Here is a 144179-nt window from a genome sequence, read left to right as displayed (position 1 = left end):
GCCATCTCTGCCAAGTAAGTCTGCGGCCGACCCCGACACAAAAGTGGACAAGGTACAAAACCTGATCACTTATTATGGTTGAAACTTGTTTAATCATGATTAATGTTTGCAGTTTGATATGGCAACACATTTCACCAATTTTAGCAACAGTAACAAGGTGAGACACTGACTTTAAAACTGTCTTGTTTGAGGACATTGGGACTAAATTATCATCGATGATGTTTAGTTTTTTAAACTTATGGGGTCCTACAGATCCTAAACAGCAAGGAGGAATCAAAGCTGCATACCAAATAAAAGTTAAGGTCTCAGAAGGATATTTGATTTGTCCCTTTAAGTACATGATCAGAGTACCACCACTGATGAGTTATTAGTATTGCAACACACTTTGGCTTCTTCTAAGTAATGAATTCACTCCCAGTTGACACTGTTTTAATTTTAAAGTCATCTATCATCAGAAACCATAAAGTAAAACCACTCTTTGAACCACTGTGTGACCATTATTATAAGAATTTCCTCTTGATGACAAACACACGCAGAGTCAAATGACGAGGCTGTTTCTTTATCTACCACTGAGAGGCACGTGCTGAAAGAGTTAACCCTCCTCGCGCAGAGCAGCAGCCACCCTGCAGAGAGAAAGAGGCGGAGTTTGCTTCACACATAGTTTTTGTATGTTCAAGGGGCCAGTCAGAGTGTATGTGTGAGTGTGTGTGTACGGGAGTGTGTGTGTGTGACACAGAGGGACAGAAACGGGGCTCAACATGGACCTGAGACTAGCCGTGAGTTGTGAACTGGTCCCGGACCTGAAGTGAAGACCCAGCGGCTCCTGACTGACCACACACACGGGATTATTATGCCCAGCGCCAACGTGTCCGTGCGAAGTTTATCAGAAGTGGAGAAATACCTCAGCAGCCGGATGGTGAGTATCATGTGAGTGTGTGTGTAGCATTGTTGTGTCATAAACGACAGGTCCCCTCACTGTACCAGCGACACAGTGCTGTGTGTTCATCCCCACGTCATGTGAAACAACAGCTGCGCCGCGTAAAGCTGCTCATCTCCGGCTAACAAAGAGCCTTTAACCCGGTGACACATCCAGGACAATGAGACAACATGTCTGAGTGCTACATGATGTCTTCAACTGTCTGTGAACTCATCATGGGTTTGTCCTCATATTTGACGATATTCAAACGGGTCAATAATCGATATGTGCTGCTTTACATCCAGATTAGCTCTAAAACTAACCATTATTTCCAATATCGATAATTTAAGGAGACACCACCCTGGTGAAAACTGTGTTTTTCAGTGTACTGGTCAATTTGGCTTCAATAACATGTCTTCTATCAGAGTAGTGGAGAGAAGAATACACACTGGGGTTATTTTAGTTCAGATTTTTGTTCTGGAAATGTGTGCAAAAAGATAAACAGAACATTTCAGATAAAAAATGTTTTCATATAGGTAATCAACTGGGGTAGTTTCACAGTGATATACATGAGTTACATTTTGCACCTGTAGTGTCTTTTTTGTCTACAGTAATGTATGAAATTTCACAATTCATCTATTTAAAGGCCATTTTCTCAAAATAGGACATTTCACTCCAAGCCACAAATTCTCCACTTCAGTTGCACCAGACTTCCCTGTTTTATTCCCACCTATATTCTGAAGGTTTCTACAGAGGCATTTGTTCATATATCACTCATGGCCTGATGTATAGAACATTTTATTCATTAGACATATTTGATTAGATAATGCCTCATTTGCATATTTGACATAATGTTTTTAAAAGCTTGCAATACAAAAAATAACTGTCTTAACATAAGTAATCAACTGGGGAATTTTTATGGTGATTTTTATTAGTTAAAACTTGCAGCTGTAGTGTCTAAAATATATGTGGAATTTTACAGTACGTATTGTGAAAGGCCATTTTCTCAAAATGGGGTTTTTCCTCAAACTCTGAGCCCAAAATTCTCCACTTCAGTCGCACCAAGCTTCCCTGTTTTATACCCATCTATATTTTGAGTACATATATCACTCAGCCTGATTTATACAACATTTATCCCTCAAAACATGACAAAATGACAGCATTTTCTAATTTATGGTGAGACAAAAGTATGTCGACTCCCAGTGAAACAAGAACTTTGAACCTTATCCAATGTTCAGATTTTTGTTCTGGAAGTGTGTGCAAGAAGTGCATTTAGGTAATGCCTCGTTTATATTCACACAGGACATTTCAGAAAACTTGTAATATGTAAAAATAATAATAATAATAATAATAATAATAATAAAGTAATCAACTGGGGTAGCTTCATGGGGATTTCTCTGAGTTAAATTTTGCACCTGTAGAGTCTTTTTTTGTTTAAAAATATATGTAATTTTGCAATACATTTATTTAAAGGCCATTTTTTCAAAATAGGATTTTTCTTACAGTCCGAGCCAAAAATTCTTCACTTCAGTAGCACCCAGTTTTATTCCCACTAAGGTTTCTACAGAGCGGCTTGTTCGTATATTGGTCATAGCCTGATTTATAGAACATTATATTTCTCAAAACATGACGAAATGACAGTATTTTCTTGTTTATAGAGAGAGAGACTCCGAATGAGACAAGAATTTTTTATCCAATGTTCAAATCTTTGTTCTGTCAAGTTATGCAAATTAGCACGCTTATTTGGACAGTGCCTAACTTGACAATTGGCATCACATATTTGAAAACTTGTAACACAAAAAATAATTTTCCTAACAGAAGTAATCAACTGGGGAAGTTTCATGGTGATATCTATTAGTTTAAAGTTTTACTCTCTTCACCTGTAGTGTCTCCTCTTTATCGATTATTTATTGTTTGGTCTTGAAAGTATCATAAAATAGTAAAAAAAAAAAAAAAAAAAAAAGCCCACCGTAAGTCCCCATCCCAATTTGATGTCCTGAAATGGCTTGTTTTGTTCGATCAACAGATTTCTAGCCCAAGAAACATGCAAAATATTCACATGGGTGAAGCTACATCCAGTGGATTTGGGGGATTTGAGCTTCAAAAATTACTCAAATTATTAGTTGTGATTATATCATTATGTTCTATTTGAGTGATCGACTAAATGTTTAAGAATTGAGCCTGGTGATTCTGATGGATGTTAATTCATCTCTATGGTGATTCATTTATGCTGTAGTTCGTGGTGACGTTGTATTGCATTGATTCACCGGTATTACTAATGTTTGTTCTCCTCCTAACATAAAAGTAAATCACCTACACAACAGAAACTGAAAGACCTGAGTCAGGTATTTGCTGCAGTTGTTTTGCACATCATCTCACAGGTGTTTCTGTTTTTGTGGCCACTATGACTCAGTGCCTGACCTAGTTTCTTTGGAGGAAAAAAAAAAGAACCTGACCTCACGTAATTTGACGGGTGGCTTATGTTAACCATTTCGTATGTCCTGACATTTAGAATATGCAGCATCAGAGCAGATGTAGACAGATAAACATACTTAACGATTTTATCATAGCGATCACATACTTTTCATTTACCACCACACAGATTCTTACAGTATAGACTTAACACACTATGATAATCATATGTGAAATCTTTAATGAGTGAAGTGTGTAACTAGTGTGGATGTTTTTTGTTTACAGTAATTTTAACCCAGCAGCAAAGAGGGCTTTGAAATCCCGTTGTCCTTATTACTGTCAGAGCGTATCTTTTCTTATATCCTTACACTTAAATGTTGATAACCAGGCAGTTTTATTCATATAGCCCAAATCCAGTGGTGGAGGAAGTATCTGGATCCTTAATTTAAGTAAAAGTACTAAAACCACACTGTGAAAATACTTAATATTTCAAGTTATAGTCCGGCATTTAAAATGTTACTTAAGTAAAATAAGGAACATGTACTCAAAGTACTTAAAGTACGGAGCAAATTCTATTAAGCTCCAAATTATTCAAAATGAAGTACAAAAATGACTCAAATGTTTATAAAAATAGTTGGCAATTAAATCTCAGTCAATCAGCTAGTTGATTAATTGACTTACCGTTTCACCTGTACTTAAATAAACTGTTACGTATGACAAAAAAAAATCATATCTTACAAACTACTCTATGTTTTAATGCAAAAATTTGTAAAGTAACTACTAACTAAAGCTCACAGGTTTGCTCTGAAATGTTGCGTAGTAGAAGTATAAAGCGGTATGAAAAGAGTAAACTTAAGTGCCTTAAATTCATACTTAGGCACAGTACTTGAGTAAATATACTTAGTTACATTCCACCACTGCCCAAATGCTTAAAAACCTGAACAACAGATGCCTCTCTTGTTCCTTAAACCATTGTCTCAGATAAAAAAATAATCCCCTACAACACCTTCAACATGACACCAACAGGTTTCAGGGGAAAACCATCCAAACATCCGTCAATGTTAATGTATCATGCTCAGAAAAATCCCCTAACGTTTTATGACAGATCAACCAGAGTATGCATTTAAAGCCAGGTGCTCTTAGTCTCAGTGACACTGAGAGGAGGAATGCTCAGCCAAGTGTGAGTCTGGTGCAACCAGAAAGTCAGTCAGGTGTCGTACAGCAGGTTGTTTCTCTTTCTAACGAACTCTATGTGTGAGCCTTCGGGCCTGCAGCTCCCGTCACCTGTCGCCTTCAAAGGGATCACGCATGGCAGCTTTTCTTTGGCCTGTTTAGCTCTTACTAAAACTGCAGTATGGGCCACTGCAGATGCTTTGGATGGAAATGTAACACTGAATCTTCTAAATGAATCAAATCAATAACATTTCCTCCTGAAAGATTCACAAGCCAGCTTCTCAAGTAAACAAATTAGACGGTTGTGGTGTAATCATCAAGACAATATAATAGAATAACATATCTGACAATGTGGCTGGTTTGTCACCACCGGACTGTGTAATTATGCTTTTCCTCCTTTTGTTGGCTGCAAACGACATTCCAGTTTTGTTCCTCAAAAAAGCCATTGTGCAGCAGATATAGTGGGTTAGAGGCCAAAGATGATGCAACACCTCCGCCTGAGTTTTTAACCCTCGCTGGATGGTGACTCTGTGGAGATATGCGTGCCATTTCTCAGTGACACGTTTGTCCTCACGTGAACCTTCACCTGAAGCTCTCTAACACGCATGTCAGCAGACAAAAGGCAAACACATTAGCCATCACAACAGTATAATTAGCAGCCTCTTAATGTGCTATGTTCTCCATGATGTGAAGCATTAACAGTCAACTATTGTTCCTTTTTTTATTCTTTCTTTTTTGATGTTTTTCGTGGCTAATGAGCTGCTTGACTCCTCACCAACCCTGCAGCATCACTGGCTCTATTCGCTCCCTCACTTCGAATGAGAGCATTGAATATAGCTGCATATTTATCTTAATTGAATCCCATTCAATACGTTCTCAGTCCACGGGTGCAAGCTGACGCTGGGAGTGTTAATGGGCTATTGATTTAGTCCTGGACCAGCTTGTCTGTGAGATAATAGCGAATATGTCTCAAGCAATTCACTCCGCTGACCTCCGGAGGATTAGTCATTCAGGAAACTCAAGACTTCAGACTTTGATGGTGGTTTTATTTCCCCTGTCATCATGATGATGCATACTATTTGGCCTCTAAAAAAAGGCTTTTGCAATCAAAGCGCGGCCGCATAGGCAGCTGTGGGATGCAGATGAGAGGAGGAGGAGATATCGGGTCAGCTTTCTGACTACAATCAAAGATGTGCTCCCTGTCGCTCCCCCTCGCTCTCCCTCTCTGGTTTTCTTCCCATTTCCCTGTGTGAGCTCTGAGTGGGAGAGTGTCTGTATCCATGAGGATCAGCTGGAGGGAATACCAATAAGCACCGCAGGCTTCTTCCCCTCTGTGGCTCTGTTCTCTGCTGAAGGGACGGTTTTGTTCCATCTCAATGAGTGTGCCAGCTCTGTTGCCCCGTGTGTGTGTGTGTGTGTGTGTGTGTGTGTGTGTGTTATTTATCTGGGGTGCGCAGAGGCCATGACGGAGGGGGACGCTTAATACGTGCCACCCTATGCTCCAAACAGCACGGCCTCATCATCTCGACCCAGCCTCCCTCATGTCACTGCAAACACCTGCACTCGTGGTTTCATGTGTGCCCACATGACCTGACCTTACACTGTGAATGATGGTTCCACCAGATTAGAGCTGCGATTGTGAATACTTGCAAACATTACTTCCTCTTAATGGGGACAATGCTTTCCTGTTTGCATAAGAATATTTCTGTGGGTTTATTAATCCCACCCACCCAGCCCTAAACAGGGAGGGACAGCGAGTTTAGCAAGAAGCAGGCTCAGTTTCTGTGCATCCTGCTGAACCAATGTTTACTTCACTAATGCTGCTAAGAATTTAGAGCACACCCACTGCAAACTCACCCAGTTATGTGTGATTTTGCCTCATTCCAGTTCAGGACTTTAAAGGTCCAGTGTGTAAGATTTAGGGGGATTTAGTGGCATCTAGCAGTAAGGACTGCAGACTGCAGCCAGCTGTGTTTGCTCATCTCTTTCCTCTGATAACTTAAGATCCAGACATTTAGGAGGTTTTAAACTAGAGACAAATTTTCTGCAAAGGTCTCTTCCTCTTCAAAAGAACCAGGCCTAGTGATTTAAACTGGTAAAAACACTGAATAAAGCTGTTTCAAGCAACAAATCAGTGTTTCTCAGAAGCTATTTGGCATCTCAGGGACGGGAAGCTAGCCCAGCACCTGCTAATATGTGCCCACCTGTGTTAACTTAATATCCAGATGATCTGTAGGTTTTTAACTGGAGCCAAGTTATCTGCAGAGGTCTCTTCCTCTTCAGAACGAAACAGACCTGGTGATTTAAAATGGTAAAAACACTGAATAAAGCAGTTTGACTTTAAAAATTCAGTGTTGTCCCAACACTCTTGTAATGGAGGGGCTGCCAACTATGATGGCTGACACAAAAACACAAATGGCCCTATCTAGAGTTAGTGTTTGGTTTGTCTGTCCTGGGCTACATGGCGGTGCAGCATGAGCCCCCTTTCCACCGAACGCTTTCAGTATGGTGCCTTTGGAACCAAAAGTAACCCTTCACACATGGTACCTAGACCCTAGCGTTTCCACTGCAAACAGTACTCTTAAATGTGGGCAGGGTTGTTGTCACTCACTGCTCCATCCAGCACTCACTGTATTTCCTCCTTTATCAGTCTGCACCTCGTTTATCGTCCACAGAACAAGGCTATACGCCGACATTTTCATAACAAAATAAAACAGGCTGCAGTGAGACTCTCTCTCCATGGGATATTTAGAAATAGCAGGTTTGTGCATTTAGTCCTTCTCAGGCAAGCTCAGGGGTTTAGTGCTGCCGTAGCCCACAAGAATGAAGCTCTGCAATGAGTGAGGATTGGGATATATGCCGTCCCCGACGAAATTAATACATATAAACGCTTGAAGATCCACTCATTACTAAACGTGTATGTCATTCAAAAACTAAAGTAATGGTCAAAGTTGTCACAGTAAAATTTAGGTGTGCTGATGAATTCAGGTCGTCAGCTCGTACATTAAGTGACATTACAAGTAAACGTTCCATATTGAAAGTTGCCGGCAGTCGGCCCAGCGAATTAAGTAATTTTTTCCCTCAGACTTCAGCTGATGCGACAGTCTACTAATAAAACTCTCCACAGTATGAATAGTGGTTACATGAGCCTCAAAACCAGCCACAACTCAGCCCTGATCAGAGTGACCGTCCTCTATTGACCAATCAACAGACTGCAGTGTTCACAGCTCCACCTTTTAGTACCAGATCTGTGTGCTAGGTACCCCAACAGAGGGGGGACCAAGAATGGGGACGTTACAGAATGGTTCCATTGGTACCATCCACAACTTTTCACAGTGGAAATGGAAAAAAAGTGTACTGTACCGTACTGCTTGGTGGAAATGGGGCTATAGTGATCTCTGTGGACGAGGACCTGCTCCCAATATAGATATAAACAGCTTATGCCAACTTAATGAAAACAAAACGATTCTTATTTTTAGGTGATTATACACTAAAGAAAACATAGTTATCATTTTTATTTCTGCATGTACAGTATATCCCCCTAAATTCACACACTGGACCTTTAATGCTGAAGTGCTGCATTGCTGTTTCTTCCAGTGCTGCAGTGGGCAGACGGGGGTAAGGTCTGTTTTTGCATGAAAAATTGAGTCTCTAACTAGATCATTGATCCAAGAGAGAGCACACTGCAGTGCAGGAAAAGCAGCATCTGCAGTTTCTCCTGACTCCCCCTAACTTTGCCCCCAAAATGTGGCTAAGATTTCTCAAGCAGAGCAGCACACAGCTCTCCCTTGTTGGGTTAAGATTGAGGCTAATGCAGTCGGATCTTTATGTTATGCTGTCTAGCGAGGTCATATTAAATGGGTCACGGTGTTGGACAGACGCTGTGTGCTATGTAGGGCAGCGTGGGGAACAGGGGGCTCAAGCAGGGCTGAGGTGCTGAGGGAGGCACCCTGGGGGCACACAGGGCCTCCTGCAGATCCTGTTGGAGGAGATGGTGATTGGGATGATGTGTGCTGCTGTGCCGTGTTTGGGAGCATCCTCCCTTTGTTCTATTCCTGTTCTCTTATCAGTTTCAGTTTGTGTATCTCCTGCTCTCCGTGTTGTCTTCCGCTTCACGTCTGTCTCTCTTCTTCTGCTCTACTGACACACTTAATATCACTAGGTGAGTCAAGCAGCAGTGGGCGTATGCCTGGCTCGTTAATTTTAAAAGACAACATTTTCTCACATTCATAGTGATAAGCATATGATCAGACAGATGGGTCTAATAGAGCCCAGCCTTTAAAGGTCCAGTGTGTAGGACTCAGGAGGATATATTGGCAAAGATTAATATGATGTAATAAATATATTTTCTTTAGTGTGTAACCACATGAAAATAAGAATCGTCAGGTTTTACCCTAGAATCCTTTGGTCCTTGTCCACAGAGTCCACCATTTTGCACCACCGTGTTTCTAAAGCAGCCCAGAGCGGACAAACCAAGCACTGTCTCTAGATAGGGCCATTTACAGATTCTTGTCTGCCGCCGTAGTCAGCACCCCCTCCGCAACGAGCATTTATTTTTTTCATCCATTTTCTGTAACCTGTTGGGGGTCGCTGGAGGCTGGAGCCTATCCCAGCTGACATTGGGCGAGAGGCGGGGTACACCTTCGACAGGTCGCCAGAATATGGCTGACACATAGAGAGAGACAACCATTCAAACTCACATTCACACCTACGGACAATTTAGAGTCACCAGTTAACCTGCATGTCTTTGGACTGTGGGAGGAACCCAGAGTACCCGGAGAAAACCCTAGTGCCACGGGGAGAAAATGCAAACTCTGCACAGTAGGGCTCCCCCACAATGGGGTTCGAACCAGGTAACTTATACTTATGTAACTTATCAGACAGAAACGTTGAACACATTAGCAGGTGCTGAGCTAGCGTCCTGTCTCTAATGGTAGAAAAACAAAAAACAAGTCCAGGGACTTTAACATTTCTAGTAGAATAAAATACGTAGACACAGGGATAGAGGGCATACTGCTACTCACTTAGGCCATTACAATTCATTATCCTTGAGATACTCGAGTACAGGGCTCCAAATTCTGACAAAGATTTTAATCTTATCCTTGTTAGAAGACCTTAATCTTTCTCAATACAATACATTCATCAGCTCTCTTATTCACATATCACATGTTGGTGCACAAACTGACTTCCACATAAGTAGAATAAGTGTCTTTGCCACAACTGTACCAAATGAAATGGCGTGAGTTTCATACTTTGCTGCCAAAGGTAACGCACTTGTGGCACCCAGGACAGCAACTAGTGGGTGGGTTAGGCTCCCAGTTCTTGTTCTTCTCAAGGGCATTAGAGAAACATTCAAATATGCTCTTACAATAAGTGAACAATTTCCGACACGTCCAAAGAAAATGTGTTAATGTCCCGTCTGCCTCTTTACACCAGCTACAGAGGGGGAAACATCGGGGACAATCTTATGCAATCTGTCTTTGAGAGAGGAGGAGACTTCGCCAGATAATTCAGCTCCTGGTAAAAAAATCTCCTGAACAAAGAACATTGAAGGAATTCTAACCAGAAGAAGTTTCAGCTGGTTGCAGTCTCTAATCTCACCGCTAGATGCCACTAAATCCCTCTAAATCTTACACACTGCTCCTTTAAATCCCAGAGAATAACAGTCAGTTAAAGCGAGTAGGAGTTCATCCGATCGCTCAGTGACCTCTCATTTAAGGACTGTCCACCTCACTGTCAGACTTCACCACTGCCATCTGCTATGCTGCAACAGCTCCCCCCGCTAGTTACTGAGCTTTCACCCCTCCCTTCGTCTCCAGCCATCCCCAAAGACCTTCAGTCCTCGGCCCGTTTCACCCTACTACCTCAACCACCCCCGGAGAACGCCTACATAAGTGTTTGAAACAAATGGAGTGAAAAGTAGGGCAGCTCCTCAGCAGATTTGGGAGGACATTTTCATCAGTGTGAGGCTAATTCATTTAGCAGAGCCACTCATCCAGAGAGACCCTCAGATTTCTCCAGCCGTTAGTCAGCGTGGGTAGAAATTTCGAGTAGCGGCAGCGGCGGTGGAAATGGGCTGATTAAATTCCTCATCAAAAAAAATAGTCCGATGTCATACTTGTTTTTGGGTTTGAGTGCGAGTGAAACATCTGGGTTGTGTTACTCGTGTTATCTGAGCTGCTCTCATGAATCAGGCTTCATCCTGCCAAAGGCCATCTTGTTTTCATAAGACAAAGCTCCGGCCCCTCATTCCAGCTGCGTCGTACAATGTTGGCTCGACACGCACTCCTCCAGGTGCACGAGTGTGAATATGGAAGTTGCATGGATACGCTTTCCAAACATCTTCCACACTGCTTGTGCTGCAGGCCTCAGCGGTGATCCATCAATGGCTGTCAGGTCACAATGTGACCTATGTCATGCTCATTCTTAATCTATGATATCACAGCACCTTGAAGCAATAAACCAACACTCTGTGTTCTGTGTTTGGCCCCAAACGTTAAGAGAATATTGAACATTTCAGAGTTAAGGCTGGTGATGGGAGAGTGCCTGAGGAGCTAGCTTAGTTCCAGTTCTGCATAAATAGCATGCAGTGAGTCTGAGCTGTCTGGTCCAACAGGCAGCTCTTTGTGTTTGCTGTTTGAAAACTAAAAAGACTGGGTAATGCGAGCAACTTACACACGAGCCTGTGCTACACTTCCTCTTTAAGGAACACATGAGGCTTCTCTTTCTGTTGTATGACAAACTGGTTTGACAAAAGGACGGCTTATGTGCAAAACTGATTGTGTTGTCGAGATATTGCTCACACTCTGGAAGGAGCAGGATTGTGATTGGGCGCAGGGCTCCTCAGGCTATACGTCAGGCCATTCAATCCATATGCAGTGGCTCGCTCATCAGAGTCCTGGACAGAGCAGAGGTAGGACATGACAAAGTGTGCTTTTTTCTGCCCAGACAAAGAGTCCTGTGTTCGAGAAGGACAGATGCCAGAGAGGGGGAGAGAGTGGGTCGAGGACAGAGGCTCAAACACCCCAGGCATGCTTGTAGAAAGAAGCATAGCATTCTCTGGTTACACACTACACATAAATAAGTATGTAATAAGTATGTACAGTATGATTAGAGGCACCATAATAATAACACTACAGTTTTTTTTATACATGTACAAACACGACTACAGTTTACAGCCATGCTAGCGGCTAGTTAAGGCCGTAAAAAGGCACAGTGGTGCCTTGAGGCAAATGTTGGTGCTAGTGTGGTATACTGTTTACCAGAAGGGGTTATCTTGGGTCTGAAAAGTGAAGCCAACAGGCCTTTTCCACAGGAGACATTGTGACCTGTCTCAGTAGGAAAAGCACAGGTGTAAATAATGACATTAATGATGGCTGAAATCCTTTTAGCTGCTTTGATTTCAGGTTCCTGGCATTGTGCCACTCACTGAATCACCTGAACAGAGCAGAGCCATCATTAGTGTTATTACTAACACCTGTGCTTTTCCTGCTATGACAAGTCAAAGTGTCTGCTGTGAGAAAAGCCTGTCTGGAAGCTGAGTCCTTTACAGGTCTGATTTTCAACACCTGCTCCTGAACTGGCACCACAACGTGCAATACCACACCCGCCTGCCACCCACACATATGACCAATTAGTTCTGCAACCTGACCCCAAATCCTATAATTACCATGTGCTGTTCAAATAATTTTAAAGTTAAAGGATGTTTAAAGTGGACATTTAATACATGTTAAACAATGTTTTAAAATGAAGGTAATTAAGGAAATACAGTTTAACTCAATACTTTTTGCTTATTCTCATAACATTAAGCAGCACATCTTCACAGTTAACGTGCCTGTTAGTAATGCACCTCATTGAAGCAGCTCTCATATTTCAGCTAGTGTAGAAGACCGATCCGACATGCAATTCAACAGTCAGAGGACTAAAATGTTAAAAATTAAATTAAATTATCTTTATTCCTTTTTTAATTTAATGTATTTATCAATTCAACAGCCGCAATCTGCAAATGAAATTAAGACAAAATATAATTTGCGAGTAGCCTTTTTTGTGGATCACCGCGCGGGTACCCGTCCTGATGGAGGACTTGTGCCTTAAACCAGCATCCAATATCATAACGGCCAGCAGAGGGCGACTTCACTGGTTACAAAAAGAAGTCTTTTAGATAGGAATAGAAAGCCCGATCAGTCTTTTTTCAGCATTGGCAGTTTAAAAACAAAATCAGGTAGTGCAGCAAAATGCTGCCTACCTACTTCTGTTTATACAGAATGCGCCTTTTTTGGGGCAATGGGGGGCGTGAACAAGTAACAAAACGTGTGGCTCAGCTAAGACGTAAACAGTGACGTGGGAGGGAAGCCGCGGCTAGTTAGGCAGCGATAGTCAGGCAGCGATTCTCTCATAAGTCGGCCCGTTCTTCACTGTCCCGTCAGATGACGGTTAATGGCCTCTTCGTTTGCGAGGGCAAGGAGGGCGCGCAATGCCTTGTCTCCCCAGTTGCTCATCTTTACAGTGTCTGTCAGGTTTGCTACTAGCTGCTCGCTAAGTCCTGCTATCAGCTGTTTCCTGTTTTACCACCGCCAGTGGGTCGCACGTGCGGCGTCATCAACAGCTCCTCCCACAAGTCTTTAACAGCCCCTCCTGTTGCGGAAGGCTGCCTCGGCAGCGTTGCCAGGTGTACAATAATTATCGTATTTGTACGATAGTTTGGCCCTTTGTACGATGTACGATCAATAATCCCAAAAAAGGCCAAATGTACGATAATTTGACCATTTCATGAATGTGTGGTTGTAATCAGTATGCCGGAGTTGTTTTTTGTGAGCCCTGAAGGCATCTGTTCCCATGTGACATGTTTCCAGCCAATCGCACTTTGCTTAGCATGAGATACGGGTGACGTTTGTCTCTGAACAATGAGCACGATTGGCTGAATGGTCAGCTGTACACGCCCCACGAGGCGCTAAGACCCATCTGGAAGTCGAGCGAGAATGAGATTCAAAACAGAAGAAGAGGAGGAAAAACAGAAGCAAGGAAAATGGAAAATAAAGTAAACACTAGAGTGACTATATTTAAGCAATATCACACGAGAGGGAGTGATGTTGTAATGTATATCATCCGAAGACAATTACAGCCATGACGATATAACGTTACATTACAACATCACGACCTCGAGTGTGATATTGCTTTTATACAACAGGTCAACAACAGCTTAAACAGCAATGCTGAGTAAGGAAATGTTAACAAAAGGTGATGAAATAAATTATTTAAGTATGTTATGTAGCATTGGGTATGTATATATGTATATATGTAAAATTGGGCACATCGGATCAACTCGCCATTCCCCCTCTGGGTGTCTAAACGCTGGCAGCTGGCCGGCAAAACGGCTGAACATTCGTGGAAAATCTGGCAGTGTAAAAGGGGCTTTTATTGGATAGAAGTCTATGAGAAAATGACTGTACCTCTCATTTGATTTATTACTTCAGTAAACATTTTACCAATAAGTTTACAGTCTCAATCGCTAGTTTAAAGTCTTCTTTAAGACAGCATTAATGTTAAAGCTTGCAAATGATGGTCCCATTTAGAGCAAAATATACGATAAAGCAGGGTATACTTTAGGCTGTGGCTGACTTGTGATTGACAAGTCGCAACCACAGTGGTGTCCTTGGGTTCTCAGTCATATCCAACCCTTGCTCCTCAACAGCTCCACCCTCTCGTCCAAATATGGTCACCTTGGGCTCAAAAAAAGATAGGAGTACAGTAGTCAGTAAACTAGTGGGTGACATTACGGTGGCTACGTCCTTTTATCCAGTCTACGGTTTAACGTCTTAGTCTAGCGTGTTAGCATGCTAACATTTGATAACTGGCACTGAACACAATGACATCTGAGGCCTACATGAGGGACATTAGTTATGTGGTCTTAAACCAAAGTATTAGACAATTTGAAATTATGAACATATGATAGTGTAACAGGAAAAGGTCATGGTCACACATGAGTTAAACAAACATTGGCGAATACTCACCTCCAGATCACTTACATTTAATGCGAGCAAAAGAGCGGTTAAAGCATTTGCTTCTGGTGGCAAAGCAATTTCGCATCTTTGCATCGTGTGGAGTTAAACTCTGATGTCTGACGGGTGAGGTAGCAACCTCAGCCAATAGCAAAGAAGTGTTGATTGTTGCTGTTTTTAACCAGCCAATATTGTTTGATATTGGCCATGAAAAATACAAACTGCAACACATGGCAGTGAGTCTGGAGGAAGACCATGGAACGTAAGAAAATGGAAATTGTACAGATAACATCATATTTTAAGCTAGCTAACATAAGTTAGCAAGCTAGTTTTCCATGTCCGTCACATCGGGCACTGCCCACATTCAGCACAAATATTGCCTCGCCAGGTAATAGTTGCTTGCCTGCATTAACTGATATGTGACTATGCCCAAAGTCAGGGGACCACCAAAATTATTAGGATTCATTTTCTCAGGAACAGGAATGTCTGTGTGAAATTACAGTCCATAGTAAAATGTAAGAAGTACATTGCTTAGCTGATGAGAAATTTCAGTCTGAACCAAAGTGGTGGACAGACAGACAGACTGACAAACATTGCCGTCCCCAGAGCCACGGCACTATAGCATGACTAAAAACAAGTATAAAGCCTGTCTGTGTTGCACATCAAAGTGAAACCACATTCTAGGAGTAAATGGAGACGTGAGAGATGACTGTGTCACACTGTTTCACACTCACGAACGAGTTTGACAAGTTGAGTATGAGGTCACCGTTTAAACAGCTCGTAAATGGGAGTGTGTAACTGGATAACATAAATCCTCCTGAGTGAGAATGTGTTGTTGTTTAGTGTTATTCAGTGTGTGTGCACAAGTGTACGTCCAGTCATACTTAATCACCCTGTTATTGTTAAACCCTGTCTTGAGTTCCACCTGACCATCATGTGTCGAGCAGTGTCAGTGTGTGGTGAGCTGTGGATGCATTGGTCAGTTGTAAAGGTGCTTAGTAGCTTGCGATATGCAGCCGTTACGTAGTGATGTGGAAATGCTAAGCAGGATTCAGCCCTAAGTCTGCCTGAGTTAGCTGTGATCTGTTTATTTGCTTGAAACTAGCCGTGTTACATTTGTAAAGGATTAGTGCAGCTTTGTACAGCCCATAGTGCTTGTTGTACAACACTTTGTGTTAGACTTGATCAGCTTACACCTCCTGTCATTACATGGGCGTTGTACTGTGATAAACTTGCACGGTTCTGTGACTTGTGAAGCTGCTGTTATACTGCGGAGTCAGGACAATTGAACTGCAACTTCTCTTTTAAAAGTGCTGCTTTGAAACCTAATTAGATTCTGTCTTCACAGCTGTCTTCAGTTTCCTCTTTATGTCACGTCTTTAGGTTTCCTGTCGTAGTCAAACTTGCTTGCTTGAGCCATATTTAGCCTGTTTCACTTCCTCAAGTCTACCCCACACTTCTGTGCTTGACAGTGAACTATTGACACCTCAGTCAGAAACCGACTGCAATGTTAAGCCTCTATTAGGAAAATGGTAATTTACTGTAAAAATTGGGGACAATGTCTGGAAAAGGGATTTCCTGTGTGACATTATCACTGACCTACATTAGATGTGCACGCTCCACTTCTTTCACACACATTAATAGCTGTTATCTGAATTTTTGTCATCCGTCTCAACTGTGTGCTATACTGTGAACAAACAGGATTAAAATTTGGCTCCTAAATCACAACAGATGTGCCAAATAAGAGCATTACATACACACCCAGATGGTCTCACTGTGGCAACAACAGACAAGCAGAATACAGCACAGGCCGGTCGCCATGTGGAATAACTGTATATGAACGAGAGCAAAGTCAGACACATCAAAAAATGCATTAAAGGAAATGTTTTATTGCCTGGTAGGCTTAGGCAGCATCTAGTTTTTTATACTGTCAAACCTAAGAGACATTTCACCAGGATTAACGGTATATGACGGTATTTGTGTACAGCAAAAACAACCAAAAAACAAATGTAAAACCTGAGCTACTGGTGACAGAAGTCCTTGTAGCGTGTATGTCACTGTCTAACTCACAATGCTGTGTTTCTAATATGCAATTAGCCTACTTTGACAAGTCTTGCCTGGTTTAAACACTTTTGGGAGAGTAATAAATGGAAAATAGGCGCCCTTGCCAGAGGACCCATTGGCACTTGTTGCCGCGGCAGATATCGACACATCAACTCTGTTATCCCCTCATTCACAGTCACCATCTTTCTCTGCTTAGCTGCCTGTTCCACCAGTAGACTGACCTCTGGTGGCATGAAATGTGCACTACAATACATCGCCTCCATACAACATCTCCCTATCAGTTTGATAGAAAAAAGAGTGTCTGTATTTTTGAAGGTATAGGTAATTATACCTTCAGGATTTCTGAATGCCCCGACATATATCTAGATCAAGATCAAGATTAACTCTGTCTTGGGCCCTACACCCATACTGCAGCCATAAAAATACAACATCCAACATAGTACTTTAACAAGTCAACATTATACACCAACGTGGCAATAACACAAGAAACACAAAAGGTTAAATGAACGACATCATACGCTAAAAATACCTCGAAAAAAATGTAAATCAGCAACTTACTGATATATTGGAATACCTTGATACCACCCAACTCCATTGCCTGTGTCTGAGGGCTCATTTATACTCCCTTTACGCACCCAAATAGATTCATCCATTTCAAATGTTGTAAACATCACTGTCCTCATACTTCGATGCGACCTTAAAGATACCACAAGTACAGTCAATAGGCACTAGAGGGCAACCACTTAACACCTATAACTCTTTCAGTAATCAATTATAACAATGGATGATTAATATTTACACATGTAAGCACTAATCTCTTTTCTGCTGCTGCTAATGACATGTTCTGCCAGTGTTGCAATGTTCTTCTATAGGGAAATATGTCACTTCTGCCTCTAGTGCTTTTAAAAATTGTATGACTTTTTATATTGCATCAACTTTGCCTCAAGTTTTAGCACCGAATCACCCTTTTGATGATCATTACATCCTTGTGTCTAAAAAAAATCATGTCTTGTTGATGAGCTCAAAGACGTCTGTGTTGTTTTTTCTTTGCTTATTTGTTTTTTGTTTTGTTAAGAGACACAAGGCAACTGCACACAGCTACAGTGGAGTCCATGGGGTGTAGCAACATCAGCAGATCAAATTGGAAAAAAAAAAAACCAACCCCGCTCCAGTTTAACCTAATTATCCAAACCATTCATTGATGAATGAGGGTGACAGTGGCCTCCACTGTTGTTGTGCACACATGCAGTTTTGTGTGCAATTGTAGATTGTAATCGACAGTCAAAGCTGTTCACCTTCATTTGACCTTTGGTATAAATAAGCACCCTGTCTCTGTGATAAGATAAGGTGGTCCTGTGAGATAAAATCAAATAATGTTTCATTACCAAGAGGAATGAAAGTCAAAACTAGAAAATATGTTCTTGTGTGCTCTTATTTGTAATTGGAAATAAAATTGGAAATGTAGTTTTTGTTAACATTTTCCAGATGACTTGTTTTACTAATTAGACAAATTTCCAAAGATCATCTCTGCAAATGCACCAAATCTAATACAGAGTCTAATCTTTGTTTCTTCTCTTTGTAGGACCGGAGTTCTGAGGGCAGTTTCCCGAGCATCTCTGGGTCGATGCGTCGGGGTTCCTCAGAGAACAATCTGGACCTGGATCTGAGTGATGGAAGTCCTGGTCCCGCTCTGGCCTTCGAGGTCCATCGTAGTCGTTCCTGCTTGGACAACCTCCAGCAGAAAATACTTAAAGTCACCGAGCAGCTGAAGATTGAGCAGACGGCTCGGGACGAGAACGTAGCTGAGTACCTGAAGCTGGTGAACAGCGCGGACAAACTGCAGGTAGGGCGCATCAAGCAGGTGTTTGAGAAGAAGAACCAGAAGTCAGCTCAGAACATTGCCCAGATGCAGAAGAAGCTGGAGCAGTACCATCGAAAGATGAAAGACAGTGAAATCCTCCACAGTCCATCTCCTCACCCGTCCATTGCACATAAACACAGCACCATACCCAGAGAGTCTCCCAGAGAGCTCCTGAGGGACATGACTGGCAGCGGCCGACACCCGACCATGGACAAGATTAAGACCATCGGTCCAGGTGTTTCCCTCTCCCCTCCTTTCTTCTTCAGCAAACCCAGAGAGTTCGCCAACCTCATCAGGAACAAGTTTGGCAGTGCTGACAACATCGCCCACCTCAAGACCACGCTGGATGCTTCCTCACCGCTGCCCACTGACAGCACAGGAAAGGGGCTGAGCAGCAGCACCTCTCTGGTGGGCAAGCCCAAGTATCCCAGTGATGACGAGTGCTCCTCAGGGAGCGCCTCAATTTCAGCAGACAGTAACGGGGCCCCAGCAGGGGGAGGAGTGTCAGCTGGGCAGGTGCAGGGCCAGCAGGCCGGGGGAGACACCCACAGCAGACTGGCCCTGACCCTGGAGGAGGTGAGGGAGATAAAAGAAGCCCAGAGCCAGTTGGAGGAGGACATGGAGGAGATAAAGGCTCAGTTTAAGAGAGAGTATGGCATCATCAGCCAAACACTGCAGGAGGAGAGATACAGGTATGTCTATATTACGTCAAGAAACTGTATATGACATTCATATTCATAATTTAGAGTCTGCACATGGTTTTGAACATGGAGCTCGCTCAGCTGGCGGCTAGCAGCTAAAAGTGCTAGCAGGGAGAACAGTGCTAACAGCGGCATTGAGCTAGCATTGTTAACCTTGGGGAGAACCAGAGGACGGACACGAGGGTACTGCAAGGACAGCATGGGTTGGGATAGCGGTATTAACTGCTGTGTGAGTACAGTGCAGAGTGGTGGCGATGAGCTGGCCAGTGGGATACACACACAGGGACTCATATGGACTCACATGCACTAACATGCATGCACCGCAGGACTGGTTACCACAACAATGAACAGACACAGATGGAGCATGACTTCATTCTCAGGACGCCGTTTCTCCATTATATTTATATAAATAGCTATTTGCTGCTGTGTTAAAGCTCTGACTGCCGTTTACAGCTCCTTTTTAATATTTCATTGTCCTCCATACATAATACAGCATCAGGCTTGAAGTCCAATATGTAATTATCCAGGTTGAGAACAGACATAATGAAAACTAAAACATGTAAACAACCACAGCACTTAAGGAATTTGGGGATATGTATTTAGTAAATGACAGATGTAATTAATCACATTAACATTAGCAGAAGCCCTATATACACAGTGTGTTTTATATCTGCCTATAAATTATCATATTTTCTAATACCTCTGCATCATCTACCAGGTACGAGCGCTTGGAAGACCAACTAAATGACCTGACAGAACTTCACCAAAATGAGATGACTAATCTGAAGCAGGAGCTGGCCAGCATCGAGGAGAGGGTGGCCTACCAGGCTCATGAAAGGGCCAGGGACATACAGGTATATAGTAGTTTTAGAAGTTTTTTCAACTCCAGGAGTTCAGAGCACTCTGACAAAAATGCCAGGCGCCTAGAGCACAGTAATGCAAGGTGCGTCGCAGCACAAAAACAGCGAGCAAAAAGCTTCATTCTCATTAAAAACAATTAACAAGCAGCTCCTGTGTTCAGTGAGGTAAAATTACAGTTTTTGTAAATGAGGTCTGGCTATGAAGAGATGATATACAAGTCTCAGTTCAGTTTCCCATGAGAAACCTCTGTCTGTTTGGGAAGTACCGATCATATGACTGGATAAATGAGACTTGAATTATATTGCATTAGTAATGCGAGAGTTTGTAAACGGATGTTTTGATATAGTTTTGTGGTTGTTAAACGCGGACCCCTATGACATCAATTCATCAGGAACTTTCTCAGTTTGCAGATTTTGCGTTTGTGGAGGCATGTGAGAAAAACAGTCTCTTTCATGAGTTCAACATAACATGGGTTGAGTAATTGATATATGAAAGATCATTTGGGGGGGGGGTAAAGTGTTCCTTTAAAGTAAAATCTCAACATGACTGAAGCTTGTCTGACATCTGTTAATAAGGCTTCTGCATAGCTCCAAGAGATGAGGCCATTATCATCTAGAGGTGAAGGTATTAATTGCCTGTGTGTAGTGATTTCCTTGATTAGATGATGTTAGAAAAATCAAAGTCTGTTTTGTCATTTGACATTCATCTTCTCTGTCCTTGCGCCTCTCTGCTGAAATGTAATTAATCTTCTAATGGAAGCTGAATAATTGAGGAGTAAAAGGTCAGCATAATGCCCTTTAGCCATTTGGAAAACATTCAGACCCTCAAAGTCTCTCTCCGTCTCTCGCAGGAGGCGCTGGAGTCGTGTCAGACGCGTGTGTCCAAGCTGGAGCTCCAGCAGCAGCAGCAGCAGACAGTCCAGCTCGAGAGCCGTGACGCCCGAGTCCTGCTGGGAAAGAGCATCAACATCATGCTGGCCATCATCACTGTCATCCTGGTGTGCGTCTCCACCGCTGCCAAGTTTGCCGCTCCAATGATGAGGAGCCGGCACCATGTGGTAGCTACCTTTTTGGGAGTTTGTTTTCTGACCATATTCTGGAAGAACTGGGACCGTTTACAGTACGCCATAGACAGGCTGTTGGTGCCTGCGTGATAGAGAAGCGTGCACACTGAAAATAACGCTGCAGAAACATGGACACTGTCTGTTGTCAGGATAGGACTGTCTATGAGGATTGGTTGTACAATCGTCAGAAGACACGATCGCCATGCATTCACAGAGGTCACTGTTTTTTAAAATCAAACTGAAATGAAATTTTGGTGATTTTTTTTTTTCTTGTCTAGAACTTGAATGTGTGTCGCTAACACTTTTCATTTAACCTTTAAAATAATATTTATATAACTAGTTTTGTTACTTCTTTAAGGATTGACATGAAATCATCAGAAGACATAAAGTTAATTCAAGGATCAAGAAGGGTGGACAGACGTGCACATGAGACTAATCTTTACCCCAGTTTTTTGGGAATTAATCAGTAGATGAGGTCAAATTTGGCAAATGATTATTCTTGCTTCAGTTCGACTTTAACATTTCTCAGACTGTTGAAAACAACACAAACAAAACCTCAAGCTTTGCATCTTGTTGGCCACAGATATGAAATGTTGAAGGGATAGTTGGACATTTTGGGAAATACCCCGAAAGTTAGATGAAAAGATTGATACTATTCATATAAATGTTAGGTAAATATGAAGCTACTGCTAGCGGCCAGTTAGCTTAGTTTAGCATAAACACTTGTGTAGTATGTGAATTTGTCAGGGTAGTATTGTCTCGTATCAAACGCAGCTGCTTGACGGTCACAAGATTTGACAGCTTTTCTTATTCTGCTTGGCAAATGCAGTCAAGCATTGCGTTATCTCCAATAGAGTGCTGCAGCAATGAGTCCTGAAACCCGGAAATGAGTTAGCGTTTTAGTACTCCCATTTCCCTTGTCTTGAAGGCAATGGGTTTTTGATTGTGCTTGAAATGAGGTCTGAAGTTAAAGCTTGTGTTAACGTGGTACCCACTCGTAAATCTTGAAGCCTTTATGTGTCTTAAAAAAGAGGGTTGCTAACAAGTAGCTAAATCAGACTACAGAGGCTCATCACGTCAAACTGCGCTGAACACATCTTTACAATCTTGTTGCGGTGGCGATGTCAACCATAGTCCATTCCTAGCCAAACGTTAGCTTTTTACCTCTGGCGATTGCATTTACACTTCAGAAATAATAAAAGTGTGTAAATCTGTGAAGATTATCTTGCCCCACAAAACGAGTAAATATAAACTTTTGTTTGCCACAGAACAAGCAAAAGTCATTCCCCAAAATATATGTGTACTGTATCTGCTCTTTCGCTCACTTGTCTTCCTTTGTATTTATTTATTTATTGAACTAAAAATGAATGCTTTCATGGTACATTATGAATGTTTGTGGCTGATACTGGCTGGCACTTATCACCAGCTAATCTACGTTACTGAGTCATCGATAGCTGCCACATTTTGTTAATATTTACAGCTTGTCAAACATCTGCCCACAAACCTAACACTAAAATCCTGTATAATTGAGACAAAGTTAGCATACATAAAAACCAAACGTAACTATGCCCCTAGATCGTATAGCTTATGCCACAACACAGGAGTACCTGATGACAAAATATGCTGCTGTTAGCTAGCTAGCAAGCTAACATTAGCATTAGCAATATTGTTTGTGGTACCCAGTGATTACAGAATTAACATAATAAACAAACTTATGGCTTATATCTGACAGCAGTAAAGTGGTAGTGAAAAATACACATATGCAGCATATTTACAATGCTTTGGTGTTTATCGCGGAAGACGGACGACATTTCACAAGATTGAAATGTGTTTGTGGTCAAGCCCCTTGCGCTTTGTTGGCAACATGGTGACCATGAGGTTTAGAGATGTCCAACGTTGCACACTCAAACTTCTTTGACTGTCATGAGTGCACAATCTTGTTTCTCATAGTGTACTGCATTTTGCCATTCTTCTCAGTGTGAGCGCACTTATGCACTCAAAATATTGAGTAAAAGTACAGAAGACACAATATAGGAAATGGCTAGCTACCTGTTTCCCCTTGTTTTTAGCCTTTACGCTAAGCTAAGCTAAGCTAACTGGCTAATGATTGTACCTTCATATTTAGTGGTTTAAATCCTCTAACTGCAAAAATAATCATAAAGCACGTTTCCCCAAATGTTGAAACTATTCTGTTAAATGAAGAATCTACAGACTAAAGCACAGAGGCAAAGGTCATTCTGTTTTTTCATGTGTTCATTTTCTTAATTTCTTATTGCCTTGTCTGCCCTGTGTGGTCAGTCATCTCTTAAAGTTCTTCTGTTTACTGTTCCTGATATTTAAAGTGCAATATATTTGATTTCTACGAGCACTGTTTTTAAACTGTTTCTTTTAGGAGTGTACGTTACACGTCGATATTTTACAGTGACGGGGTGCTGTGGAGGGGGGTTGGGTGAGGAAGTGTCATTAATGTTGGCATGAGAGATCCATAACCACTGAAGCCACTGCTGGGCTTGGATAAGACCAGCTGTCTCCTCTCTCAAGGGCCAAAAATCAATACCACTGCATTACCGTGCTGGTGCTGTGGTTATAACACACACCAGCTCTGCAGAGCAGGAACACATGCACACACACCCATACAGCATGAGTTTGTCACTTGGCTCTCTTTATGTCTTTTGGGTCAAACGTTTGTCATTTATACTAATAATGTGATTGAGAGGCGATGGGTTATACTGTGATACAAGGCCTTTTTCTGAGGAAAAATGCATTTCCCTTTTTTTAAGAAGCAACAAACAGCCTTCAGTACTCCAATGACGACAGAGGAGCATGTTACAGGCTCTAAGTGATGATCTATGAGCCAATTTCTCTTGGACTGATTAACGTGTTATTTTTCATATTTGTCTTACGAACATTGCCTATCATGATCTCACATGAAGCTACGGACCACTTTTTAATGTTTGTCTGCCATAATAATGTTTGTGTTGACGTTTGTTGTCGTCTTCCTGTTGTTCTACTGACTGTATCATATTTTTGTTCCTGTTTTTACACATTTGAGGAAGTTTTACTTTACAGAACTACAGATGTGGTTTACATTCTCTCTTCATCTCTGGTGCACTACGTGATCAATCAGTTGTGTTTTCATGCATTACGTGCCTTTGTCTGACACGTTCTGTTAAATTAAACAAGCCTTTTTAATCAACGTTGTATTTGTTATGTTTTTTTTCTTACATATTCCAGTATTGAGAAGTCTCAGTTATGTGGACGTCAGTCAGAAATAAGAGGTTACTTCACCATGTGACACTGGTGTTAAAAAAAAGGAAGCAAATGGAATTATGTCAAAGGGAACTTCTTCTCTCTTTTTTTCAACCTGGACCCTATTTTCCCATGTTTTTTGAAATTTTTGAAATTGGTCCAGTATTGCGAGAGACCTCTGCAGCTGTAGCAGTGAAACAGGCTGTAATGTAACCCCTGTAGTGCCAACTGTGCATCTTTAATTTTGTTTCAATTAAAACTGCTCCTTTATCCACTAACAGGCTCTGGTTGCTTTTAGACGTTCTGACCACATAACAGAAAGGATCTATATATTTAAAAATTAGATGTTTTTCCTGACCTATCACTGGTCTGTTTGTTATTGTGACCAAGCTTCACACATGGAGAAGTATTGCAAAAGGTTACTTGCAGTCAGTTGCAAAAAACAACTGTGGAATGTTAAGACTTGGACATAGTTTCCGCATTGAATGTCCACAGACAGCTGCAGTCACATGGATATGGACCGGCACGTCGTTCTGTTGATGGGACAATTGATGGTCCGTGTCAGCTCCCAGCTGTTCACAGGAGGAGGTGAGCTTACTGTCCTCCCACTGCCAACATGGGTAAAAGTGAAATTAAGAAGACACAGCTGGGTTTTGAGTGAATATCTGTTGAATATCCAACTTAAAACTAACTTCTCCATGGCGACGTGGCTGCAGTTGGCTTGGCCACAGTGTTTTGGACCGGACTGGAGTATGAAACTGGATATTAGGGCATGTGCTTGCTATGCATACAATCGCATACAATCTGTGCAGTCACAAAAAAATGGGCTGTATACTGACATCAGCATATGGGTCTGTGTGGACCCTCGTGGACATATGTAGATAATGAAATTTACTTTATATGGACTCTCGTGGACACACTGACGTGGAAACTGCGAATTGGCCTTTAGTGGGGTCCAAACTTTTATTTTTAAGATAAAAAACAATGACTGGCCAACTCACTCAGTGTAAAAGTCCGTAGTATAGGCAGGCAGTCCTAAAATGCATCCCAGGCACTCTGGCTGTGATTAAAAATCCTTTACTCACACATGGATAACCGATTTGTTTTGATCAGAGAGTCTTCATCAGGGTGTTTATTTTTTTTTTTTAAATTTTATTTAACTTTGCTTATTTACCATCTGTTTATGAAGACACATTAGTTCTGCCTGCATAGCTCCTACTTGGTACATGTCTTCAAATGGAAAAATATGCAAAGTGATCTTGCTTGTTTAACCAATATTGTGTGATGGGCCACATATAGTGTATTCTGAACAACAAGCTGCAAGTCATTTAAAATCAGTCCCCAGGCCGTGATTGGCGCCTGCGCTAGACACTGGACATGCCTGTGTGTCATGGTTGAATATTCAGCTGATTTCAACGATATGGAAAAGTGTAAGATTTCAAAACAACTTCTCCTTGAGCAAGACTTGGTTACACACACTAATAAACACATAGGATCAAGCAAAAGGTACAGAAAGACGTTACATTTCTCATCAGGGTCTTTTCCGTAATGTTGTCAGACAGTTCTAAAAACAATCTGAGCCTGTCAGTGGCAACAACAAGCACTTTTAATGGACATATATTAATGGTGCACAGTTGCCCATTCAGATTACATTGCAGCCTGTTTTAATCAAATCAAGTTTATGTATATAGTACATTTAAAAACAACTGCACTTGACAAAATAACAGAATGATTATAAAACACCACTACAAACAACCAAAGGCCATTGACAACATGTACATTTTAAGATTCTCCAAAGCTTTGCAGCAGCTACTGCAAAGGCACAATCTCCTTTACCCACCAGCCTCGATCTAGGGACAGTTAAAAGACATTGTTCTGAGGATTGTTGGAGATGGAGTAGGGGCTGAGAAGTTCAGCAATATACTGGGGTGCCAGCCCATGTATGGCCTTAAACAAAAAAGAACCTCAAAATCAATCCTGTATTTGACAGGCAGCCAGTGCAGGGACGCTACCACTGGTGTAATGCTGTTTCAATTTACCACTACATCTGCAGCGGCCTCTCTCAGAACTGGACCAGTTTCTAAAACTGTTATCTCCATTATGCACTCAGACAGAAAATCATTGGAAAACAGAGTCCAGGCTGAAAAATACAGAAGTTTCCCTTTAACTGAAACTTCCTGAAGTAACCTCACAGCCGAGACTGAGTACACGCTTCATTATACAACTGAAGATGTCTTTGTTTTTGCTTTCAGGCATTTGCAACAGAAGAATAAAGCCTTAGAAAGACATAACACGCATGCAGTTTCTAAAAAGTTACACTCCATTAATATGAATACCACAAATATTTGCTGTCTTTTGCTGCTAAATACTCTCTCCTCCACCACCACTAGAGGGTGCAGGTGCTGCACTGTTGACACAACAAAGACCAGGGCAGCATATTGGAAGTGTGCTGCATCTTAACAGCCTCTATGGTACCCGCCAGGCTTTGTGTGTGTTTTACATCTAAATTATTGATTTCCATTCTGTCAAAGTAACTGCAAACATTAAGACTGCAGCCTCACAGAAGGCAAAGACTTTCCTGTGGTGGTAATGCCACAATATGGTGGAGTAGCGCCCTCTGCTGTTGTTACAAATCAACATAGAGACTACAGTTATTCAGAGTGCAAAGCTCCACGTCTATACATTTTCATCAACATTAAATCTATGTTATACTGTACTCCACGCTGTGAACGGGAGTGCTCTCTGTAGACTGTAACTGTGACTGAAGAGGTTCCCATCAGGGTGAATTGTGGCACACTGGATGCTGATGCTTACAGAGAGATGGATTAAATTCAGTTACAGCCACTTTAACGATCACTCAGCTGAGCTGGTACAGCATGAAACAGCACACAGCTCTAACACCATCACACAGCCACAACAACAAAAAAATGACACACAGTGTGAAATATCACCTTCAAATGACAGCCTACACACACTCAACAATACAGCATCAACATTACTGCTGCATATCAATGTCAGGGAGCAGCAGGAACACACACACACAAACACACACACATCCAGACAAAATGAAGCTCATGCACGGTTAAACTCAGCCGCACTGCAATATGGGTCACCTGGCACAGCGGTGTGCATGGTTTAGTCTGCGTGACTAGTGCCTGCCTGCATGCCAAACAGAGGCACAGGCACACGGCAAGATACAGGAACAGGAATGGGGATGATAGACAGATAGCTTAACTGGGGATCTCTGGCTCTCACACAGTGTTCCTGTACTTTATGAGAGCTTAAGTTTGAGAGTTGAATCGTGAGTTGTGTGCGTATATGTGTGTGTGTGTAGGACGGGTTGTGTTTTGTGCATGTGTGGAGCAATTAAGGGCCTCTGGGGGAGAAGAAATACTCAGATTGGTGTGACGCAGAGATCCTGACTAACACACACATCCACCCACACCCTCACACACACACACACACACACACACACACACAGGCTTAAAAATGGGGATTATGAGCTATATTTGTAGGTGTGAATGGAGAGCAATATTTCCTTCCCCAATCTCTCCCTCCCTCTCCTCTGTATTATGTGATCTGAAAAGTGAGCGCTTCCCTTTGATGTGCGCTCCTATCCTGTGTGTTTTCCATTGCGCTCTCTCTTGGATCCTGGAGCTCGTTGGTCTATTCACTGGGCTCCATAATGAGCTGCTAATTATCCCAGGACCTCATCAAGTCTCTTTGGGCTCCACAGCTAAGCCTCCTCCTCACACAGGTTGGCATGGTGACCGTAGGGGATGGGACCTGCACGGAGGAGGCCACCAAAAGGACCGCTGCAGCTTCACTCCTGCTCTCTCCTACTGAGGGGGTGTAAGAGGGACTTTTTTTTCACTCCCCAGAGGACAAAGAAGAGAGTGGGAAGTGTGGGGATAGAATTAGCATTATGCATGGCTGGTTAACATTTTGTGTTGTGTGTGTGTGTGTGTGTGATCATAAATCCATACGTACATGAGTGTTGTTTGTGTGTTGAACTCATATTATGGGAAAGTTCTGACCTCTCTGGCAACTTCCACACTGATTTAGACTCCTCTGGCAGCACTGGGCCCTTCCCATTTCCTGTTTATGGTGTCATGGAAACAGGCCATGCTCCCTTCCTCTGCTTTTGCACCATAACATAAAAATGTAGCCTGCACCTCGCAAAGAGCCACAGCCTCATACCTCAGCAGGCACAAGACCTGCAGCTGTGACGCCGAGGCGTCTGTGACCAGAATTAGAACCTCCAATGACAAATTCATAGAGACGGCCGGCGGAAAATTTCAGATTTATGGCAACATTTATCATCAAGGTCCTCGTATAAATCACCTCTTAAAATGCCCTAATTCAAAGGCACCTCCAATTTCCCTTAGTTGCTAGGCAACCACAGAGCGCCACAGTGATGCTTGGAGTTAAAGGCTGGCAGCCCAGTGGTGTAAGACGATTGTGGGGTGAATCACTGTCTTTTATAGCTCTGAGGTTCCATTACATGGCCAGCTGACGGTGACAATGATACACTGTCACTGGAGAGTAATTATACAGCCTGCTCATCCCTCTGGTGCATCCACAAGCAAATTATGTTTGTCAAATGGTTGTAGTGGGCCTTGTATGTCCACTGCCACTGGACAAACAGTTAAATATCCTAATCAGTGGAAGTAATTTGAGAGATTTTACAACATATGGTCCTTTTGCTTTGAGCTCTGATGATTTGATTAGTGAAGAAACAACAGTGCCAGCATGATATTTAATAATATAATTTATCATCTATTTTAAGTCTGCATGCCATATGTGATATCTTGTATTGGTCTGTATGTCTCTGTGTTTAGATCTCTTTTCTTTAAAGCTGTATTAAATGAACCCACTATGGGGCACTGATACAAAAATCAGTTTTCAGACCTCTTTTAACCTCCTGTTGCTCCTGCTCTCTGTGCATGTAATCCACCACCTCTTAAAAGCACACTGCAGACAACATGGAGAGACTGGAGAGGCAGTAATCAACAAATACTACCTGCCCTTGGTTTTCTCACAGTTTCATATATAGGACGTTGCACCATGTAAACACAGCTAAATAAAATATGGGGCACTAAGGCCCTGATGTAGATGCCTGCTTTGTCTTGTTGGTAATTCAGCTTCGAGTGGACTTATGTACTCTGATGTTGTCTGTCTGTTTTTCTGTCTTTTTTTTTTTTTTTTTTTTTAATTTTTTTTATTCTTCATCACATGCCCATGGCTGCAGATGGACATTTACTACTTTATTAAAAACAGCATGAATAAATTGGAAAAGTGCCCTCAGTAGATTGCAAGTCTCCCAGGGCACAGACTGTAAATATACATGCCACGTCTATTTTTGATGCGTGTTCAACTTCTCATAGCAGGCACTATGTGAAATATAGATAGTCTGGTGTGAAATTATGAATGAATGTAATTTTGATAAATAAAATACAGCCACAGATCTTTGATTCATGTCAATCATGATAAGACTTTTAACAGTATTAATTTTGTCTGTAGACTATGCACAAAAAAAAGAAAGAAAGAAACACTATTAAAACAGGCAGAAAAACAAGAACAATTTAACTACATATGTACCTACTTACTTATGGCAGAAGTACAAATATCGTAGAAAAATTACCTTATCAGCAAAATCTGCAAGTCTATAAAATCAAGCCGGTAAAAGCTCCGTTTCTGCTGCGCTTGGTGGAATTAGGTCCTTCCCGGCTCCCTTACAGTCACGATGGCGGGAAGCTAGCACAAAATGGAGACCAATTCACCTCGTAACGTATCTAGCTTTAGTGGATCATAACTTATCGGGTATGGAATCAAGCTGCAGACGCTCCGGTTCAAAATGAGATTAAACTTGTATCTGGATATCAATCTCCGAGCCATGACGAAGGCCAACATGCCTGCAACAGGTAAGGCTGATTGTTTTTAGCTAAGCCGATAGCCGGAAAACTTGCGGCCCCTACCGGCCGGTTAAGAGGAGTGAGGAGTCATCCGTGACTGACGGAATGAAACGGTCAATAAAACAGGTTTTTCAACTATTTTGAATCACCACAGTTATGAGATATCCTCGAGCATACATTCATAAATGGGCACACAAAACAATAGGCTAATTGGTTCAGCAGTATGTGGTAATAGCTGCAGACAGAGGGACACATACATATACCATCAAAGGTATAAGTTAACATGAGTCTGAAGCTATGCTAGCTGCTATGTAATTACTCTGGTGCAGCTATTCTTCGAGCTAAATGCTAATGTTAGCATGCTAAGGTTAGCGTGTTAACATTAGCATTTAGCACTAAACCAAGCACAGCTGAGGCTGATGAAATGTCATTAGTTTTGCAGGTCTCTCCTGATAAACCAAAGTAATGACCAAATTTAAAATGTGACCTGATGATAAAGCTAAATGGGGATAGTCAAAGTTCTTAATCCTTTTGGGCACCATGATTATGTGTCCCAAATTTCATGGTAGGGCTGCACATTATACAATAAACTATGATATTACAATTACATTGGCATTCATTAATTCATTCTCTATAACCATTTATCCTCTTGGGGGTCGTGGGTGGGCTGGAGGTATCCTAGCTGACGCAGGGCGAGAGGCAGTGTACAAAGGGCTGATGCATAAGCCCTTTTTAAATAGGAGTTGTGCAAATCAGTCTTCTTTCAGCATTGGCAGTATTAAAGCAAAATCGGGGAGTGCAGCAAAATGCCGCCTACCTACTTTTGTTTATACAGAATGTGCCTTTTTCTGGGCAATGGGGGCGTGAGCAAGTAACAAAATGTGTAGCTCAGGATGTGACGTAAACAGTGACGTGGGAGGGAAGCTGTGGCTGGTCAGTCCTTCAGCGATTCTCTCATAAGTTGGCCCGTCCTTCACCGTCCCTGTTACTTGACGATTAATGGCCTCTTCGTTTGCGAGGACAGCGAGGGTGCGCAATTCCTTGTCTCCCCAGTTGCTCATCTTTACAGTGTCTGTCAGGTTTGCGTTTCCCTCTTGCTACTAGCTGCTTGCTAATTTCTGCTATCAGCTGTTTCCTGTTTATCCACCACCAGTGGGTTGGACGTGCGGCCTCCTCAACAGTTCCTCCCACAAGTCATCAACAGCCCCTCCTGTGGCGGAAGGGTGCCTCGTTCTGTTTAAACCAAAAAAGGTTCTGTCAATATGACTACCCTACGGGGCGGAAAATTGGGCACCTTGGATCAACTTGCCAATGCGGCTCTGTGTGTCTAAACGCTCGCAGCTTGCTGGCAAAACGGCCCAACATTCGCAGAAAATCTGGCAGTGTAAAAGGGGCTATAGAGACAGACAACCATTCATGCTCACATTCACACCTACGGACAATTTAGAGTCACCAGTTAACCAAACCTGCATGTCTTTGGACTGTGGGAGGAAGCCGGAGTACCTGGAGAAAACCCACGCTGACATGGGGAGAACATGCAAACTCTGCACAGAAGGGTTCAGAAGGGCACAGAAGGGTTTGAACCCCAGGAACCCTCTTGCTGTGAGGCAACAATGCTAACCACTGCATCATCGTGCCACCATTATGTTGACAGATATTGCGATATGAGCTGTGATTTTTATTTTGTGGAAGTTGTAATATTTGCATAACTAAAACTAAAAAAGATTATGATGTGATTTTTGCTGGGGTTTGTACCAAACATGCATGTTCCCATATGTTCGGAATATGGTTTGTACGCTGGGGCATCTCTGTAGCACCACAATGCTTCATTTATAAAGGCATGTTATGACACAATTTATCCTTATCAAACATTGTAGCCCCTGTGATTTGGATATTGCACTTGGCTGTATTGCAATTTCCACAATATTTTGATTAATTGTGCAGCCCTATTTCATGGCCCTCCATCCAGTAGTATAAGAGGCATTTCACTAAAAAAACAAAAATGTAAACCTGTTGGTGGCTTTTAACAAAATGTAGGGGGGTCATCAAGGTCATAGGATTCATCCTCTGGGAACTATGGATGTGTGTGCAAAATTTCAAGGCAATCAGTCTTATAGTTGACATGTTTTGATCCAGACTAAACTGGTGGACCGGCCATCAGACTGACCTCATATTGGGGGAAGGCTCAGACACATGAATTCCATACATAATCATATTTATGATGGACATTTTTGTGCAAATCCCTTTTAAACACTCCAATTGAAACCATCGTTCCACTCACGATTACATGGATTCAGTATGCTGAATGTAAAAACCACAGCATTCCAAATACTTTAAGAAACTGTTGGCCCCTTTGTGTGTGTTTGTGCGTCTGTGTGTGTCCATTTTTGTTACATGTCAATTACAGGCTCACATTCCTGCGGCCTATACTGTAGCTGTGGCTGCCTCGTAGTTGACTTGTTGAATCTGGACAAAACAAAGACCACAGTATGAGCAGAGAGATTCCCTGTGTATGACCTCATGCTCCGAGGGGACAGCTCTCTGTTACAGCACAAACAGCTCATCTCTAACACGCTCCTAATGCAGAACGACCAGACCGTGGTTAAATGTCACATGCAGCCAAAGGAAAGCAATAGTATGGGTGGAGATGGCTGTAAAAAACTGACTGTCACAAAATGTATCTTCCAACAGCCCAACAATCATCTTAGTGTACTTTGGCAAGTGGCTATCCATCCTGCCCATCTGGTTCAGCGAACAGTTTGAAACAAACAGTGAGAATCATTTTAGTGTTTGACCATGGTTTGATGATATCTGCATTCCTTCTGTGCCCGTTCTGCTCTACAACCACCAGCCTCCTGCCACAGTAGTGTGACACGGGTGGATTGAAGCCAGATATGTCAGCTCATTATCAACACCTTGTCAGCCAACTCTCTCCACAGCTCTCCCTTCCTGTGTGTGTGGGGAGGACTGTTATTGTGTGCGTTAAGGACACTGTGGGATGTCTTCCAGTTGAAAGATGCCTCCATGCTCGCCCTCCTTGTCTGGGGATTATAGCTGCCTGAGGAAAAGCTGTGCAGAGCCACAAGGAAGCGAAGAAAGTGCTTAGAAGTGGGCATCAATATTTTCAGTCTGGTACCTTTTAGCCCTTGTTGCTCGTTTGTCCCTGAGAAATCACTTGTTGTTCATCACAGAGGTGGAGACTTGAGTCACATGACTTGGATTTGAGTCAGACTGGAGTCACAGATGTAATGACAATGGATTCAACTCGCCTTGGACATTAACACCAATGACTCACTTGCACCTGAGCCCTTTGACTTGACTTGAAAATACTTGATACCCTCCCCCAAGCCCAAAAATGAAAAAGTATGTTATGTAAGCAGTGTGCCAGGAATCAGTTCATTTTCTTTCATTTCCTGATTGAGCTATAGACTGTAAAAATGATGGACGTAGCAACTGTGGCATCACCCATTGGTTTACGGACTGCCATTTTGAATCCTCGAGTTTTGCACTTAAGTCGTTGCCATTTTGGTTTTTTGGAGCCAGAAGTGATCATTTGAGTGAGAGGCTGCCGCTGTGGAGGAGTGAGGGGTGGATCTGACTGAGAAGCCAAGGACACTATGGACAGACAGCCTGTCACTGCAGCCCGCTCCAAATTATGTGTAACTTTAAGCTTTAATAAAAGTTTAAGGGGTGAGTTATAAAAAAAAATGGGGAAAGGGGGAAATTAGTTGTAGTGACCAAACTGTTTTTGTACCAGGCTGTTGGACATTTTAACATGATGATCTGGTGATTGATCTGCTTTTGGAGCCAGCCTTAAGTGGCCGTTCAAAGAACTGCAGTTCAGTCAGAAGCACTTTAGTCAAGGAAAACTTTATTTCCATTTGAAGTATTGTATTTGGTGGTATGACTCCCCTCTGGCCCCTCTGTCTTTCCTTGGGCCTATGTAGAGAGCCTAAGGTGGAGATAGCACACCTCCCTGCCCTTCCATGTGCATACATGGAAAGCCTAAGGCAGGGAGAGCAGCAGCAAAGATCCCCGGGAACAGAACAGAGCAGCATCAATGACAAACAGAAATGACGTTGATAAATCAGACACAGCATGTAAAGGAGGAGCTGGGGTGGAGGCAGGTTGCAAAGCGGCATGCAGAGGAAGCAGCAACAGTAGGCAGGCCAGAGCAGTTTAAATAGGGCGCCTTGAATGAGATTCCCCAATAGTTGCATAGAAAGCATGTGATCTATCAGCTGACTCCCTTTCATCAGTCAGCTGCTCCATCAGTTGACTGGGCTGCTTGAGATCAGCTGATGTAGCTGGGATGTGAGCTGAGCTTGACATTGTGTCCTGCCTGATCTAACACTGTGTTCAATTTTTTGGCACGTCTGTGTTGGCTTCATTTTTCAACCCCAGAGATTGCCAGTTGGATTCAACTAACGCTGATGGTATTCATTCCCAGGAAAACCACATTTTTACAGTTCCAGTCTGACAGCATCCAATCAAGTTGCAGGACAGAACCAAGAGGAACTAACATTACGGTACTGAGCGCCAGTTGGAAAAAAAGATGATTTTATTTGCATACAGAAACTATGCAGTGGTCAAGAACAAACAAATTACAGTATACAATACGTGCAGGTCGCAAATTACAGATGGAGATGCAACAACTTCCAACTTGCACAAAGAACAGTTAATCAAGGCTGATATTAACATAATTTGCAAGCTAATGCTAAGCTAATGTCAGCTAAACAGTAAAGTAACAGAAACTTGTTTTAACAAATGAATACATTTTAAAAAGCACTCATAATTTTTGTTAATTTGGTGCCAACTGTGCAACAGCAAGGCAACTATATATAATCTTTAGTGTTTATTATTATTATTATTATTATTATTATTAATCTCCTGTATCAATTTTGCAGGGAAACTTGTCTTGCAGCGTTGCTAACACATTGGCAACAAACACATCAAAATGCATGGAATGATTGGGAATTGATCGCGATGACTTTTCGCAGAGATTCACCTGGCGGTTTTACGAAAATTGCAAAGAAATGCGTACAAGTTTCCATTCCCATTATACACACATAGTGCTCAGTACCTGTAGTAGGCAGTCATTGCAGCACTAGCAGGCGCCTGTCACAATTTCTTGGGAATTTGTCCCAGTTTAGCAAACTATGTTAAAATGCTGTTATATCTGGTGAAGTGCACATTACAACTTGAAACTCCAAGTTTAGGACTTGAGATTTGACTTGGGACTTGTCAGTCTCGACTTAGGAATTGAGTACAAAACCTTGAGACTTACTTGTGACTTGCAAAACACTGACTTGTTTCCACTTCTGATTTATCACAGGTACACACAACCACATTTAGAGGCTCTTCTATTTGTGCTGCACTAACTTCTGTTTCTTTTTTTTCATATTTCCTCTTTCAGATGTCGACAGGTTCCACTTGAGTGTGTGTGTGTGGCTGTGTTGTTTGTGTGCACATCTGTGTGCACTTCCTGCACTTTGACAGTGCTCTGATAGGAATATCCTCCTACTGGGCCAGCAAGCAGTAAAGCCTGGCCCTCCTTTCCTCTCTCTCTCTCTCTCTCTCTGTGCGCTGACATATTTTCAGGCTGTTTCACGGCACACCTCACATTTCTGGCTCCTTATGTACTGCACTGAAGTTGCCAGATGTGATAACAGCAGAAGAGAGGGAGAGAAAGAGGTGAGAGACAGACAGAGACAGAGATGGTGTGTGAAGGGTAGTGATGAAAATGGAGGGAGGGGTAAGTGTGTGTGTGTGTGTGTGTGTGTGTGTGTGTGTGTGTGTGTGTGTGTGTGTGTGTGTGTGTGTGTGTTTCGGATGCTGTTTTTAGCATAAGAGCCACTGTTCGTTAGCAGTAAACACAGAGTGAGATAGAGAGTCAGCGAGGGGAGGAAATGAACAATGGAGGGGAAATGATCAGTAATCTCTAGTGTTTGCTGTCAGCCTCCACTGCAACAGCCTGTCTGGAGCTCATTATAGGTAAATTCATTTGGCTTAGGGGCTGAGGGCCGAACATACACGAGTGTTTGAGGAAGTGTGTGTGTATGTGTGTGCAGGAAAGCACAGATGAATGGCTGCAAGAAGCAAAGTGTGCATATGTTTTGGTGCTTTGATCCTCTGAGCTCCGTTTGGAAACCTGTTTGCTGTTTGTTGTCTTTGTTTATTAGGAACCAGACGAGCCAGTTGGAATCTGCATGATAAAATATATATATAGATTCAGCATTTGGCAGCTAAATGCATTACCATTCACTGGAGATCTAGTATTATGCCAACTCTTTCACACTGGTGAATTGAGCTCTTGAATTATTTAACACTTGATAAGGCCTACTATGATATCAAAGGGAAAATTCAAGATTTTTACATGAAATTTGATTTGTGGAAACATTAGAGACTATTTCAAAAAGAAATTCTCAATATCTTAAAGGTCCAGTGTGTAGGATTCAGGGAGATGCACTGGCAGAAATGGAATATGATGTTTTCTTTAGTGCATAACCACCTGAAATAAGAATAATGGTGTCTTCATTCCCTTTGAATGAGCCATTTTATCTACACAGGAAATGGATCCTTGTTTTCAGAGATCTCCATGTTTCTACAGTAGCTTAAAAGAGACGAATCATGTACTGGCTCCGGATGGGGCTATTTGTGTTTTTGCGTCAGCCCCTCTGTGACGAGGGCGTCTGAAACAAAGATCTTTTAACGTGAAACTGCTATATTCAGTGTTTTCACTGGTTTAAATCACCTGGTCTGTTTGTTTCAGAGAGGGAGAGACCTCTGTGGATAATTCAGCTCCCGGTAAAAACCACTTGTATAACAGCAATGTCAAACCTGTTCCGCTGTACGGTTCTGAGAGTTGGTGAGTGGTCAAAACAGACGTGATGAGAATCTGTGTCATAATGGATGCCTTAGACAAATATGCCAGATCTTATCGCCAAACAAAATCTCCAACCCTTAACGTCACACACAGACATTTGAGATGGCGAGGCCACGTGCTAAGAATGGAACAGGGATGCATAATGAGAGTCGACTTAAGATGAATGCCACCAGGCGAAAGAAAAGACCAGTCACCTGGCGCAGACCTGTGACACTGGAGTTGGAAAAGATGACATACTGCCAAGGATCGAATGCAATGGAAAGAGCTCATTGAAGCCTTACGTACCGTAGGGGATGAAGAGGAGTAAGTAAGTGAGTAAAAACCTCCTGAACAGTGAACACTAAAGAAATTGTAACGGGGAGAAGTTTCTGGTTGCAATCTGCAGTCCTCACTGCTAGACGCCACTAAATCCCCCTAAAATCATACAAAGTGTTCCTTTAATATACAGACCGTAGTCTAAACCTCATTTTTAGTGTGTATCTTGGTATGATAAGTTGTTTTTGTGCGTACCCATCTTCAGGTTCCCTTGCCATGTAAGTGTAATGATGATTAGGCATTGTCTCTGTTAGTCTAAGTCGGGGGAAAAAGAGGAAAGAGGCTCTGAAAAGAGGGAAGAAGTTGAAAGATGAGTGCAAAAATAGTTAACAGAGTGTAAACCACTCTCAAGGGAGAGACAGACAGAGTGTGCATTTGTATGTGTGTGCGAGAGAGAGAGACTGTGTGTGTGCGCGCGTGTGTGTGAGGTCTGCGCAGGGAGACGGAGCTTGCCGTCTGGAAAACAGCATCTTTCCCTCCACTCTGCTCCTCCCCTCTTCCCTCTCGGCATCTCTCCCACGCTCCAGAGCTCAGCCTTCAGCTCCCCAGGATCCTCCCAAATTCTCCCGAGGTACAGCCTGTTTGTGTTTGTGTGTAAATGTGCATTTAAGCCTGTGTGCGTGTGTGTGTGCGCGTGTGCGAGTACTTGACACTGTGCTCAGTACTTTCCGTGTGTTTTTCTCTCTCTCTCTCTCTCCCTGCAGCTGAGGTGGGCGTGTGGAGCCTCTGACCCTCTTCGCCCACTCTCTTTCTCTGTCTCTCCCTCTTTGCTGCAGCTTCAGGGGGCTATGGATGGACTGCGTTTACCTCCACTCATCGAGGAGGCTTTGGACTCTACAGGTCTGTGCAGCTGTTTTGTCAGTGTGTGTGTGTGTTTAGCTGCGACTCAGTGCAGTTGGATGTGAGCTATTTTTAGCCCCGGTACTACAGATCAGATATGATCAGCAAGAAAAGGTAGAGGGGTCGATGTTTATCTCTGCTGAGAAGGAGTGTTTACTCCTCAAGTGAGAGATGGGGTGCTGAACTGAGGAGGCGTAGGAGCTGGAGAGAGGTGGTCAGGTGGTAGGAGGTGGGGAGATGATTGTGGAAGGCTGTCTTTATTAGGAGCTGTGGTCGAGCTGACAGACTGACTGACGAGTGGGCATTGCTGTCAGCCATGGCATCTGTGGACATTTGATGGAGGCGACATGCTGCCAGGTAATAATAGATGGCTGGCAACCAGAGGCAGGAAATAATGCAGTCATTAGTGAGGGCTGTGTTAGATGTGCATATGTTATTCTGAGGCTGATTGAGGCTTGATGCAATGTGGAGTCACGCTGTGTTGATTTTAGTTCAGCTTCTTTTTATACTTTATGCTTGGATTGTTTTCAGCTCTAAAATTAATGCTTTGCTTATAATGGTTGTGTTGAACAGCTGCCTGTTAAGCTTGTTTGGTAACTTCATACCATTAAATGTTGTTGTATGGCATTTGACACAGTGCATCTTCACAGATTCATCGCTGTGTGACTGTGATTACGATGAAGGAATGTAGGGAATGTTTCCTGGTATCCCAACGAGGAAGAAGTGTGTTTTCTCCATGTTTTGAATGGGTGTGCGGACAGAGCAGCTCTGTGCGGGACACTGCTAGGAGGATGTTTATTGGTGCGGAGGGATTCAGAGAGACCCACGGGTCAGCTGCCCTTTGACCGGCGGCCACGTTGCCAGAATCTGGCTTCCTTTTCCTGTGTAGTACTGTCCTAAGATTGAACTTTCACTAGACGTGCAATTGGCGGATTATCTCTTAAACCCCCGTGCTCTTCGTAGACTTATTTAATCACTTTGTTTTTGTTCAGTTTTGAATAGTAATGAAAAGGATTTTTCAGATTGTGAAGAAACCAACCCAGGCGCCAGAAGAAAATTTTGGCATTTGACATTTCTAGAAAGCGCAAATATGTCTTATGTATCATAACATGTAGTAGCAATGTCGCAAATTGACCTGGTTTTATTGACAGACATGCTGCCAAGCTGCAGATCTCTGTAAACCACTGTTTGAGACCAACAAACAACAAAACTGTCTATTTTTGGTGAGTTATTGCTGTGTTTCCAATGGCTTTTCAGCCCCCAAATCTTGGTGTCTTTCAGGGACCCATCATGTTTTTCCAGCGTGGATAGTGCAATGAAAAGGGATTGTCCCTGCTGGCACAGTCCCCGCTGTTAACACAGACTGCTGTGTTTCCAGCAGGGACTGTGCCACCAAAACCAGTATTTTAGCCGCAAACATGATCTTTTCCTAACCGTTACCAAATGTATTTTGTGTCTAAACCTAACCAAAAGTTTACCACAAAAAAGTGAGTAATTTCCCTTATTAGAGACCACCGCAGACTACTGTTTGTGGCCAACAAACAACAAAATGGGCTGTTTTTAAGTGTGTGATGGTAGTGTTTTCAGCATCTCTTTAGCCCCCAAAAGTGAGTGCTTTTCACTGTTTTTCCAGCAGAGTTAGTGCCAAGAAAAGCAGTTGTTATTTTACCAAGAAACTGCTGCATTTCCAATGGGGATAGTGCCACCAAATTCAGGTATTAACAGCCAAGACATGATCTTTTCATAACTATAGCCAAGTGGTTTTTGTGTCTAAACCTGCCCACAAGTTAACCACAGCTTTGATGAAACTTGTGAGTAATTTCCTTTATTACAAACCACTGCAGACTACCGTTCGAGACCAACAAACAACAAATTGGGTTGTTTTTAGTGAGTCATCGTAGTGTTTCCAGTGGCTTTTTAGACCCCAAATGTTGGTGTTTTTTTAGCAACCCTATCACTGTTTTTCCAGCGGGGATAGTGTCATGAGAAGCTTTTTATTTATTTATTTATTTATTTATTTTTTTTTTTACACCAAGACATCAGTGTTTCCAGCAGGGGTTGTGCCACCGAAACTGGGTGCATTAGGCTGAAACATTATCTTTTCCTAACCGTAACCCAGTGTATTTTGTGTCTAAACCTAACCAAAAGTTAACACAGCTTTGTTGAAACTTAAAGAAGTGAGTAATTGCCTTTATTACAAACCACCACAGACCACTGTTTGAGACCAACAAACAACAAAATGGACTGTAATTTAAGCAGTCATGGTAGCGTTTCCAGCACCTCTTTAGCCTCCAAAAGGAAGTGTTTTTTAGCTACCTGTCGCTGTTTTTCCAGCAAGGCTAGTGCTGTTGTTTTTTTTTTTTACCAAGAAATTGCTGTGTTTCCAGTGTGTCTAAACCTTAGTTAACCACAGCAATGTTGAAACGTAAAGATGTCAGTAATTTCCTTTATTACAGACCACAGACAACTGTTTGAGACCAACAAATAACAAAACAGGCTGTTTTTTAGTGAGTCATCATAGTGTTTGCAGCACCCTTTAAGCCCCCAAAAGTGAGTGTTTTTTAGCAACCTGTCGCTTTTTTTTCAGCGGGGATAGTGCCAAGAATAGGGGTGTTTTTTTTTGTTTTGTTTTGTTTTTTTTAACAGAGAAATCATTGTGTTTCCATGCCACCAAAAGCGGGTATTTACAGCCAACTTTACTTAGTAGAACCAAGTAGTTTCTGTATCTAAACCTGAACACTTAACCACAGCTTTGTTGAAACTTAAAGAAGTGATTTATTTCCTTTACTACATTTATTATGCTGATGTGTTGACCATCACAACACTGGATGCTGTCTCAGGAGAAATTCTTGGTTCCTGACAAGCTTGTTCCTGTTGTCTTAACTCTGGAGACCTCTCTCCTTTCATCACAGCCGGAGGCATGCTTTTAAAGACGGAAACTCACCATACACTGATGACAAGTGTCTGGTTTAATGTAGCGTGAATCCTGATCATAATAAGGATAGACACACAGCAAACGAAGAGTGGATTGAGGGATGGCTTGCATTAGCTTGTGTCTTTTTGACTTGCACACATTTAGGGATCTAAATAGATTAAAGTGCATTTATCTGTCCAGGCTGACGTCAGTCGCACAGCAGATAGACATCAGTCTGGGTTCTTACAAAAAGGAGCCTATTATTTTCAAGGCTTTTTCAGTCCCACCTGGAATTAATTTCACACTGCGCTGAAAGAAATGCTTCTAAAATCATTTGCCACATCTACCAACAGGGACTACAGATGCTCTCACACAAACACACGCTCACACTGATCGATAAAACACCCATCAGAGGCTGATTTGACATTTGCAAGCCGTCTGTGTATCTTCCAACCGTCGGCCACCATATTGTTCCTCCCACTTGCACGAGTCGTCGGCCATATCTTTCTGCTTTCCCACTCAATATCTCTTCCCCCTCTTTCAAATGCAATCCTCTGCTCTCTTCAGCGCCCACACGCCCTCCAACACACACACACACACACACACACACACACACACAGACACGTGTGCACGCGCATGCATATACACACACGAACCTTTGCACCTGCCAGCTCCTCGGCCCACACAGCATTTCTTTCCCGTCCTCTCCTGCTTCTCCCTCCCCAGTGTTGTACCCTCACATCAGCGGTGATACTCCCAAAGGGTGCACAAACAGGATTTCTCTGAGCTTTCTGGAACTAATAAACAGCAAAGTTGCTGCCGTAGACAAACTTTGTCGATGTGGGATCTGCAGGGGCCTCTGAGAAAAACAACAATGTGAGATTCTCACATCGGTGTTTAATATGGCCGGGCAAATGAAAACAAATCTCGCATGTTTTTCCACCCTCAGGCGTCCCGGCTCCTTCTCCCTGCGCCACCCTATCCCCATTTTCCCCCATCAGACTTTTTAAAGCAGGCTTTCAATGCACTCCGTGGGTCACTGACAAAATTGAGTGTGCCACATGTATTTTTATTCTCTCTCAGTTGCATAATGGAAAAATTCCTGAAACTTTCGGGTGAATAGAGTGGGTTCATGAACTCACACGGCTCCTTCCCGCAGCTCATTCTATGGATTTTAAAGAACTTTTCTTCTCCCTCACAAAAATGCTTGGCGCTGTCAACCTATCATTAGCGCGCCCTCTCTCCCCCTGGGTCTTTATCCTTTTTGGATTTGGCAGCTTCAATATGAGCTGTGTAACCCCCTCCCTTTCCTCTTGAGTGATGTAAAACCTTCCAGAGATAAGCTCTCAGGTGGGAGGCGCTGATATGTGATCAAATGGATTGTTACCGCATCAATTGTTTTCCTGCTTTGTTCTCTTTTACTATTCATATCCTTTAATGGAATAGCTACACAGCAAGCACATGCACACGCACTGCACCACCACACACACATATTCCCATTAAAAGAAGCATCTTCCCTGAATCAGTCACCTCCAGTATGTACACATTGACACAGTTTTTGTGCACGCTCATCTAATGAGGCCAAATTACATCTCATTCTACAATGCATCTCTCTTCCGTTGACCCACTTTTTCTTATTTCCCTTTGAAAGTGCAAACATGGATTTTCCATTTAAATAACAGAGTGGCTCATTAAGTCAGTCCAACTCTTTGGTGCTTGTGGTTCCTGTTTCTTTTCTTGTCTCCCGCTGCTGTTGTTCCCCGCTCTCCCTGGAGTTTTCAGGCTCAAAGTAGAGAAAGAGAGAGAGAGAGAGAGAGAGAGAGAGAGATAAACTCACATTAACCTCATGAGACCTCTGCCCCTGTAGCTCGCTCCCCATCTCCAGCTGTTGAGTCGCACGCAGTTTGAAGTCAGCTAATCTCGTATGATGCTGACTTCACTCTGCGGGCCTCATGGAGGGACACCTGATAAGATCCCCTCTCCGTGGGGGAAAGCAAATAGCGGACAGAAAGGTTTCCATGCTGAGCAAAAGTGTGGACAAAACAGCTTTATTACCATGGCGATTTCCCCATATGGTGAAGCGCTGGGTTGTTGGTGTGCAGAGGTCACCATGGAGATGTATGGCTTCACCTGACTCATGTTAGTTTCATGTGGAACTGAGCGGCTGGAGGACCTTGGGGCCGTATCATAACTCCTTTTGCTCGCAGCTCTCTTATTGTCTTCTCCTTCTTCCCTGTTTTGCTCTCTCCGTGTTTTTCAGCTCCCCCTCCCTGCTCCGAATTATGTGTTGCTGAGGAAGTGTGCCAGTGCAGGGGGAAAGCTACAACATCAGTACTGGGCTGGCTTCAAAGCTAGGGTAGGAGGGGGTGGTGTGCATTATGCATGGCCTCCTACACAGCTGCAGAGATCCGTGGCATACATACACATACCATGCACATGCAGCTTAAATACGGCAGGCTTTAGTGATAATATATGTGTATAAGGGCTTGTCAGAAGTGGGACTAAGAGATCATACAGCACATGTCACCATAGTGTACATATACACACAGGTACAAGTGCATATTTAGGCATACATTTAAACAGTTTATACACAGAATCATAACATTTAAACACACGGACCACTAACACTGCCAGCCTCACCACCAGCACCACCTGTCTCCCCAGTCCAATTTTCAAGCTCGGTTCAGCACAAGGCAGCCATCACACTACACCTGTAGACAGCCTCCAGCTCCTGTTACACTCAGCCATCGCTTCTTTTCACAGCTGATTTGACTCCAGATGTTCCTCTCAATACAATGAAATTAGATATTTAACCGGCAGTCAGAGGGAGAGAGTGGAGTAGACTCACAGAGTTCTCTTGATTTGTGCCACATTTTAAATCACACAGCACCTAATTACATAAAGCAGCATGGAAAATGAATAGCGGGGTTGTGAAAACGTCTTAACTCCTTCTGCAGACATATCCTCTTCAGTTTATTGCTATATCACATTAGCAGACTCTATACAGAGCAGAGCTGCACACTGTTTTTAGACCTTCATAAGTTTGCTCCTACTTTGGCTGTTCAGAGTGGTATTGTTTAGACTCCTGGATCAATAAGGTAAAAATGCTAAATGACACAACTGTGAAATCGTTTGATTAATATGTCAGAAAACAGGCTTAATAAGGTTTTTCTTCGGAGTAAATTGCATAGTTCTCCACAGAGCTTCATCTTGTTTTTTAGGAAGCTGTCACGTCAAACAACCCACTGTCATTTCCAAAAGTCAGTGGACTTATTTTAATAACAATGTCGTGTGCTAGTATGTGTAGCATGCTACGATAGTGACGTTTCATGATTGTAGTAACAACTGTATGGATTTTAAGCCAAGCCATGCTGTTTCTTTCTAAACCTAACCATGTGCTTGTATGTTGCCTTAACTTAAGGAAATAAATGTAAAATCCATAGACTGTAAAAATATTGGACATAGTTACCACGATGTCACCCATTAGTTTGTAGACTCCCGTTTTAAAGCCTCGAGTTTGGCACTTCGGCTGTCACCATCTTGGTTTTTTGCCGAGGGCACTATCCGTAGACTGTCTGTCACTCAAAGCAGCCTGCCCTTAATTGTGTGTATCTTTAAGCCTTAATAAAATGCAAACAGGTGAGTTATATAAACATTCAACCCCTGTACAGTTGACATTAATAGAAATATTTTCTATAGAGACCAAAATCGTCTTTTGGACGAGGCTGTAAACATGTTTATTTCTGCTGTTAAGTTGGGCACTTTAACATGGGGGTCTATGGGCTCTGACTGACTTCTGGAGCCAGCCTCAAGTGACAATTAGAGGAAATGCAGTTTTTGGCACACATGTTCGTGCCGCTTGGTAAAAACAAGGTGTTTGACGTTAAGTGTATTTGAAAAAGACTGTGTGCATGTACGGAGCAGAAACTGTACATTTCCTGTGAAAACGGAAGTGTATTTTAAAAAAGACACAATGCACATAACAAGTATAAATTGACATGCCATCCCAGAACGTCCAAAGCTAAGGCAGGAGGCTACCACACGCGTCATATTTTGATGTTTAGGTCTGCTAATAAAGCAGTGATATTTGATGAGTTGTGGTGAGAACACGTTGGAAGTACAATACATGTATAGGAATAATTTATCAAGCAGCATGAATACAAGTAGAAGAATCTTACTTGTTAGATTGAAGATAAATGATTAAACAATATCTTGTCAATACTGAAACTAGGATCACATATTAATATCGAGCACAATTATGGCACTGAACTTGATGTTATAGCAAACTTATGAAGAAGAGAGGTCTTTAGTTGCTCAGCTGAGAACAGAAATCTTTCGTCTGGCCCTTTTCAGATTTAAAAACATCCAAAAGGAAAACAGGTTGTGTGACAGTGAATCACAGTTTTTTCTGTATTGTCTTTATTTTGATGAGTTAGGAATATCTATATTTAATGAAATGTCTGTTCAAAAGCCAGACTTGCTTTGGTGCACACACGATGACAGAAAGGAATGGTTGTTTAATCTTCATGTTTATAAGTTGGCTGCCTTTGTCTGTAAAGCTTGGAAAAAACGTCAGGAGGGTTTATTTGTTTCATATTATTTGTAATTTATGTTGCTGCTCTAGTTTCTGGTCTCTCTGTCTTTTTTTATCCGGTCTTGTAAGCCTGTTTGGGCTGAGCATATAATGTATGCAAGACACAATAATAACATTGAATTAAATCATGTTACACTGTGGGTTTGAATTTCAGTCTGCAGCCTATTTAATATACAGGACTATAAGTCTGACTGCAGAGTGCTATATGGAGAGAGGCTTGCCTGTGGTGCCAGGTAAAAGCAGCTCTATCCTACATCCACGCCTCTGCCAGCGTGCCTCCGTTTGCTAAAATCCTCACTCTGCCTCTCAATTTTGCAAAGTGCAAATTTCATTACACTACTCACTCCATCACTGAACACCAAATCAGAGGCAAAACAAAGGCCTTGTGTCGCCGAATTAATGTTTAAATTTAATCTCCGAGATGCTGACAAAAAAAACCACTCAGCCTTGCTTGTTGTCTCCGCTCCAAAGTGGCACAATGTTTGCAGTGACATACTCAATGTGCTGTGCTGCAGTGTGATTACAAAGGAATGTGCTTTGGCTAGATAAAGCCATCCTCTCCCTGGAGCTGTAACGCTGCTCCTGAGATGACTCTCCTGCCCGTCCCCGCTCTCGTATGTGCGCAGCATCCATGTCTAATGCAATCCCTGCGTGACTAAAGACCAGCACCGTGCCAAGTATGCGGTGGAGTGATCACAGGTGTCACTGCAGCTGATTCTGCTGCACAATGTGTTTGACATTCACTCACAAGGTGAGATGATAAAGCTTCCTTAAGGACTGAGATGATTAACAAGCTGCTGGGAATAGCTAAGAAGGCAGACTTGTGGAAACACTGGACAGATATGGGATGGCTCCGTGAGGAGGTTTTATAGAGCTGACGGACACAGGCTAATATGTTGAGAGGAACCATAACAACGTAGAGGCTAATGCCTTTGCAAAGATGCCGTCAAAGGAAGTTGAAGAAAGTTGAGAGGGCTTTTTTTTGCCCATCATATTAACAGATGTCCAAAACAATTTCTCAAGCAGCAGCATAGAAAGTGTGTAAATAGTGTGTAGGGGGGTGGTTCTCACAGTTGTGACATATCTGTCTGTTTCTTGTAGCTATTTTAAGCCAGTGTGTTCAAACTGTGATACAAACTAGTTACATGTGTCTGGTATTAAATGGTGTAGCTGCTGTCTCTGTCATACAAAGAGAAAATATGTGGTTTGGTCTCAAAGGAGTGGAATATTACCCCATAGTCTTGATAAGTTGTAACGTAGCCTAGGGTGAGATGTAACATCATGAAATAAGGATTATGACCAAAAAAATTAAGGCATTAAAAGCTTTTTATTCAACACTTAAATTACTTTATAGCATAGTTGGTGTGTTTTGTGTATTTGTGTGTGTGAGCCAAATATATAACAGTTTTGCTTGGCATAGTGCCACATTTTTTCATGTTATTACCCCTAACCTAGACTCATGTAGCCACGAACTAGCTAACCTAACGTTAGCTTTTTACTTCCGGAGATTGCATTTCTTGCTGAAGAAATTGTGTAAGTACCACAAATGTTTGTTTACTACAGAACTTATTTTTGGCAATAATCCAAAATCCAACCGAAAAATCCTGTGGGCTTTTTGACGAGCAAACCAGTGCGATGCTAACTTTTGCGTTGGCATACAGAAAACATCATCCTTGGAGCACTCTATACATGTCTCACTTCCATTCCTGAAAAATGAAGCCAACATGGAAGTGCCAAAAACTGCAGTTCCTTGAACGGTCACTTGAGGCTGGCTCCAGAATTGAGTCAATCCCCTTAGGCCCCCTGGTTAAAATTCCCAAATTTACAGCAGAAGCAAACGTGTTTACAGCCTGATACAAAAACGTTTTTGGTCTCTACAGCTAATTTCCCTGTTCATGACAACTGTATGGGGTTTAATTTTTATATAACTCACCTGTTTACATTTTATTAAGGCTTAAAGTTACACATAACTAAGGGCAGGCCGTTTTCAGTGACAGGCTGTTTACTAATAGTGTCCTCGGCCTCTCAGTCAGGTCCACCCTCTCACCCAAATATGGTCACTTCTTGCTCCAAAAAACCAAGATGGCGACGGCTGAAATGTCAAACTCAAGGCTTTAGAAAACTAATTCAGAGTTCAATGCTAAGGTTTTTTTTCACTTGCCCGGTCGGTCAAGTTGGTCAGAGATCTACTTGCCCAAAGTCAGTTTTTACTTGCCCTAAAAAATTGTTTAATTTAAGCGGCTATCAGTTAACAAAGACTGCAGTTATTTTTATGTTATGTAATCTTTATTCACACTGTATTTATTAAATAAAACAACATATGTCATGTATTGTAGCTTAATTCCTACACAAATATGACAGTGTCAGAGCTTAAAGTGAAAAATTTGTCAATCGTTCTCCGTCTATAATTTTGCGCGCTACTTGAGCCATGCCCACCTCTATTTATTTTTCACCCCTCTCTCCAGTTCTGCTGTATTAACACTGGGTTTAATATATTTTACTTCCATCTCTCTGCCCTGCTCTACTCTACTTCAACGCTACTTAGCTTTCTCTCTACTCTACCAGTAGACTACCACATCCACCTGTTGCACAAAATGCACACAGCAGTGTTTCCCCTAGGATGGAGTTGTAGCAGCGGAGGTGAAGCACACGCATGAAAAATAATTTTCACATGCGTGAAACTTTTTTGTATGCTTGCAAAGCACAGCCTGCTAGGATGTTTCTATGTATCTACTGGCACCAGAAAGGCTCTTTAGGACTAAGTACATACAGTACATTTGTGCACAGTAATGAGCAGGTGAAATGTCTGTCTAGCTTACATATGAGGTGTCTCAAGATTTAGGAACATATAAACAATTTTATTGAATATAATAAAAGTAAAAAGTCACTTGACATGCTGCTGTTTTGTGCTATGACCTATTTAGGTGTTGGAAGTTTACGTGACAACGCCTGAATGCAACACAAGCTCAGCATGAGTGCCATGCTGCGCTGCTGTGCGAGCAGCTGTTTGTCTATGTGTAATGTGCAGTCTGTCGATGGTTATTTAGGCTACACACTGTCCATAACAATAACTTTGTCAGCTGACAAACTGCAGCGGGCTCGGGGTCAGGTTTGGTCAGGAAAATGCGGCCCGAGCTGCTCTAGCGTGCTCACCTGTGTGTGTGGCGGAACTCCACCGTGCGCGATACAGAGAGCAGAGGAGAATTGTTAACGCGTGACCATGTAGAGACAGAAATGACACGGTGACATAACACCATAAATAGTATATTGTTATGTTATTATATGAAGCGTCCGTCGTGCAAAATAATATCAATGGGGGCTGTGGGCAGGACGTTGTTACGTGTGCCTGTGACTTCAGGCAGAGAGACCGCTGCATCAGAGCCGAAGGAGCGCATTTTAAAATACATTTATTTTTATCAATTAGTTATTAACTTTTACTATTTTTAGCAACTTGCCCAATTGGGCAAGTGAGTTGTTAGTTTACATGCCCGACCTTGAGTTTTACTTGCCCCGGGCAATCAGGCAATCCCTATTGTTGAGCCATGTAATGGGTGACCTTATGGTAGCTACGAATGAATCAGATGATTCAAAGCTCGCTCCTGGTTGGAGAAACTGAAAGTGTTACAACCATCCCTGGTCTCCCCTACAATACTTCATTCTGACCGAGTTTTCACTGTAAGCTATATCATAGCTTCATAGTTTATCCCTGATCTGCTGTAATTGAATGCCAAACGTCACATCCACAAAACCTAAAACACTGCCCAAGTCACTGGAGCCAGAGCTTTCCGAGTTATCAAACCCCAAGCTCGACGTCCTGAAGGGTGTGAATGTGAGTGATATTCAGTGGGGAGCCTTTTGTATCTTGATGGCCTTTTGTTGCCGCTGGCTATACAAGCAGCGCCAGCTCTTTCGCTGCCACACGACTCCAGCTCTCTTCTTTATGACTAACTCATTACGCCAGCATCAAAGTTTAATGACAAAATAGCCCAGTGCTCATGAAACCTCTCAGGCGCCTCTCAGGGGCTGCATTGTTTAAATGAACATTATTATGAGACAGGAAGGATGCAGCCCGCCGCTAATGCCATATAGATATGATAAAAATGAATTTGTCGCAAGTGCTCAGTTGTGGTGGAAATAGTTACATCTATTGAGGGGAACAACAAGGCAGAGAAATAATTACCACAAGAGATGGAAGCATCCCCTGAGCCAAGATTACACCAGTGAGCATCACTCTTAATTAGGTGGATCTTTAGTTAATGCCTCACTGTGTCCCTTGCTGCACCTTTTCTTTCGTCACATCTCTCTATTCTTGTATCTCGGCAAACACCGGTCCCCTCACCCATCCTCACACCGCTGTCTGAGTACAAACAGCAATTTTGAGGCACTCAGATACCACTCGAACATGTGTGACGCTACACATCAATTTAGTGCCGAGATTGGGCTTGACCCTGGAGGGCACGTTATTCGAGAAATAAGAGAGAAATGACAGCAGGCCAGTGTGTGTGTGATGTAAGCAGAATTTCCAGGGATGAGACAGTAACTGAGGCACAAGTGATCCTTTGACCTTATTAACTGCACCTGAGAACAAACTAACACTGCAAATATAATCTCCATTTAGCTCCGTCCTCTCCTGCCTCGCAGCAAATCTCATCTCACTAATGGGAAACGACTTTTCCTCCGAGTCAAATGGGAATCTGCCGTCATGTTGTTGTGCTATAAATGATGCCCTCCCTTCTAGTTTCCTGACCTGCTCTGCATCTGTCTCTGCGGCTCTGGCAAGCAACAGCTGTTCTAATGTCAAATCAAGTTTACTAGTACATCGTATACAATGTCTCATTGGGCTTTACAGGCCGACATTAACAACAGGCGGTCTACAGGAACAAAGGAAACCAACGCAAAAACAAAACAAAGACAAAAAAAAAACGGCAGACAACCGTGTAATGTGACACCGTGTAATACAAGAGAGGGACGTGTGTTTGTCACATCTTTCTTACTATGAGTGGTAGCTCGTGTTATTATGGACTTGGAGGTGCATTGCTGAGTGGTGAGTCATAGTGATTGCTTCAGCATTCAGGCCCTCCTCCCTCCTTCTCTCTCCGCAGTGTGTCAGCTAACTCACTCCACCTACTGGTCACAAATTCAAATCTAATGTGCAGATAGAGGAATGTACAATGTGTCCTAACATTGTAATCAGTTCTCATCAACACATGATATCGTTAATACTGTCTCCCTTAACTACACAGTATTAAAACTCTGACAAGACAGTTTGGCATATTTTGACATATAATCTGATGCATTCTTCCTGATGTGAATGAATTTCCTGCTTCCTCTCAGTCAAAATCTCGGCTGTAATCTCATAAGAGGGTTGTCTGTGATTTTGTGTATTTAAATGAGTGTGTTACATTAAGATATGTGAGTGGAATACAAGTTGGCGTACAAAGGACTCAATGCTTTTATCTTTTATCACAAGATGGTGCTGTTGATTCAAAAGACTACACCACCTGTGTCTAAAGCATGACTGAATTTAGGCTGATGACAGATAGGTTTGTCACCTGTAAATCTCTCTTCCTGTCTCTCCCTCTCTCTTTCCCCTATCAGGCATCCCTCTCTAATATCGCTCTCATCTTTTCATCAGATGACCCGTGCGATCTGAAAGCAGAGTGCAGCCCCACCATGGACAACGAGATAACGGCGAAGGAGAGAGGCGTTCTGGAGGAGAACAACGAGAAGGAGGAGATGGACCAGGAGAGAGCTCAGGAGGAGGAAGGGGAGGAGGAGAAGAAGCTGAAGGAGGAGGAAGGCGAAGGGGAGGAGAAGAGGAAGAAGGAGCAGGAGCCCCTGACGGAGGAGCAGGAGCTGGAGGAGCTGAGGGCCCAGGTGCTGCAGCTGCTGCTGGAGCTGGACGACGCCAGAGAGACCTCCAACAAACACCAGGAGAGCTTCCACGAGCTGCAAGGTGAGACCCCCAGCCTTGGAAACGAATGCCGGTGCTAAGACTGTATTTTTATACTATTTATTTATTATTTAGTGTCTTGAATCATTAATCTCCCTCAATCACAATCTTTTATTTATTATTTACTAACAGCACATCTGACCTGAAATCAAGGGCTATAAAAAACAAAAGCAAACATCTTTCAAAACCCCTGAATCCTGCCTTTCTGGGCAAATTTTAAAAAATTCTGCCACTTGTCAACCTGGTCTCATTCTCATGTTGTTATCCTTTATGACTTTTAGTCATGGGAACATTAAATCATAACCATCTCTGCTGTAGAGATCTGTGAGATACAAACTGGCAAACATTACAACTATTGAGGCAAAGAGCTTAAGAAGCTACAGTTCTCCCAAAAACTTTGACAGAAATAGTCTCAAATTCTTCTTCCACTTCCTGAAAATCCCCGTAGCTTTTGTAGTTAACAGCATAGCAGCATGGGTGGATTATGAGACAATGGGCACCTGGGCGCAGATATGCAAAAGCCCTAATCACGTCTCCCACATAGGCGTAAGGCACAGACTTTGCGGTGGTTTTGCCTTTTATTGAATTATATCTTTATTAATCCTTGTAGTCTTTATTCATTTTTGTGGTTCTATATATCATCGTGGTCATATTGTGTCTCTTTGGCTTTGTTTGGCTCATTTTTGTACTTATTTTGTGTCTCTTTGTGGCTCCTTTGCAGTCATTTTCTGTCACTTCCTGGTCAGTATGTGTTAATTTGAGGGTGTTTTCACATTTGGTCCTTTTCAGCCCTCTAAATGGACTCAGAGTGGTAACTCAGCATTTTTTGTGCATATGTGAACACTCCAAGAACTGTACCCAGACCACCTCGGCAGGTGGTCTGAGTTAGTTTCAAGCCCACAGTGCGGTTCACATAACCTGTTCCTTGTGAACACAAAGCGCTCCAGGTTTGCTTTGCTCTTTGCCATTGTATTTAGTCCTCTAGAGCACATGCTGTTGCACTGGGCCGCTTGAATAAACCATGTCAGCCTGTAACACTTGCAGGGATGCAGGACGAGGAGTAGTTTCGTCCACGGAAGATACTGCACGTCTCCGGATGTGGAATGTAGAATACATCAAACAGATACAGGCTACAGCACAGAAACACTGAGGTTTTCCTCCAATTTTAAGTTCATCTGTAAGCGAGGGGCTTCATAATCACACTGCTGTGCCACGTTAAAGTAAAAACAAAACTGTCAGTATATATATATGTAGGCTATAGTGTGAACAGAAAGAGGACTGAGGCCCCATTAGAGCTGAAGCTGACCAGAAAGAGAACTGAGTCCTCTTTCAAATGACCTGACAATGTGAACACAAAAAGAACTGAGTCCCTTTTCTGTCAGTCCACTTTTAGGTGCACTTTAAGAGGACTGAGTTTAGTTTGTTTAAAGGGACTATATGTGAAAACAGCCTGAGTGACATTTTACAAGTGAAGGTCAGTGGGGCCCCTGGCACTTTGGGCTCCTGGGCCTGTGCCCATCCAATAATAATAATCCATCCTTGTATGGCAGATGTAGCGCAATACACCATCTCCTTTTAATCATGTAGTGGCAATGCAGTGAGATCTGCACAGTATGTCCCGATCATAAACACAAGCTAAACTGAAAGTGATCCACAGCAAAGTGGTGGGCACTCATGAATATGTTAGGCATGGCACTGACTGTTCGACCAAAGAATGGATACGTCATACTATGCAGCGAGGGACCAGTTTCACCCATTTGCAACATGAGATAATTTCCTCTCCCTTTAATGATGACACAACTCACCATTTAGAAGAAACGCTATACTTGCAGCCCGGCCGTGAGCATGCAAAATGTATCTGCCATTTGCATTCAACAGTCATTTGTGAAATGTGATGCAGTGAACAGTTTCTGTGAAATGGGCCTCATTTCATTACAGCTCACCATTGTTCTTGCGTTTGCGTTTTTGAGTCCAGGTTTCCCAAATTTCTACAATGGAGGTGGTGGGTGAAATGTTATCTAAACCAATAAACAACATGAGAATCGGATCCAGATACATGGCTTTCCTTTAATCTCAAGTAAATTAAACAAGCAATTAAACGCTAACATTTAAAACCTTATGGGCCTTCCCTCTCTATGATTTAATTTAATTTATGTAGCAAGATCTCATGATTATGGATTCTGGTTTGGGAGGTCTCTAACTTAATTATTATTACAGTAAAATAAAATAAACCATGCACTTTCCACCCCTGTGAGTCTTAACATTTTCTCTATTCTTTACGCACCAGCAGAGAAGAAAGCCCCTGTCCTCCACCTTTCCACCTGAGACATCTCCTCTTCATCACAATCTAACCGCACACGTAGAAGCGTAAATGTTTATATGCGACCGCTGACACGGTCAGTTCCTCACAGGCACTAAATGGAGCATCACATCATACCTTAGAAATGATGAGCTTAATGTTCAGGGACACGAGCACTGCGTAAGACCTTGGGTATGGGGCTGCACTGAGTTCAGTGTGTGTATATGACTGCGTGTCATACTAAAAGACATGGCGTGGTGAGCTCAGTTGTTTGTTTGGCAGTGGCAGAGACATTCCTCAGACAACTGCGTGCATGCTGAGCGAAGCTTCCAGACTGGGTGTCCTAGACCACAACGAGAAATCACTGTGGGTCAACTCCCACTGGGAACAGTCAGCTGCTCAGGCTGCTGACAGCTGTTGGGGGGGTGGAGCGGTGGAGGTGGTGGGGGTCCTGAGTGAACATGGTGTAGAGAATGATGTAAGATGAGGTGTAGGCTAAGATCAGGGGTCTATAGGCGATTTTAATGCAAGCTGTCAATCAAACTACACTCACCAGTTAGGCTATATGCTGCTGTTTCCTGAAAGGAGGAGACTTCATCCGAGCCGAAGAAAAATCTGGAGCGCGATGTTACTGATTGAAAGATCTCAATGAAAATGGTGATAGTGCATTTCTTAAAAGATCATTCTTAAGGTTTTTTATTGTTTTTAATCGACAGGCCAGTTTATTATTGTGAAAGGGAGAGAGGAGATAACCTGCGGCTGCTGCAGCAACAACAAAGCCTTTGTACATGGGGTGCCTGCTCTACCAGGTGAGGTGGGCGCCCTGATAGTGAGATTTAAATGTTTTTTAAGTGAGACTAAGAGCCTGAAGCCATGCTAGGCACTCTGTGAGGCTAAACTGAGGCTAAATGCTAATGTCAGAATGCTAATATGCTCATAGTGATAATGCTGATGTTAGGCAGATATAATATTTACCCATAGCCTGTATAAAAATAATGGATGTAGCCAACATGACGTCACCAATTGGTTTGTGGTCTGCCATTTTGAAGCCTCTAGTTTGGCATTTTGTCAGATGCCATCTTGGATTATTTGAACCAGAAGTGACCATATTTGGACTGAGAAGGTGGAGCTGACTCATAGAAGGTGGTAACGCCTCGCAGAGAGCAGGACCAAGCCCTTAATATGCATTAAGTCCCTTATATAAATGCATAACTTTGAGTCTTAATAAAATTTCAATGGGTGTGTTGAATACAAATTCATCCCCTGAAAGCTACAGTTGTCATGAACGGGGAAATTAGCTGTAGAGTTCAAAACCGTTGGGTGCGTTGCGTCCATATTTCAGCCCTGAAGGTTGCAGCTTGTGTTCATCATGTTCATATTGGCGTATTTACTTATTAGCACCAAACAGATGATGGTGTTAGAGGAAAAAGAAAAGGGATTTTCAAAACCAGTAGCATTCATCCTCTGGGGATTGCGAATGTCTGTACAAAATGCCATGGCAACCCATACCGTAAATTTTGATGTATTTCAGTCTGGATCAAAGTGGTGGACCAACCGACACTGCCATCCCTGAAGCCATGCCACTAGTGGGTAAAAAATCAGATTTAAATTTTGATAATGCAAAGCCAAAATGTTGCCACGGGGTCAGTCCAGCCGCAATACAGCTATCCGTGACTTAGGGTGCTTTCACACTTGCCATATATTTTACCAGCGCTAAAATCAACCCACATAGTTGTCCTTCCATTGTGACATTAGAAAGTGTCGCATTTACGTTTGTTTACTTCCTGGATTTTTCAGGCATTGTTAAATTCTGACCAATCAAAGCAGCTTTCTCGCACAAGGTGTTTAATCTGGTCTGTGTGTAAATGCTGCCGTGAGAACACAAACAAACTCTAAACAATTATGCAATTTTGTAACAAAATTAGTCCTTGATTGGACCAAAGCAAGACAACTCTAGGAGTACCCTTAAAGCGATTGTCAGTCAGGGGTGTAAATTTTGGGGGCCAATGGCCTCTTTCCTACTTCCTACCCCCCTGTTTCAGGTCCTCTTGCTTAGACCACACCCATCTTCAAACTTGGCCTTCATTTTGATCTCAACTACACACCTGTGAAATTTACAGACTGCATCTTGCATGGCTGCGACACAATTTGTACAGTGGTAGTTCCAGCTAGTGTTAGGTGTCACCAGAACCACATTTTGCCATGACGAACACACACACGCAGACTCACGGCGTAAAAAAAAAACAATGCCAGCCATTGCAATGTTGTCACAGCTGGTAGAAATCTCTTTTTATCTGTAGTTTGGGTGAATTGGCCCTTTAAGAATATGCAGGCTCAACTGACCTTCCTGTGTCTCCAACGAGCAGCTGTTGTTGTATTAAAGCCATTAGTGAATCTGCCCGAAGTATGCTGGAGAAATGACTTGGCATCACATACTAATAAGGACCAAAAGGAAATAGGAAGTCAAAAATAGCCGCAAACCAAAAGCTGTGGAAAAAATACAGCCAAAATAATCATCTTTGTTTTGTTCTGCTGTACTTAAAAGTTCTTATATGCAGGAAGAGAGTTTTATGAAATTCATATACCAACAGATCTTACAGCAACACTGACGGTGCAGCTCACATTGTGTTTAACACTCAGACGGACACATAGAACTGTTTGTGTCACTCAGTCATGCCTCAAGGTTGAACAGCTTATCAAGTTGTCATCTTTCTATTGGCCTGCTGACATTTTCCTCTTATCTCTCTACCCACTTCCCTCTCCTCTCCTCACTTCACCTCTGCACCAGGTCTGCTGGAGGATGAGCGTCTAGCCAGTGCCCATCAGGCTGAAGCCTTCACACGGCAGATCCAGAATCTACAAGGTACTAACGTCATAAAACACTCAGAAATGTTTGTTCTGTTCTGTTCTCTGATAAACTTGCACAATGACTATTCCATTTGGTCAATCAACGACGGAAACAGGAAAAATAAATCAAGAATCACATACTTCATTTTACATTTCTTATGTTTGTCAACAGTCGATGCCAATATTCGTCTGTAAGCTGCCGGTGAAAAACAATTTGTTAGCATAAATCGACAGGACCTACATCTCGTATGTCACTGTATGGATTTCTATTGTCCCAAGCTCTCCGGTGCTTCACAAGTACGTTGGCATGTGATTGACTACAACACGTCAAATGCTTGCAATGATTCAGCTGATTGATCTGGGGGCTTTGTCTTTTTGTGCGACTATTTTTTAAAATAACGTCTTATGTAAAGAAATCATTCACACAGAAACACAATTATTCTTCAGAAAGCCTAAATGAGATTCGTGCTCAATCATGAGGGGTCAATGAAACACACATCAGAGCCAACACAGTACAACTGGGGATAATGAGGATAAAGGCTCTGGGTACAGGAAGGAGAAAAATAAATGAAGAAAAAGAAAAAGATAGAGCAAGCATGCCCAAATGTTCTCCTTCAGAGGGCCAAAACTGAAACTTAATGGTGGGCCACAGACCAAAAGCAAACACCTGTTGTGTTGGATTGTATTGTTAAGATGCAAAATGGTACTCGGCACTATGTTCCCTCAGTTGAAATGCCTTTTGTCTGTGTGCCACTGTCTGTTTCTCTATTTTTTTCTTTCCTCACTCGCTCCAAACTGTCTTCCCAAAGTGTCTCTCTGTCTGCTGTGCTCAGATTATGAAATATAATTGATAATTAGGGATCCTGCATATTAAGATTATTATTGTATTATAAAGACAAAACATATAGCCAGCACGCTAGCAAGTTGAAAAATTGTTTAACGTTACTTCCCCATTAAGTTACATTATACAGAGATGTCTCCATAAGTATTTAAGCATAAAAAATAAGCTGAATTCATGGTTGACGAATGTGAGTTTCTGGAATTTACCCTTCACTTGTTCCCGCACCGGAATGCAGACTGGCCAATCATAACATAGCATCGGGCCAGCTCAGACCAGGGTCCGACAACAACACAGCTGTGCTCCATTGACTCTAATGCAATCGTCTCAGATTTCCTTCATTTTCAGGCTGGTTTTGTGGATTTGGAGCTAAATGTTGTGCCTGGGGCACGTCGTGTATTAATGATACTTGTTACCTGGAGAGGTTGGAAAAAGATATACATTTCTTCCCTGTTCCAAAACCAAAATCAATCAAGTGTAGGGTTAGCTAGCTAGCTACTGAAGATATAGCCTACTGAATGTATACACATGCTGCCTTTGCTTTTTAATGATTATACGACTTCATAAGACAGACCCTGCTGTACAGGAACCAGAGAAGGGAAGCAGGGAAACTTTGTGCGCAGATGAACGTTGTTTGACTTCCACTGGAGATCCCTGCCTGTATGGCGGCTGAGGCAAAGGGGGCACGGGGGCAAAGCCAAACACCGTTCATCTGCACACACTGCGATGCCACACAGCTGGTTCAATATCAGCAAAGTTTCCCTTTATATTCATTGTCTTCTGTGGCGATCAGCAGTGATGTGGTGGTTCACTTTTACACTGTGATCTGTAGCCTATAGTTCGGCTTTAGCTTCTAACTATCTTTGTCTTTTTAACCTGTTGTTGCTGCTGAGTCAGTTTGACATCCTGGATATATCCTTCAAACACAGACTGTAGACCCCTCTGTCTGCTTCTCTCTGGAATCACTCTTTCATTTTTCCAAAAAAATTGTAACTAATTGATAGTTAGTTATAGTGTGGGTTTCATGCTTACTCCGAGAGCTTGTCGAACCTTCACAAAGGGGCAGGGCTTTGCAAAAGGTCAATTCTTCATGATAATTAATGGTATTCTACCAGGTAAGTACTTCAGTTAATGTAAGCCCGGCACACAATCCTTTTTTTCTACTGCACGTAGAGCATATACCAATTAATATAAAAACGACTCATTGCAACAGGGCTTTATGCTTGCATGTGTTTACAGGCAGGACTTACACTCTCTGATATGACGGCACTGTTGACGTATCACCGCAAAAGGCTGACACAGTGCGTCTATGTATATATTTCTATAATCTGGTGGGCCAAACTGACCCTTATGGCGGCTCAACTCTGGCCCATGAGCCACACTTTGGGCAGCCCTGAGATAGAGAGAAACCCAAAAGCAATCCTTACACAAAAAGACACAAAGAAAAATATAAAAGGAGGAGCAGAGCAGTGTTTTTAGAGCTGTAACTTACTTTTAGTCAGTTGAGGTAATGCCAAACTACTTCATGACGCATCTGTACGTGTACAAGAATTATTTCTTAACTTTTTAAGCTGCTTATTGCTGCTTTAATCGCCATTATCTGGCATTAATTCTCTCATTGCTGTTTTTGTGAGAGACAGAGAAGATTTTCCTTTCCTGAAAACACTAAGCTAATAATCTGAATCTGACCCTGAGAAAAAGGTCTGTTACCATCAGTTACATCAGCTGTTCTTTCAAACAGTACCCACACACACACACACACACACACACACACACACACACACACAGAGTCACATGCACATGCAGGAGAACACCACCCACACACACAAACACATGCAGGCTCACTGTTTCAAAACCTCAGGTAAGATCATATACACACACAAACACACATCTATATACACCCATACTGATGCTGCAGTCTCACCCACACATCCCCCTTACAGAAAACATTCTCCTCCTCTCCCCACAGCCCAGCTGCGTTCTGTGCAGGAGGAGATGGACAGCCTGGAGGAGGAGAAGGAGAGCGAGCTGGCGGAGGCCCAGGAGGAGCTGCGCGTCGCCCAGGAGGAGGTGCTCCTGCTCCAGCAGGCGGCAGAGGAGGCGGCGGCAGAGAGGGAGAACGACATCGCATCCCTGCAGGAGGAGCTGTGTCGCCGGCGGGCCGAGCTGCAGCGCCTCAGCGATGAGACCCAGGAGTACGAGCTGGAAATCACCACGCTGAGAGCCGAGATCAGCATGAAGAGCCAGCGCAGGGAGGTGGAGAGAAGAGAGGGTGAGGGCTGAGGAGCAGGGAGAGGAGAGATCAGTGTGGTAATAGAAGAGAAAAACACAAAGATAGGAAGGATGAAAGTGAGAGGGTGGAGGTGGTTTTGTAGTGCGCGTACATGCTTTCTCCATATTGTTTTACTTTCAGCGCATCAAAGTTAAAACACAATAAGTCTCTGTTTTACACTTCATCTTCACACCTTGTGTAAACAGCCATCAGTGAGAGGACTGTCTCTGTGTGCACTGTGGAATTTATCCAGCTTACTACTTTCACAAATAGCCCATGTTCCGTCTTTGTGGCTGATACTGTGAAAACAAAGCATGATGTTATGGATGTTCTTCTTCCATGCTCACATCATGTTAGCATCCCGCAGTCAAGCACATAAATCATTTCTGAGATTTAATAAATATTACAAATGTGGTCACTGAGCGTTGAAAGAGGAGTGGTGTGTGTGTGTGCAGATGTGTGTGTGCGTGCATTTAGGATACCAGGAACATGAAGTCATGAGGGGGAGGGACACGCACTTCTAACACATGATATCATCGCTGGGCTCTGCAGCTGAGCCTTGGGTGGGACTGAGGGAGGGGAGTTCATGTAATTTTATTGTTGGGCTGTTTCAGGAAAACCTCACACAAAATGTATTTTATATGCAGGGACAATCTAACTCACAGTTTGGCTCCATTCTGAAGGAAGAGAATACATTTTAGCAAACAGGCTTATCTGCTTTCTTGCTCTCGTGATGTGGTTAGACGAAGTGGCAACCTGTGGGGCTGAAAAATAAAGCCAACACCGACTTGCAAAAATGTCCACTTAGACTCAACAATGAACTGATTCCACTTTAGTGGTAAAATGTCAAAAGTCAAGGTCGCTGTGACCTTGTACGTCTCATTGTCATGAATGCAGTATCTCCAGGACAACCTAATTTTTCAAATTTTCACACAAATAGGGCGTTGGTAGCTTAGTGGATAGTGCCGGCGCCCCATGTATAGAGGTGATGCCTCGCTGCAGTGGTCGCGAGCTTGACTCCAGCTTGCGACCTTTTGCTGCATGTCGTCCCCCCACTCTCTCTCTCTCTCTCTTCACTCTGTCCTGTCCATTAAAGGCAAAAAAGCCCAAAAAAATAATCTTTAAAAAAATTTTTTTGGTACAAATATCCACTCAGTCACTGTGACCTCGCAAAACCAAACAGCAACCTCTGAGGCTGAAAATGAAGCCAATGTGGAAGTGCCAAAAACTGCAGTTCCTCACTATGATGAGACAATCACCATAGTTATCATCATTAAGTTAGCTGCTTTGAATGATAGGCTCTTTCGGCTCCAAAAATCCAAGATGCCAACAGCCAAAATGCCAAAGTCAAGTCCACCAACCCGTGGGTGATGTCACGGTGGCTACTTCGATTATTTTTAAACAGTCCATGGATTTGTTGACAGAATAGAATTGATTACCTGGTGCATTTACCAAAAAGTTAAAAAAAAAAAAAAAAAAAAAAAATCACCAAAAACTTACCAGTGTCTGGGTTTACTACTCACGGTATGTAGCCCACTGAATACATGCAGTAGTGTTTCTCTTACTGGCCTTGCCTGCGAGTTCCTGGTCGGCTGACGGCATCACAGATTTTTAAAACCCTTTTCTCGGCTCAAGGAAAGTTTTACAAATATAAACACTCCATGGATCAAAAATTCATAATTAAAAGATTCATTATCGGGGTCGTCGGTGGCTTAGTGGATAGAGCAGGTGCCCCATGTAAAAGGCTGTTGCCGTAGCGGCCGGGGTTCGACTCCTGCCTGTGGCCCTTTGCTGCATGTCATACCCCCTCTCTCTCCCCCTTTCACACTTCACTTCCCTATCAATTAAAGGCAAAACCCATAAAAATATCTTTAAAAAAAAAAGAGAGAAAGATTCATTATTGACCTTGTCTGCAGTTCGAGGTATATGGTCAGCAGTTTTACAGACATCTCTTTTATGGTGGCAGTCTATGTGGGAAATGCTTTTATTTTCTGAGATACCATGAGGGGCCACTGGAAAAAATTGAAAGCAAGGCTGAGCGGTGTTCCTGGGGGCGTGGGGCAGGACCAGTAGTACCCATCTGGAGTCTCCACTGGTTGCCTGGCAATGGGTCCTAGCCAAAAAATAGTCCAGCACATAACCCTGTAAAATGGCATTCATTTTCCTACTAATCAAACAAAGAAGATATATTTTTTAAGTCAGCTTTAGAGGTACTTGTAGATTGTACATTGTGTTCCTGTTGGATGGAGGCAGGCTAGCTGTTTCCCCAGGTTTTAAGTTTTTATGCTAAGCTAAGCTAACCAGCTGCTGGTGGTAGCTTCACATTTAAAGGGCCAGTGTGTAGGATTTAGTGGCATCTAGCAGTGGGGCTGCAGAACTGAGACTTCCCTGTTTGGCAAGCGCATACAGAACTATGCTATCTGATGCAAAAACACAAAAATGCAAAAAAAAACCAAAGGGCCCTGTCCAGAGCCAGTGTTTGCTTTGTCCATTCTGGGCTAGTGTAGAACAACAAGACAGGCTCTGTGGAAGAGGACCCGCTCCATATTTAGATATAACTGGCTCATTCTAAGGCAACCAAAACATGATGATTCTTACTTTCCGGTGATTATAAACTAATGAAATCATGAATGTTATGAATATGATACATCATTTCTGCCAATATATCCCCCTAAACCCTGCACACTGGACTTTTAACAGACAAAAAGAGTGACATTAAGCTCCTCATCTCACTTTCGGCAAGAAAGCAAATAAGCACATTTCCTAAATTGTCAAACTAGTCCTTAAATATATTCTACGCATGTTGTCATTATGTTACAGCTTCAAGCAGTAACATTAAAGATGACCTCCTCTTAACATCTTCATGTCTGACCTTCCTCGCTCTGTCAGGTGACGTGGACCTGCTGAAGGAGGAGTGCCGTATGCTGAGGGAGGAGTGTCAGACCCTGAAGGAGGACAACAGACGTCTCTCTGAGAGGCTGCAGCTGCTGCAGAGACAGAGGACATGGTGAGAGGTCAATGACTGCTCACTCATCAGCTGTGCTTACCGGATCAGCTGGAGGGGATACCCTCAGGAATACTACCCCTCGTCACAGCCACTCACGTCATGTCTCATTTAAAAAAGAGTGGCCACCTGTTTAAGCACCGCAGTGAAGCTGTAACATCATACGAGGGATTACATTTAAGTGCAGGAACCTTTAGTTAATTAATTGATAGGTAGATAAATCAAACATTTTGAGACTGAAAATTGATTCTCAACCTGGAAAATAATCTCCCAACAAGATCTATTTAGTAGCTATTATGAAATTTTTTTTAGCGCATCCCACAATCTTCCTCAGCAGATGGGAAACTGGGCACACTCCATCTGCTGAGGAAGATCCTGTGATGCCTCAAAAACAAAGCTAACTTTATTTATAGCACTTCTCAAAACAGAATTTACAAAGTGCTTTACAGGAAGAAGAAAGGGGATAAAGGAGAGTTAGAAGAGACAAAGACAACAATATGTGCAACACGGAGAACTAACACAAAGTAATAACTATAAATCAAGAATAAGGTTCTGATTCTCTGCAGTAGACTGCTTCGGAGCTGAGAAGCATGATGGTCAGAGCAGCTCCTAAATGAACCCTGTAGTAGGACAGGATTTTAAATTATGATTAATCAACTAATTTATTAAGCAAAAATGCCAAACATTCTCCAGTTCAGCTTCTTAAATTTGCTGCTTTTCTCTGCATCTTTTTGAGTTTAATTAAAAAAGAAATAAGTTTTGGTTTTGGACTGTTGGTCAGACAAAACAAGCAATAATATTGTGGTGGGCCCTTTTAATATTGTTTTCTGACATTTATAGACTAAACAATTAACTGATAATAAAAGAATAATCATTTGAATAGTCCAAAATTATAATAATCTTCAGCTGCAGTTCCATTACAAGGCTGGCTACACAAATGTCTGTAATAGGAAACAAATAATAAAAGAATAGTGGGCCTCATGCAGCAACGTTCTCTTAAATTTCTCTTGTATTTTCTTTTAATATTCTATTAAAAGAAAAAAATAAGAGAAGTCAGATGCACCAAACGTTTTTATTATCCAAATCCGCTCTCACCCAGGTGTGCTGAATGATGAATCCCACATGATCATAAGTTACCTAAACATTACATAAAGGCAGGTGCTGTGCTGTGTGCAGAGACTCTGGCACGTGCCAAAGTATTGGAGGGAAGCCACCAAATAAAGGCTGTAAGAAGAACTTCTGCAGCAGTGAAATCAACGTACTCTTAAATAAACTTTTACAATGTAAATGTTAGTGTCAGTACTGGTGTTACAGGACATTTAACAACCGAGTAATGGCAAAAGTGGTGGTGGAAGTATTCAGATCCATTACTTAAGGCTGTGGCTCAGGAGGTAGAGCAGATTGTCCACTAATCTGAAGATCGGTGGTTTGATCCCCAGCTCCTCCAGACTGCATGTCGAAGTATCCTTGAGTAAGATACTGAAACCCAATTTGCTCCATCAGTGTGTGAGTGTGTTAAAAACTGAGTAGCAGGTGTCGCACTGTATGGTAGCCTCGGCCACCAGCGTATGAATCTGTGTGTGAATGAGACTCAAAAGCGCTTTGCGTGGTCGGACGACAAGAAAGGCGCTATTCAAGTACAGGTCCATTTACCATTAAGTGAAAGTTCTAACACCACACTGTAAATTTACTATTTTAATAGTAAAAGTCCTGCAGTGTTACTTCAGTAAAAGTATGTAGGTACAATCAGGGAAATATATTTAAGTACTAAAAGTAAAAGTACTAAATGGAGATAATTTTACATCAATTTAATAATTCAAAGTTAGTAAAAACAAAAGCGGCAAGTCCTCATATTTGAAAAGCTGGAACCATGAAATATATTTTTTCAAATTTAACATACAAACCCCAACAAAAACAAACACACACACACATGGAAGAGGGATCTTGACACCTAAATTCAACAGAGTCAGTCGGTTAATAACAAAAGCACATAGCAATACATCTAATCCATGTATGATTATCAGACACAGCCCGTCATGGACGAGAGCAGGAACAAGGAAACCATAAAGGATGAAGGGAAAACATCCACTTAATATGTATATCCAGATGTGGTTCTCATCCAGATGCACTCATCCAGTCCAGATATGGTAAGAGAGGACGCCAAGACCAAAAACCATTAAATGTTTTTGCATTATAAATGACTTAAAAGATGATCAAAATAGTTGCAATTTATTAACGAATCATCTGACTTACACTTTTGGCTGCACTTGAAAGTTTTTTATAGAGTTTGTGTGCAAAACTTTGTAATCAAACTTCATCAAATAATTGTAGTGGAGTGAACGTACAGTATTTCCCTCTGAGGTGCAGGGGAGTGGAAGTAGAAAGTGCATGAGATTGAAATACTCAAGTAAAAGTACCTCAAATTTGTACTTGAATAAATGTACTTTGTTGCATTCCACTACTGGTCAGCAGAGGGACGTCGAGTAGCTGACCTTAAAGTAATTAGGAATCAGTTGTCCAAGTATATTAGCAATTCTTCAGCCCACAAATTTAATAATGCAGTCATTATAATTAGTCTAAATCAGTGGTTCCCAACTGGTCCAGCCCCGAGGTTCAGATTTGTCCTTAGTCATTAATTCAAGGTCCACAGTGTAATACATTTAGCATCATACTTGTGTTTGGCCATGTCGTCAAGCTAGTTTGCTGTCTCTGTCACGTAGCTGTCCGTTAGTGATGATGAAACCTCCACATACTATATTTGACAACACAAATGCTGGTCATCATATAAAATAACAGCAATCATGTTTAGCCTTTGATCGTGGAAATGATCAGCCCATTTGGAGCCCATTTTCAAACTTTCATCTCTTTCAGCTGAAACTGAAACTGTGATGTAATCTTCCCCATCAGCTCCAGTGTCTACCTGTCACTGAAAGAAGAGGACGGAGGGGAGGGAACAGAGGGGAAGGAGATGGAGACCGGCTCGGATGAGGTCATGACAGAGAGCTACATGACCATGGCTCAGTCTGGGAACTGTCGCCTGGTGGACGCCTCCATCCAGAAGAATATCTCATTCGATGGGAAGCCAATGACCCCAACTAGCTGGAACGGAGGCATGGGTGAGATCTTCTCCCTGAGGGACCAGCTCAAACAGGCGGAGGAGAAGGCCTCACAGGTTCAGAGAGAGGTATGACGCTAAGAAATGCCTTGGGAATTTATGATAAAATGATTAAAACATGGACAGATTCAGGTCAGCCATAATCAGCCAATCGATGTCAATCAATTACACTAAAATTGGTTTCAGTGAATGCAATCAGTCAGTCCGCTGCTGTGAGGAGAGACTGAGAATTTGACCTCTGTGTCCTCCAGTGTGACGGGCTGAAGATGGAGCTGCAGGAGCTGCAGGTACTGTATGACAGCAGTCAGAGGGAGAGAGCGGAGCTGGAGGAGGAGCTGCTGCGCTGCAAGGCAGAGCTGGAGAAGCTGTCAGGGGGGGCTCAGGTGAGAGGGAAAGACATGAATAATACAGTAATATACAGTTGGTAGAAGAAGTAGGGAAGCTGATTTTAATGCGATTATTGAGAATCTTTAGGATGTTTAAACTGTGTGGTTAGTTTTGCTAAAGCATCCGTAGAGCAGGTTGTTGTTTCCCAATGAATGTGAACATATTCTAGATGCAGTTATGAGAATTTTCAACCACTACATGATTAAGAAGCTCGTTTTCTCTGCACCCACACTGTTGACTAACACCTGACACGTTTCACATCACACCTGCTGTATCCTGTGTCTGTTGAGCCCACTTTTCTATGTGTGTCATACTGTAGCAGTATATGTTTTGATATGAACTGACCTGGCCTGTCAGCACATATCAGTATCTATTTTGTGCTTTGGGATGGGGAACCTTTCCTGCCCCCACTATGTGTCTGTCTTCTAACTTCTCTGTGACAGTAATGCTTTTTATACTGTTGTTGGACCAAAACACAAAACCTGCAAAAAGGCATTTCGAGCAGAGAATGCCTGTTTTGTCAGTGAATCCTATGTAGCCGTCAGATATTAGTCAATAGAGAAAACACAATGAAAGGACCTTTGAACCTTTAGATCTTAAACGCTCTTTTCCTACATTAAAGCAACAGTTCACCTCATGATCAAAAATACATGGTTTTCCTTTTAACCTGTAGTGCTCTTTATCAGTCCAGATTGTTTTGGTGTGAGTTGCAGAGTGTTGGAGATATCAGCTGTAGACATGTCTGCCTTCTCTCTAATATAATGGAACGAGATGACACTCAGCTTGTGGTGCTCAAAGCGCCAAAAAATACATTTAAAAAAGTCAACAGCAGTCTCTTCCCAGAAATCATGACCTGGTTACTCAAGATAATCCACAGAACCTTGTTGTGAGCAGTTTCATGTAGGAACTATTTTCTTGCCACCAAACTACACCCACCGACCGTATCAACAGCAGAAGGAAGCGTGTATCTACTCATGAACAAGAGGCACATGCTCATGACAGTGCAAACACTAAGGGGCCCTACACATGCCGCGTTTTTTGCACCCTCAAATTCATTATTTCCAATGTAGACGTGCGGCAGGCGTGCTCAAAGGCCAGAGCGACGCCGTTGCAGCGCATTCGCGTTCCTGCGTGCCCATTTTTCAGGGTGCGACGGCTGCGCTCTAAAATAAATTGAGTCCAACTTTTGGAATGCAGCAGCGTGCACTGCATGTCATGTGACGTGGAACAACCAATCACAGCCAACAGATATCTTTCCCTTCTTGTGTAAATATCAGTCTGTGATGAATATGGAGAAGAAGTTGATCATGTTAGTGCAGAGCTACCAGAGCTTTACATCTTACTCATGGACGCTGTGCCCACACATAAACAGCACCTGGAAGAAGATCAGCTCTGCACTCAGGATTTCAGGTAAATGGGCTATGGTACTGTGCTAGTTGAGGTTGTTTGGCAACCTCAGACGCAACCTGCCACAGCGCTCTTGAAAGCTGGCACAAAAGTAGCACCCAGCGCCCAACCTTGTGTTTTCCAGGCGGTTAAAGACGCGGTATGTGTGCGGCCCCTTGTGGTGTCTTCCTTGGCTGAGCTGTAACGTTTGCAAGCATAGCTGAGCTTGCCATATCACACTATGATGCACACTTCCCTGCATTGTGGTACAGTGAGTGTAGTTTGGTAAAAAGAAAATAGTTCCTGTATGAAACTGCTCACAACAAGGTCTGTGGATTATCTTGAGTAACAGGGTCATGATTTCTGGAAAGAGACATTGCTGTTGACTTTTTAAATCAATTTTTTTGCGCTTTGAGCACCACAAGCTGAGTGCTGTCTAGTTCCATCATATTCGAGAGAGGGCAGACATCTCTACGGCCCATATCTCCAACTCTCGACAACTCACACCAAAACAATCTAGACTGACAAACAGCACTACAGGTAAAAGGAAAAATGTCTTGTTGATGTGGGGATGCACTGTCCCTTTAAGACTGGTTTCTGTTCATTTTAACAAGGTGTGAGAGTCAACTTGCAGTGAAATGACACATGTCTAAAATAGTTAAACAATTAGCTACTTATTGTTGCATACAAAGTGTTGAAAACATGGATAGTTTTATAAATCCAGCAGGATTTGTGTTTTAAGCGCTCACAGTAAACTCCAACATCCAAAACTCTCTAGTTGAACCTTCTTAGCGCGAGGAGCTACAGTGCCAAATCCAGCGCCCTTTTCGAGATGTTTCTATTTGCCTATGGTTCGTCCTCTGGGTTTGGCTTTTTGACAACACAGTTTGCGAGCGCAGCACAGTGTGACCCCTGAATGCACCAACCTGAGGATAATCTGAGGTTTCAACTGCACCAAGACAGACTCAATATTCTGCAAGTTGATTTTTACACAGTTTTAAAAGGAATGGATGCCACACTATGTGTAGGCCTAAGGAAAGAAAATATGTATCCAGAAATCCTTAAAACAAAACAAAAAATTGGTTGGAAGCAATTTAAAGTACTGCACTGTAATATGGTCCTTTAGTTTTTATAGTTAGAAACAAACAGGGCTAAAGTCTGTGTTTTGTCTGCAACAGCCATGATGAGATGTCTCTGCGTTGTGTCAAACTGTCTACCCGTGCCTGTCTCTGATGCTGTCCTTGTTCTCTGAATGTCCATGACCTCTCAGCCTGTACGATGACAAATTTAGCAAAACTTAAAAACAAATGAACAATAAAATGAGGATAGAGAGACAAAAGTACCATCATATGCTAGACGCAACATTCATGCTGTTCGTCTTTCTTTCTTTGTCACCATCACATCACGCGCAGCCACTAAATGCCACACAGGACTGCTCACACATACTCACATTGAGTTGATGTGTATGTCACCTTACAGTTATGCATTCTTTGTTTAACAGGAAATGTAAATCACTCCATCACAACCCCCCTACCCCCTTTATATCACAGCCATAGCCCATGTCATGTTTTTAATTTAGTGATTCGCAGTGGTGATCCATTCGTGCTGTTGTCACACCTTTTTTTATCTGTGTTTTTATTATTTTGATTCTTCAGTCCATCCATTCATTCATTCCCTTCATCCCCATGGTCCTTGTGTTTGTTTTTATTCCCTCCTCAGATATTCATCCATCCGTCTGAGCACCCTGTTCTCTCCATCCCCTTCATAGGAATGATTGTAATATTGGCTGTGATCTGGTGCTGGTTGTCGGAGCTGGCGTCCCAGAGGGCAAGGTATGGGAGGAGCTTATCTCTATCTGATGCGTAATGCTACGTAAGGTTTTTAACGCTGTGATTAAAAAAGGGTCAGTTCACCCAAGTAACATAAAAAACAGTGTTTATTACATACAGTATCTGGCTATGCAGATAGTTTTGGGTTTATTTGCCCAGGTTTTATGAAAACCGTTGGTGAAAGTAATGTCTTGCCCCGATACACAAAACACAAAAACGGTCAACAGTTTTCATTGGTTGATATAATGGATATGTATTCTTTGGATTACCTGTGCTAATCAGGCAACCTGGTCTCACTCCATCAAACACTGACGCTTGGTCAATAGCCCTGGGTGTCAAATACCAACGCACCAAGGCACCTTTTAACAACAGTATGAGACGCACCCAGTGGCGAAATTTTTTGATGCTCCAAGCAACTGATGTTGTATAAAGAGTGAAAAGGTCAGCATAGGGTGGGTCAAACACTCCCTATGCTGACAAACAATACTATCACTCAGGAGACCACTGTTCATGTCCCTTGAGAAACCAAAAGTCAATCAGTTTGTTTTAATATACACACATACGTAGTGTGCATCAGTTACAAACGTACTTATTTTAAGCCAGACCTTGATTTTTTTCTTTAAAATAACCACGTAATTTTGTCGCTTAAACCCAAGAAAGTAAACCTTAAGAGTTTTTTTATTATTGCGTTCTTCATGTTTCTCTTTTTTAAGTTTATTTTGAAACGGCCCTGTGTGCATTTAACTAGCGTTTCACATTTCTTGTGAAACAGAAGTTTATTTTGAAAAAACATAATGCATGTAAAGAGCATGAATATGTAAAGAGATCTGGGGCCTCATTTATAAACACTGCGTTCGTACAAAACGAGGCCTGAAAGAGGCATACGCCACTTCCCATGGAAAAGGTGTAATCTATAAAAACAGACTTGATGGGAGAAACTTTGACCCATACACAAAAACATTTTGAGGACAGGAAATTGGCAAAGCAGATGGTGAGGTGGAAGCATGATTGTAGAAATTGTTGAATATTATTGGCGCACACCGTTTTTTGCTTTTGTCCGTATGTACATTTTTATTTATTTATTTATTTTTTTAAAGATTTTTTGGGGGGGCATTTTCAGCCTTTAATGGATAGAACAGAAAAGTGTGAAGGGGGGAGAGAGAGAGGGAGTGACATGCAGCAAAGGGCCACATGCTGGAGTCGAACTGCGGCAACAGCCTTGTACATGGAGCGCCTGCTCTACCACTAAGCCACCAACACCCTGCGTATGTACATTTTTATTATGGATCCTATGCATTGTTTTATATATGAGACCCCTGGAAACAGCACCGGATGTGAGGTACCATTCATTTCTATGAAAACTACTCGGTGGCACATGAAGCCAAAAAAGTTAAACTGCCACATTTAAAACCACCCAGATGATCAGCACTGCTTCAGCAGTGTGTGGCCCATAGAGCAGGCACACTAGAGACTTCCCTGGGCCAAGCTAGCCACTGCTCCGTTAAACTGAATGGGGATAAAATGATTCAATTGTGTCGCTTTTTTCAACTTTACAAATATCATCGGACCGAATGGAGTAGTAAAAGTGAAACAAGTCTGTTTTGCCATGTAAGTCAATAGGAAAATGTCTTTTGGCTTTCTTTTATTTTCCGTTGTGTATACCACAAGTGAGTGAGAAAATATATTATTTGGGTGAACTAACCCTTTAATATAAATGACTGCCCAAGATTCACTGAGGGTGGTGGTTGTTTTGGGAGGGTCTAAACTGAAGAAATGCCAAAACTGCCTGGAAAAATCTCCAGTAAATGAAGGTAGATAATGATATTAAACATTAATGGAAGGTGGACGTGGGACGGGTGGGCAGTTTGGCAAATTATAACAAATTTTTTCCTTCAGTGGCTCTGAATACATCATTTACAGAAACAGTTCAACATTTTAGGAAATGTGCTTATTTGCTTTCTTGCCGAGACCTAAATGATAAGATGGATGCCATGAATGGATGTTAGTGCTTTAAGCTACAGCCAAGAGATGGTTAGCTTAGCTTCGTATAATGACTGGACACAGGGGATACAGCTAGCCTGGCTCTGTCCAAAATTCAAAAATAGTCCTACCAGCATATCTGAATCAACGCATTGTATGTTTAATTTGTACACAAAGAGAAATGCAAAAACAAAACAATTTGTGGTCATTGGGGGAGCTAAGAGCTGTAAGTAGCTACGCTAATCATTGTTTTCTGAGCCTTTGTCATCACTACAACCAGCAGAAACAACATTTAAGCGCTGGGCGGATGGATAAAATATTCATCAAGAAATAGTAACAGCATGTAAAACCACAAACTGCTGTTTATATAATTCTTTTTGTGTACATGTGTTGTTGAGTTTTGGACAGAGCTAGGCTAGCTGTTTCCCCTTGCTGCAGTTTTTTATGCTAACTGCCTCCTGGCTCCACTGTGAATAAACGGACATCTTCTAATCTCACTCTTTGCAAGAAAGTGAATACAAGTTATTAATTCCTTTAAAGTCCCAGTGTGGTTTATCTGTGGTTGACGAACAGCTTCTTCTGACTCTTAACGCCACTGTTTTCCTGTCTTCCTTCAGGGGAGTGAGGTAGGTTGGAACTCCATTTTGACTATCACTGCAGCCACAGCAGTGTTACTAATGATGACTAGCTTGTTGAGAGCTCTCGTCCGATGTTGATTGGATGGGCAACAACTGCACAGGGACAGACGTCTGCTTCAGACCAGCCCTCCTTCTCTCCTGCCATGTCAATAGACCGAACTGGAATTCTCTAAATGTGATAGAGCTGACAGCTGTGTAGTGGAAAATGTATGCTAATGAGGAAGGTACTTCATGCACTGAGAGCGGCGCGCTCGGTCTCATCTGAGATTGAGGATGAGGATGAGTTGACCTGCAGAGAGCCCACATGAGGACTGATCTCACTCCACTATATGTATGCTAGTGTTGTGTCACTCCTCCTCTGTGTCTGTGAATATTATTTTTCTCTTGTTTAGCTAACAATGTGATAAAAATGAAGGTTTTGATTAAATGTGCACCAAATGGTTTTCAGTTTATTTAACCATTATTTATTTGTTTGTTTAAATATTGTTCATAGTTGTCTCTGAAAATAATGACCAACATGGAGTGTGAACATTTAATGCACTGAAGGCAATGCAGTTTGCATTTGTTTCTTAGTAAGTTGACTTTTAATTATTTGTTGCTTCCCTGCGATTAGACCTCGGGAAAAGCAGGGACAAAAGTATGACCTTTTAGTATTTCCCTCTTTGCACAGAGATGCATTTTTAGAGTAGCCTAACCATATTTTATTGTGAATAACAAACATGTCCTCTACCAGTACCGTCCATTTTTTTTTACATCTTTGATGAATGAGTCAGACGCAATCAGACCAAGAATTCATGTTGCACATTGCTACTCTGCCCCTCTCTGCCAGAATGAAAGAAATTGTAACTGTAAATCAACCACATAACAATTACCTAATATTTCTGGCATATACAGCTCTTTAATTCCTCAGTAAGTCCTCCAAACAAGTGACTGTGTTCCTCTCAAACCATTTTATCATGATTAATGTCGCCATAGTATGAAATTTGTCCAATGCGTCGAATTTATCGTAGTGAATAATCACTATTTTCTCTTATAAATAAGTGGGTCAGCATAAGATGTTTAAACCATCCAAATCCTCACCCATCATGCGCACTCAAAACTCCAAATCATGTGTGTTCCTCGCTTTTTCATTTAGTACATTTGCATGCACAGGTATGTCGAGCTACGGTTATAGCTCGACTGGGCCATTTAATTGGTCTACTGTTCTCGTCCCAGTAGTCCCAGTATACAAGCACAGGAGGGGTATAGATTTATTTACCAAGGAAGGTATGTCCGACTTCTCTATAGTAGGTGGTGTTATGTCCCCTTTCAGCTTGTTAGTGTCAGACCTTTTTCCAGTTGACCAATTAGGTCACAGATCAAACAATCAGAAAACATTAGTTACGGTAAGCTAGCCGCTAACTGGTACTATGGAGGACAATTCTATAGCTTTGCACATTTTGTGTGTGCTGTAAGCTTTAATTTTAAACAGATGAGATGCACGCTGGATGTAGATTTCGCCATGTTAATTCCAGCTTTGGGGGGGGGGGGGGGGGGGGGTTTAAACTGTGGGCAGAGCGCCTAGGCCAGTTTGGGTCCGATTAAGTGTATACATGCAGGAGTAATTTGACTCCCAATTGCACGATCGAAATTTGATTTAGTACGACAAGATAGATCAATAGACAGGTACTTTATTAATCAAAACAGGGATCCGAGGGGAAATTAAGGAATATTTTAGTCTGACTAACACAATTAATCAGTTTTCTCTAATGTCATGTAAACGTACTGATAAAGGGGCTGTACACATGCCGCGTTTTTTGTGCTCTCAAATTCATTGTTTTCAATGTAGACGCGTGGCAGGCGCACTCAAATGCCAGAGCAATGCCAGAACAGTGCACACGCATTCCCAACAGCCTATTTTTCAGGCCACGATGGCTGCACCCCGAGATAAACAGTTCAACTTTTGGAACATGTGCAAAGGACCAACCAATCCCAGCTGACCAATATCTTTCCCCTTTTCTGTAAATATCAGTCTGATAAATACGGAAAAGTTGATCATTAAGTGCAGAGCTGTCAGACCTTTTCATTTGTCCCACGGACGATACGCCCTCACACTTATAAAGGTAAATAATCTACGACGATACAGTACTTGTTGAGGTTGCTTATCAACCTCAGGAGCAACCTGCCGCCACGTTCTTGAAAGCTGGCTCAAAAATGGCACAAAAGTAGGGCCCAGCACACGACCTTTCAGTTCCAAGCAGTGAATGACGCAGCATTTGTACGGCCCCTAACAGCAAGGACAGTCTACACAAACCGACCAGTAACGCCATGTTACTTTCATCCCTCACCTTTCTCCGTCAACTTGACCCTGGCTAGCACCAAAGATAGGCTAGCATGATAAACCTTCACTGATGGTTATAGATAGGACTAACAGATGATATAGATTTACTGTCTTCAACAAATAAAAACTGCCTTAGTTTTTACTTAATGAGTGAAAAATCAGTTTTAATACTGTCACTCAGCCAGAACTGATTGGATTGGACTGGTTTTCGGCTGCTTACTCAATAGCAGGGTGTACTTCCTGTGCACTAGCTCCTGACTTTTCTATTACAAGAGAAAAGGTCTTTGTAGCAGCAGCCTCCCTGATGCTTTTGTCCCTGTTCTCCCCTGCTACAATTAAATTCTACATACTGCACAACTGGATTAAATTACATAAAAATGAATACCATCACCAACTATCCTGCCACTCCCCCCCCCCCCCGTGGGTGGATCCAGCTCTTCTTCACAGTGTCGTTCGGTTCTGTGCTTTGCTCCAGGCTCTGTCACTTCCTCCTGTCTCTCATCCGTCTTGTGTCTGACTCTGAAATCAAACGACTCCCACCTTCCTCTTTAATTATCAGTTAACCAAGATGCCGGAAAATCAGCACAGTTCATCCTACCTGCCCACAGCTCACTTTGAAAATCTGAAATCTAAACACCCACAGCTGCATTGTTACACTTAACAATATGGTTTGCTGTAGTTGTGTTATGTGCTTGTGAAGGTAGCTCAGCAACTTTGGGAACAAATTGTAGGATAATTGAGGTCTAGTCTGTTTTTTAACATTTAAATGTGGGGAAATAAACGTTTGTTCCTCTCTGGCAGGATTTTAACGGCTAGTGTATCTTTAGATTTACGGTGATCGCAGGTTGTTTCAGGTACGCAGTGTGAGAATGTTGACTGCCAGCGTTCCCTTGTTTACTGACAACACTCTTCATATGACAAACTGCAGATCTGATAAACACCATTTGACATCTGGTCACACTTTGATTAAACCACTGATCAGTCTTAAGTGAAAGATCAGAGTTGTGTGAAATCGATATGGATCCAAAACATGTAAATAAGAAGCTGTCAGAAAAAGTTTGTTTAAGCATTAATTACAAAAAATGTCTGTATATGTGGAAGGACTCTGATTATTGTTTACATTTGTGAGATGTTTTTTTGTGAAGAAAAGCATGCTAGAAAAACACATAGAAGCACAATATATAAGTTATGTTGATTCTTTGTATTTCATGTAAATAGCTCCGACACAAAGTACTATGGGAGAGAAATTTCTTAAATCCATTTGTACTAGCTTTGTAGAAAGTTTATCTATTTTGAAAGAGCATCGTATATTTGATAGCCAAATTATATGCCGTGTAAATGTTTATTTATGGTGACGTTATTCAGAAGGAACTGCTCGCATCGCTGATCATTCCCAGTACCTCTTTGGCGCAGTCATCGCATGCATTCAGACTGCATTTGACCTTAGTTGCTAGATAGAGCAATATGACTCATTAATTTTCAGAGATGTATTCAGATCTTCTTTCTGAAACATTTGTCATTAAACAGAACCTTGATAAGCAACGTCTGACTGATGTTATTTCTACATTTGTAAACACATAGAGGGACGTGATGTGCCACTGGACTGCAAATGTCTGTTTTAAATCTGATCTGGTTGCAATAGAAATTAAATCCCTGTTGACTGCAATGGTACACATGAATGTCGTCTCATTCAGATCATTATCTTTTATTATTTCCTGAATATTTACTTCATCACAGCTCCACAAGCTTCTCTATTGCACTGTTGTTCTCAGCTTGTTGCTTTACATGTTGACAGCATTGTTGTTTTCGATATAGTTGTGGCTATTTTGTTACCTGGAGGTCTATTTTGTACTGTAAATGACTTGAGAAAATAAATATACCCGCCCCACATGATGTCTGAGCGCTTTCTTTTCTTGGAAGGTGGCCTCACCGTCAGTCTCATTCATGAAATCACTAGCAGACTACCTGAGTGAGAGCCGTCTCCCTGCTGGGATTACATTACACGGGTAGTATATGGATATTAATAACCGCCACTCCAGAGACGTGACATAAGCTCACAGACACGGATTCCTTACAGATGGCAGGAACTGGTGTGTCAACGTTGTTGATGAGTCCCATAAACTACACTCATTACTCCACCACTCGCAGTTCGCTAAGTTCAAGTGCGTCTAATCAGCTAAAAGTAGCATGGCTGTGCAGAGCTAGTCATGGGGTGCAGTTAGCTTAGCCCTCACTGAGCAACGTTCTGTCACCTCGGGCTGAAGTTATATTAGTTTCCCAAGTCTGTAAATATTCCCAACAGATCTTGAATCAGGTTTCTGTCTCATTCTGTGTGGGTAAAGGAATGAAAAGTGTTTTAATGGTCTACTGTAAATGTCAGATCTGGATCACCAGTGAAACCTAATCAAGTGGGCCTTGGCCTCAGGCCTATCTGTCCAGCAAATTCGCCCCAAATCCCCTCTTAAATATTTAATATATATTCACCTGACAGACTAACAGGGAAAAGCTAATTAAAAAAGGCAGGAAGCTGAAAGTGAGAGCAGCCATGGGCAGTCTCTCAGGATGTAATTTCAAGTGGGCAGTGTCCAGGTCAACAGCGTGCCCCTGTGATTTGGGTTTTGGATTAGTTCGCACACATGGATTTGGATGGATCTTCGTACAGGCAAGAAGACGTAGTGATCTCATGTTATTCATGTATACTGTCAGAGCGTCCAGACTACCTTACATCTCCTAACTACCTACTTAACCGTAGACACCCCTCATATAAGCATTGATTTTGTATATTTTTGCAGGGCACTGGCAGCAGGGCTCTCTCTTTAATGACATCATAAATGCTGATTGTTGATTCTATTCTGAATATTTCTTGTTCTCAGGTCCGTCTCAGTGAAACTGTCGGGTTAAATACAAATTAAATAAAATGTAAAAATGTTTGTACTTCCTTACTTCCTTTCTATGAATAAACAGCATTTATCACTGGACTATGGGCTGTTGTAACAGTACTGTGTTAAAATTTAACTGCCTCAGTACCTGCATGTGATTGAGTGACAGTGTGACAACCCATTTATTCACTGTTTTAAGGGTGGGGGTGTTTTGGCTGTATGTGTTCTGTGCTGTTGTCCCCTTCCCCTCCATTGCAGACCTGCCCAGGTGTGAGCATTACCTAAGGAGGTGCATGGCATCTGGCATGGAGGAGGTGTTTAAAAGCTCCTGTGCCAGCAGCAGAGGAGAGAGGCCTCTGGTGTGATGACTCTAGAGACCTGTACTACGAAGCAGCATTTGAAGTTAGCGAGGTAATCCTGAATCCTGAATGTATCAATATTTTCTTACACCCCTGTAGTAAAGATTCCTCTTTTCTTTATTTTGACACCTCTTGTCCTCATTTACCTCACTTCCTTTACCTCACCTCCTTTCCTTAACAACGGCTGCATCAAAATTAAAAGGATATGTCGCACTTTTGATTCTTAAAGTACATTTCCTGGTAGTGCACTTATAATTGTACTTTTAATAATAATATGCTACTTTTCTTTAATAAAAGATGTAAAGTTTTTTCGCCACTTATTAAACAGGAAAGCTGAACCATAATATATCAAGTTTTTTAACAGTACAGTTTTATGGCGAGATGATACATGGTATTATTGAATTCTGTCTTACAACACCATGAGATAACAACACGATTTACAAACACCAATATAAAAGTTTAATTCGCTGTTTTTATATTTATTGTAGAATATTCTGCCTCATGATTCAAGCCAGTATAAAACAGCTAAAGAGGTTGAAGAACAAACTAAAATAATCTTTAGAATGTCTGTGTCACATGGTGGGAGATCAACACGGGGACCCCTGGCTGTGTCCAGGCCGAGTATCCTAAGAATGCCTTCTGCATGTGTCACAGTTATTCTTACCTCCCACTACTTCATCAAGGATGGCGCTGGCATCTGGTGTCACTGCCATGTCACTGAGTGCTGAGTCACAACACCATGACAGCCCCCTGAACCTACGGCAAACACAATATTTATTGGAAATGACTCATTTTCAGTATGGATGATCAATCTTACTGCGCACACGCTGTCTCAACTGTCTATGTGTATTTCTGTATGCGGCCTTGTCTGCGATCAATGAACGCTGTCATGTTGACACAGTTGGAGATGACACTAATTTGTTTTAAGTCAATTTCCAGAAGTCAGTTTGTCCTCTTTGTTTAGTGAAAAACAAAAGACTATTACGTGGCTTCAGCAGACATTTATATGTCTAAATTGGCCTATTAATTTTCTGAATTTAGTGAGTTGAAAGGAAATAACTCTCAGCTCTTGTTGGTGACCTAACTGAACATATTTCCCACAATGTATTTAATTTCTATGGTTTTGCTTGATGGTGCAGAAACATTGGTATAAAATAAACTGGTTTTATTTCATATCAAGTATCTTTCCATTAAAGAAGTATTTCTGTGATAGAAATTTTTGCTACATGACCAGAGAAAATATAAGAAAATGGCTGTGGCATTTGCTTCTGCTCAAGACAGAGAAAACCTACAACTGTGAGTAAGTGATAAGCTAACGTTAGGTTATAAAGGACCAATACAATACCTAATGTCACAACTATAACAAGACTATGAAGCCATGTTTGGCAGCATGATGACGTTCTGTATTCTCATTTAGCCACTTATTAGCAACTGCCTTTTTAAAGACACTTAGAAGCTTCAAAGTTCTCAAGTGAGGTATTTACTGTCACAGAACAAAATGTAAAAGTGTCTTAAACTTGTGTTAACCCCATCATCTAACCAAACACTCATTTAAAAGGCACACTGACTTTGAGATGAGGGAACCATGAGTGGTAAAATACTAACTCATTCCTGGGGCACTCTGTATGTGTAAGGTTTACAAGTTAAGTTAATTCGTGTGTTTAAGTAATTGTCTAAAATACATTTACAGTGTTTGTGCAGTTAATTATTAACACATTTGTGTTCCCAATTCTTATTTACATATCTACATGTTAAAATATTCACAGCAACAGTGTTTAAAATGGTTTGATAATTTGCTGGATCTCACACACACTGACCTCAGTCAAAACCCTTCTAGCATCTCATTGGTTAATTAAGTGACATGTGACCCCTAACAATGAAGTGTAACCAGGAAGTGTGAGGCTGCTGAAGTGTGGAGATTAATAAAGTGCTGCTTAAGAGAATATCTGTCTCCATCCCGCTGTGTACTCTCAATAAGAGCGACCTAACCACCACACACTGAACGCTGAAGTTACATATGTTTGAATTTCTGTAAATGAATTTGTTTAAGGTTTTCAACGGGAAATAATATGGTGGCCGGCTGGTAACAAAAAAAACAATCTTGTGTCACAGTTGATGGTAAGCTGATTTTCTGAAAACATTTCAATGCAATAATAGTCTTGCTTTATATTAGATCAGCGCTGCTTAGTTTAATCGTTTTATCAGTTTTTTTCAGCCTATGTTTTTTACAATAAAGGAAACAGTGTGGCGCCTGCCTCTTGTGCACTACTTCTCGTAATACAGCCAGACTAAAATATATTTCAGAAGATGTTTTAGACCAGAAAAGGGCAAAGTAGAAACAGAGGCTTAGTTTATATTTGATCAGTACTGCCTAGTTTTGGGGATCGCAGGAGGTGGCACATGGTGCAGTGGTTGGCATTGTCGCCTCACAGCAAGAGGGCTCCTGTTCAAACACAGGGTGGGGGAGCCCCTCTGTGCAGAGTTTGCATATTCTCTCTGTGTCAGCATGGGTTTTCTCCAAGTAGGCTACTCCAGCTTCCTCCCACAGACCAAAGACATGCGGGTTAACTGGTGACTCTAAATTGTCTGTAGGTGTGAATGTGAGCGTGAATGTTGTCTGTCTCTGTGTGTCAGTCTGGTGACCTGTCCAGGGTGTACCCCCCCTCTCGTCTGGTGGCGGCTGACATAGGCTCCTGCGACCCCCAACAGGATAAGCCATTATGGAAAATGAATGAACTGCCTAGTGTTACCCTTTGATCAGAGTTTGGGCTGCATTTGAGAGAAAGAAAAGATGGTCTCTCTCTCTCTCTATCCACCTCTAAATCTTCTATAACCTTTGTGTCGGTGGTGGCGGACGTCTCATCTGCTGGATCCAGGAGATCTGAGCTGAGAGATGAGCAGGGAGATCTGGGGCGCTGGTAAAATGGAGGGAAGTTAACTAATGTTAATGTAGCCTACATATACTACCCATAAAGTTATAATACAAAGCTGGTAAAAAACCAGCAAAACATCCCTTTAACCTCCCTGGGCTTGATTTGACCTTTGGTTGTCTACACAGAAATGCATTTCACCCAGGGGTGGCAGATAGCTGTAAAACACACGTAATGCAGTTGCTTCATCTTCATCAGAGTGACCTCATCCTTTAAATGTTTCTCTCCAAGGCCCCAGTGTTGGATTTAATGTGCAAAACCTCAACTTTTTCCAGTAAAAAGACATCATATATTGAGACAGAGGGACTTGCTTCACTTCTCACTTTCTTTTCTTAGCACAATTGTTCAGTCACTAGGATCCTGAGCATGACACACATTCAACAATCGCTAAGCCCCAGCCCCCAGCCGCCCAAATAGGAGCGCCTAAAAATAAGGAGCATGCCGTAACTGCCTGGGGTCTGACCAATCACTGTCCCAAGCTCCCCGTAAACCGACCCCGACTCCCGTTATCCTTATGGATTAGCAAATAGACTATGATCACAGAGGCTGAGTGACGTGGCCCTGGCTCCTTTATATACCAAACTCTGTCCTCTTGTCCCAACAGTCAAGTTAACCAGAGTCAACTCTAACAGTGCTGCTCCAGCTCGGCTCACCTGCCACCACCATTTCTCCAAAAGCGACATCCTTCACACAGAGAGAGGAACGACTTGTCAAGAGGGTGCCAATTAAAAAAAAGCGGACGACCAGCTGCCGTTGCACGTTGTAAACCGGATCATTTAATCCATCACTGCCCTGACACAAGTGGTTTCTTCGCAAGTGCATCCGAAAAATCTCCAGGCTGCTTTTTAAACTCCCCCAAGTTTGAACTTTCCTCCGCGAGAGCGCGCGTTGCCACCGAGCCGCTAAAGTTTTCTGCGCTGCCGAGCGCACAATTCAACACCTAAGTGTCACCGAGGTATAAAAGTGGACACGGAAAAAGTTACCATGATGAGCAATAACTACGGTGAAGACCAGCTGCCTCCGCAGTACTACCAGGCCACCGACTTTGGGGAAGAGGAGGACGACGAGATGCCAGCCACGGAGAAGGACCTGGCCGAGGACGCGCCATGGAAGAAGATCCAGCAGAACACCTTCACCAGGTGGTGCAACGAGCACCTCAAGTGCGTCAACAAGACCATCACCGACCTGCAGAGGGATTTTACTGACGGGCTCAAGCTCATTTCGCTCCTGGAGGTTTTGAGCCAGAAGAAAATGTACAGAAAGCACCACACCAGACCCAACTTCCGTCAGATGAAACTGGAGAATGTGTCTGTGGCACTGGAGTTCCTGGACAGAGAGCACATCAAACTGGTCTCCATAGGTGAGTTAGACTGTAATGGCTGCTTGGATGCAAACATAAAAAGTTACCAAGCTATTTTTAGACAGGAGCAAGTTATAAAAAGGGTGACTTGTGTGATAGGTGACAGTGACACCCTGATTTTAATAAGATGCAGTGCTTTGATATGTAAATCTGAACCATGACAACAACATTTCGCCTTTGATATTTTTAAATCTGTCACACCTTCACAGACACACACACACACACACACACACACACACACATACACACACACATACATATTCTGTAGCTGCTCTCTTGGTACGTTATCAGCCCAGGTGTCAGCAGCGAGACGTGGGTTTCACAGGCCTCTGGAAAGCCACACTGAGCAGGGGGTCAACGGCTTATTGGAAAGTTACTGCAGAGGTGCCACTGAGGTCATTCACTTGTATCAGGGCCAAGGACTGGTGGCTCCATAGTATGCTTTAGCTTATTCCCCACTGCAGCAATGTGGTGAACTACAGGGCTGGAAATTCACTACGGCTGTGCTAATGAGAATGACACGATTTATACATGTGGACAGCAGTCACACACACACACACACACACACTCATCTGTACACAAAGGGGCACACACACACTCTCATCTCTGTCAGGTCAGGGGTCAGAACGACTCACTGGGGCTCTGCGCTGACAGCCAATTGCTGCGCGGAGCCATCAGCAACTCCTGTGAGGTGAGGATTAAGTCCGGAGGGATTTAGGGATCAGACTGTGGTACAGATAGCTGAAGTAACAATAAATTGTTGTCACCAGAAGCGGACTTCAGACCACCAGAGAGTGCCAGCTCTTAGAAATATTGAAAAACTGGGGAGAAACTAGTCGTCTGTATGCCGGGGTGTAGTCTCATTTCAACATTTGGGGTTTGGGGGTCGTCCACAAGACAATTTGGAGCATGAAACACTAATTTAAACGCAACAATTTGTGCCTTTTTGGCAGTTATTTATGGCATAAATGTCTTAAACTTATTCAAAATCAAAGTCCTCTGCTACTGTCATGGTTTAATTGGGGTGCGGGGAAACAAATGCACCGTCTAAATATTGAACGTGACATGTCCCCCCTGAAATCTACAGCTATGCCAATATGAAAAGAACAGATACTGTAAGATGAGGAGTTATGGCTTAATTATACACCCATAGACAACCCTACAATTCATACAGAAGAAAAGTTATTAAAAGTTTAACAGAGTATTTTTTCTGCTTTGGTGACTAATGATGCTGCCACACACTTGAGTGAAATTCCCGGCATGGCTGAGGCTTTGGCCGGCCAGCTGTGAAGGCCACAGCGTGTCCACCTGGATACACACTGAATGTTTCGGTTTGAGCGTGTGCCTCAGGGTCAAGCTCAAATCTCAGGGCTCCTGGTGATTACAGGAGGCCAAAGGTCACCACCACAGATATCACCTTTAAATTTTGTCCGGGGAAAAATGTGTCTCGGACTTAATATGCGAGTGTGTGTCTGGCAGCGTTGTCCCAGCTGTGCAGACACACAGCAGGTCAGACTGTTTTGACAGAAACAGGGCGTGATAATAGAAGCCCTGGCATTTTCCTAGCACCCTCTCCCCACATTCGGCTCTAGTGGGTCAATGCAGCCCTCTTAAGATAATGTCTCAGCCTCATTACAGTGACCCAGAGACACTAAAAAAATCCCCACAGGCTTAGTCACACATGTGTCACAGTGTGTAACTAGATACCGTTTGATGGATGTCTCTTTGAGCACACAGTTGCCCTTAAATCCGGACACGGCAGGATCAAAAACACACTGTGCCACAGCGTGCCACCTGCCTGTGCCAGTCAAACGGTGTCGCATCAAACATTGCCCTCTGATAGGAGGCACTCATCTGTGAAAAGATAAATAGTCTCACTAAAAGAGTCTCGTGATAAACAACTGGCATCAAAGTCCCTGCGTTATTAAAGCCTTACTGAATTAAGCTGAGTGTATCGCACAAGATTAGTCGATGAAACATTAAAGTGAAGCACTCCTCTGAGGTTTTTTGGCTTAAATGGCTGAATTTCTAAATTAAGGTGGATTTGAAATGGCTTATTTGACAAACTTTTCCTCGGAGGACTTGCGGAAATGAGCTGCGTGCTCGCTGTCAATGAAATCTAATCTCCACCTATGTGATTTATCACACTCTGGCGCTACAAGTTTTGGACGTAATTGAAATCCAAGTGGTGTTTATGCAGAGAGGGATCCACTTCCACATATCCTCAGCTGTCACTGTCTTCAGAGTGCCATTGTGACTGGATGACAGATTGTCAGGGGTCCTCAGCCAGACAGCTGTCTGAGAGAAAGGGGCTCGGGGGGGAAAGCAGCGAGGAGCATTAGATTCTTGTCTCCTCAGCAGTCAATCATCATTGTTTATATTTCTGGTCAACTCTGCACAACACTGCAGAAATACTGTTCTGATATGATGCACTTATGTATAGATCTTAATTTCTCATGGTTCAGCTTTGGGGTGCTTTAATCAGTGATAACAATATACACTATGTAAACCAATTTACTAGTAGATTGCACAAATCTCCCCAGAAGGGCCCATAAACACTTAGCAATGAAAATAGAGCTGGAGGATGCAGTTAACTAGTAAACCACCAAATACTGTCAGACATGGTGCATTTGTAAACTTTCTGCAAGTTATAAATCCTCATGAAAACTTTTGTCTCTGCCGTCCAACTGCAGATAGCAAAGCCATTGTTGATGGGAATCTAAAGCTGATCCTGGGTCTTATCTGGACTCTCATCCTGCACTACTCTATCTCCATGCCCATGTGGGATGACGAGGATGACGAGGAGACAAAGAAGCTGACCCCCAAACAGCGGCTGTTGGGCTGGATTCAGAACAAGGTGCCCCAGCTGCCCATCAACAACTTCAACCGTGACTGGCGAGACGGCAAAGCACTGGGAGCTCTGGTCGACAACTGTGCCCCTGGTAAGAAGTGTGTAGCAGCGGCAGACGAGCCTGCAGGCATGGTGGAGTAAGTGCTGAGTCAGATTACGTGCTGCGCCTGTTAAAAGGCTTCTTGTATATCACGGTTTTCCTCGGTTGCTATGGAGGTTCGGGTCAGGCATGTGTCAGTCAGTGTGTCTGAAACAGTATCACCTTCTCAAGAGATTTTGTCTCCTTTGCTCCTCATCTAGAAATGACGGCTGTATATCTGTCACACATTTCTGCAGCACACACACACACACACACACACACACACACACACACACACACACACACATCGAGATTCAGATGTCAACCAGTGTAATCTGTCTCTGGGGGGCAGGTAGTGTCAGGGGGTTGAAGAGGGGCTGCTGATGGCCGGGGGACGTCCCTGCCAGCTGTCCCACAATGACTGAAGCTTTCACTCTCACTGTTTCGGGCCCTGAGGTCCAAGCCTGGCTTTAGCGTTTATAGCCCCGCTGCTACACAACACCCCCAAATTTGGGCACCATTCCTCCTCTTCTGTCAAGGGGGATGCTTGGCTCCGCATCAAAATGCAGAGTTATCTGTCACAGGGAGGTGCCTGAGCCACAGATCCAGGGACCACAAGGCCACAGTTTGAGTCACTGCCAGTTCAGGCTTTCACTTCCAACACTGAACATTAGAGAGTCCTCTTCTAACTGTGTTTCACAGAGCGAAAGGTGGAGGAGTAGCAAGAGGAGTGTAGAGCGCCATGTTTACACGAGCCATTGATCTGCAGAGACACATCTTTCAAACACTGTGCTGCAGCACTGACCATACAAGGTTCTGTTGTTTCATCAGCTAATACCAAACAGCAGGGTAACTGACGAAACTCGCTCTGTTCTGAAACACAGAAGCTCTGCTTTTAATTCACAGACGAATCTGCAAAACAAGTTAATTGGCCAGAACAGGAACAAACCAGTGTTAATCTCTATCTGACAGCCAGTTAGCTGCAATCTCTGTTAGTATATCCAGTATTTTCTTATAAAACTAAAGCATACATCTGCCTCTGTTGGTGTTACACTGATGTTGCATTATAAACTACATGTCTATGGTTTTACTCCAGAGCTGACATTGCTTTGAAGAGCTCTGATTTCCCATAGTAACATGGTGGAAGTCCCACCCTGGTGCCTCCCCACTGACAGCTTGACTAAGTTTTTTTTCCTGTGCTGTCAAAGCACTCTCCTCCCTTGCAGATGCATTTAAACTCAACCCCATTAATACTGTGAGCTATATTAATTGGATAATAGTATTCTATGGTGTGCCTGTATGGGCCTTTTGAGTTAGCGTCCACTCCATCACCAACACTAATCCAATTTAGGCATTAGCAGCACCGAGGACGCTTTAGCTTTAGCCACATGAAAAGTGCCAGAGCGTCTGGAGCGTTTGAACATTCAAAAGAGACCTAACTGTCACACACAGTGGACCCACAGGAGCAGAACAAGGGTAAGGTCATGCGATGTTGTAGTTGGAGGTGTTAGACAGATAGTACTGACAGCCCAAGAGGCTTTGTTATTGCAACAGCAGCGTAACACTGACTGCGTTCGTCTGTGCAGACGTGCCTAATCGTCCTGTTTACATTCTGCTAGGTTTGTGTCCTGACTGGGCAGAGTGGGACCCAAACCAGCCCGTGCAGAATGCCAAAGAAGCCATGCAACAAGCTGACGACTGGCTGGGTGTGCCTCAGGTAAGATGCATGACAGAAGTCAGTCACAAAGTGTTTTTTGTTTGCTTTGGCTCAGCTCAGGTGGGAAGGGTTGATCTCACAGGGCAGTAGAACAGGATAAGTATATGGTTGGCGAAATACTTTATACTCAGTGGATAGACCAGCACCAATCTTCTCCAAGCTGTGCTCAAAACAAGCACCGACACACATTTGCAAATGAAAAACATGCCTCACCACATGCACACACACTTGTGAGGCAACACAACTGAAAGTAAAAGCAGTACTGCATGTGATTCGGAGCCCAGTGTTTTTTTTTCCAGGGAGATCATGCTGGAGGCTGTCATGAAATATTTATTACCCATCTCACTTCTAATATTTCCATTTACTTTGTTGTAGCTCTCAGTTAGTGAGTTTGTAGGAGTTTTATTTAGTAGATTCGTGAATTTGCGGAGGTGTGAGATTTCTGAACACCTTCCGAGCCGGCCCCTGAAACAGAGGTGTAAATATGCCTGTGCTCATCAGAATAACAATGTGAACGGAGCCAGAGTGCAATGTTTCCAGTCCCCGTTTGTGAGACCCTGAGTCTTCGTATTGTAATGTGCTCTATGCAGGTTGTTTGCTTGTTTGTAGAAAGGCACGGGGTTAGCTGTTCTCCATGAGGCTTAGCATTGGTGAGATAGCCGGGGGGTGTATGTCATGGCTCTGCAGGCCTGGGGGGCTGCAGTACAGTGTGGTGGTGTTAAGGAGATGTGGGAAAGGTCTGGCTCAGGATAAATCCCCCCGGCTGGCTTATTGAGGGCAACAATCCTTAACCCTGTCCTGGGGTTAAATATAACCAGCATGGAGCATGGCTTTGTGCCACGGCGTGATAGACAGGCAAACAAGTGCTGGAGGGGAGAGAGGAGTCAGGGAGGAGGGAAGAAATAAGTTTAATCCTTGTTAAATCCCATTGCACTATTCTTAATAAGGGAAAGTTGTAAAATAGAGTCAACCATACCCGTCTTACAAATGATGACACTGCCAGTTTAAACACAAATTAGGATATTGTATATTTTTATGGTCGTGGTTGTTGCAGGATTTTGCATAAAAACTCTTGGTTGTCTGTCCGTGCTGTAGGTGATCGCTCCTGAGGAGATCGTGGACCCAGATGTGGATGAGCATTCAGTGATGACCTACCTGTCCCAATTCCCCAAAGCAAAGCTGAAGCCCGGAGCTCCTCTCAGGCCCAAACAGCTTTTCCCAAACAAGGCCAAAGCCTACGGACCTGGTGGGTAGCCCAGCAGTCGCCACGAGCACCTGCACAGTTCACCACAGTTCATATGTGCAGTATGAATGTATAATGGATTTAGTGAGCCTCCTCAGTCCTGCATAACAAAGCGGTGATGTTAGACAGCAGAACCACACAGATACCTCAGGAACAGAACAAACATCCTAGTCTGAGGAAACTTTTTTTTTTTTAGTTTGACATTTTTTTCCTTTATTTGGTATCACTTACCAGCAGCGGTGCACACACTCATCTCCCCACAGAGTTATCCATCTTCTCAGCTTTTTACAATGCAATCATAGCACACAAAAATAGATCATCGGATGTTTTCCATTTTAGATAAAAAATAATGAGAACATTAATGAAAATTGAATAAACAAATTTAAGTCAAAGAAGGGCATTTGGGGGAAATATAGCTCCCCTTTTCCTCCAAATTTCCTCAAATTTAGTATTCTGAAGCCTTATGGAGAAGGTAATTCTTTCAATTAAAACCATTTCATAAATGATATCATACCAATTAGATTGAGAGTCTGGTTTAAGCCATTTCTTTGTAATTGCTTTTCTAGCAGCAGCACTCAGGATTCTAAGCAAATATTAGGTTTTACTCTCAGGAAACTTTTTAATACTTTGTTGTTGGTGTTTAGCTGCGTGGCAAAATACATCACCACACCCTGTGTCTCTGTACATTACAGGCATCGAGCCTCATGGCAACAAGGTTCTGCACCCTGCTGTGTTCACTGTGGAAACCCTGGAAGCCGGCAGCGGTGAGGTCCTGGTCTATGTGGAGGATCCTGAGGGACACAAGGAGGAGGTGAGTGATATGCGGATCTTAGCACGCAGCCTGCTTGCCAACTCAGATAATCTTGCTAAGTTATGATAAGTGCAGCTGATCTTTGATCTAACCCTCTCTGTCTTTGTCGTCTTATTTCTCCAGGCTAAGGTTAAAGCCAACAAGGACAAGAACAGAACCTACACTGTCACCTATATTCCTAAAGTTGAGGGTGTTCACAAGGTAAGGCTGAGCTGCGTTTTGTCCCATGTACATAAGGTCCATTTTAGGGGTGGAAATCTTCAGGCACGTCACGATTTCATTATGATTCAAAGGGCTATGATGTGATCAGAAAATGAGTATTGAGAACACGGCATATTTGTTATGACCCACAATTAAAATAAACAGTTGAATTCACTTCCACTTCCATTGTCTTTTATAAGCACAATAGTAGTAACAAAAGGAGATGTGTCAACTAGAGTGTCACATTTTACAACATGACACAGTGGCGCATGTTTTATTCACATTACAGCTTCTTAAGTCGGGTTCACTCTGTGCTCAAATGGCAGCTGAGCAAGCTTGGTATCTGCCGGAACCTCGGTTAACCTTCCCCTTTCCTGTTATACTTAGATATGCTATGTGGCATTATAAATTACATGGCTCGCCTGTGTAGTGACCTGGCAAGCCTTTTCCACATGAGGCCCAATGACATGAGACATGAGGGATGTCAAAGACGCAAATGTCTGGTTCATTCAGCTTGCAAGCTAGCTTAGCGTCACTGTTATACATCACACATACCAGTCTTTCCCCCGAACACAGCCACAAAGTGCAGCGTGCTGCAATAATCACAGAAATTATTTGTAACGGAGGTCAACATGTCACAGGAATCACAGGACTCTGTTTACTGATTGGCTGTAGGTACTTTCTGGCCGCATTTTACTGCTAAAAGTTAAACTGTTCCCATCTTTTATTTGCACTTCACCACAGAATCAAACGGTATTAGCTTGGAGCGTCCACCACAGCTTTCCACAGACATTGCACAGCAGCTTGCCCTCCACATGCATGATGTGTTTATGTAACTACTAGGAAGCTTCATTGCTCTGTCAAAACACTGTTTGTTGTCAAAGCCACAAAGAGGGTTAGAAACTCTAATAAATACCTGGCTAAACGGAACTGGCCACGCTAGGTTACTTTTTGTCAAGCTTGTCAGATATAGCAACAGTAACTAAGGGGGGGTGGGACTTTGGATTGATTAGCCAAAAGAAATGTTGAGACTTGGGTTTTTAAATTTCAGGTTATTGACTTTTCTGCATAGAGACATAATCTTTTGAGAGACGACTGCGATGCATTTAAGACTCGACTTTTCCCCCCACCTCTTCTCCACATATCACACAGCACAGCCACTCTGTTTAAAGTGTCTTAACTTTGTCTTTTTTCTTCTTACTGTAGGTTAAAGTGCTGTTTGCTGGTCAGGACATTGACAAGAGCCCCTACACAGTGAACGTAGCAAAGGACATGGGCGACCCCAGCAAAGTCCACGCCAGGGGACCTGGTCTTGATGCTACTGGCAACATAGCTAACAAACCCACCTACTTTGACATCTACACAGCTGGTTAGTATGAATAATTCAACCACTTTACATACTGACATGTACACATGCAGACAGCTGGAGTGTGATCTGATGAAAGGCTTGAGTATTTTTAAATGAGACTAAAGCTACAGCGTCTACTATGATCTGTGATAACTGATCATTTTCCTGTCACACTCAGGTGCTGGCAATGGCGACGTCAGTGTGGTAATCGTCGATCCTCAGGGCAAAAAGGACACAGTGGAGCTCATCCTGGAGAATAAGGGCGACAGTGTTTTCCGTTGCACTTATCGTCCCATGCAAGAAGGGCCTCACACCATCCACGTATTGTTCGCAGGCCAGGAGATCCCCAAGAGTCCTTTCACTGTCAACATTGCAGAGGGTGAGCCATCTGTCTGTGTTGTAAATTACTGTCAGACAAATCAGATTTCTTATCATGCTGTTAGTGTCAGGGTGATCTATCCATCACAGTCTATCAGTCATCTTTATTTTCCCTGGGAACAGCCACCCAGTGTAGGCCATAACCCTTCCTATCTGTCATTTCTAGCTCCACCCGTTGCTCCTCCCAAGGGGCCTCCACTGCAGATAGTCCCTCAGTCAGTGCGTACCCCTCCTGGAGCGAAGGGGGTACCCCCTATAAAACCTGGCCGCCGAAGTTAGTATGGTTTGCTGGGAAGAGCCTGTGCCCATTGCTCAGCCAAATCCCCCCCCAAACATTTCCCTAAGCAGCGTCTTGCAGATGCTACTCTGTGCTTTCTGAGATTAGGGTGCCACGGATCAGTGCCGTGCTTGGGCGCCCGCTCCGCCTTCTTGCGGCCTGCAGCTTGATGGTTTCGTTATGTTCAAAGAGAGATGAGATGCAATGTTGTGCAAATAGTTTACAGATTGTCCCACTTTGCATTTCTGCCTACTTTGTTCTTCTCTGTTAAATATCTTTGCTTGTGCTGTTGACATGTTTGTTTTTACCACATCTAAATTTGCATCAGCCAGCATTCGGTTTAAGCCTGCAGTCAACATTTCGGAGTGACTGACTGAAATGTTGTCAGATGCTCCCCCGATGCTCTCAAATGTGTCAATATCCCATTCAGCATTCTGCACTTTGTGTTATATGTGCTGCAAAAAAGCATCATTCTCATTTGCAGGTTCTGTCAGTCAAGCTTTAAGGGATCCCACTTGAATCGGATATTTGAATGTCTTTGCTACTAACACTGCTGTCAACTGCTGGCTACTCTTGGTTGCCATTTGCTTTGCTAAATATTTCTCTCTCTTGCTCACACTTGTTGTTATTCCTTTCAGCAATGAACCCAAATGCCTGCAGAGCTACAGGCAGAGGCCTTCAGCCTAAAGGCGTGAGAGTAAAGGAGGTTGCAGACTTCAAAGTTTTCACCAAGGGAGCTGGCAGTGGATCGCTGAGCGTCTCAGTCAAAGGCCCAAGTGAGTCAGACAGCTCTCTCTTCTCTGCATCACTCCTCACTCCTCCTACATTTTTAGCATTATTCACTTTGTTTGGGTTTGTGTCTGAAGGGTAGCATTCACACATGCATATGATAAACAAAATGCATAAAAATGCCTCCTCGTTTCCATGTTGAAGAATCCTTATTGACTGTGGTTTTCATCCTCAGCTGGTGCAGAGGAGAAAGTGAAAGTACGAGATGCAGGAGACGGTGTTTATGAATGTGAATATTACCCCCTTAAGCCTGGCAAATACACAGTCAGCATCACCTGGGGAGGCCAGCCCATCCCACGCAGGTAGGGTCCTATTACTGCCTGTGGCTATTCATCAAGAATGCACATTCACATTTACACTTGGTAATATTGTGTTATTCTGTGTGCTGCAGCCCTTTCGAAGTGGAGGTGGGTGCAGAGGCAGGTTTTCAGAAGGTGAGGGCCTGGGGTCCTGGACTGAAGACTGGCATGGTGGGAAAATCTGCTGACTTTGTTGTAGAGGCCATCGGCACTGAAGTTGGAACTCTAGGTGGGTCAGGTGCAACTTTTATGAGCTCTCACACAAGAAAGGTGGATTTCTAAAAACTGTACAGTAAATAGGGCATGCTGATAGAGAGATTGCTGCGTTCACAAAAGATTTTTGATAAATAATCATCGGTAATGAGGATATAATAACTATAGGTAAGGACGGAAAATTACACTTTACTGTAATTCAGCCTTTAAAACAAGGAATAGACAACACTTACAATTACGCATGTCAACTGTTAACCGTTAACTGGTTAACCACTGAGAATGTTAGTTACGCATGGGTTGTATTTGCTACTCTTCAGTTTACTGCACTGTCTGCCACCCAGGTTTGGTGGGAGCCAGCTAGCAGCGCTGTTCATTCAGCGATTACCACAAGTAATGCTGTTCTAAAGGGGTTTTGCGGCTCAAAATGAAGCTGCTCATTCTACGGGGCTACCTGGGGGCTTCCTTGAGTGGCACCTCTATCTAGCTCCCACCCGGCTTGGGTGGTGCACAGACAGAGCAGCTCAGGCTAACGTTAGCTAACGAGTGGAGACTGGAGGGTGGGCAGTAGCTATTATGCATGTTAACAGGGCTAGCTAGCTGTCAGCAAAGCCAACAGAAAGTAAAATAAGACATCACAGAAACAATAAAAATGTTCCCACCTCTTAATGGTTACTGCTCACTGTGTCAATGGAGCGCCAGACTAAAAGGAAATGTTTTATCTTTTTTCCTTAAAAATTAACCATTTAGTTACCGGTTAATGAACTGAACTGACACCCCTATAACGATGTCCAAAATCTAAGATGATATCTAGACTCACATTATGATATCAGTTTGATATTGACACATTGCCCAGACCTAATTCTGAATGTGAAATCTGAATGTTTTAATTTTTGGATGTTCAGGCTTCTCCATCGAAGGCCCATCACAGGCTAAAATTGAGTGTGATGATAAGGGTGATGGCTCCTGTGATGTGCGCTATTGGCCCACTGAGCCCGGTGACTATGCTGTCCATGTCATTTGTGATGACGAGGACATCAAGGACAGTCCCTTCATGGCCCACATCCTTCCTGCAGTCAATGACTGCTTCCCTGAGAAGGTAATTTCCACTCAGTGAATCATGTAGCGAATGTATAAGTATAAAGTAGGTTGCTGTGGTGACGTGATCATATTCTAAACAAGATATAAATGTTGCAGGTGAAAGCATACGGTCCAGGCCTGCAGCCAACTGGCGTCATTGTGAACAAACCAACTGAATTTACCATCGATGCCCGCATGGCCGGGAAGGGTCACCTCAAGATTTACGCACAGGTAGCCTACAGAAAACACCAGCTCCTGAAACCTTTATTGTTTATTCATAGGATCACATCATCTATATTGGATGTGGCTGTACAGACCAGAGCTGACATGCTTTTGTACTCACTCAGGACGCTGAAGGCTGCACCATCAACATCAAGATCACTGACAAGGGAGACGGCACATTTCTGTGTGTGTACACCCCTGTCAAGCCCATTAAACACACCATCATTATCTCCTGGGGGGACGTCAACGTGCCCAACAGCCCCTTCAGGGTAAGACACATGATGATGTCCACACACACACACACACACACACACACACACACATAACTATGCTGCACTTTAAATTCAGTTAATTTAATATAATGATACTCCACCAAAGTAAGAGGAGTGCAGAAGTTGTACTTGAAGCAACTGATTTTGCCTCAAGTACACTGTGAATTCATTAGGTGCTGGTTGGAGAGGGATGTCATCCAGACAAAGTCAAGGTCTATGGGCCTGGAGTGGAGAAGACGGGGCTTAAGGCTAACGAGCCAACATACTTCACAGTGGACTGCAGCGAGGCCGGTCAAGGTGAGCATATACGAGGAGATGGCGTGGGTGGTTACAAAAACAAAACTGAGTATGGCTGGCTCTTAATGAAATTAGTGCCACATTATGTGGATGTTGAAAAATGTAAAGAACAGAGTATCTGTGCTGTGTTTAGCTGACAAAGTTGAGGAAAGTTATTTGAGATGTACTTAAAGTGAAGCTCAAGGCAGTGGAGGGACTGCCTCTATTTATTCACATCATCTGCTTTTGAATGACCCCCTTGAACCGTGCTTATTGCTATGCACCATTAGGGGACATCAGCATTGGAATCAAGTGTGCCCCGGGGGTGGTTGGCCCTGCCGAGGCAGACATCGACTTTGACATCATCAAGAATGACAATGACACCTTCACTGTCAAGTACACTCCCCCCGCTGCAGGCCGATACACCATCATGGTGCTGTTTGCTGACCAGGTGAGAATACAGATTCCAGTGCTCGAGGGACTTGTGTAGAATCATTTTTTTTTTTTAATTTTATTTAATCTGGAGTAATTTCTTATGATTATTTTATGATTGCCATTGTCAGGAAATTCCCATCAGTCCATTTAAAGTCAAGGTGGATCCTTCCCATGATGCTGGTAAGGTGAGAGCAGAGGGCCCCGGACTCAACAAAACAGGTGAGAACTAGAAATACCAAGCACAACACTACAACACTTAAATGTCATAGAAATGATTTGATTTGATCAGGACTGGTATCACTGACAAAGCACGTGTGTGTTTCAGGAGTGGAGGTGGGCACTCCAACCCACTTCACCATCTACACAAAGGGAGCCGGCAAGGCCAAGCCTGAGGTACATTTCGCAGCGTCAGGCCCAGGAGAGGCGGTTCGTGACTTTGAGATCATCGATAACCACGATTACTCCTACACTGTCAAGTACACGGCTCTTCAACAGGTACAGTAACTCTCTGTTTGAACAGGTTGCACAGATTATTCACAATAATAACTCAAATCAATCAATATTCATCGCTCCTCTTGTGCCTTTTTTAGGGTAACATGGCAATTTCAGTCACACATGGAGGAGATCCCATTCCCAAGAGCCCCTTCCACATCACAGTGGCGCCTCCTCTGGATATTGGGAAGGTGAAAGTGGAGGGATTAGACACCAGTAAGTTACAAACACTAAATATTGTACTCTTGCATTCAGTGTGTAAAAGTAGTTAATTGCAACAGTTTAAGTGTTTGGTGTTGTTTCTTGCAGAAGTGGAGGTTGGAAAGGATCAGGAGTTCACAGTCAACACAAAGGGCGCCGGTGGGCAAGGCAATGTGGGTGTTAAGATGACCTCCCCCTCTGGCCGGCCAATCCCATGCAAGCTGGAATCAGACAAAGCCAAAGGCACTCACGGTGTGAAGTATATTCCCCCAGAGGAGGGGCAGTACAAGGTTGATGTCAGCTATGATGGCAACCCGGTGATGGGAAGCCCCTTTGGGGTTGAAGCAGTGATGCCTGCTGATCCTTCAAAGGTAAAAGTTCATAAAAGCTGCATGTGGCTCTGCACTTTGTTCATACTTGAAGCTCGTGAAACATAACATACAAATATTTGATGTGTGGTATACCACGTCTCAAATACTAACCTGAGTCTTGCATCACAGGTGAGAGCCTATGGCCCAGGCCTGAAGGGAGGCATTGTGGGTAAACCAGCTCCATTCACTATTGACACAAAGGGAGCTGGTGCAGGCGGGCTGGGCCTGACTGTGGAGGGTCCCTGCGAGGCAAAGATCGAGTGCCAGGACAATGGCGATGGCACATGCTCAGTGTTTTACCTGCCCACCGAGGCCGGGGAGTATGCCATCAACATTCTGTTTGCCGAGAAGCACATTCCCGGCTCTCCCTTCAAGGCTGCTGTGCGCCCAGCCCTGGACCCCAGCAAGGTGACGGCTTTCGGGCCGGGCCTGGAGAAGGCCAAGGCGGGTGAACCGGCGACCTTCACTGTGGACTGCACCCGTGCAGGTGACGCTGAGCTCACCATTGAGATTGTGTCAGAGACCGGGGTGAAGGCTGAAGTGCACATCCAGAAAACAGCAGAGGGGACCTTCTCCGTTACATACATCCCATCCTTCCACGGCTCACACACCATCACGATCAAATATGGCGGCCAGATGATTCCCCAGTTTCCCAAGGTCCTGCAGGTCGAGCCCTCTGTGGACACCAGCGGCGTGCATGTCTATGGACCAGGAGTGGAGCCCAGAGGTAACAAGACCAGGAACATAAACTTAAACAAGTCTATTAATTGAACTCATAAGTTATTTATCAAGCAAATTGGCCAGCATGTGCAGGTTGTTTATCATTACAGCTCCAGTTTTGTTTTTGGTAATTATAATTGACAGATTCATTAATAATGAAGATGCTGCATTTTTAATGGCAGCCTGAGTGTGTATGTTTTAACTAGTTGAGAAACAGTTCATTCATTCATCATAATGATTTATGAGTCTTAAAGTGGCTGAGGCCACCTGGTCTTGGTTTTCTTTAACAACAAATCACCGGAAGGGTTTTTCTGTTTCTAGGGGTCCTCAGAGAAGTCACAACCCACTTCATCGTTGATGCTCGCGCCCTCAACAAGGTTGGAGGAAATCATGTGAAGGTTCACATTATCAGCCCCTCCGGCACCAAGACAGACTCCTACATCACTGACAAGGGAGACGGCACCTACAGAGTGGAGTACACTGCATTCGAGGATGGTAGGAGCAAAAATATGGCTTCATTCCATTTAACAGTGTTAATTCACACAATTAAAGGATCATAAGGTGGCGAGATCTATGTCAGATTTTAACATTAGGAAACCTAACCCGCTGCTAAGAGGTAGAGGAGTTTACATCAGGCAGGCTGTCTGAAAGAGAGCATGCAGACAGACAGAGAAATCACTAACAGGTGCTCATGCTGGGCACCATTTGGGAATAAAGCAGGAGAGTGGGAAAAAGAGAACGAGAAAGAGAGGGGTATAAATACAGAATGATGCAGTGGAGCAATGATGTGAGGGGCAAAGAGCAGGGAGAGGCAGACAGGCTCTGTTTTATAAATAGTGTGCTCTGGAACAGAAGCTCTTAACCAGGCAGGTATGTGTGCTGAAGGCTGCCTGCACACAGCTATACAGCAGGGGAATGACAGGAGATATTAATAGAGACCTATAACACAAAGCAAAGAGATCACAGAGCACTTCTCCACCACCAGACGTGCTCTAATATCATAGCAGTGCTGCTGGGAATCTGGCATATAGGCCTACTGAGAGGGCTCTGTCAGAAAAATGTTGTAACAGAATAATGAATAGGGAACAGATGTAATGCCTTGTACGTTCAGCAGAGCGTCTGCGCTCTAGATGGTTTCTTTTATAAATAAACAGATGTTTATCTCCCTAAAAAGGAATTTGTCTGGCTCATAATTAAAAGCAAGCAGCAATAACAGAGTATATCGGCACGCTTTGAGAACATTCAGGCAGAGAGGTACGATATGAGACGCTAAACTGATGTATCTGATTGTGCGTAGGAATGCATCTGATTGAGGTGCATTATGACGAGGCGCCTGTTCCCAAGAGTCCTTTCAGAGTGTCTGTGGTGGAGGGGTGCGATCCAACCAGAGTTCGCGCTTACGGACCAGGTCTGGAGGGAGGGATTACCAACAAGCCTAACTGCTTCACTGTGGAGACCAGGTACTGTTGGATCATATTTACAGGAGACATTTGGGTGAACTCAAATATGTACATTTGAATAACAGCGTTTGCTTCTCTCTCAGGGGAGCTGGCACAGGAGGTCTGGGCCTGACCATCGAGGGAGCCTCTGAGGCTAAAATATCCTGCAAGGACAATAAAGATGGCAGCTGCAGTGTGGAGTACATTCCCTACACTCCTGGAGACTATGATGTCAACATTAACTACGGAGGCCACCCGATCCCAGGCAGTCCCTTCCGTGTACCAGTGAAGGACCCTGTGGACCCCAGCAAGGTGAAGTGCTCAGGTCCAGGACTGGGCACCGGAGTGAGAGCTCATGTTCCTCAGACCTTCACAGTAGACTGTACCAAGGCTGGACAGGCTCCACTGGACGTCAAACTCTATGGACCAACAGGTGAGGACGAGCTCATGATGAAAACCCATAAACCTTTACTACTCTAAAGCCAGGCTCAGATTACAGGGGCCGATTTATCCCTGATTCACCCCTCTACTCCTGATGATCAGAGGAGGAATCTGTTCCAGGACATTTGTCAGTACTGATGTTCGGCCAGGATTATCTGGTAATGTGAGAGGTTTACTGATCCAGTCTTAAACTTCCTGAACTGCTCGCAGACATGTTTGAAATTTAGGATTTAAAATCTGGATGATTACAGTTTCGTTTATGTAACTATGAAGCAGCTGAGGGTGTTGGCAAGCACCTAAACATTTTAGCCCTTGAGGCTAATGTTAGTTAGCATACTACTGTTGACAGATATTAATACTGACAGTTAAAATATCACCTCCAGTTCTCGCCAAAGAATAGACAACCTGTGTTGACCATTTTCTCATCCAGACTTGTTTAGCTTTCTGCTTTTGTTTTGTCTCACTGCAAATCATTTTTAACAATACAGCAAGTTGCCGCACCACGTCAGATCTGTTTTGTTGACATCTACTTCCCCATCAGATCATGGAGGTGGTGAATTCATGCTCCCTGTGGCACAATAATCTTAATATTATCCTGTAGTGTGTTCTTGTTTGAGATAACAGAGAAGAACATCCATGTAATTTCTCCTTATGGTGCAACCTGATTTCAAAATCGGGTAGGATTTTAGAGCTCCTGTAGTCCAAGCTCAGCTTAACCCAGCCAACATTTGTATGTGGGGCCAATGTGTGTAGTAAATGGGCTGAAAAATGGGCCCCATATGGGATTGACCATGGGTTGCATAATGGCCCACATGAGTGGGTTTACCCATGGTGCCCAGATAAGATGCCTATTTTGGGCCCAGGTAGCCCTAGCATGACTTGGGCAAACCCATTCATGTGGCCGATTGGCATAAGGCATGCTGGGAAGTTGACAAATAACATCAAGTTGGTTGTATATGGTTATTTCCAGGTACTGTGGAGCCAGTTGGTGTGAAGAACAATGGCGATGGCACCCACACAGTTCACTACACCCCAGCCCAGGATGGCCCTTACACTGTCGCTGTCAAATATGCAGATCAGGAAGTCCCACACAGGTGCAGTATGAGTTTAAAAAAAAAAAAAAAAAACCCAAGCCAGGCAGTATGTGCAGATACGTCTTAATTAAAGTTCCGCTCTGTCTGGCGTGCTGGATTTAAAAAAAGAAAAAGTGCAGTTCAGCAAATTTTCTGTTCCCATTTCTTTCTTTTGTAGAACTGGGTTTAGTAATTACACTTGATATTCTCTCCTTCTTCCACAGTCCATTCAAGGTAATGTCTCAGCCTGGGCATGACGCCAGCAAGGTACGCGCCAGTGGCCCTGGTCTAGACACAAAAGGTGTGTCTGCGAGCTTGCCAGTTGAGTTCACCATTGATGCTCGTGACGCCGGAGAGGGACTGCTCACTGTGCAGATTCTGGTGGGTTCAGCTCCCTTTCACACAATTCATTTTTTAACCATAAGCCACCATTTACAATAACTTAATATTGCCTATTGACAGGACCCAGAGGGCAAGCCAAAGAATGCAACCATCCAGGACAACAGGGACGGCACCTACACTGTCTCCTATGTGCCTGACTCTACAGGCCCCTATACTATCACCATTAAATATGGAGGAGATGAGATCCCTTACTCCCCATACCGCATCCAGTCCCTGCCCACAGGAGACGCCAGCAAATGTCGCCTCACAGGTAAGAAAACCACTGTGAAGCCATTATTCTAATAAATCTGTAGCATTCATACATTTATGCTCAAAATCTGCATTTTTTTTCCTTCCAGTTTCTATTGGAGGACACGGCGTGTGTGAGTAACAGAGGCTTTGTTTTTATGTCTGACACATTGCTAGAAAATCCTCAGATCCATGCATTTATGCAGCACTTCTCACCCTTTATCCTTATCCCCTCTCTCCTTAACAGCAAGCCTTCAGAAGCTGCAGACCTCCGAGGACACAGTCATCACAGTGGATGCAAAGGCGGCAGGGAAAGGCAAGGTGACCTGTAAGGTGCAGACCCCACAAGGGATGGAGCTGGACATGGATGTGGTGGAAAATCGTGATGGGACCTTTGACATTTACTACACAGCCCCTGAGCCTGGGAAATATGTTATCACCATCCGCTTTGGGGGACAGAACATCCCCAAGAGTCCCTTCCATGTGGTGGTGAGTGAGGGAGCATTTTAACAACTGTGTGTACGGTTGTGTGCAAGACTCACTGTTGGTCTAATGTTCAGCTGTATGAAACCAACTATTTCTCTGTTCTCTGTATTGACAGGCCACAAATGAGCCAGTTGTTCCACGCGATACTGTGGATCCTCTCTTCCGGCCCGTTAACTTCCTCGTCCCCTTCACGCCACAGCAAGGAGAAATCACAGGTGTGACAAACAGCACTCAGACAGAAAAGAAAATCCTGCTCACTCACACACCCACAAAACATCTATTTTAGGTCACTGACATTTTCACCAAAACCGCTGTCATTTCTAGGTGAGGTGCGGATGCCTTCGGGCAAGACTGCCCGCCCGCATATCACTGACAATAAGGATGGCACCATCACAATCAAGTACCAGCCCACAGAGAGAGGTCTGCACGAGATGGACATCAAATATGAAGGCAACCACATTCCAGGTCAGAAACGCGGCACATTAGAGAGCAGCTGTCAACTTTAAAAATAACCTTGATTTATAGCTTTTATTTTTGTAAGCACAGTGTGATAGATAGGCTCAATCTCAATACACCCCTTGCCTCTACCACTTAGCCCTCACCCATTTGTTTTGCATGTTCGTGTCTAGAGGCTGGGTGTCCTGATTCTTGTTGGGACAGAGAGGTAGGGCGAAGTGTTGGGACTACATGGCCCTCCTTTTTCAGAGTCACACTCCTAACTGAGTGTAACAAGCAAAAAAAGAAACAAAATGTATTTTCTTTATTAATAAAGATTTAAAAAATTATAAGAAACTATCTATCTTATCTAAATTTAATGTCATTTCGATGTAATATTGTCATTTTATTTATAACAAGCACAACAAAAGAAGCACTAGTCTAGTAGTATGCTGATGTCTCGGTAGCTAACTAGCTAGGTAGCTAACTTTACATTGTTATTGTTGATTTGTGATTGACAGTAAGGCTTTTTGACATATTGCCATCTCACGTTTCCCCTCTTTGATGGCATATGATTCCCAAAAGTCCAGCAGCGAAGTTGCTGCAATTGTTACTGCTCCGCTAACATGGGTGCAGATTAGCAGGGCAGGAGCACGGGTTGCTAATGTTAGCCTACAGAATACTGCTAGTGGCCTGGTAATGAAGCGTTCTTTTTTTATTTGCCGACTTGTTTGATCGATTGATAGCGTGAAACTTAAGTTCAGTCAGGACCACTTAAGTCAGTGACAACTATTTCCATTTGCAGTATTATATTTGCCGGTATGGCTCTGTTCTGGGGCCTCTCTGCCATTCCTAGACCTCTTCCACATGCCTACGAAGAAAATCTAAGGCGGTGAGAGCACACCTCTCTGCCCTTCCATGTGCAAACGAGGAAAGCCTGAGGCAGAGAGAGAGCAAATTTTCCTGCCCTTCCATGCGCATACATGGAAAGCCTAAGGCAGAGAGAGCAGTAGCAAAAACCCCAGAGAACAGAGCAGCATCAGTGACAAACAGAAATGACATTGATAAGTCAGATTTATGAATGAATCACGTGTCCATGCTTTACTTTCTCGATCAGATAAATAGCAAATGTCATTGTGATTATACCATTATTGCCACAGTCGTGTCTGTTAAACACCATTGACAGCTACTGATGATACATTATTGTCTTGAAGGGTTGTGTCATTTCATATGGGAGGATTTCTGCCACTGCCCCTTGTAACTCTGTTCTTAGGGGCAAAAGGACCCTCAGGTTAAAAATAAGAAATGGGATTGGTCCATACTATTCACAGTTCTGGGTCTCATTGCTGTAACTTGCTAATCCCTTACAGGAAGCCCTCTGCAGTTCTTTGTGGATGCTGTGAACAGCGGAGTGGTGACTGCTTATGGTCCAGGTCTGAGTTACGGCATGGTCAACAAGGCTGCTACTTTCACCGTTGTCACCAAGAATGCAGGAGAAGGTACTATACTTTACTTCCCCAGTCATATTTGGTTATATAGTTAACCCCTACTGTGCTGTAGAAAAGTAAAAATATGGGTGTTTTTTCTCTCTCCTTCTCAGGTGGTCTGTCACTGGCAGTGGAGGGTCCCTCTAAGGCCGAGATCACCTGCAAGGACAACAAAGACGGTACCTGCACTGTGTCCTACCTGCCCACAGCTCCAGGAGACTACAACATCATCGTCAAGTTTGACAACAAGCACATTCCTGGCAGTCCCTTTACTGCTAAGATCACTGGTGGGGACATAAATCATTTCTCCTACATTTTTTAACACTGTTGACATATATATAAAATGGATGGATTCATTATAAATCAGGTTTTAGGGGTAGACAAACATCTAAACCACCTTTTTTATGTCAAGGGGACGACGCCATAACCAGGACATCCCAACTGAATGTCGGAACAGCGGCTGACGTGTCCCTGAAGATCGCAGAGACTGATCTGAGCTCCCTGACTGCCAGTATCAGAGCACCATCAGGCAATGAGGAACCCTGCCTGCTCAAGAGGCTGCCCAACAGACACCTCGGTGAGATATTCACTGGCGAGATACACAAAATAACAGGGAGGGTGGAACACAGATAAGACGAATGCATTTAGATTTCATTTTTCTGCTTTGTTGTCTTGATTTTTTTCCCTCTCTCTGCCTTTTTTTTTTTTTTTTTTTTTTTTACATTTGCAGGTATTTCTTTCACCCCTAAGGAGGTCGGCGAGCACGAAGTGAGTGTGAGGAAGAACGGCGTGCACGTGGCCAACAGCCCTTTTAAAATCATGGTCGGCCAGTCAGAGATCGGCGAGGCCAGCAGAGTGAAGGCTTTCGGTAAAGGCCTGGTGGAGGCACACACTTTCGAAATGGCTGAGTTCTTTGTGGATACAAGGAACGCGGGTAAGATATAGAGACAGTGCAATTCACCTTCACAGCAAGTGTGGCTGGAAAAAATACAAAGCAATGCATACTTTTTCAACATCTCTCTACTTCTCTTCTTCCTTTAGGTTATGGAGGTCTAGCATTGTCAATCGAAGGTCCGAGCAAAGTGGATATCAACTGTGAAGATATGGAGGACGGGACATGCAGAGTCACTTACTGTCCAACAGAACCTGGAAATTACACTGTTAACATCAAGTTTGCTGAAAAACATATTCCAGGTTTGACTACTTTACTTGGAAAATCAACAAATAAAACATTTCCCATCTTAAAATAAAATAACTGTATTTTGATAACTGTGTATGCGTTTGTGCCCTCCAGGAAGTCCTTTCACAGTAAAGGTGACCGGAGAAGGAAGGATGAAGGAGAGTATCACTAGAAAGAGACAGGCCTCTTCTATTGCCTCAGTGGGCAGCACATGCGGCCTTAACCTCAAGATCCCAGGTGAGAACAAGAGCCAGTTAGAGGTGGTTGGAGGGCAGCAGTCAGCCATCTTAAAATCAATGAACCCGCTCCACACTCACATTTGTATTCTCGCTGCTTTCTCCTCGCTGTAGGAAACTGGTTCCAGATGGTTTCAGCTCAGGAGAGACTGACCAGGACGTTCACCCGCAGCAGCCACACCTACACCCGCACAGAGCGCACGGAGATCAGCAAAACCCGCGGCGGGGAGACCAAGAGGGAGGTGCGAGTGGAGGAGAGCACCCAGGTGGGCGGAGGAGGAAGCCCCTTCAGAGATGTGTTTGGAGACTTTCTGGGCAGAGAGTCTCTCAGCAGCTTCGCCGGCATCACTGCCAGACCTGAGGGTGAGAGTACGAATTTAAAGCCGAATTTTGAAATGTGAAAACTGGTATGCTTTGGCTTAGAGGTCCAGTGTGTAGGATTTAGGGGGATCTATTTTCAGAAAGGGAATGTATGTTTTTCTTGAGCAGGTCCTCGTCTACAGAGATCACCGTGTTGCTCCACCATGTTTCTACAGTGGCCTAGAGCGGACAAACCAAACACTGGCTCTCTTTAATCAGTGTTTTTACTATTTTTAATCACCTGTACCATTTATTTTAGAGAGGGAGAGACCTCTGCGGTTAATTCAGCTCATGGTAAAACCCTCCTGGACATGAACACTGAAGGGACTTCACACTTGACACAGGAGAAAATATAGCTGGTTGCAAACTGCAGTCCTCATCATTAGATGCCACTAAATCCTACACACTGCTCTATTTAACTGTCCTATAAAGTACATATGTTCCAGTATTTTTAGCCAAGGATATCTGTTACATACCCTCTGCCCCTCTGCAAATGTCTTGGCTGTATCTAAACATGTCGTCTTTGCTGCTCTGCCTCATCCAGTTGAGAGTGGCTCTCAGACCATGACGGCTCAGGTGACCAGCCCCAGTGGCAAAACAGTGGATGCTGACATCGTGGATGGTGGGAGCAGCACCTACAGCGTGCGCTTCATCCCCCATGAAATGGGAGCCCACACTGTCAACGTCAAGTACAGGGGCCAACACGTCCCTGGTAGCCCCTTCCAGTTTACTGTGGGGCCCATGGGGGAAGGAGGAGCGCACAAGGTCCGCGCAGGTGGACCTGGTCTGGAAAGAGGCGTGGCTGGAGCACCATGTAAGTTAACTCTGTGGATGGTGGACAGTGGAAAGAAAAGTTTTCTCAGTATACTCCTCAGGATATTTTAAAAGTTTCATGAAATTTTCACACTTAAAAACTTTGTTTCACCCTCTGCAGCTGAATTTAGTATCTGGACCAGAGAGGCAGGTGCTGGCGGTCTGTCTATCGCTGTAGAAGGCCCCAGCAAGGCTGAAATCTCATTTGAGGACAGGAAAGATGGCTCCTGCGGCGTCTCTTACATAGTGAAAGAACCAGGTAAAACTTTTGTCACCAGCAAGTGTGGAAGTTTCCTCATTTGAATGTTTTTTTTTTGTAGTTTTTTTTGTGAGTATTTTGTTTTTCTCACTCTGCACTGCTAAACCTTTCAGTAATTCTTCCTCCAGTTCATTTGATGGTGAAAGTAAATAACCTGTCTGCGTCCCCAGGTGACTACGAGGTGTCAATCAAGTTCAACAACGAGCACATCCCTGACAGCCCATTCATCGTTCCGATTGCTACACTGTCAGACGAGGCCCGCAGGCTCACTGTCACAAGCCTTCAGGTGAGATCACACACACATACACAGACCCAGAGTTGACAAAAGCCACATTAATTTTGTTGTGCAAACAAGCACAGACACAACACATGCACAGTCAGAAAATATCAGGGTTGACGAGCAGATTGCATGCGACATAATGTTTGAGTGGCTGTAAGATATTTCTGTCTGATAGCACTTTGCCCTTGAATTGTAATTGAATGCCAGAGTTGGAGCAGTATCCGCGACTATAATACTCTGATGCTGGCCAGTGATGAAGGGCTGGATTAACTGTCCCTCGCTAATGTGGGGCAACACAAGCTGTGCTATGTGTGGGCAGTGTGCGAGTCTGTGTGATTGTGTTTCTGTCTGAGAGGACAAAGCAAGAAAACAGTGAGCGGAAGATAAAGACTCCTTTAAAGATACCTGTGACAGCTCACAATATTGCTCTCCTCACTTCACAGACGCGTGTTTTATTTGCCTTCACAGTTTCCATTACATTTGCCAACAATGCTAAAAACATGTATTTTTAGATGACTGAAATGCCACTTCAGAGTGCTTTCCTACCACTAGAAGCCAGGTGAAGTGCAATATCAGACCGACGTTTAAAATGTCACACTACCTCTTATGTCTGGTAGGACCACTCGTCCGCCTGTAGGGCCAAAACACTAAACGCCTCGCTGTAAACTCTGACCTTTCCTGCCTCTCACACCCAACCGCTCAATCTATTCTCGTTCAGGCGTGATGAGTCACAGCACACTTTGTGTCCCTTGAGGTGCGGCCACACACAAATGCACGCACATGTATTCTGATCATATTCCCTCTGTCTTTTGCAGGAGAAGGACTTGAAGGTAAACCAAGAGGCATCCTTCATGGTGCAGCGCAATGGTGCTCGAGGCGTGGTTGATGCCAAAGTCCACACTCCCTCTGGCTCTTCTGAGGAATGCTATGTCACTGAGCTCGACAGCGGTACGTACCAACCAAACTTAACTCAAGTACAGAGAGAATTCTCTTTTTTTTTTATACCTGTAAGCATCATTTAGGAGTAACATATCCACTTCTGTTGTGTTCAGACAAGAGTGCGATCCGCTTCATTCCACGGGAGAACGGAGTTCACTCCATAGATGTCAAGTTCAATGGATGCCACATTCCTGGGAGCCCATTTAACGTGCGAGTGGGAGACCCAGGGCTGGCTGGAGACCCAGGCATGGTGACAGCACACGGCCCTGGACTGCAGGGAGGAACCACAGGTAGATATCACCACCACAACCACTACAAATACGTACCACATTTACTGCTTATTTTCAGTATTTTTCAACCTGGACCCTCTTCTCCCATGATTTTGTGTCTAAGTGACTGAAGGGAGCAACAGATTTTTTAATGGGTGCAGTAATGTATCGTAACCACTCAGGGCATGTTTGCATGGTCATGGTTACCACTAGAAGTTCATGTTTTTGCCACTGACAGGCTCAGATTGTTATTCTAAGTGCCTGCAACATTATGGAGAAGATCCCAACAGAGATAGACCTTTTTGTTTTAGAGGAAGATGCTCTTTGTTGAACCAGAAATAGCCCCGAAATCACTATCGCGAAACCCGCCAGACTCCATTTAAATAAACAGTAATTTTATTATCCTAAAACACACCTCATTTGAAGTTGACAGAAGCAAAATAAAACTCATAAAGCTGTCTTTGTTTGTCCGTTTACTGTTCTAACATTCATCAACTCTGGTTTGGTTGAAATGAAACCCTTAATTTATCCAGTTAGATGTGAAAATATACTGTCTCTATATACACTAAACTGACTGTTTTCTGTTGTCTTTGCCGATATTTCAAGGTTGTGTCTGGTTAAACGAAATGGATCTTACTCTGTAACAAAAAAAGTCTATCTCTGTAGGGATCCTTTCCATAAGTTGTAAGACACTTAAAATAACAATCTGAACCTGTCAGTGGCAAAAACAATCCCTTTAAGTGGATGTAATTGACAGTGCGAACATGCCCTGAGTGGTTACATTGCAGCCTGTTTCACTACTGCTTGCTGCAGCGATCTTGCTCAATAGACCAGTTTCAACAATCATTGTTCACATTATTTTAACACACAAAAAAGATAAATTGGGGCCAGGTTGGAAATACTGAAGTTCCCCTTTAAGCATGGTTTTCTTGTGATTTTATTTTTTAATTTAATACCATGTGCGGCGTTTGAGTTAGTCTTTAATCTTTTCCTGCCTTGACCTCCTTCTTCCAGGTGTATCCTCAGAGTTTGTGGTCAACACCTGTAACGCAGGCTCCGCCACTCTATCGGTCAACATCGACGGCCCGTCCAAGGTCAAGATGGACTGCCGGGAGTGTCCTGAAGGCTACAAGATCACCTACACGCCCATGGCGCCCGGCAACTATCTCATCACCATCAAATATGGAGGACCACAGCACATAGTGGGCAGCCCATTCAAAGCCAAAATCACAGGTCCGCCCGACAGTCACTCTCCCATCTGATCTGTGGATCTCACATGACAAGTGTCTCGATTATGAAACAAATGTTCCTCTGAAAAAAGTCAGAAAAACGTTATGTCATCTTCATTCATACTGCTCAGCGTACATCTTACATAAAAGCTGTCTCGCACTACGCTGATGTATTCCTGTTGCTGCCTGCTGCATACAAATTCCTTTTTTTATTAATGTAACATAAAAATACTTTCAAGAATGAGAAGAACTCCCATGAGTTTTAGAAGTTCACTTTATTTGAAAGTGGTATGATATATTTTCCTATTTGAGCTCAGGCATTAGTCCACTTCCTTGCACTTATCTGTAAAAGAAAAGTCCCCAAGAGCAGCAGCATCTTTGCTTCCCTCATATCGATGTCGATACTGAGTGTATTATGTAATGTCTGGACTGAGCTCTGATGACATTAGATAACCTCTCCGTCTCTCCCTCTCCTGCAGGCGCCCGGCTGTCAGGGGGACACAGCCTCCACGAGACCTCCTCTGTCCTGGTCGAAACAGTCACCAAGACCTCCAAAGTGGGCGGCGCCTACAGCTCCAGCTCCTCCTCTTCCACCACCTCTTCAAAACTGACATCTGATGCCAGCAAGGTGGTTTGTCGCGGAGCGGGGCTGTCCAAGGCTGTGGTCGGACAGAAAAACAATTTTACAGTTGACTGCAGCAAAGCAGGTGAGACGCTCACCCAGATAAAGACAAAAGACACAAGCTGATCTCATATTCACACAGTAAAAATACAAGTCAAACACAAACAGAGTTTCTGCAGACAGTGCAACTAAAACTGATTGATTTTTGGCCACTTTTGGGCAGAGAAACAAGCTGTAAACACAACGCTGACATATTATCACCTTATAAAGTTGTTATGGTGAATGTGTTAGCATTCTTTGTCAGCAGACATGGAACAAAAATAACATTCATTTGTGCTTCTGGCAACTGGACTAAGTCCAGTTTTCACTCTGCTTTAGTTCAATTTTGTCTCCACCAACTCCTCGGGGAAATATCAGGCTCTTTAGCATCTCACTGCACCACTATGTTGGAGAGTTAGTCGCTAACTTTGTCTGGTGTTTGGTGCTGGTCAGGCAGCATAATTTTGTCAGAGCTCTCTACTGAAACAGAAATATTAATGAGTGAGAGTCAACAAAACATTTAAGGTGTGGGCCTTAAAGGGACAGTTCTCCCCAGAATCAATACATATTTTTCCTCTTACTGTACCTGTAGTGCTGTATATCAATCATAAGTGTTTTGGTGTGAGTTGCAGAGTGTTGGAGATAACGGCTGTAGAGATGTCTGTCTTCTCTCCAATATAATGGAACTAGATGGCACTCAGCTTGTGGTGCTCAAAAAATACATTTGAAAAACTCAGCAGCAATGTCTCTTTTCAAAAATCATGACCTGGTTACTCAAGATAATCCACAGACCTTGTGAGCAGTTTCAAGTAGGAACTATTTTCTTTCTACCGAGCTACATCCTCCAACTGTATCACCACACAGAAGGAAGCATGAATCTATTGCTAGCTCACCTAGCACCACTGAGCTAGCTAACATTACAGCTCAGTCGTGGAGAATGATATATGACTGCCGGGTGTAGCTCGGTATGAGAAGTATTTTAACCATGAAACAGCGGTTTCAAACAACCAATGAGCACTGCCTTGGGATTTAATTAGCAAATCAGCGCTTAGGGTGTGACTAAAGCTGTTGTTAGGCTGTTGTCAAGTGGTGCATCGAACTAATGAGGAGGATTGAGGCTGTTCTAAATCTATGTGTCTCCTCATATTGCCCAACATCGTAGTTTCTTTCACTTCACTCCACTCCACTCTTAAAACCCTGGCAAAGCAGGTATTTTTGGCATGGCTAAGCATCAAATGGATTTAAGATGACATCAGATTCAAGCGGATACATTGGTCTCTTGTGATTGTTTAGGGAGGATCAAATCCCCTCCTCTACTGAAGTCGGTTTGAGAGGATGCACTGTCAGACTGAAGATGGAGATGGAGAGTAACAAGCTGACAAATCTGTCTCAAATCAGACAAGTTGGCAGGTGTAGTTTGGTAGAAAGAAAATAGTTCCTACATGAAACTGCTCACAACAAGGTCTGTCGATATCTTCACCAACCAGGTCATGATTTCTGGAGAGAGATATTGCTGTTGAGGTTTTTAAATGTATTTTTTTGGCACTTTGAGCACCACAAGCTAAGAACCATCTAGTTCCATTATATTCAAGAGAAGGCAGAGATCTCTATGGACGATATCTACATAACTCTGCAACTCACACCAAAACAATGTACACTGATAAACAGCACTAGAGGTAAGAGGAAAATATGTATTTTTGGGGGGTGAACTGTCCCTTTAAAACCAAAACAAAGCGCTAAAAGACACTAAAACAATGAGGTAGAGCTGAGGTGAACTTCTGTCAGGTGATGATTCTCTATGGGTTTGTCACCACGATCTATTGGTCACATAAAAAGCCAACACACACACACCTCTGTGCAACTTTTCTACACCACAGTCATTAAACCCCGCTCTTTCTCCTTGTCCAGGTACCAACATGCTGATGGTGGGCGTGCACGGACCCCATGCCCCTTGCGAAGAGGTGTACGTCAAGCACATGGGCAACAAGCTCTACAATGTCACCTACACCGTCAAGGACATGGGCAGCTACACCGTCATCGTCAAATGGGGTGACGACAATGTCCCCGGGAGCCCTTACAAAATGGTTGTAGCCTAAAAAAAACTGTTCCAGTGCCCCTGTCCCTTCTCCTCCACTGACCCACCACCTGTTTCCCATCATGTGCACGCATCAATCAAACAACCCAGTACTTCTGCTCCGGCGCTGCTCTTCGCTCCTCAACGGATTACAAAATACTCAACATGCACTAAAACCTGCACGGACATTTGCTCACAGTTTTCTTCATGACAGAATATCTATTGTGCCAAAGTTTTTTATTAACTCCAGAAATCACATTTACAACCATGCAACCATTCAGAGTGATGTAAAGGCAAACAGGGTGGTTGACGAGTCTTTGAGTGATGTTTTGCTCGGTCCATGAATCTTCCTCTCTCCGTGCTGTTGTGTTGTAAACGGATTGCATCATACATGAATGTTCAGAGACGTCGGAGTAATCAGCAGTATCAAAGCGTGGTGCAATATGGTTTTGTATGGTTTAAGAATGAGATATTGACTTTGTTTTGTTATATTAACCTATTTTTGGTAAGTCTTTGCAGACCTAATAAAGATTGAATCGCTAACTTTCCAAACGGAAGCCTCTGAATTTATTTGATTTCTCACAGTGCGCGCAGACCCTTCGCCTGTTCAGCAGGAGGCATTTCTTACTTTTTAGATTTTCATAGTTTCATCATGCAGCTATTTTCTGACCACTGCTGGTTCCTCTGTTTGAGCAGCTGTCAGGATAGCTTCTCTTGATCACAGTCTCTCTGCTGCCAGCATCTAATGGATGGTAGATCTCCAGGCTTTTAATATATGTGAATCTCTTACAGCCTTTTCTTTACCTATAGCATCAAAATTAACATTACTGATTAGTATTACACTGATGAATCAATCGGATAATCTTCCACGCCTCTCATTTACATCCTGTACTTGTCCAGATGCAATCACAAGATGGCAGCATAGTCAAGCTCTGCTCTATATCTGTGTCTCCACCTAATACGCCAGCACCAAATCTCCATTGTTCCCAGTGAAGATTAACTACTCCATCCTTAACACAAGGGAGCCTGCGGAGCATAGAAACCAGAGGCATCAGCTTCCATTGTGTGTGTAATTAATCCTGTTGGATCAGAGATGGAACACAAGTGGTTTCTGTTGTGGCATCCTCGTGGGGTGGGGAGAGACCCTGCTGAGGCACAAATCAACCAGAAAGAAGGGAGTTTCAGCCTCTCGCCTGCGTGTGTTCCCCCCTGCATATGTGTGTGTGTCTCCTCTGCGGCCTTGTGCATGTGTTCTCTATGTCCTCTGCGTGGTCTACAGGCCTCGGTCCCACAGTGAGTCAACCACCCAGCCTCCACAAGCTGACACACACCACCAGCACCAGTACCATTCTTCACAGAGAGGGGCCTATAATTAGGTGCTAATTTTCTCTGGTTCCACTGTGACACGATGCTGGGGGCCATGGCGAGGCAAGACAGAGCGAGCTGGTGCATTTGATGAACAGTGGCGAGAGCTCGACTCCGGACCATCTGGCCAAGTGGCTGGCGCTGCCCGCTGCTGCCCATGCTGACGCTGGGACCTGGGCAGGGCCCACCCACGTCAGCCTGCTCCTCCGGACCGGGACCCAGGCGTCTGTCCACCACAACATGTTTATCTCGAGTGGTTGCCAAGTGAATCACAACCGCGTGGAAGATAGAGCTCCTCGCTATGCAGACAGCAGCGAGCAAGCAAGCAGAGAGAGATAGAGAGCGAGGGGGGAGAGGGGGATAGAGAAGGGGGGGGGAGGGAGGAGAGGGCAAAGACAGTGTGGGAGGAAGAGAGGGAGAAAGATGGATTAGATGAAGAGAATGGGATTAAAAGAATCCAGATGGAAGAATGGGAGACAGACATGCACACAGACACACATAAAAACACAGAAACAAACCGGTGAAAAAGTACATTTGAGACAGCCTGGAAAACACACACTGCACATGAGTCAACGCCGCTCCAGATTCCAACACGCTAATGCGGTGTATAGCTTAACCTTCAAAGCAATCACAAATGTTGGACTTAGTGAAAATGGGTGATGACTTATTAATTCTCCTCTAAGGAGGATCAATGGGGGTGGGGGGTGGGGGTTGCCACGGAGATGCCTCTGTCTCTCTTACATCTCTCTCATCCCCATCCTCGCCCTCCCTCACACGCACTCCCTCTCAGAAATCTGGATTATGTTAAGAGTAAAATTGTGTAAAGGCATGGCCCCAAAAGCTTTTGAAGTTGGTGCTCTCAGGGCAAAAATCTCATTCTCTGGCTTGCCCCCTATCATGCTGACTCCTGCTCTCCTCTCTCTTTCCATCTATTCTGATCCAGCCTCTCCCTCCCCTCACCCTCCCCCGCTTCCCCCAATTTAATTTTTCCTCCCTCTCTCTAAATTCCAATCAATCCAAGCCTCTGCAGATCCAGTGGTTTATTTCTCGTCTCGCTTGTGTTGTCACCACGAGCCTCGTCCCCGCAGCCTGTTTCTCCTACCTTTGACCTTTATTTATCAATGCGGCCAGTCTCTTAAACTCTGATGGAAATCCCAATAGACTGGGTCACAAGACGCTGACGTTCCTTGCAGCAGATAAGATAGAAAAAAGGAAAACTTCTATGGCTGAGCGAACAGACAGACAAACAGCTAAACGAATGTTTGCACAAACAAATAGCCGCCCAGCTGGATTAATGAATGGACATGTAGAGAGAGTGGAGGGAGGGATCGTTGTAGGAATTCATCCATTCGGTTGCCATCCGAGCCCCTAGGCCATGGTATGTAATTGCTTCATGCATAGTTGATACACTGCATAATCAACCAAATACACTAGGTTTTTCCTGTGTTTATACAGAAGAATACACTTGCATCTGAAGGCCTTCAGAGAAGTTTAGATTCAATGGGAGGCGTCTTATGATGGGAAAGCTCATTCATATCTGAGCGCTCATCTCCCCCCTTTAGAATGGACAGATACACATGGGACCGGTGAAAGGTATGCCGTCCCGTGGTTGAATCAAGAACACGTTTTGTTTTATTCATATAGAACAGAGATGAAATATTCATACCAGAGTGTTGTTGCTATGCTGTCTTCTGTGTCTCTTACCTCTCATGTACACAAATCCTGATTAAAAATCAGACGGACTATGACCGCAAATTGGTTTACTTCTCATAGGAGCATAGAAACAATGCAAATGGACGGACGGAGGTCCCACTGGGCGTCGGCAGATTGTGTTCATGCAGCATGCAAATGCATGAAGCATGAAGCTGGTCCAACCTATCTCAAGCCAGTACAGGCGAGCTGAACGTGCTGCACTATACAGAGGGATGGATTTCTGTTGATGGAAGCCTCAGACGAGAGATGCATGACAAAAACCACCCCAAGATAGCATTTTCACCCTCATGCCAAAGAGCAAGCAGACATAGACAAGATCACACATATTTCTCCCCCAGACACACACGCACATAAGCTTGACCAGCCATTCATTCTTACAGGCACAGGGCAGCACCACACACATGAAAAGGAACAGCATGATGTGAAATGGTTTGGCTTCATGAGGTGAATGAGCAGCAACAGCTCGAGGCAGGAGACATGACAGGAAGGGAAGCCTTCCTTTTGTATGAGAAAGGTGTGCTCACACTTCTTTTGTGGAGCAGCAGGGACGTGTCAGGGGCAAAGTCCCCATGTCTCCATCTCTAATTGGAGCGTATCCCTCTGCCCTGTCCCTATCACACTATGGTGGAAGCAGGATGCTGTGCTAATGGATACCCCCCCTGTGGAGTGCTTGTCCTTGATGTGCTGGGTTGACGGTGGCCCATGCTGAGGGTAGACTGCAGATTAGAGGCAAATCAGAAGATTTGTTTGTCCTCTCCAAGCGGGGCGGGACATTCAAGGAGAGAGGCCAGCCATGGCTGTGATGGAGTGGGTGGACCGGTGCGACAGATGTGTGTTAGTGTGACTGATGCGTTCTGGGTGAGCAGGCTGCGCTGGGTCACCGACACCTGGAGAACGAACATAAGCCCGTCCAAGAAATGCACGAGCATACTGATGCTGTGTTTGTTTCAATCAATGTCCAAAAGGCAAACAGCTGAGCCAGAGGTAGCTTTTCGTGATAACACCTCTGGTGAAGATTTAGGAGAAGATAACGATGTTGTAATTACCTGTGCGAAATTGGAACTGTGGATGCTCAATGAGCTATAAACAAGGTTACTCTGGTCCCCTTGGGGTAATTGTTTCAAAAGCCTGCAACAGTCTGGTCCAGTGATGGCGAAATTGGAAGGGGTGGTATCCTGTAATTTCTCAGATCACTGAAGCATGTCCTGTGTGTGGGTTGAAACTCAGGCTGATTTGAAATGGAGGCGTAACTTTTTGTTCCCTCTTACAGTAAGAGTCAATGTCATTGGTCTCAATCAGCTTTTAACCCAGAGATGATAGGGGCCTGTGGGTCAGTGGGCACCACATGCACTGCTTTTTACATTTCACTGAGTATGCCAATTCCTATTACACAATATTTCTCCAGTCATGGCTGTGGTGCCTCTGTGAAAATCATGTTATATTAGAGTGTGCATACAGGTGGTTAAACAGATAGATAGAAATAGCTCCGCTGAACAGAAATACATCCTATTTGATGCTCCTTGCAGATGGGCCGTCTGGTAATATTAGCATAATGGAATTCAGGGCACACTCGCAGAAATTCACTAATTCATCACAGCATCAAGCCAAGCTAAATAATGCTGTGGCCCTTGAGCTTTGAAAGGGCGACGTGTTTCCAAATATTAGAGCAGACTGACTGTTTACAGCCTAAACAAGTGCTGGACTTGGGAAAAAGAGATGACTGGTTGCTCTGTATACTCAAACTAGATGACAAAAATGTGTCAGGTGTTCTTGGAAAATAAGGAAGAGGAGGAGGAACAGGAAGGCAATCCAAAATATATGAAAAATTATCAACAAGAAATATCAAAAGTGGCAAAATCATTTTAAAAAGCCAATAAACAGGTGTGGCCTTACCTATATAGTAGAAACAGCTGTTGGGACGAACTGAAAATACTGAAAACACAAAACGACATGAGATTACATGGAAAAAAATATTTATATACATCATAAATGACAGATAAGTACCCATATATAGTTCATAGGCTGTGAGAAAACAGGCCTGTATAGAGTCAAGAGACACATTTCAGAAAGCATGCAAAGTCAATATCCTCATTGAGACCAAGATGTTTGAACACATCCAATCAATGGATCTAAAAGCTTCCCTTTTGTTGTGGTGGACTCTAAGAAGTATTTCACTGCTGCAAAGATGGTCTTTTCATAAGACTATGCAGTAGAAAGACTCAAGTAGGTTATGAATATTGCGCTGCAAGACCAGAGAATAAAGGGGGAAATGGCTGTGACATTAGCTCTTGCTCAAGAGGTAGAAAACCTACAACTACCAGAATGCATTGCACCACAGTGGGCCAATAAAACCTCCTGCTGGCTGTTTCAACACAGGAAATAAAATGGCGGCCAGCTGGCAACAGATGATCTGGAATTACAGTTAAATGGTGAGCTAAAAGATGTTTCTGAAGACATTTTAGGGGAGAAAGAGGCAAGACAGGAACAGAATGTTGGTTTATAGTTGATCAGTGCTGCCTTGTTTTACCATTTAATCTGAGATTGGTTTGAGTTTGAAAGAGAAAGCATGACGAGGCTGGCTGTCTCTATCTTCTTTACTCTTGCATTTGGGGAAAATCACTCGTAGTCCTGGAGTGCACTCTGACACAAATTCAGAGCACTGTTGGAATTTATTGTTCGGTTATTCAGAGCACCACACTATCAGAGCAGCAGAGTGTACTTGCAAGTACTCTGGGGAGACGAAGCAGCAGAGCATCGAGCGGAGTGAATGTGTGATTAGCTTGAAGTCAGGATAAAGTAAAATCTGAGATTTACATCTAAACACATTATACATGCTAGTTTAGTTTAATTTCCAACTTATAAAACACAAATGTACTGGCAGACAGACAATACATAAACATTAAGTTAATGGTTTTTTTTTTAGCATTATAAAACAAAACAAAACAGGACTGAAAAGGTGACTGAAAAGGTGTAGACTGAAGCCTTAGCTTATTACACTTACCCTTTTAACATTGATTGTTTTTATCAGCTCCTTTTAGATTATACAGAGCAATAAGAAACTGATGGAACTAAGTATATATACAGTATAGGCCTATTGTCTGCCCAAATATCCCAAACACATTTCATGTACACTTTGGTGTTTATACTTCACTTTTATATTTGTTAATCATCTTGTGTTTAAATATATATATATATATTTTAAATATCATGTGTGTATTACACACTTTTATTTCTGTTTCTAGCCCATTCTATACATTTACTCCACACACTGAAACACATCTTTGTTTTACATTTGTTCTGGTCTTCATTTTTGTGTTAGTAAACACTATATAGTATAGAACGATATAGTACTGAATTCTTGAGTTATACCATGAAACTGTTTTCCATCATTTCCGTGTCCAGAATTTTTTGGGTGTGGCTAAAAAGCCTTCTTGATGATGCAGTGGAGCAACCTTTAGCATAAGCCCTGCTTGAAAGCCCAGGTCAGACCAAAGATTCGCAACATGACAAAACCTTTTAAAAATGTTGCAGAGGGAAGTTACAGTGGTGTGAACTAGCTGTCTGAGCTCCACTCAGGCTGGCTAATGGTGTCACCTGCAACTCAGCTAGTCAAATCCCCGGCGGCTGGTCATAGAATGTTAAGCTTGTCACCTGTTTCTACAGCCAATCGACTTGTAGTGAAGTCCGATGGTCAAGTCAAAATGAATGCAGATGCCGTGTTAGCTTGCTGCAGCAGGTGCTCTGTTCCCGTAGAGTCCTCTGTTTCCATCCTCACGGTGTGCCAGTGTCGGATGTATTTATCATGAATGCAGTCCATCTGATGCTTGTTTTGTTTGTTTTTCATCACTACTACAAATGCAACTGTAGTCACTATCTCACTCGCATTATCCTCATTCATATTTTAAGAAGCTACAAATTATATTCAGCCACAAAATAAACCTGAAAAGCTGAAAATCAGAACGGAAGTACAGAGAGTTGTTGCATAGAGATGATACACCGTCTCATCTAGTTGCATTGGTGTGAACTGGCAGGTTTTTAGAACGTTGCAGAATGGGGCATTGCAAGTAGTTGCCTGTTTCAACTCATTTCATCACAAATCTCTGGTCTGAACTGGACATCAGAAGTAGAGCCGCTGAGTTTTGTTGTTGTTTGTTTGAATAAAAATGACTATGCTGTTGCAGACTGAAAAGAACTAGGTTGATTTTCGGGCAGGTCAGTGTTTCCTGGGTCTGAATTTGATTCTGGCTGTACAGGTCCAATAAAGCTGCTAGATGGAGCAGCCATTGTAGTGCTACAATTAAAAGACGCTGTAGCTTAACCGCGAGTGGGCGTGGCTTCAGCATATTCAGTGGACACACCCCTCAGAGCAGAGAATGCTGAATATTTTTCATGACTTTGAAACATAATTTTAATTACTTGGCGACTTTTTTAATCATTCAACTTTAGCTGGGGGCTTAATAACACATTCTTCTGTGGTGAAAAGTCAGAACTCATATTTATTTTTGCTTCACTCGCACTTTAATGGTTCATTAATTCACCTAAAAATAGAACACTCTGTTTCTTTGAACAACAGTGTTTTCATTTAAATGTAGAATGTCTGATTGGATTTACGAATGCACCCCAGGTATCTGTAGTGGCGGGGCATCATGAAAATATTAAAGTACAATCTGTAGTTTAAGAAACAGCCCTAGGGCCTGTGAAAATCTGCTGCATTTGAGATGAGCGGGAAGATCTAGGCGCTGTTTAGATGGAGGCAAGTTTACCGCAGCTCATTTACACAAACTACCCACAATGTTGTGACACAAAGCTGGCTGAAAGTCATCAAAGAATCCCTTTAATTGTTGAATCTTTAAACAAGCGGGCAGCTTTGCATGGTGAGATGTCGTGTCTGCCATGCAGGCCTGACCATAGGAAAGCTGCGAACGGACGGGTTATCCCTCTGATCTCTGTAGCTTACTCCTCAGCCCACATCACACCATGTAATGGTGAAATTCACAGCCACAGCCTGACGCTGTGATGTCCTCTGATTTACATTCCTTCTCTGCATTTTGTCCTTTGTATCTGACTGACAAGCGGGGCTCACTTTAATGCCTGCATCTGTGGGGGAGCCACAGCTAGTTTTATCAAAGTTTGATTGTTATACAGTCACCCCCTTTTGAATGTGCCGACTGAACACTGGGCTGTCTGTGAGATTGTAAGATGAGAGGAATCACAATAAATGTGCCGCAGCAAATTGATGCTGGGAATGTCATTTTTGACTGCCGTATGAGAGAATGTAATATAATGCATCATCGCCGTGTGTGAAAGTCACAAAGTGTACATAGATTAAAACGCCCACACAGATGGACAAACACACATGCACGCACAGGCACACACACCCAAGTTATTTCATCAGGATTGCTTCAAAATGCATGCGTTGCAGGCACTCTGTCTTCTCGACATGCTCTCAGCTGGTGATTAATAATGTGTTGCTTACATTATTTAGAATCTTTAAACTAGATGCCTCTTTATTAACATGCATATTACATGAACGTGTAAGTTCAGGCCACATTAGTGTCATGTAAGCCCCATGAATTTTGGGCCCCATGAATTTAATTAAGCATGTTGTCTTTAGTGTGTGTGTGTATGTGGTTTGCTGCAGGCTACTCATGGAGTCCAGGAATGTCATTAACATTTTATGTACATCAGACATCCCATATCCCCATCAGATACAAACAGCAGACTTAACATCACTCAAGAGTGCAAAGATAAAGGTGGGATGATGTAAAGTTTGACTTATAGGGAAAGATGGCAGATGAAACATGGTAACAGAAACAGTTGTGACTGATCATAACAGGAAATCAGTCTATAACCCTTTAATGAAAGAGGCTCTGCTCAATATACAGGATCATCAAATATCACCTGGTGACATTTACATAGAAGATATGTGATGATGCTTTGCCTATGAAAATTTTAAAGGCCCAGTCTGTCCTTTTTAACCATAAATTACAGGCATTATTATCTCCAGCAGGTGTAACCCTCGAGAGGATCCTGCATTTGGTCGTGTGTACATGCGCAAGTATGTGTATAGCTAATCATGCAAACTATTGGGCCAATCAGCATCATATTTTGTATTCACATGTACGACTGCATGCTCAGGGGTGCCTCGTGGTCACATTGATTCACAATTGTTGGAAAAACAGTTTTATTAATTGTTTTATACAGCCATTGTCTGCTAACTCCTCACTCCTTTTAACTGGCCAGTAGGGGGCACAAGTGATTGACAAATCCAGACTAGTCGCCAGAAGAAAATTTTGGAATTGTACGTTTTTGCAAACCACACATATGTAACCTTTTCACATTTTATATTATATCAACATGTCTTTTAAATTCATTTTTTTAAATTTTTCAATTCAGCCAAATCTGAACAAACCGACAGCACTGTTATTAGAACTCAACATCTCCACAGGCACCTGCTAGCTACACATTCTTATCCCCATAATCGTAATTTAGCAACCACAGCGGTACAACAAACACCACATCACTATAGCTCAACAGACATACTACAAACAAATAAGCCTGCCCATGACCTCTGAAAGCTTTCTACTTCATTGCTGACCCTAGCTAACGTCTTCATATGACACAATTTCTTACATAGGTCATACTTTGATACATTCGGTAATTCTATTTGGTCATACCCAACCACTTCCCAGTGTGATCCACAACTTTTTCCCCAAATGGGTCAACCAGATCACACTCCCAGATTGCATGTAGAAATGTTCCTATTTCTGTCTGACATTTGCAACATAAATTATTAGCCAGTAGACCCATCCTGTACAACACAGAAGGAGTAAAGTAAAACCTATGAATTAATTTATACTGAGTACATTTTCGTCTTGCCCCCTCTATACATTTCCCAGTATTTGACAGTATTCACATTAACATTTCTAAAGTGATGCACTACATGAACTGGCTGTCATTAGGTGGTGGAAGGTACAGGGGATAGCATGACATTTATTTTTGCTATGAAGTTGGACATTTTAACATGGGGGTCTGTGAGGATTTGCTCTTTTTGGAGCCAGCTTCAGGTGGCCATTCAAGGAACTTTTTTGCACTTCTACATTAGCTTAATTTGTCAGCCTCGCAGTTTGCCGCTTGGTTAAAATGTAAAGTTTCAGCGTATCTGCTACATAGTAGTCTCTATACAGACTCTACATCCAGTGAATGTAGGGTCTGTAGGCAAACCCCAGAGATCTTGCCTCCAGAAGAAGAGCGGAAGAGCCCTGGTTTCCGGTTGTAGGCTGTTTGTAGTCCGCGTGATATTGACCAGTCACGTTTGAGCCGGCTGCAGTTGTTGCCAGGTTAAACGGTCCGTGCGGAGAACTAACGAAGCGGAACATAATTGGCGTCACTGCGAACTCTGAATCCATTGCAATGGTTTAGCATATTTAACATTACTTATATATAAACAGAAGTCAGAAACGGAAATTCGCCTCCTCCGCCCAAATCAAACTGGAATGCCAAAAAATCAGGGGTCTGCCCCCAGAGGCTGTATCGCCGAATACAGCCGATGGGTTCCGAGAATGGCTACATAGTAACATGCAAATGTAATGCATCTGTAGTTTTTCAAAACGTACAGTCCCAAAATTTTTCTGCCAATTGCGTTGACAAAGTCATGTAGCAAAAGCATAGAGCAAAAGGAGATTGTCTCGGCTAAAAACAAGAATCCTACTGTCTGTTGCAGGACACATTTTGGCCTTTGTCGTGGCTTGAACACTGGTATTCATGCAAAAGTTTGGTCTCATTATGAACTGAAGCATCTGTGGATTCATTCCACTCATGTAATGAACCACTAAAGTCATTAGCTAAGCATGTCACAAGAAAAAAAAGACCCTGTTTGTTTTTTGTTTTTTGTTTTTTTACCTTTGCCGCCATCTTGACTGTCTGGGAACCAGGAGGGACAGCTCCACTGGGCGCAGCTAATTCTGTTGGTTTTGAGTTGATCATAATGTTAGTTTTACTGACCTTTTGGCATCTTTAAGCTCACTGTTTTGGTTTTTGAACTTTTCAGCTACCACCTCTTGCCTGCCAGCACCAAACAGCCAACATAGTGGAGTGTAAAGCAAGATTTATACTTGAGCTATACAGAGCTTACATCACAGCCTAGGCACATGGACTACACCTTTGTGAGCATTTATACCTGTGCTGTGGTGTGTCCGTTCACAGACGAAGAATTTGTCTTTAACTGGACACATTTTCCCCACAAATACAACATGCTAATGTTTTCTGCACAAGCCTATGGCATATTAGTTTGTATAATTTAGCCCAGCGGCCAGCAGGCTTCTCCTCTTTTCATATTAAACCAGGAACAACAGCAACATTTAACAAAGGTAACAGTACATAATTTGGCTCCATTACAACTCAGAGGGTTCACAGACAAAACAACTGTTATACTAAACACGTTTTCCAAAATAAATATAACATGCTAACAGCGCTACCAGATCTACCTCCAGGTAGGATTGTAAAATGCCACAGAGAAAGAGCAGCTTTGAACACTCAGCCTTTTCCAATGGAGCAGCACACACCTGGAACACTGTACCCACAGAACTCAGGAACATCACATCTCTTAAGTCATTCTTCAAATCTATAAAAGGGTGGTTACTGGACAATCAAACATGTTGTCATGATCTGAATTAGTGGTTAAGTCCTTATTTCATTACTGCATGTTAGGGCTTAAGTGCTTTTGTATACTACGTTTTCCTTAATGTGCTTTGGTTTTATGGCTATGTCACTGTCTTGCTAATTGTGCTTGTGTGCTGTTGTCCTTGCTCATGTGCTTTGCTTTGTGCCTTTGTGTGTTTGTGGCTATGTGATTTGGTCTATGCTGTGTTTTATATTGTACTTTTGAATAGTATGTTCTTAATAGGTTATGTGGTTAAGTCATTGTTTTTATTAATAGTGCTTATATCTTGCTGTTTTTGCTTATGTGCCTTGTTATGTGCTTTGTCTATGGTTATATGTTTGCTCTGTGCTCATGTGCTCTTCTATGGATATGCTATCAATCTGTCTTTTATCTGTGCTAATGTGTTTCTGTGCTTTTGTATGTTATTTTAATGTCATGTCATTTTCTTATATCATCAACCTGCCAGGGACTGCAGATGAAAATTAGCCTGTGTGGCTAAATCTGGCACATTTATGTGACATTTTACATTGTATAAATTAGACAAACAGAGATTTCCTCTGCTCATACGATGCCAGGATAAATCACACTTAAGGGATAAAATGTTATTTTTGTGGAGGCTTTATTGTCCTCACAAATTGTTTCTTATCTGTGAAATGAAAGGAAATAAAAGCTTTGTTTCCACTGAGGGAAATGGTTTCAGCTTACAAAAATAGACATGAGGTCTGCGTTGCCAGGATGTGTAGTTACATTTCTGGGGAGGTGCACGTAAGACTACCTTGACACAGAGCCTATGCTGTAGGTACAGCGTCGAATACATGGACTGCTTGGCATGGTCCATGTGCGTAGTCTCTGCATAGAGCTGACGTACAAGTATAAATCCCATTTTAAGCAGCTAAAGAGCCAGATGTTTCGGTTGGTGGAGACCAAAACAGAGCTACAAAGAAAGTGAATATTGAAATTACATTTGCAGTCACATGACCAGACACATAACATTAAATGCTTGCTAATTTTACTCTGAAAACTGTCTTCTAATGCGTTCCCCATGTTCACTTTTTAAGGTTATAATATGTCAGTGTTGGGATTGCAGCTCGTTGTGCTGCCCCCAAGTGGCAAAAAAGCATCAATCAATTCTGTGCTATGTATGTATTAACTCCACATCAGAACGGAGGGTAACTCCATGTCAGAACAGAGGGATAAGGTGTTTTTATATTTTGTCTTACAGATGCCAGCGACTCCTGTTTATCCTGTCACGGTAGCTGACTTTATAAGGCATAATAACAGGGATCAAGGTGGCAATGTGCTGTGGATCAACCTTGAATTTCATTTACAGCATCAGAAGCCTCATTGTCATGTGCATACGCTGGCCCTGTCCCTATAACCAACAGTTTAAGGAGGAGGGGTTGGGGAGAGCTTACAATTATGCTATTATTCCCAGTGTGTCCTGTTAGGCTAAATACTTCAAATCCAGCTGAAAAGACACAAATTAATCTGGTTCATTTAAATGGGATAATAAACCCTGTGTAATAAGCATTATATATATATGTAAGTGAGTGGCAGCTTGTCTCTCGGCCTCTAGGTGTGTGTTAGGGAGCGAGAAAAGAGAGGGAGAAGGGAGCATATGTGCCTGTGTGCTGATGTGTATGCCCATGTGTGCGTGCGCTGTCTGTTTATGTGTTTATGGATTTGTAACTCCGACGGGGTGTGGGGGGTGGGGGGTACAATTTTGTCTGTTGTGATCCAGTCCCAGCTGTGTCTCATTAACTGCTGTCATTTTAATCCTCTTAGTCAAATCCCATAATTTTGTCCATCAACAAAAACATAAGCAACAGGGCAACGATTAAGCGACGCGGTTCCAGCCATTCAAAATGGAGGCAGTGTAGATAGAGTCGACGTTAGTTCAGTTGCATTCGCCCCTGTGTTATGTAAAACAATCAGGAGGCCTTTCCTTTAAATTTTCATCGACTACTTGGTGCAAAGCTACTGCTAATCTGGTTTGGACTCTGCAGAATTCTGGGAGCTGAAAGGATTTGTTGTTTGTAGCTTTACTCTGCTCATCTGCAGATTCTCCTGGGAGGATGAGCAGTTTGGTTACGTTACGTACCACTCTGGATTCCTGCAGTCAAATTCTAGTTTACCCATGTGAATTTATTTGAAAATGTATGACTGATTCAGTCTCTGCCTCCCCGTGGCCCGACAGTCCTCTCCCCTCCGTGATGAAAGCTATTTTCTTCTCTTTCCCCACACTGACAGCTGGTGTGTGTGCTCTTCACCAGCAACACTTCAGCTCAGACCAGCTCTATGTATAGATCGCCGTCATTGAAAAAGCCTATTTCAGTGGCTCTTGCTGCTATGAATATACGTGCAACATTCTGCCGTGCTTTATTTCCAACGCAATTACCTCTTTCTCTCCAAATGAGTCCAATAATGCTGCAATGCGCAAGCTCTTCAGGGTACATAAAATCCAACTTCTTTCGTGATGAGAAACTCGACATGATTGTCCAAATGTCAAGCTGTCCCCCGAGAGGCATTGTAATGTACACAGAGCTTGTGGTTGGTTTTAATTGTGACATTTATGAGATGTGGGAGAGCAACATTTGTGCTCTCCTTCTCCTGTGCCAAAGCTACCCAGAGGATTCTTTTTCCATGAGACTGAATCGTCCATTAATTGTGGGTACAACTGGTGAATCGATCTGTCAGGTAGTATTTTCCCGAGCTGCAAATTAGTTTCCCTGGAAGCTGTTAGACTAGCTATGAGAAGGGTGCAGTATGTCTATGCCCGGTGTTTGGTAATACCACAGTGTTGCCATAGCTTCCCATGATGCCTATAAAGTTCAAATCAACACATTGCAATTACCATCTATTCTTCAGTGTACGGCTGCCCGTAGTGACTGCCTCCACCAGGAGAGTTAGGACAAGCCTCACTGCTTTATTCTCCCGTATGTCATCCTGGGCTGAAAAACAAGATTAAATTGGTTCTGCTCAACTATTTGCTGTCAGCTAAAAGTAGATGGTTCAGCCTCAGAGAAAAAGGTATCCTGCGAATCTGCGACCAAACGCTCACTCAAACAGACAATAGAGGCGTGCGTGCACATTATGCGCGCAGATGCAGATGCACACGCACGGCCTCGCACTTGCACACAAACAAACCAAAGAAATTCAAAGGCAGATTCAGAGAGCACTCACGGAGAGATGCTTGCACACACACACACTCGTGCACTGACACACAGTCGGTAAACATGCGCACACAGTAGAACACACAGACCACACAGCCAAACATTAGTGGCGTGTCAGAAGTCTGTCATTTCTTGTTTGGAAGATGTGAAGGCGTAGGCCGCATTTGTGACCTTTGTTGTGACTGTGAGGCGTGTTTCTCCCTCTTTGGTGAAGATGATTAATTTCTGTTATTTACATTACTGCCCTGAAGGCTTCTCAATAGGCCTCACACATTTGTCATTTCCACTGCACTGTTTTTCAAATGGAAATGAAATAGAATGTACAGCCTCCTGGGTCCGTCTCACCGAGACTCTTTTAAGCAGAGAAGGCGCTGGAAAAAACTGTATTTGCTCATAATAAAGCAGCCATGTCAACATGGCGCTGCAGCAGCCACACAGTGCAAAGTCTTTTGGCTCTAGTAAACAACAAAAATAATCTTGAGGGCTATTAGATGCTACGCTCTCGCCATTCTCACACTGCTCCTGCTTAATTAGAGCTCTGATTGGATGGGTACAGTCCATAAACCAGCCATAACACTGGTTCAGTCTAGATCTGCGTTGCTTTTTTAACGTTGGTTTATAGCCCGCAAGAACCATGACGTCCCCAGATGTCTGTCTGTGTATTCCCACACCCATGCAGCGAGCACACACACATCTTAGCGAAACACCTAGTGAATTTATGTTCACCCTGTTCTCACTTCCTCCTCTTCCTCTCTTCCAACAGTTCAGGGCTTATTTCTTTCACCTCCTGGGAGCGTGGCGACAGAGTAAAAGAAAAGTGAGAGGAAGAAACAGGGAGTTGAAGGGAAAGTGAGAAAGACTTGAAGGTGTCCTGAGAGCGCTTTTGCTTTATGGAAAACGCTGCGGCTAATCCTCTGAGTGTCACTGCACTCTCCGCATCCTAAATCAGAACCTTTTTGTACGGTAAGTACAGACACTTCCCAAGACGTGACTCTCCCCCTCCCTTTTTCCGTCTCTTAGCCTCGGAAAAACACTAACAATCAACCGCATGAGCTCTGCTTCATCATGACCATCATTAGCTTTCACCAACACAATTAGACTTTTTATGCAGAAGCACAAAGTCACTGTTTTCATCATTAGAGCCTGCTGAGTGTCACTGAAATGGTCTGATTGGGAAACAGCAGCCACTGATGAGCCATAAATGAGTTATGGTCATTTATGGTAATCAGAGCTGCACACTACACACACCTCATTCTATGTTAAACAAACACTTTATTTTCCCGATGAGAAGGGCTGGCATTTGTTCCCCGGGGTTGTATTACTACAGCTGGCCTACAGCTGTGATCATAACTTAACGTCTCCGTAATGGGCTCGGCCCTCTAAGCAAGCTGACCTGTTAGGCCGGGGACTGCTTGACGGCGGTAATTACACATGTGAGCCATTTAAATGAGCATGATTAGCCAGTAACAAGCTGAAAGAGTGAAAGGAGGCGATTAGACAACTGCGTGCTGATTCATCCGCCAGTGGGAAAAACCAAACCGCTGCAGGTGAATATTTGTGTTGCTTTATGCAGTAATAGTTGCTCTAACGATGTTTATACTCGTGGTGGTAAGCCCGACCGTAATGAGAATCTTAAATTGTAATAAAATGTGGTTTTACTACACTAATTTAGACAGAAGGCACACCAAGGCACAATGAAATGGAAGTGCTTTTATGTAGCTGTGTGTGTTCAGGCAGATCAGAAAGTCGAAATCTATTTAATATCAGCAGTTCAGTTTGGGTGGTTCACCTCGTGTTTATTTCAGTCTGTTGTTTAATTTAACCAAAAGCTTGTGTTGTCAGCGTAGCCCCTGAGCTATGCTCAAAGCCCCAGCACTGCCCTCTGGCATTTTTTCCCTTTGCAGATATAGAAACCCCTGGCCTAGCATATCAAAATATTGCACTTTAATGTGGCAGGTTTATTTATAGAATGAAGGATTTATAATTATTTTAGCATCAAAAGATTTGCCGGATTGTGTCATTCTACAGCTCATATGTGCTACTCGCCATCATGATATCTGACAAGCAGCTCCAGGCCCTTCACTGTGTGCTGTGAGCAAGAGTCCAACACTGACACTGTTTTTGTGAGATTTCAATAATGCTCCCTGTCCAAACTTTTTTTCCCATTTCTGGTGTTTATGAGTGGAAAAACATACCTTTGCAATCACTCTCACAGCCACTGCAGTCGCTCCTACGGGAGCACAAATCTTTAATTACCCATGAAACATACATTAAGTTTTACCAGCGTTCCTCTGATCATTTTAAAGGGAGCTGACTGTATCACAGCAGCAGAGCCAGAGGAGAAAGAGTGAGAGAAAAGCAGGCTCATGACATCTTGAATGCGTCGGGTGACTGATCTGCACTCGAAGGGGAGTGAACTGTAGAGTGAGACTTTACTGTTGCAGGCCACCTAATATGATCAAATGTTGCATTAAAGGTCCAGTGTGTAGGATTTAGGGAGGGTTATTGGCAGAAATGGAATATAATATAATAAGTTTGTTTTCTTTAGTTTATAATCACCTGGAAAAAAGGAATCTTTGTGTTTTTGTTACCTTAGAATGAGCTGTTTATATCTACATAGGGAGCAGGTCCTTTGTCCATGGAGATCGCCACATGGCACTGCCATTTTTCTACAGTAGCCCAGAATGGACAAACCAAACACTAGCTCTAGGTAGGGCCATTCGTGTTTTCCTGTCAGCAACAGACAAACACAGTTTTTTTTGAAAGTGAAACTGCTTTATTCTGTGTTTTTACCAGTTTAAATCCCTGGGTCCATGTGTTTTGGAGAGACCACTGTGGATAATGTGGCTCCCAGTAAAAACCTTCTGAACATCTGGATCAGAAATAAGGTAAGTACATATTTGCAGGTGTTGGGTGAGCGGACCATCTGCAATGTTCCAAACAGTGAAAGGGTACTTTCAGACCTAAAGTTGTCTTGCTTTGGTCCGAATCAGAGACTAATTTTGTTACAAAGTTGCATAATTGCCTAGGGCTGGTTCATGTTCTCACGGCAGCATTTACAAGCGGACCAGATCAAATGTCTTGTGTGAGAAAGCTGCTCTTGATTGGTCAGAATTTCCATGCAGGATAAATCCAGGAAGTAAACAAAACGTTGAAGAAGAGTACACTTGCAAGATAAATGTGACACTTTCTAATGTCACAATGGAGGGACAGCTACGCAGGTTGATTTTAGCGCTGCTCATTGTGGACTATATTGCTGTCATTGTTCATTTTAGTCAAACCATACCGTTTGAAAACGAGGCGCGGCTCCAACTAGAAAACAATGTTTTGATGCATTACAGGAGTACAGCAGCACGGGAAGAGATGCAAATTAATAATCCTGTAACATCATGTGACGTGATCATCCTTGTTTAACCAAAACAATACGTAATGTGACTGCAGTTGGTTCAGATCAAGGTTGGAACACGTTCGCACCCCAAACGAAACGCACCAGAGTTCGTTTGCAACCAGACCGAGACCGCCTCTTCAAGATTGCTTGGTCTGGTTGTTTTGGTGTGCACCTGAGTGTGCTTGCTGTGTTCACACCTGCCCAAATGAACTGCACTTAGGAGCAAATGAACTTGAGTTCAATTGAATTGAACCAAACAGGGCAGGTGTGAAGGCATCCTAAGAGAAACACTGATTTGTAAAGTTAGGCTGCTTTATTCAGTGTTTTTACTGGCTTTAATCACCAGGGGTGTCATTTTTAAACATTTTGTATGCACAAAGCGATGCCTGAGAAAGGCGTGTGCCACTTCCTATGCAAAAATTGTGATCTATAAAAACAAACCTGATTGGAAAAACTTTGACCCATGTCCATGAACATTTTGGAGACAGGAAATTTGCGATGCAGATGGAGAATTGGAAGCATGATTGTAGAAACTGTCGAATATTTTTTGGCGCGATCCATACTAAAAATGTACATGCGGACAAAAGCCAGAAATGGCGTGCGCCAAAAAATATTATATTCGTAAGAACCTTTTGAGCAATGAACACTGAAGGAATTCTAGCCAGAAGTTTCAGTTGGTTGCAATCTACAGTCCTCACCACTAGATGTCAGTAAATCCCCCCTTATTTTTACACTCTGGACCTTTAAGTTTTACCAGTATTCCTCTGAGTATTTTAAAGGGAGCTAAATGCAACACAGCAGCAGGACCAAGGAAAAAAGAGCAAGAGAAAAGCAGGCTAATGACATCTCGAATGTGCTGGGTGACTGATCTGCACTCCAAATGGAGCGAACCGCAGAACGCGACTCGACTGTTCTCTTGCAGGCCACCGAATACGATCAAATGTTGCATTAAGCAGAACATGACATCAAATTAGACTCAGTGATTATTAGTGGCCTCAGAGTAGGTCAGTGATAAAGCAGGACAAATCTTCAGTAAACGCTCACAAATGCACATATCCATGCCCAAACATACGTTCGATAATGATCCTTCACTCAAGTTGAAAAACTTCTACAGCAGCAGCAGCAGCAGGCCAGTTCCAGCAGCCTTTGCCATTAATAACATATTAACGATGTATGTCGGCTTTGAAATTATAATATTTTTGCAGGGGCTCAATTTGAAATCCATCACGCGTGTGTGGGGGCTCATTACTAGTATGTAGCCGAAGAATTATCGGAACAAGGCCCTTTGCTGCCTGTCTGTCATTACAACACTGTCAGATGTGCTTTGGCTAGGGGGGCTGTTAAAGGGAGCACGGGGACTTATCTGCTCAGCTGTAAAATGATTTTCTGTCACCTCGAGAGATACCGGGAGGGTGTGTGTGGGGGGGGTATCAGTGATCTGAGAGTAATTAAGATATGGTCTCACATCACACAAGGGCTTTGCACGTGGGAGATCGGCAAATAAAATAGAATGTGAAATAGTTGAGTTTAAAGGGGGACTTTGATTAATTACAAAACTCTCAAAGGACGGTCCACCCCCTCTTAAATTGAACTGCCATCCAATAGCACCTGCTCTGGAGCTGATGACCTCAATGCCTCCCCTTTATCTTTAATAGGCAGGTTATCTCGTTATTCATTGCAGCTCACCCGTTCATTTGCTATATTGCTCGTTCTGCAAGACTGAAATACATCATTATCTTTGTATCAAGCTGTTCCATGTAAAGATTTTCTTTAAAGGGTAAGACAATCACGTGCTCAATGGAATTTCAATCGAGTTTATGACACATAACCTATCTACACTGGTCTCTCTTCACTTTCACTGCACACACTCTCATCGATAAAGACACTGATTACAAGGTTTCCCCATTAATATATATCACTCTGAACATAGCTGCTGAAGTAATTCTTAACGCTCAATGAATTTAGAGAATATTTTGACATTTTGGGGAATATGAGAGAGAGCTGGATGAGAAGATTCACACCATCCTCAATATCTGTTCCTTAGATATGAAGCCACAGCCAGCAGCTGGTTAGCTTAGCTTAGCACAAAGACTGGAGACAGAGGGAAACAGCTAGCATGGCTCTGTCCCATGGTAACAAAGTCTGTCCTCCAGCATCTACTATGTTCACACGATAACTCATCATGCCTAACTTGTTTACAGTGGTGCTCCCAAGGGGAGGCCAGGGGGGCCATGACCCCCTAATGCAATTGCAACTCCCCACTGGCTCCCCAAGGTGAAAATAATTGGAAGCTGATATCACTGTCTTTAAGAAGCTGTGACACGCTCATGTTTTATGCTCGCATGAAGATACTGGTATCCCCTTAACATAGATAACCTAAAGCATCCATTGGTACCATGTCTGTCAGCATAGCTTGTAGGGAAGGGTCCCAAACAATGCTCTAAATTTAGGCTAAATTTTGGCGAGGGAACAACTGGCATGGCCATTTTCAAAGGGGTTCCTTGGACTCTCACCTCAAGATATCTGAATGAAAATGGGTTCTATGGGTTCTTTTGTTCCTTACAATCAATGCACTCCTTCAAATTAAAGCTGTATATCTGTCTTTTTAAGCAAAAGTACAACCAGAGGAACAACATAGGTTACAGCACAACCCCTGATAATATAATTGAACTCCTAAAATTCAGTTATAGATTTTGGTTTTGTTGTGCAACCCACAAGATCTTCAGTGGCCCCATCTGGACACACCTATGAAGGATTTCTGAGGGCCACTACTTATTTAATATTCACAAAAACTGAATTATTAAAAGGACAATTCTTTGTTTCATAGGGGGTTAGGTGTAGAAATTGTTTTTGGCTCTGAGCAGTTGCCTGGCAACCAACATCCATTACAGGAAGCAATTGCTCCCAGCCACGAAATAGTCCGCTACATGATCTTTGTTTAACACTTCAGTAAGATGAAATATCTTGAATTAAAGTAACATATGCTTGGTTTTTGTCTGACACGTTAAAGTTTCAGTGCATCTGTAACATTCTGTGCATTGGTCTCAATCCATGTGTCTGTAGACTGGACGAGGGGATGTTAACTCTGTAGAAAATAAAAGAGAAGTTGAATAAACATACATTTTGAAAATAAAGAACATTAACCATGCTTATTATACAAAATTGTCCTGCAACAACAGTGGAATAAATCTGAATCTGTCAATGAAGTTTTCCTGCTCTCGGCTAGGTTATATATTTGTGTCTTGACTTAACTAAACATACATGTGAATTGGTAAATACTGTTACCAAATACATTATATAGCCTAGACCACACATTTAAAGTAGTTTTACTGTACATTACTGTAATTTGTTTGGATCTGGCCATGGCAGAAGTGTGGATAAAAAGGATAAATACACAAAATGGTGCAGGTAAAAAACAAATTTTGGATGCAGGAAAGACATTTTAACATGTTGTTGAGATTTTATTAGTGGTTCTGAGTAACTGAATGCTTGAAACTATAATTGACAGAATTCTCAAGCTTTTTAATCAACACTGACATCAACAAAACTTCCTTGTCAAGGTCAGAAATTCTTCACTTCAAGTGTCTGATACGTTTCATCTTCATCTTCCACCCAATGGAATTCACTTTTACTGCCAGTCTTACACCACAGCACAGCAATCACACATTCCTGTAGACAAAATATGAAACAGAACAAAGATTCTTTCCATTTCTGGGGAACACACCGTGAGTCATTTGAACTGCTGTAAGTAAACAAGTAAAAATATCTAGTCCCAAAAAGCACAAGGATATTTTAAAAGTAGTGCGGCCAGACGAGAAACAAGTGCACTGGATACTGCAAATAGATGTAAGGATTATTTTCTCAATATGAAGAAAAATGTGCATAAATTTAGGAAATGCTTGTGCACCAAAACAACCAACACCATCCCAGTATGTCAAATACCTTTGTCATCAACCTACTCAGTGGCTCAGTCCATAGGGACTTGGGTTGGGATCCATAGGGTCATGGGTTCAAGTCCCCATCCTGATCCCTCTAGGATTAATAAAGTATGTCTCCATATCAAAATAAGACATGCTATATGCCCCTCCTGTGTCAGTTTGGAACCTTAAGGGAAGGTGTGTCTATGTAGAACCATTATATATTTTGCCTTTTCAAAATGCACTTCCCATTTTCACAGGAAATGTACAGTTTATGTTTGTTACATGCAGTCTTTTTCAAAATAAACTTACAAAGTAGGTGTTCAATCACAAGTCTCCACCCACTTCCTGACTAGACTACGCCCCATAAGATTATATGACTCCACCCTTCAGGCCTGTGACTGTTTTCCCTCCAAACCATGCCAGGCAGGACAAAGGGAGGACTCATGTGAGTGTCATCTGGATGTTTTACCTTTATATTGTTTTACTTTGTCGATCCTGCATGTATCATTTGAAAGTTAACAGATTGTTTTGTGTTTATTGTGCTACGATTCCTTAATTTAACCATTAGTTAAGAAGGAAAAAGAGTAATGCCACAGTGGATGCATTAATGATGTGAGTTAGATCAGTGGTTCCCAGCTGGTCCAGCCACAGGGTCCAGATTTCTCCTCAGTCATTAGTTCAAGGTTCACACAGTTTAATATATACAGTGTAATACTTGCATTTGGCCATGTTGTGAAGCTGGTTTGCTGTCTCTGTCAAGTAGCTGTTTGTTATTTACTCACTCTACAGCAGGAAACAGCACTTCAAAATAAAAGTTCTGTGCTGAAAATTCCCTGCACTTCAAAATAAAGTGTGTTTTTCGCACACTTGAAATGTTTGCGAGTCACTTGTGGTCCATTTGGAATAGACCCATGACCTACTTTTGGACCATGACCCACTAGTTGGGAACCACTGAGTTGAATGATAACCTGATTTACTAATATTATTTTTATTATAATTATTGTTTAACCCTATACAGAGCTGTAACATTTTCTTTTAATATTCCTTTTTATTGAAAAAAAAAAAATCATTCAACAACCACCTTTAAACTGTTCATGCACCATGTCCGCAGTAAAGTGTTTCAAAGGCTCCCTGGATCCTGTGTTAGAATGTGCACCTCAACATCAGATGATCTGTGAGCCAGCGTCAGCATAACTGTACAATCTAATCAGTAAGTAAAACACTTTGTTTCTGAGTTTACTTCCTTTAGTTTAGGTAACTGAAGCCACAGTGAAGTTTAGAAAACAAACAGTATGGTATGGCTGAATGTAAGTATGGTTGATACCAGTGGGTTAAAGGTGCTGTATGTAAGAATGTGGCCAAAACGGTTACTGCACTCAAATTCAAAATACTGCCGCGAGTCGTGTCCGCCCCCCCTCCCCTACAGATTCGAGGTTGCTGGACAGTGGCATGCTGGAGACTGATATGTTTGCGCATGGGTGGCTGCTGTGGCAGGGCCGCGTCGCCGCGCCTTGATCTTCCGTTTTCCAGCGGACCGTTTGAGCAAGTCCGGCTTCTCTGCTGCTAACGCTGCTGCCGGGATACAGCTGAGGAGGAGCCGGCTGCTAATGCTATGTACTGGGACACTGCTAATGCCGCTTGCCATGCTGCTGTAGCTCAGTCGTAACTGTAACTGATGCTGAGACTCTACTGACTGCGTGACTGGTAGACGGCGGTGGGTGGCGCAACAGGCCAAAACACAAATTCAAAACATAAACATGATTTGCTGACCGTAAATTTTTTTTTTAAATGCGAATATTCTGGCTGTACTATTGTTGTCGATGAGATCAGTATGTTGTATGAACATTATTCCTTAGTCTCTGTGACATATTAGGAGGATTTTACGACTATTTGCTTTAGATTTCTTACATATAGCTCCTTTAAGGTGGTTATGATGGGCCCCAATGCATGCTATTATGACAGGCCTGATAGTGTACACTATCGTGCATATATCATCTTGTCACATGATCAGAGACTTGACATAGGATAACATTAACATACATATAACCCAGTAATCGTCATTGCATATCTGTATATCACAAAAATACCAAAGAAAATGATAAATTATTAATTTGATTTAACAATTTTAATCGTTTATTATAATTTATTTGGAATAAGCATCTAATTTTGTTATAGATGCTTTCAACTATTTTACAAAAAAAGAACAAAAAAACATGAGGGAGATGGGTTTGCCTTTTTCAAGGGCATATGTATGGCAAAATGGCACTGTTTTTAATTTAATGAGAGTTCTTCTTTAAAAGCAGGCATATTTCCAAGGTGGCAATCACACATAAGCGCCTATTCTCCACCCAACAAATTATTGGACAGCCTACTTTTTACCGGCCATAGTGCAACCACAGTGCCTGCACTGTCTATATTTATCCCCCTGGTTGATACTAACCTGTAATGTCACATGACATGTGTCATACATCATGTGACATACACACACTAGCACACTTCTTTCTTGCTCTTTATTCTATGTTTGTTGCCTGCTGTGTCAGAAACAGCCGCTGTCTGGTGCATATCATCCCGCCGCAAAGGATACTTCTGTGCATTGGTGTCTGAGGTTTACTGACAAAGTGGAGGTAGTGACAGCTTGGGAGTGTGAACGGGCTTTTACAGCGACACTAAAACAAGTACATTAGTCTAAACAGAGTCAGCTAGACCTGACTTTCTGCACTGTGGGTGCACTAGAGAGGCTAGCTGTTTCCCTCTGTGTCCAGTCTTTATGCTAAGATGGCTGCATTTTTATATTAAATGCACCAGATATGGGAGCCGTACCAATCCTCTCATCTAACTCTCTGCCAGAGAGTGCATTTCCCAAAATGTCAAACTATTTCTTTAACTGTCACTGGTGGAAACATCAGCTCCCTGTGTGATGCTGTGTGCACTCATTTGGTCAAATTCGGGATTGCTTGGGCTCGGTTCCCCGCAGAAAATAATTGTTCATTTATAGTCTGGTGAGTTACACAACAAAAAAAGTGGGAAGTGAACGTGGAAATAATGAAATATGCAAAGAGAAGCAGCTCGCACTGGGCTTCCTTATGGATTGATCACCATGTGCATCCCCTGTCATCGCCTCTCTGTCCATATAATTTCCTGTGGCTCTGCGGTTTGCGCGTTTTCTGGAAAAGCAGAAACGATTTTACAAAAGCAGCTCAAAGAAGCTTTAGATTAAAGTGCTGATCCTTATCACAGTTTACTGATATGATGTATTTAGAGAAAGCCCTCCTTCATTTAGTCTTCCTCCGAGCTGCGATGCTCATGATTGATAAAACTTTCAAAGGGAGTAAATTGATTTGCCTCCTCCTGGCAGGATTAATAGGCCGCACTTATATACACCTACAAAGTGTTCAGTCTGCCTCTCGACCCTGGTCTCCCTGGGCCTCCGGTCTACATCACAAGATATCTGGTTCAATGACAAATCTCAGCTCACTGGTTGTTCCACTGAATACTATTCACAGATGACTGACGATTCCTTCATTTGGGACTAAAGAACACAGGCTAAAAAAAGGAGGGGACACGAGGCAGAGAGCACAAGAGAAACAAATTTTGCAGTCCAGATAAAGGGGAGGTGGAAGTGCTGTGTGCTGCGCCTTCATGATGATATTTCACCCTGAACAAACAAGCTGAGCCTCACAGAGAGAGGAAAGCATCGATCTAACCGGCTCCAATCATAATACATCCACTTTTCCCCAAGTTTACTTTCTGGCATTCTATCAGGACTTTATAAATTATTTTGGGTGACAAATCGATCTGTTGCTTTGCCCCTCTCTCTGCTGAGTGAAGGGAAACTTGATTGTGAGCTGTGTGTGTGTGTGTGTGTGTGTGTGTGTATGTGCGCTTATGTAAATGTGTGTGTGCGTGTGTGTGTGTGTGTGCGGATACGCTCGCATGGGTGTTTGTGTGTCGTCTGCTTTGGAGGCATCATCTGCCATCTGGCCTCAAAGTACAGGGGCCACATGGTGGGAAAGCAAATGTCACTGGTTAGGCCAGCCAATGCCAAGTCCCGACAAATGACGTCAGGAGAAGCCCACACTGTCACTGCCCAAACAAACAACCCTGCCATCGAGTCCGATCCCCTCCTGACCCTTTGCCTCACTGTCGGTTCCTTGTAATGATGGCGATGGTGCTCTAGGAATTAAAGCTTATCCTAGCGTGGCTAGACACTCCTTCTGGAAAAGGGCTGAATGCCTTTGAAATGAGTGTAATATATCTTTAGGGATTAGAGCAGGGGGCTTTTTTAATGTGTTTCAGGCCAAGGGCCCCTTAGCTCAAAGAGAGACGGAGCAAGGACCCCATGCTACATGTACTGAAGGACTGAGTTGAACTTGAGATAATTCTCTGAACATTTGTTGGTCTTCTGTTGTTTGCGTTTGTGCTTGCCTGTAGCTGCAGCAGTTGTAGCATGGCTAAGTGCGTTAGCTTCACCCCCTGCACTTTCGTCTGTGGTTTCTGAGGTGGACAGTGTGTCAGAGTCATGGATGGATTGCTGAACAGGCCGGCCAGGCACAGGCCAAAGGGGCCCAAAGTGTAGGAGGGGCCCCTCTGCCTTCACCTGCAAAATGTCACTCAAATCAGCACATACTGTCCAGGAAGAGAGCTCTGATATACGTGAGAAAAGTTTATGGACGCCCCACTTTGGAGGCAATCTCAAACAGCGAGGTATAGACATGGATGGATCACTAAACAGGCCTATCGGGCACAGGCCCATGGGCCCAAAGTGTTAGGGGCCCCCTTTGCTGCAAAATGTCACTCAGATTAACACGCACCAACCGGGAAGAAACTGAAAATGACGTCAAAGAGACCACAAAGAGATGCAAAACACACACACAAAATGACCTCAAAACATAAAAATATATATAACAACTACTAAGAGATGCAAAACAACGACACAGACGGGGCTAAACAGCTATAAGGTCTGTGTATTTTGCTCCTGTGCAGGAGAGGTGGGGGTCTTTTACATATCTTGTCATATCTTGAGCTCTTGACTGAAACGTTAAAATAATCCATTGTGGCTCACAAGAATGTCCTTACACTTGAAATAATATCACAGCTAATTGGCCAATTTGTTTCACTGGTATGTAAATGTTAGCTAACTAATGCACCTTGCTGTTATAGATAAGTGCTGCACAGTGGTTAAGTATTAGCTTGCTCATATGATTGCACAAGGATTCGTGGGTAGCAGTAAGCCTTTCATTGATGTTGTGTATTGTAAATTAAATGGACTGCACTTGTATACCACCTTTCTTGTCTTCCGACCACTTAAAGTGCCTTTACACTACATTTCATATTCACCCATTCACACACACATTCACATACTGGTGGCCGAGGCTACCATACAAGGTGCCACCTGCTACTCAGGAACCATTCACACGCTCTCACACACTGATGGAACAGCCATCGGGATTAATTTGGGGTTCAGTATCTTGCCCAAGGATACTTCAACACGTGGACCGAAGGAGCCGGGGATTGAGCCGCCAATTACTGCCATTAATTTCTGATTAGTGGATGACACGCTCTACATCTGAGCCACAGCCATTGATTTATCTTTGCTAATAACATGTTGGATTCATATTAGTGTGTATTCTCAGACATATATTTGTTTATGAAAGAAAGTAGATTTGACCTTTGACCTTTTTGGATTTTAAATGTCATCACTTTATCCTTTTATTCTTTTAGATATTTGTGTGAGATTTTTGTCATAATATTGGATAAATTCCTGAGTTATAGCCAAAAACATGTTTTGTGGGGTCACAGTGACCTTTACCTCTGGCCACCAAATTCCAGTCAGGTCATCTTTGTGTCCAAATGGACGTTTGTGCTAAATTTGAGGAAATTCCCTCAAGGTGTTCCTGAGATATCGCATTCACTAGAATGACACAGATGCAAGGTCACACTGACCTTTGATTACCAAAATCTAATCAGTTCATTGTTGAGTCCAACTTGATGTTTGTGCCAAATCTGTGGAAATTCCAGGCCTCCTTGAGATGTTGCGTTCACATAAATACATGAGACGTACATATGTTCATACAAACAAACAACCCAAAAACAAAATTCAATTAAAACATAAATTAAATGATCAAACAATAACTTTCTGGCCCCCTGCAGTTCCTCTGAGGACACCGTAGAGATGACGGGCCCCCTGTTGAAAGCCCAGGGATTAGAAAGAAGTTTATGGCCTGAATTTGTGGGCTTTCATGGACTGTCACCCTGCTCAGACAACAGAGAGCAAATCCAAAACAATAGATTGAATATCTGAGCCAAAAGTTTTAAAGCCAGTGACATTTAAGTATCAATCAGCTGAAATGGCAATGAAATTCTGAACACGATCCAGTGAAACGGTACCTCACATCTGCCAAACAAATATGATTTCAATGCTGAAGCAGATTAGATCATATTTTTTTTTTCTATCTTGGATGCAATCCCGCGTGCTCCAACATAACCGTAATACAAATCTGTGCGCCCGATGATGAGCGATGAACTCTGAGTGTGCTGGTTAATGTCTGTTCTGATCCTGAGTGGAACTTTATATCTAATTTCTGTCTTGTCTTAGTCATCGTCACTTCAGTGCACAGAAGCAGCTGGAACATAAAGGTTTCAACACTTGCCACAATTGAGAAAATGGCTTCCTTTCAATTTGGGGCTGCGGTTGCACAGACAGTGTGAACCTGTTAAAAGCCTCGCATTTAGAAGTTCACATAGCATCTGCTCAACACCTCTGCGGTGGGGATTGGGCTCAACAGATGAGGCGGGTAAACAATACAGCGTCCTTGGAAGAGAATTACTGTTTCGATGAGGATTTGCCGGCCGGGCGCCATGCTGCCTTTGCTTTTTAATTACACACCATGAGATAAACACACATCTGTATTTTGCTGCACTGCTACAAGGCCGGGAGAAATACTACAAGGTTGAACTGACAAGGCAAGGTGAGGAAAAGTATGGCGCAGTTTAGCTTCATGGCCGCACTTTACATTTCTCCCGCCCGTGTGCGGTGGCAGTTAAGGGACTCACAGGCTGATCATGCAGTGATGCACTGCACTCGAGGAGTTCTCAAAGCCCCAGACACTTGCTGCAGTGTATGTGCTTTAGCTATAGGCACAAACACTCACAGTGACAGACACCCCCCTTTCTACACCTCTTCACCAGATGACGAGAGCTACTTTCCCTATAGACACAGTGAGAAAGAGCTAGGTGAAAAACAATTAAAAAGGCGCTAGTGGGTGGAACACTTGTCCCCATCTCATTGTTCCCCATCTAGAATGTACTGTATATAAAAGATAGACTGATTTAATGAGTAAGACCGTATTTAAACAGCGCTTTTGTGTCTTCGCCAGCCGTAATGGCGCTAGTAACATATGTGGTTGTCTCTGTGTTACAATAATTAATACGCGTTTAATGCTGAAAAAAACACAGGTAGCATTACAAATGCTGTGAACCGCACACACCCATATGGCCCATTTGTAGCTTTCTGACAAGCAGCAGTTGTTAAATTACAGATTATCCCAGCAATCCTGACAGGGATAAAACGAGTCATACAGTTCTCAAGCACAAACATCCCACTCCCGGCAACTCCCTTCCCTGCAGCACACACACACACACATGAATACACATATAAATAGCTTCACACATGAATGCACACTTGTGTGCACACATGGACACAGAAATGCAGACACACAAACACACCAGCTGCCATACGCAATAAAGAACCAAGAAGGCCTAGTCTATTTTACACATCCGCGGGGGGTCAATAACTCATTAGAGCTGAGGAAAGGCAGAGGCAGCTGAGGGAGATGACGTGGCGGGAGATGGTGCTGTGTGGCTGTTCACCTGAGGACAGCAGCATGTCATTGTGCCCAGAGGTCATGAGGACGATTCACGACTTCATTAGCAGCGTGCCATAAAACATGCCAGGGTGTTCCCAGGCCTGAAATAGGGTACTATGTGTAATTTGCCTGTTTTATTCATCTCTAACCTTTTTCTGCCTTTCTGGGATTTTTACTGCTCGTCCTATTGGCTTTTTATTTATTACCCTTTTATCGCTTGTCATGAACTTTGCATCTCGTTGAAATGCTCCATAAAAATAAAGTTTATTATGAGGTAAAACTAGACTTCTGTCCCGCTAACCAACACGGAGCAGAGCATTGGTCTATATGATTGTCTTCAGAGGCGTTGTAGGCATTGAAGCAAATATTTGTACTGTAGCTGATTCATTCTGCTCACTTGTTATTCTTGCTATAAATTTACAAGATCACCAATAGTTTCAAATATTTTGAGATTCTTTATTGATGACCCAAATAAAATGGCGGCTGCCCCTTCAGTCTTCCTTAACAAGCCCTGGCACGTCTCCAGTGAAGGGGACTCATCTGTTTAATCATCTCAATCACTGAGCTGGACCTGACTAAATATAGAATACAGAAAACAGGCGGCAGTGTGGGCTGCACTGCTGTAGCCTACTACACTGGACAGACAGTTACTGTCAATGGATCAATGTGTGTGTCTGAGCCTACATGAAAGTCTGTAGGTTTATCTGTGTGTTTGTTTTGGGTGCATGCCTTTGAGTTACAATACTAAGCACACTTAAGGACCTGTTTACAAAATATATCCTGTTACACAACCTAATCCCGGAGGCTTCAGCGTCACTTCAGTGGTACAAGTTCAAAACATCAGCAGGCACAGTCTGGCTGGACAGGAGAAAAAGCCTGATTATGTATTACTATTATCACTGGAAGCCACCGACAACCATGTCTGCGTGTTTGCTGAGATTTACGAATTTATCATCCAGATCAGCGGTTTCCATCTTTGAACTGATGTCCGCACAAAATACCAGAAAAATGCCGGCTGAGTTGTTCAACCTTGCTGAGGACACATGCTAATTACTTGATCCAAAGAGTAAATCCATAAACACACAGTCGATGTAATTAAATCATCTGCACAGTTCTGTGTCAACACCAATCATCTGAAATGACCTTGGAACTTCTTAGAATGGAGCGTGATTGTGAAATATGTCAGCACCTTGGATGGAGTCAGTCTGACCACAGCCATATAAAATGACTAGGCCTATATAATGTGTCTGTGAGTACACTGTGGGAAGAAATCAGGATAGAAGTTTGGTTTCACTTCTAGAAAGAGAGAATTTACAATTGTACAACAATGTATTTTTTTCTTGATCACATATTAATATTCATTTTCTGAGACATATACAGGGGCGGATCCTCCCTTAGGTGACATAGGGTGCCACTGGTGGGGGGGACGTCAACCATGAGAGGAAAAATGATGCACAGGTCTAATGTTAACAGTCCAACACATTCTCACTCCGATCTCATCACATATTGACATTTGGTCATGAACTTTCCATGTCCAGATATGATGTGAAAGGTACCCTGGGTGCGTTGGTTGTTGATGTTCTGGGATGCAGTGTCAAGTTCTGCCTGTTACATGCATTGTCTTCTTTCAAAATACACTGCTGTTTTCAGAGGAAATGTACCGTTTACATACAGTCTCTTTCAAAATAAACGTACTGTTGGTACAACACTGCAAATTGATGTTTTTTTTTCTTCAACAATGAACGCACGTGGTTGGGTTTAGGAAAAGAAAAGGGTTTGACTTTGTAATCTTACAGGACACAAACACCGCTCTCCTGGGTGAAAGTCAGTGTTTGTTTGACCCTCTCACCTGTCCTAAGACTTTCACCGCCTTAACTTTCATTCTTGTCTGACCGCATTTCCCCCTGATGCCACTGAACACTGTTAAACTATAACAGCGACCAGCCGCCTATCATGCTGACCTTAAAGGACAGCTTTTTGCGTCAGTGTTTGACGCCACAAGTCACTGCCCAAGTGCCATATTACGACGACTGTGGAGTGAGACCAGGTTGAACGGTCAGTCTTTAGTCAGGGTACTACCTCTAGTCCTGGCAGTGCAGTTCACCTAACCGTGTTCATCAGTGTGTGACGATCACAGTCAGAACATGCTAGAGCGCTGATGGGTACGGTGAAGTGGAGTGCGTGTGGAGAGCATTAGAGTAACAGAAAATGAAAAGGCAAAAGCCATTCAGGGCGCAGAACAAAAGAAAAGCAAAAAAAAGATGACTACATTTGCACATGCTGCATTCTGTTATTGTTTTATTCATACTTTTTGTTAGCTAAGTTGTCTTTTGTGTAGACGTCTAATTAGCTCTTGCTCTTGTTGAAACATAAAAGATAATATTACATTTTTTGGGCAGCTGGGTGGGTGGGGTGGAGATGGGGTCATTAGGGGAAGCTTGCCTGGGGCACTGAGTGTGCTGGCTCCGGCACTGGGCACACATTACCATGTTTTCTTAAAAATACCAGAAATTCACACCATTTTGAGCAAAGTGCTTTGCTTGACTTAAATTACAGGATATGTTAATGCTAAATAACCACTTTGACTACCTTTTAAATTAAAACACTGTGGCTATCTGTGCTCTAACAAGCTTGCAGCTAGTCTGGCATCCAGCTCAGCTGGGACGCCTGTGTTTGGTGCCATTTGGCAACCGCTGGAATATTTAAATGCCCTGATGAATACATAGCCCCTGGGCCTGACTGCTCAAACTGAACACTGAGTGTGCTCTGACATGCTCAGCATACACTAATGGGACTTCTGACAGTCCTGTGCATTCATCCTACAAAAAAACTCAGCATTGTGCCAGAGGGGACCGGAGGCTGGGTGTGAATGTAGTGCACTGCATCTGGAGTACAAAAGGCCACAGGTCTGACTGGTGCAACATCTAATGTGTCCATCAGCAGCCACTTATACTGTCAAACTGTCCTTGGGCAAGACACTAGGCCACTTCTGCCTCTCATGTTGCAAATTACAGTGTTTTAAATCAGAGCAACAGCTGTGGTGTTTTTCTTTATAAAGAGAATGAATCCACACCTAATTTCAGCTGGGGTCGGGAGTCAGTGGTCAAAGAGCCCGTCCATTTTCTAGACGCTCAGCAGCTGTGTGTACTTAACCATGACTCTGAACCTGTGTGAGCTCAGCTGAAGCTGGAGAAAATCTACAGCTAAGTGACTGCGGTGTAAAACATACCAGGGAACTGTAACCTGCACGCTCGCGGGGGCATGGAAAAAGTGACATCTGCCAAGATGTTGAAAGCTGCGGTGCTGTCCGTGGTGCTGAAACACAGAAAACGGTTCAAACGGGACCTGAATGCGTTAAAGGGCTCAGTGGGT

At 43.0% G+C, this 144179-nt stretch overlaps 3 protein-coding genes across 12 annotated transcripts; all 3 read left to right on the top strand.

The window, feature by feature from the left end:
• Positions 1–665: 665 nt before the first annotated feature.
• Positions 666–24245, top strand: LOC125887656 (transmembrane and coiled-coil domain protein 3-like). The gene is made up of 4 exons (XM_049574644.1): positions 666–916; positions 18146–19116; positions 19844–19979; positions 20837–24245. The coding sequence occupies exons 1-4, from the start codon at positions 851–853 to the stop codon at positions 21137–21139; spliced, it is 1476 nt and encodes a 491-aa protein (XP_049430601.1). The 5' UTR covers positions 666–850; the 3' UTR covers positions 21140–24245.
• A 5871-nt stretch (positions 24246–30116) lies between these two features.
• LOC125887169 (coiled-coil domain-containing protein 136-like) lies at positions 30117–76536 on the top strand. Of its 9 annotated transcripts, XM_049573788.1 has the most exons (11): positions 35890–35907; positions 37942–37985; positions 38119–38254; positions 51398–51718; positions 56803–56877; positions 59669–59971; positions 62861–62978; positions 65883–66159; positions 66342–66473; positions 69583–69695; positions 72290–76536. In XM_049573788.1, exons 3-11 carry the CDS (start codon positions 38203–38205, stop codon positions 72300–72302), a joined length of 1404 nt encoding a protein of 467 aa, XP_049429745.1. In that variant the 5' UTR covers positions 35890–35907; positions 37942–37985; positions 38119–38202; the 3' UTR covers positions 72303–76536. The 9 variants fall into 9 exon arrangements, 8 of the variants coding, with proteins under 8 accessions (XP_049429744.1, XP_049429748.1, XP_049429743.1 ...); XM_049573791.1 differs by lacking the exons at positions 35890–35907; positions 37942–37985 and adding an exon at positions 30213–30222 and having other exon boundaries at positions 38191–38254; XR_007449126.1 differs by lacking the exon at positions 37942–37985 and having other exon boundaries at positions 35836–35907; positions 38191–38254; positions 69632–69695.
• A 4802-nt stretch (positions 76537–81338) lies between these two features.
• LOC125887132 (filamin-C-like) lies at positions 81339–111273 on the top strand. Of its 2 annotated transcripts, XM_049573695.1 has the most exons (47): positions 81339–82158; positions 84852–85100; positions 86708–86805; positions 87901–88051; positions 88741–88859; positions 88983–89060; positions 90267–90429; positions 90587–90787; positions 90953–91060; positions 91702–91839; positions 92028–92154; positions 92244–92380; positions 93267–93460; positions 93559–93672; positions 93789–93932; positions 94109–94232; positions 94502–94662; positions 94775–94865; positions 94972–95141; positions 95237–95354; positions 95448–95710; positions 95840–96437; positions 96752–96925; positions 97728–97890; positions 97974–98302; positions 99281–99404; positions 99608–99764; positions 99846–100035; positions 100124–100147; positions 100261–100502; positions 100615–100714; positions 100824–100964; positions 102305–102433; positions 102535–102708; positions 102834–102998; positions 103152–103355; positions 103463–103615; positions 103716–103838; positions 103952–104200; positions 104742–105011; positions 105132–105269; positions 105440–105555; positions 106365–106497; positions 106602–106778; positions 107772–107990; positions 108466–108693; positions 110556–111273. In XM_049573695.1, exons 1-47 carry the CDS (start codon positions 81783–81785, stop codon positions 110741–110743), a joined length of 8232 nt encoding a protein of 2743 aa, XP_049429652.1. In that variant the 5' UTR covers positions 81339–81782; the 3' UTR covers positions 110744–111273. The 2 variants fall into 2 exon arrangements, with proteins under 2 accessions (XP_049429652.1, XP_049429653.1); XM_049573696.1 differs by lacking the exon at positions 90953–91060 and having other exon boundaries at positions 81340–82158.
• Positions 111274–144179: the final 32906 nt, after the last annotated feature.

This window comes from Epinephelus fuscoguttatus, linkage group LG4, assembly GCF_011397635.1.
Source record: "Epinephelus fuscoguttatus linkage group LG4, E.fuscoguttatus.final_Chr_v1".
Classification (NCBI taxonomy): domain Eukaryota; kingdom Metazoa; phylum Chordata; class Actinopteri; order Perciformes; family Serranidae; genus Epinephelus; species Epinephelus fuscoguttatus.
This window is presented reverse-complemented; position numbering and strand designations above follow the sequence as displayed.

Excerpts from the sequence above, each read along its gene's own strand:
- LOC125887132 (XM_049573695.1), top strand. The coding sequence starts at position 81,783 with ATGATGAGCAATAACTACGGTGAAGACCAGCTGCCTCCGCAGTACTAC. Across the intron at positions 95,142-95,236 it reads AGTACACGGCTCTTCAACAG|GGTAACATGGCAATTTCAGT; the intron begins GTACAGTAACTC and ends TGCCTTTTTTAG. Across the intron at positions 104,201-104,741 it reads CATCACTGCCAGACCTGAGG|TTGAGAGTGGCTCTCAGACC; the intron begins GTGAGAGTACGA and ends TGCCTCATCCAG.
- LOC125887169 (XM_049573786.1), top strand. The coding sequence starts at position 35,851 with ATGTACTGCACTGAAGTTGCCAGATGTGATAACAGCAGAAGAGAGGGA. Across the intron at positions 51,719-56,802 it reads GAGCTTCCACGAGCTGCAAG|GTCTGCTGGAGGATGAGCGT; the intron begins GTGAGACCCCCA and ends CCTCTGCACCAG. Across the intron at positions 66,160-66,341 it reads CCTCACAGGTTCAGAGAGAG|TGTGACGGGCTGAAGATGGA; the intron begins GTATGACGCTAA and ends TGTGTCCTCCAG.
- LOC125887656 (XM_049574644.1), top strand. The coding sequence starts at position 851 with ATGCCCAGCGCCAACGTGTCCGTGCGAAGTTTATCAGAAGTGGAGAAA. Across the intron at positions 917-18,145 it reads AATACCTCAGCAGCCGGATG|GACCGGAGTTCTGAGGGCAG; the intron begins GTGAGTATCATG and ends TTCTCTTTGTAG. Across the intron at positions 19,117-19,843 it reads CTGCAGGAGGAGAGATACAG|GTACGAGCGCTTGGAAGACC; the intron begins GTATGTCTATAT and ends ATCATCTACCAG.